The following is a 144,179-nucleotide window of genomic DNA, read 5'->3' as shown; positions in this document are numbered from 1 at the left end:
TCAGGAGACAGCCAGGCTGCCTATAGTCAAATCTGGATATGCCGTTGACCACAGCAAGTTACTTAACGTCCCTAGGCCTCAGGTTCCTCATCTGTAAAATGAGATTAAAAACAGGATCTACTTCATAGGGGAGCTGTGGAGACTGAAGGAGTTAGTATACGTAAAGCACGTAGGCCAGGGTAACAGGCACGTAATGGCAAGGATTACAATTTAATGGCTTGGGGCCATTGCTGTGCTTTGGCACTGTGCCACTCACTTTGTGTACAGTAAGCGAAGCCTGTAAGTTGAGTAGACTGAACGAGACACTTTTTATGAGCCTTTTGAGTTCCACCATTTCAATGATTCTAAGCAAACTAATTGAGGCCACAGGTGATGACAACTTGTGATTTTATTTTCATCTCTAGTTTGAAAATGAGAAAAATGGACACTCTGGGGAGTTGGATGACTTGTCCAAGGCTACGAGAGGGCCAAGTCCCAGACCCAGAGGTTCTGAATGCAAGACGGCTTTCTTAGTTCCAATTGCACTGCCTCTCTGCTATATCACCTAATAATTCTGCTCCCTCGTATCTGTACTGATTTTTTCTCAAGGCCCTTCCTGTGTATTATCTCATTTGATGCTCACAACTCTTTTAGAAGAAACCTAATGGGAAGGCCATGCAGTAAATTTCCAAGAGCTGGGCTGGCCCATAGGCTCTGTGTGATTTACTGAATGTTTGTTTGTTTGTTTGTTTTGTTTTGTTGTTGGGAAAGCCACTTAACTGCTCTGATCCTCAGTCTCCTCGATTGTAAAATAAAACAATTGGGCTAGACATTCCTTATTGTTTCTTCTGAAACATATATATATATATCTCAGTCCTCAACTACATATTATCACTTCCTTAAATCATCAGTTAAGGACCGAGCCCTTCAGAATATTGCTTCCCAGGCAATATCACCAACTACCTAGTTAAACAGAACAAGAATTGACCCACTCCTATATGGATCCGTTGTAAGGTGATTCCTTTGTTAACGATGTGGACTTCAAGTCCAAACCATTCCTATTCTTTGACTCTGTACAACTAATATCGAGGCCCACACATTGTATTTGTAAAGATCAGTGGCTGATGAGAACAGCAATCTGCTGCCACATTCTAAAAATAGCCCTTGGGGGCTTCCCTGGTGGCACAGTGTTTAAGAATCCAATGCAGGGGACACGGGTTCGAGCCCTGGTCCGGGAAGATCCCACATGCCACAGAGCGACTAAGCCCATGCGACACAACTACTGAGCCTGCGCTCTAGAGCCTGCGAGCCACAACTACTGAGGCCCGCAAGCCTAGAGGCCGTGCTCCACAAAAAGGGAGGTCACTGCAATGAGAAAGAAGCCCGTGCACTGCAACAAAGAGTAGCCCCCTCTTGACGCAACTAGAGAAAGCCCGCGTGCAGCAATGAAGACCCAACACAGCCAAAAATAAATAAGTAAATAAATTTATTTTAAAAATAAATTAAAAAATAAAATAAAAATAGCCCTTGGGAAAGAAAAAGCCTGCCCTGAAATTTTAAGATTTACCACAAGAGGGCAGGGCTGATTCAATCCTGGGCACCTCGTCTTTCTTTTTCTTTTCTTTTTCTCTCTTTTTTTTAAGGTGTTTAAAAGGGTACACAGATGCAGTGACGAAGATAGCATAAATTGGTAAAAAGTTTTTTTCAAAAATATCATGTTCCTTTTGCAAGAATCATGAAAATGTTCATATGCTTCAACCTGTAATTCATCTTATTGAAATGTTTCCATAAAGTCAGAGTCCTAAAGAAATAAAAAGCAATACACCAGAAAATGGTCTTTGTAACATTTCCTACACTATATTTTCAAAGTGGAAATAATCTAACTTTCTAACATTGTAGACTTAATTAATGAAATAAATGGTGTATCAAGCTAGTGGAATACACTGCAGCTCTTTTATGAATATTTAGAAGATTGGGTAGCAAGGTATTAACATACTTATGCTATATTAAGTGAAAAAGCAAAGAATATAAAATTTAATTTATTCTGTATTGAAGGTATGTAAAAATCATGATCGCATATTCAGTGGGACCAGAATGAGGCATAGAAAAATTAGAATCATACTTTTTTTAGGAAGGTAGAATTATAGGTAATTTCTTATTTGCAATGTTATCATTACAGTGTTATATATAGGATTTATTTTAATCCCTTTGTCTGTAACAGAGTCAGTGTTGAATGTTCCACATTTTTACGGTTTTCTTCAAGACCTTTTCAGCTGAATTGCCAAGTATGGCAGACACTGCTACTTTCTACTCAATCTCCATTCTTCCCTCCATCTTCATTAACCAAACCCACAGTCTGGTCACAAAGAACCCTGTTAAATATGCTCACCGTCCCCAGAATCTTTGCAACTAAGAACAACCATGTATCCCAGTTCTGGAAAATAAGATGTAAGCAGAGGTCACTGCTTACATTGAGTTGAGGCTTCTGGGACAAGTCTTTAAAAAGCAACAGCCTCTGCTGGAATCCATCTTTTGTCCTTGTCCTTTGTCCCTAGCTTCCCCCAGTTCCCCCAGTTCTAGTCTAGGAGGCAGATGCTATGGCAGTAGGCAGAGCAGCCATTTTGTAGCCATGAGGATGAAAGAGACATGAAAAGGATAATGAAGCAGGAAGACAGAGGGAGCCCAGGTCTCTAGTGGTGTCATGGAGCTGTCCTGCCTGTCCTGGACAATGGCCTCTGGACATGTTGTGCGAGCAAATTGAACACATTTGGGTAAGCCACTACAGTCAAGAGCACTACATGCGGCCAAGCAAAACCATAATGATATACCATGAAAGGAAACTACAGAAATATGAAGTTATCCCAGTAATGTGACGAATACCACGATCAGCTTAAAGGACAGCAATGCACATGAAAGAAGAGTTGGAAGGGTATTTCTGGGAGACACCCCTCAAGGACCCTCTTTATAAAGTACAGCTACCAGAAGACCTTTATTTCACATTATGAACTGAGGCTGCAGAGTTTAAAATTTTTAAGATCTCAGAGAAGCTTCCTCCTTTGATTCAAATCTGGCCTGGTGCCAATTTTTCCATTTTTGGTGTAGTAGAAAAAGTGTGCCCCTTTAAAAAATCCACTCCTAGATTTATAGTTGCACAAACACTCAAGCTACATTTAAAATAATGCTCCTTACAGTATTGTTATAATAACAAAAAAGCAACATTTAAATGTCCAATAAGGGAGTAAATAAATTATGGTATTATATACCCAAGCTTTGGGATAGTATACAACTTTTTGTAAGTTCTGACCTGTAGATACCTCTAAGGTTCATTGTTAACTTTAAAGAGCAAGCAGCCAAAATATGATCCCATTTATTGAAAATAAAAATAAATATATTAGGGCTTCCCTAGTGGTGCAGTGGTTGAGAGTCCGCCTGCCGATGCAGGGGACACGGGTTCGTGCCCCGGTCTGGGAAGATCCCACATGCCGCAGAGCGGCTGGGCCCGTGAGCCATGGCTGCTGAGCCTGCGCGTCTGGAGCCTGTGCTCCGCAACGGGAGAGGCCGCAACAGTGAGAGGCCCGCATAAGGCAAATAAATAAATAAATAAATAAATTAGATATATCTGTTAAAAAGCATAAAAAGAAGACTGAAATTATTCACCATCCACAGTGGTTACCTCTGAGCTCTGTTTGCATTTCTATAGTTTGACTATGTACAGTTGAGACTTGTGTGGTTCAAGTCTTTTTCCTAGATACCTTCTGCACTCCCCTCAAATGAGCCTGTTTTGATAGTGTTTTCACCCACTTTGTTAAATATAAACACATTGTATATATTTATATAAAACTTGGTTTTGAACATGATGTCTTTGAGAAACATTTTTGAAAAGGGGAAAGCGTGTTTGTATCTGAAAAGCAAGTAATCTAAAAAGTGGTGTGGATTTCAATAAAAAGCACTGGAGCAAATACTCTTTGCTGCTGTAGTCCTCATCCCCTAGTAGAAATTCTGGCATAGAAGCTGGGTTGCAACACCATCCCTGAGCCTGAGCAGTCACCTCCCTGCATCTCCAAAGGAAGACACTGGGTTAGGTTTTTTGCAGACTACCTCTTATGTAGAAGGGGAGGTTGCTAGCTGAGGTCCTTGACACACTAGCTGAGTCTGCAGCAGCCAAGGTAATGAGATGCTGATCCATCCCCCTGAGCAGTGTGTCTCCATCAGCCTTCCCTCCCCAGTGCCTCGCTGCCTGCTTCAACAATCAAGGAAATCAACGCAAGTGTTGCACTAACCTTGCGTGTTTTGCGTCATTAGTAATTTCTCTCGGTATTGTCTACCCTTTGAATCCCGAACCCAGGAGTTTTATAATTAATCTTGATTCAGAATAATACAGCAGTGCAAATGTCCTATGATATTACTGATTATTTAGGGATAAAGGGAGGGAAGAAGGGACAGACAGACTCCAGTATAATATAGATGCAGGTTCAAATCCAGACTCTGCTGCTTAATGCCTATGGTCATCAGGCAACTTAATCCCTTCATTTCCATATCTGTTAAGTGTGATACGGTGGGCTGAAAGGTGCTCCCCCCACAAAGAGATCCATCTCTTAATCCCTGGACTTAACGTTTGTTATTTATATGGCAAAATCTTTGCAGATATGATTAAGTTAAGGATTGTGAGATGGGCTCTAAATGCAATCACATATATCCTTATAAGAGGGAGGCCGAGGGAGATTTGACACAGAAGAGGAAAAGACATTGTGACCGCAAAGGCAGAGGTTGGATGACGTATCCACAAGTCAATGAATGCCAGCGACCACCAGAAGCTAGAAGAGGAAAGGCATGGATTCTCCCTCAGAGCCTCCTGAGGGAGTATTGCTAGTTCTACTGACACTGTGATTTTGGCTCAGTGAAACTGATTTCGGGCATCTGGCCTCTAGAACTTTGAGGGAATAGATTTCTGTTGTTTCAAGCCATCAAGTTTGTGGTAAGTTTTGATAGCAGCCATAGGAAACTGATACAGCCATAACAGCCATAGGAAACTGATACAGCAGGAAACTGATACATGACAGTTATCTTGTAGAGTGGCTATGAGCATTTGTGATTACGCAAAGTTTGCTGAACAGTGATGATCACATAGTAATCAATAAACTGTATTATTATTTTTTTAGTTTTTTTTTTGCGGTACGCGGCCCTCTCACCGTTGTGGCCTCTCCCGCTGCGGAGCACAGGCTCCGGACGTGCAGGCTCAGCGGCCATGGCTCACGGGCCCAGCCGATCCTCCCGGACCAGGGCACGAACCCGTGTCCCCTGCATTGGCAGGCGGACTCTCAACCACTGCGCCACCAGGGAAGCCCTATTTCAATACATTTTTAAACAAATAATTTCAATTGGGTAATCTGCCCACTCCCGGCCCAGCCCTACATATACTCAGACTGTGTCTGGAGAACTATAAACCGACTGTAGCAGAATCTGCGGAAGGAGGCCAGAACTGTAAGGAAGCACAGAACACTCGGCACTCAGCCATCTTCTTCAGTTCGAATACTTTGAGGTCTCATCAGTACTGGGAAGATGATTTTCGTTTGGGTTTGGTTTGGTTTTCTTATTTGTTTGCTTAGACGTCTTGAATTGTTTCTATCTTTTCATTTTCTGTCTTCCCTTTGACAGTTGTTATTCAGATGTTGGCTCTCCTGTATTAACTCTGTGTTTTTTCTTCAGTTTTTCTCTTAATTTTTCAGTGTCTTCGTATTTTTGTTCTACATCCTGGGAAGTTCCTTGACTGCTTATTCCAGTCCTTCAAGTATTATATTTTTACAAACTCTTTGTTCCCCACATTCTAGTTTTGTAGGTGTGATGTCTCTTCAAATCAAAATTACTTAAAATTTTCTCTCTTACTACGAATTTGTTTCCTTAGAAGCCAGTTTGTCTTTTTCTTTTTTCCTTCTTGATGTTTCTCTTCCATATTACTGGATCTCCTCAAAAGGCTGGCAAATTTTGGTTACCTGTTCATAGTTATGAGTGATTGCTAACTGTTGCAAGAACCTGGCTGTCCTGTGGGTAAAAGAGCATACGGATGTAAACGCTATGGAGAGGAGGTTAGGGTATGCAGGTAGGGAGCGGAAGGCAGGTCTCCCCAACCCTCCTACCCTCCAAATGCCAAGACAAAGAGGGTCCTCATCAGGAGTACCAATCCCCATCTGAGAGGCCTTATTCTTCCTAGGAATAGTACTCTGTTTCTTTGGAAAGTTCCTACCTGGTTTCAATCTGTGGGCAAATGCCAGCACTACACACGCAGTAGTGGAGGAAGAGGTGGGGGATAAACCAACAGGAGCTACTGATCACCAGTGCTTAGTAACCCAGGTCAGTCATATGATTTCTGCCCCTCCTCCCAGCACTCAGTCTGACAGGTTTATCATGAAAAAATAGATTCAGTTTCCAGTAATTCCATCCTACATACATTGAGCTGAGTTCTTCCACACCAGCCATGTGAGCCTCCCCATTTTTAGTCTCCCAGAGCTTGATTAAAATGCTTGATGTGCTGATATCCCTACTCCAGTTCTTTGTACTCCTGAGACTGTGTTACCCTTTATACTTTTCTACCATCATTTCAGTGGATTTTTGAGGAAAAGGAGAGGTAAAGCCATGTGTTCAAATGACCACCTCAGTCATAAGCCAAGGTAGGACTTATCCTATGGACAATTGGGTTTACTGAGGTAAATCAATAAGGGTAACTAAATACGTGTCTCTGGTTTAGTGTGGAGAAGAGAAAGTTCAGGGCATGAGGCCTGGGGAGACATACTTATTATTGTCAAAGGATTGACATACATTTGTTCATCAATTCAGAAAATATTAGTTGAGAACTCCTAAAGGCCAGTAAAGATGTTGAGTAGTTTTATACAGAAAATGAAAGACAATTCTTGTTCTCTGAGAACTGCAGCTTTGTTTCCACTGCAGCCAAGTAAGTTTACAGTGACATTATGGGAAGGTATCAAGGAAGGCTTCCAGAAGAAGTAACATTTGACTCTGGCCCATGAGGCATACACACTGTATGTTATCCTGCAAAAGAAGGGGAGGGGTTGTAAAATAGAATAGAGGATGTGTGAAACTTCAGATACTTTATTGTACCTGAGGACAAATAAATGGGAGGAGCCGGAGAAATGGCTAAAAGTTGTCAGAAGTCAAACCTCGCTGGAGTGCCACACTAAGGAGTATAAATAAAGTCCTGATGGTGATAAGATGATACCGACATAAGTCGGGAAATAATATGATCAAACTTCCATTTTAGAGTGATTACCACAATCATATTGGCGGGACTGACTTGAAGGTGGGAGAGGGGCGAGATTTGACGATGTTAAGAAACTCTTGAAGTAACCTGCCTGAATGATAACTCCAGGCACAGGTAATAGTCACCTGACACTTTTATGGTTCCAACTAGAGTAACATGTATGAAAAACACTCACTACTGTGTAGAGACAAAGCAGCCATTCAGTGATGACAGGAGTGCACAAACCTTCTATTTTGCTCTCATAACAATCACACAAGGTGTTATTTGAAATGTACTACAGATGAAGAAACTGAGGTTCAGGATGTTTAAGTGACTTATCTAAGGACTCACAGCTAATACGTGGCAGTCTGTAGCCAAATCCAAATTGGTCTGTCTCCCAAATTGGGCCCTCTGAACCACTGCCCTATACTGCTGTCTCTTGAAAATTCATTTGGGATCCAGACATCCACTTGGCAGAGTTGCAGATGTAATTCAAACGCATGAGTACAAACACCTTCCAAACCCTCAATTCTGTGATTCCATTGTTCTCCCAAATAAGGCAAAACTACAGAAGCAGAGCTAATCCAGAGCGTATCTGACAGCAGGGAGTGAAAGAGGTGATGTGGGCACCGCAGGTCCCTGAGATTACTTGACTTCCATTGCCATTAACAGGTAGCATCTACCCCATTATTTAGGATAATTAACTATGAGTCTCAAAGGACTATGTCCATTCCATCTCTCTTGCCTCCCTGATAGACATGAGGATGAGTTTAGGAGAAATTACAAAATATCTCTATGAAAATGAGCTCCTCAGGCTGAGCTCCCGCTATAAATCCACCTTTAATTTTTTTTTTCTCTCCCATCCTCCAACACCCTGATAATGTCATCATTTTAATAAGATTTCCGAGGATAAAGATCTCTGGAGGAACTTGTATTAAGCAATTACCCCAGGGACCAGCAAACACGAGCTCATGATATTTACTTAAAATTCTCAATTCTGTGGATATGTCAAGGTCTTTATAAACAGAACTGACTTTTTCAGGGTTGGTAAATTAGTGCTGTGTCCAGAATAATGATTTCCACAAGGGAAATGGTATGCTCTTATTTTCCATCCCTGTTCATTGGTGACAGGTGCCATTTCAAGTAATTTGCAAAATAAATTCTGAAAATTGTATGGAAATAATGTCTAGAATATCTTTTCCATGAAGTAAAAAATCCTCTGTGTCATGAATGTTGAAAAAAGAATAGGATCTATGGAATCTACGCTCAAGATGAAAAGAAACTATCTTCTTCTTTGATAGATTTTGTTTCCAAGTGTTTAACAAGGCAAGAACATGAGAGAAGTACTTGTAATTTGAAAGTGGGGTGATCACGGAGATACCCAGGTGGATTCATATCACTTATAACAAACTGATTAGGGAATAACAACTGACTTTGACTAATTCTGTGGCAAAAACTTTGCTTAATGGTGAAAAGAAGAAACTAATAATAAACTAATAATAAAAAAAAAGAGGTCTTACCCACAAATTCCATTCCTAGGTATAAATCCAAAATAATGAAAGCAGGAACTCAAACAGATAGCTGTACACCAAATGTTCATAACAACATTATTCACCACAGCCAAAAGGTGGAAGCAACCCAAATGTTCATCAACAGATGACTGGATTACAAAATGTGGTATATACATATACTAGAATATTATTCAGCCATAAAAAAGGAATACAATTTTGATATATGCTACAACATAGAGGGACCTTGAAAATATTATGCTTGGTGAAAATAAGCCAGACACAGAAGGATAACTATTATATGATTCCACTTACATGAGGTACCTAGAAGAGACAAATTCATAAAGACAGAAAATAGAATAGAGGTTAACAGGTGCTGAGGGAGGAGGGTGGGGGGAGTTTTTATTTAATGGGTACAGGGCAGTGATGATTGTTACATACTGTAGATGTATTTCGTGCTGCTGAATTATGCACTTACAAATGGTTAAAATGATAAATATTACGTTGTGTATATTTTACCATAATATATATTTTTTATTTTCTTTACATCTTTATTGGAGTATAATTGCTTTACAATGGTGTGTTAGTTTCTGCTTTATAACAAAGTGAATCAGTTATACATATACATATGTTCCCATATCTCTTCCCTCTTGCGTCTCCCTCCCTCCCACCCTCCCTATCCCACCCCTCTAGGCGGTCACAAAGCACCGAGCTGATCTCCCTGTGCTATGCGGCTGCTTCCCACTAGCTATCTACCTTACATTTGGTAGTGTATATATGTCCATGCCTCTCTCGCGCTTTGTCACAGCTTACCCTTCCCCCTCCCCATATCCTCAAGTCCATTCTCTAGTAGGTCTGTGTCTTTACTCCTGGCTTACCCCTAGGTTCTTCATGAAATTTTTTCCCTTAAATTCCATATATATGTGTTAGCATACGGTATTTGTCCTTCTTTTTCTGACTTACTTCACGCTGTATGACAGACTCTAGGTCCATCCACCTCATTACAAATAGTTCAATTTCGTTTCTTTTTATGGCTGAGTAATATTCCATTGTGTATATGTGCCACATCTTCTTTATCCATTCATTCGATGATGGACACTTAGGTTGTTTCCATCTCCGGGCTCATAATATTTTTTTAAAAAGAGATCTTACCTATCTCACCCTAAAAAGATTTAGAGCCTATATAATGTGGAGGCAGTTGCACCAGGACTGTAAATGACAACAAAGTGAGGCACTGAAGGAGTTTTCAACCTTTTTAAAATTAATGGACACTTGAAGAATCTTCTGGAAGTTATGGTACTCCTCCTGGGTGGGGGAAGGGGAAGCACCATTGTGTATAACTTGTGGGACAGGGATTGTGGTGCCCTGAAGTCTCCCCATTGGCCTCTGTGAGACAGCAGTCATGTGAGCCTCAGCAAAAGTCTCGAGCCAGCTGTTGAGTATGTCAGATGACTTTCACTAAAGGAAGGGGAAGATCACTGGCTCTCCAACTTCTCTAAGGGTCTAGAGAAACTCTGGAATCACAGATGGGACAACAGAACAAAAGAAGAGCCATTAACAGTCCAAAAGCTCATTGACTCATGAGTGCAATCTCAGCCTGTGTAAACTAAGTGCCTTTCTCGTAACTTAGGATCACAAATAGTGAGTGGTAATAAAATCAGCACGAAGGATAAAGAATTAAACAGTATGACTTCATCTCATTAAAGTATAGAATCATGTTAATAATCTATTGCATTCGTCTTTGGGTCATTTTTGAGACCTGTACACAGCTGCTTTTTTTTTTTAAGGAAAACTTAATAACATCCTTGCTGAATAAAGAGGTTTTCTTATCTGGTTGTAATTTGAAAAGGAACAACTAAAATTATACATTTGGAGTAATGTAGGAAATAAACACCCCTTCATTACTGGCCACAAAGTTCTATTTTTATACTACTAGTTAATGCTTACTCTTCTCTCTGGAATTTCTAGGATTGGCAGCACTTTTATGCATTTAGTAGAAATGGGTACTTTATAATCTTGGGATGAGAAGTGTAACCAATCTGAAAGTTTTAAATAAGAATTTTCTATGTGTCTGGCTCTCAACTTATTAAATGTTCAGCTTCTATGCTGACTCATTCTTAACCAATCAAATCATGAAATCATTTGAATGCAGACTATTTCTACTGCATTTCTTTTAAACATACAATCAGAGATGAAAAGAAAAAGAGAATAATAAAAAGTAAGGTGAACTGTATATTTAAACTTTTAAGATAAATAATGGACCCCTTTGAGATTTTTATGAATATAGGGTGCCACAAAGTCAAATGACACATGTAATGAAGTCTAGTCTAGCAACAGTCCTCAACCATTCCCAAATCTAAATATACTGCTGTGTTTTATTCTAAGTTCATATTCATCCTACCATATGAGTCTAACAAATGTAACAAATTCAGCCTGACAGACGATTTTTTGTAAAGACATCTGTTCCCTCAGGCACAACACCCCATTTTCATTGTCCTGCTGACCTCATTTTTTAAAAAATCTGTGTGTAGTATTTTCCCTCCTGAATTAAGACAAAGGCCATAGGAAAGATGGGCTAAGAAACATTTTGAAAGCTCTCCATCACACTCTGTTTAGACTTCAGTCAGTGTATAGTCAACCAAGGCTTGCTTCATTTGTACTAGGATAAGAGTAACACTTTTTACTGTGACAATAACTAGAAATGAATGTGATTGTTTAAAGTTTTGTTTAAACCCTTTGTGTCTCTTTTACAAGCTGTAATTGTAGTACGATCTGTAAATCTTCTTCAGAAAATCTCTCTCTGTAAAAGCCTATGGCTGGATAATTTGGTTAAGTGGTAGAATTGAGCAGTGCTTTCCAAAAGGTAGCATGTGTACCACTACTGATATGCAAGCTGATTTTACAGAAGCAGTTAGATTTTTGTAGTAGTTATGTTTTTATTTTCATGGTTTTCTCATATCTATTGCAAGTAACACTGAATCCATGAACACATATCCAAGTAACTCTGAATGACCAGAGAGACCAGCTGGAACAATGTTGTGGAGACATAAAGGAAAAGACATGGGTTCGAGCCCTGGTCCGGGAAGATCCCACATGCTGCGGAGCAACTAAGCCCATGTGTCACAACTACTGAGCCTGTGCTCTGGAGCCAGCGAGCCACAACTACTGGGCCCACGCGCTGCAAATGCTGAAGCCCACGCACCTAGAGGCCGTGCTCCATATGAAGAAAGCCACTGCAATGAGAAGCCCACGCACCACAACGAAGACCCAACACAGCCAAAAATTAATTAATTTTAAAAAAGCTATTAAAAGTGAGTGGCAGAGTAAAAGGAAAAATTTACCACACATGCACCACCTTCCCAGAAAGGGTTCATATCCTTAACACATAAAGAGCTCCTCAAACTCAACAGAAATATTATTTAAATTTTATTATACAATCATGAAAAATTCATGAGAACAGGTAATTCACACAATAAAAAACAGAAAGGAATAATAATATATGAAAATGCCAGAAGTTATTTATGATCATGAAAATATGACTTTAAGAAAATGAAGTACAGCTCTTTGCCCATCAGATAGTTAAAAAAACTGGTAATATTGAGAGTTGGCAAGTGTGTGCATAAAAGGACACTTTTACATAATGTTAGTGGAAGAATAAATTGATGCAAAGAACATACCCTCAGCAGGTAAATGGCTTGTCTTTAAACTTGAACTAATGTACAGTCTTTTAAAATTATATTCAGAAAAGCTATGTAAGAAGAAAGAAAATGGGATGTTATTAGGTTCAGTGTCTAACCCATCCTGCAAAGAGTGGGTACCACATCCATGAGAAATGCTCATCTCCCTCTGCACTCACCTCCCTCCTCCACAAAGCAATAACAAAATCCACTAACTGATCTAGTGTAGTGAAAGGGTCATGGAAAGCAGAGGAAGAATCTGAGATATACTGATACTTAAGGAGATAAAATTTATAGAATTTAGTGACCTGGAATGTGAGAGGTGACAAGAGAGAAGCATACATTATGACTCCAGTTATGGCAGTTGTGGGAGCGGTGTCACTCCCTCAAATCAGAAACACAAAGAATGTTCGAGAATAAAGATAATTAGTTCACCTTGCGACTTGACGGTTTGGGGGAACTAATGATACATTCAAATGAAAATACCCAATAGAGTCTGGATCTCTGGAGAAGGTCTGGGCTAGTGATATATTTTTTAGAGTCATCAGGACATGATGAAAATCATGGCTTTGGTGACATTACCAGGGAGTTTATGTCTCATGAAAAGAGAAGAACCAAAGAAGGAACTTGGGGAATATTAGGGAGTGAAGGGAGGGTAGAGGAAGGAAGCACACTGCTATGGTTTGAATGTTTTTGTCCCCCAAAATTCATATGTTGAAACCTAACTCCCAAAGGTATTAGGTGGTGGGGCCTTTGGGAAGCGATTAGGTCGTGAGAGGGAACGATTAGCCTCTTCTGCTATGGGAGGACAAACCAAGAACCTCCCTGCTATGAACGAGGATGAGGGCTCTCACCATGCTGACACCTTGATCTTGGACTTTCTAGCCTCCAGAACTATGAGAAATTTCTGTTGTTTATAAGCCACTTCGTCTGAGATATTTTGTTATAGCAGCCTATACGGACCAAAACACGCATCATGGAGGTGACCCAGGGCGGCCTCATGGACCCGCACGCAGGCTCATACTGAGGGTATGTCCTTCTCTCAGCCAACCGGCCTGGATATGCCCACACGTCGGTTCTGCCACCGTGGTGGCCAGGTGGGAGCCTGAGCTTTTGCCTATAAACCCCTCATCACTGCTAGAAAAATAAGTGTGAATGGAGGTGAGGCAACACATCATCTTCTTTGTCTGACTTGGAGAATGCATCCTCATTTCCAGAGGAAGAGCGAGCCCTGTTCCTAAGGCAAAGTCTTGGAGCCCAGCAGCCACATGTGTTTGGGTTTTGAGTCCACAGATACCTTCTCCCCCAGACCCAGATGCAAAGAAACTGCATAAGAATAGTCATCTCTCTTTTCTCATATATTATTGAGCAATCTTTGCCCTTTTGCATACACACACAAAAATAATCATATTAGTCCAATTGGATTAGTTCAATGCATATCATTTGTAAACCTCCTGGGAAAAGATGGGGAATACTTTCCTTTGTTTTCAGAAAATCTGATTGAAGCAGATCATACATATGTTTACAAAGGATAAAGAGCCAGATTAATTTAAATAGGTGAAGCTACAGGGAGCATTAGTCACAGACATCATTCATTAACAAAAGCCATCTGAAAAAATTTGAATAAAAAATCATCAATGGGTAGTTGAAATCCATTAAAATACACACACTAATCTACAGTTCTTACATAGTAAATCCCAAAGTAAACTTATTTATAAAATCAAATCCTATTGTACTATCCTTTTATACTAAATCCCAGGGTAAATTTAGTTATAAAAATCAAACTCTAGTGTGAGAAAAATTATTAAATATATTAAAAATTAAGTATAAACTTAGAAAATACAGAATGGCATGAGTAACAGAAATGAAATCAAATATTCTGACCATTCCTTTATCTATTTTCTGTTCTTGAAAATAAAAACCAAATTTTTATGAATCCCATGTTAAGTATTTGCTGTTAAATTAAGTAATACCTCAAAACAAAAATGTTAGTGTTAGAACCACTGGGTCTATATATAGTCTCCTTTAATGAATTCCAGCAAAATCATAACTATGGAATCTTGAATTTGCTGGGTCTTTGGATAGGACTCTGAAATCTTTTAGTACCAGGGATGTTTGTTGTAATGCTCTTAATTATAACTGTACTTAATGTGTTTCAATTCTTCCTGAAAATTAAGATTATTCTTTATTTAGGAACATACTGAAATTCCATGCTCAATTATACAGTTTTTTTTCTCAGAATACAGATATAGAATATCTTTAACCCTGTTAAACCAAGAAAATGCAATATTGCTAAATTTCAAGAAGGGAAGACAATGGATTTCCACCCATGATGGATGACATTTAAAATCTCTGTGTCCTTTCGGCCTTCCAAATACATGCAGCTCACAACATGAAAGAAAGGAATCAGGAAAGAAATAAAGACTAAGGGAAAGAATTGAGGCAGAATGACAGGCTCATTAAAATGTGCAGAAAGCATCTCAGACTCCCTCGAGAAAGCTGTTATCATGAAATAATCATGCTGACGAACATGGAAAGAGTGGACTCCGGCAGGAGCCTTCTGTTGCCCCCAAGAAGTTGGTGATTATATCCTGGAAATGTTGACCCCGGGAAAGCCTGGCTGCTTTGTTGCTTAATAGAGTTCACAGAAAATGCTTGTCTCCAAAATGAGATTTCTCCCGTATTCACTGTGCAGCCTGAGCGTCTTGACAGCATGAGCAGGGGGCCATTTCTCCTAATCAAGGGAGGGGTGGGAACCCCCTGGGGGAGGAAATTGTAAGCAATCAAGCTCAACTTTTGCAGGAAGAGCTCTTGCCTTCTGCTCAGTTGTCAAATGGTCATAAGAAGGGACAAGGGAAGCTACTAGAATTTGGTAGAAACAGGATAACAGGTCAGACCGACCCATTTTTCTTAGCAGTTATCCCATTTCTATCTCTGAGGCTATGAGAAATATTCCTTTGCTGCTTAAGCAGCCTATCTATGTAGGCAGTTTAGCTTTTTAAATTGAAATCTTTGTTAGTCTTTCCATTTTCTCACTCTGTTGGCTCAAATCTTAAGAATACTTTAATCTGAAAACACAAACAAGGCTTTCTGAGTTTTTGCACTGAATGAAATGTTTTTCCTCTTGATGCAGCTGGACTGAGAGACAATGGAAAGGACAATGTGTGTGTGGGGGGGGTGAAATGAAACAGTACAGTCCACGGGTGAGGGGGCCCTTTGGAAAACTCCAATTCTGAGATTGTAAACAGGGACAACGGTCCCGAATCCTAATGGATTCTGGTTAAACATAATTTAATTTATATTTTTAAATGAAAAAGCAAGTAGCAAAAAAAAAAGGCATACTCTATGATTCCTTTAATATTTGCCGAACTATGTATCTGTATGTGTTCATACATGTAAATGCATTTAAAAGATCATAAAATGCTACTCTGCTATTAATAGTGACTACTTTTAGGATGGGGTCAGCTGGAGTGGAATTAGAGGCAGTAGTGAAGACAGACTAACTCTTTAATCCTGATTATAGTTCTTCCTTGCTTGAAATATTCCCACAGTAGTGTATTCATGTATTACCTGTGAAAACTAATCAGTACTTTTTAAAAGATGGAAAAAATGTGGTTCATCCATGACAGAATCTGGGCATGGCTGTGATACAGAATATTCTCATAGACTTAAGGATTCCCCTATAACCAAGGGGATTTCTAAAATGAATATTCCCACCAGGGAGCTTCTGTCCCCAACCAAAGTTTCTCTGATGTTACGTCAAAGATCCCTACGTGCTTAAAGACCACAGGCCTTGGATATTTGTTTATCAAAATAATCACGTTTTCTCTGGAATCTCCCCCAAATGTTCCCAAGGCAATATTACAAGAGATCTTCAAATGGTTCCTAACTCTGTAAATAACATGCCAACCCCACCGAGATATGACAATTTAGGACCAGCCTTGACGAGCTGATTGAGTTACTAACAGACTTGGTGCGATTTCCCTGTTGTAGGTATACACCCTATGTATCAGAGACCCAAGAAAAGACTAACTTGAAGTGTCATGTTTCTTTATACCAAAACTTTTACAATCTTTGCTACAGGCCCAATATGTTGAACAGTTCAGGACACATCCTGGGAACTGAGACACAGCATGCTTCCTAACATAAGACTAAAAAGATGCCTAACGAATCTCATATAACACTTGGAAATGCGAGTTAAGAAGCCAACTGAAAATATTTGTGATTGTGGGTTTTCGGCCTGAGAATTAAGCTCCGGATTTTAATGCACCCTGGAGTCAGCAACGTCCCACCAATGTTTTTGCTTGTTACAGGCCTGTCTTACGCCAGCGTTGCAGTGTTGGGTAACAAGTGAGTCTGGAAAAGTTCATAAATAAAGCCAGGCATCCAGGGTTTTCACATTGTCCTCTCATCAAGGGGGAGGTTCATACCACGCTTCGTGCTGCTTCTAGAAAAGTGGGCCAAATTGGCCCAAATGTCTAAAACCCTTTTAGCTGAATCCATTACACTAATATCGGACAATTACAAACTAAGTCTTATTTAACGTGCTTGGGTGCTCTCACTTAAAGGCAATCATTACTGAAAAGAATGAGTTGTATAAACCTGTTTCCCAGCACGTTGGTTGACAAGACTCCCCACTGGCTATAATGCAACCATCAGGCAGAGCTTTTTATATTTAATGTTGAAAAATTATCCTTCATAAATGGCAGATTGAGGATTTTCACTGTCAATCTTGCTTTTCACTCAGCTGTATTTCCATTTCACAGAGCATCTTGGATCTAGCTGAGGGAGGTCCCTAAAAATACAGAGCAAGAATAAATCCAAAAGGAGGATGGAAGTCTGTTAAGACCCTGTCTGCTAGATCAATGACAGGAAAATCTTTTGGTGAAAACTTCAAAGGGTGACTTTCAAAACCCTAAGGTGAAGTATGCCCCTGCATCCAGGTCAAGAATGTCAAGAGCAACAGGGTTTGGGAGGATTTCACCTCCAGGGGAAGAACTGTGTTTGCATTATATCAGGGGTCACATTGCAAAAATATAGAGAGTTTAAAGCTGCAAGGTACCGTTATAGGTCATCTACTCTGACCCACTGTGGAAATTGCCATCCAAATGGAAATTCAAACTCCCTGTGATTACTCTTCATAATGGGTCATTCACAGCCTCCTGAGAGGTGTCTGCATTGTTGGGCAGCTGTCACCTCATATTCTTAATCATGAGCCACACAACCTGCAGCCCTTTCATTTCTACCCATTTTCCCCTCCAGACCCACAGAACCCAGCTGATTTTGAGCTATAAACCTCCTTGGCGAAAAATACAAAATCACATAATCCCCCTTAAAAACGTCTTAAATCATGGCATTGTTTTATGAGGAACAAGTTAAAAGTAATTTTAAATGACTCTTTCATTTTTATATGAGCTATTACTAAATATTCTATTAGAAAGTTTATTTTATTATCCTCATGAATACAGAGTAAACATGTAAAAATAAATTTTTATTTTTCCTTATTATCAAGTCCTATAAACTGTGTAATTTACTTTAATCATGTGAGAAAATGCATTCAGATTGTATTGTGTGTGTGTGTGTATATATATATATATATATATATATATATATATATATGGTTTGGTGAAACACTGAATCTTGAACTAAAGATTAAATGTTAAATATCTGTTTCAATATCTGGGGATACAGTGATGAACAAAGTGCAGGGCCAGTCCCCACCCCCAGGGATTCTGATTCATTTGTTCAGGAATAAGGCCCTAGAGCCGGTACCTCATAAAATCCACTCAGGGGATTCAACTGCACACCAGGCCGACACCACCAGTCACTGGTAATTGTGGGGAGGCTTCACACTGAATGGACTGCAGATTTAAATTATTCACACAGAAGATATTTGCAATACCTGTATCTTACAAGGAACCCATACCCAGAATATACAAAGAACACAGAAATTTTAAAGAGACAGACGTTAGAAAATGTGCAAAATCCTCCACAGGCACTTTGTAAAAGAATATCCAAACGTCCAATAAAAAGGGTCGCCACTTCATAAGTCATCATAGGAATGCAAATTAAAACACATTGTAATAACACTTCATACCCATCAGAATGGCTCAAATGAAGAAGCGAGGCCATGCCAAGTCCTGTTCTAGGATGAAGAGCAAATAGAACTTTCGTCTGCTGTTGATGGGAATGTAAGGAGGTGTACTTTCTTTGGAAGACTGTTCGGCAGCAGCGGATAAACCTGACTGTATCTATACCCCACAGCTATTCCTCTTCTATGAGTACATATCTTCGGCGTAAGACATATGGAAGAATATTATTTTATTATTCTTAATAGCCAAAAACTGGAAACAACTCAAAGTCCCTCAGCAGTAGAAAGGACAAATAAACTGAAATGTATTCATACATAGGGATACTATGTAGCACTGAGAATGAACAAACTATCACTACATCCAAAAACATGAGTGAATCTCACAAACTTAATGGTGAGCCGACGTAAGACACAAAAGGAGTATATTCTGTTATGATTCAATTTTATGAAATGCAGAAACAGGTAAAACACATCTATATGTCAGAAGTCAGAGAGTGGTTACCCCTGGGGGAGAGAGTGACTGGGAGGGGGCATAAGAGGGGCTTCTGCAATGTTGGGAATTTTTTTGGGGGGGTGCTGGTTACATGGGTTGGCTCACTTTTTGGAAATTCACACTTATGATCTTATATTTTTCTGCAGGTAGTCATACTTCAAAAACATTTTTTTAATTACTCCAAATAGTAAAAACAATAGTAATCCCTTATTATTAGACAGCATTTTATAATTTACAGGCTGTTTGCACACATGTTGTCTCATTCAATTCTCTCTTTAATTCATAGATTCACTCATTTTTTTCACCAAAACTTAGTAAAACTCCTATGTGTGAGGGACTGTGCTAGGTGATGCAGCAACACAAAGGTTACTAAGGCACGGTCAGTGGCCTCTAGGAGCTTACAGAACTGAAAATTTGAAGACGACTCTGTAGTGAAGCAGCACTAACTAGCAGCGATAATTGATGGGCTCCTACCTGCCAGGCACTGACCATTACCAGCTTCCTCTCACATTTAATACCTTCAGGAAAAGAAAGGTTCTCATATCACATTTATTTTCTTCCTTAAACATTTAGTATTATATGAAGGAAAATATAATGAAATTTTCTAGGGAAAAAAAAAAAAAGGAAATTTGCTTCCAGAGTTGGTGTCTAGAAGGGGGAATGTAAAGTTGTAAAGAACAAGCATGCAGATCCGCTATGGCCAGTGATTTCACCAACTAGGTCAGAGGACCAGAGGATGAATTAAATTCACTTACAGGCACAGGAATATAATATCACTACAAATTCCATTTCCATATTTGTTTGATTTGATTATTTCACACGGCAAGAACTAACAGGGCCTGTGTACTGGTTTAAATGTATCAACTGAAAAATCGATAGCTAGTGGGAAGCAGCTGCATAGCACAGGGAGATCAGCTCGGTGCTTTGTGATCACCTAGAGGGGTGGGATAGGGAGGGTGGGAGGGAGACGCAAGAGGGAGGGGATATGGGGACATATGTATATGTATGGCTGATTCACTTTGTTATACAGCAGAAGCTAACACACCACTGGAGAGCAATTATACTCCAATGAAGATGTTAAAAAATAAAATAAATAAATGTATCTACTGAAACCCAAGAATTTCAACTTTTTAAATAAAATATCAGTCTGAAACAAATATGAGGAAAGCTTTAAACCTTGACTGTGAGGATGATAAGATGGCATAAGTATTTCCAAGAAAAGTTTAATGCCTCCATTTAATAGAATGTGAGTTTTACAAAGAATCAATCTCCCATGAGTTAAGGTCCAAGAATATATGTGACCAGGCACATCAGTTATACAGCATAATAAATAGCATTTTCCAAAGCATATGAATGTGTTTTACAAGATTCATCCTGTATAACCCATGGAATTTTATAGATTCCTAATTCAGTAGCTTTAGCATAACACTAGAATGTTTCTATTTGTTCCATGGTAATATTTGACTGATTTTTAACCATGTTTAGTCTATTCTCAAAATATATATCTTTTACTGTTGGTTTAGTCCAACACCCTGAAACAGAATGGAAGCCAATAAATTTCACATGGAATTGTCTGCTGTAACTAAATCATTCACTCAACCTTTACAGTGTGATGGAGAAGAACAATAACTTACATTTGCAAAGCACTTTATTGATCTAAAGTATCTCCATGGATATTATCTCACTGAATCTCACAACTTCCTTTACTTTATAGATTTCAAAGTGGAGCTCAGCAGTGGTTCAACCATGGCCCATTTTGGCAGATATTAAATGCAGAGGGTTTGACTCCCAGTTTTGATACTTCCAAGGACAAAAGCAGCGTCCTAGGTTATTGGGGGTAGCCCACTGTTCTGAGGTTAAGAGTGATTATGTGTAACCACACATCATTTTACTCATTCATGTAATTAACATTCATCAAGTTCCAACTGTATGCAAGGCACCATCACAGAGATTATGAGAAGTCGTTTGAAAAGTTGTTACAAGATGTTTTGGAGAAACATGTTACATATACTTAATATACTTATATACTTATATAAGTATATATATATACTTATATATATACTTATATATATACACTTATATAAGTATATACTTATATACTTAAGGCAAGAGCTTATTACAAGTATTTTTTAAAATGGTCAATATAGTAAATATATAAATATCACCTCCTATGGGCCAGGCACTATGCTAGGTGTCAGAGATACATATAAGAAAAAAAGAAATCCCTAATGCTAAGGGAGCTCACAGGCATTTTTTTCTCAATTCCTTAAATTAATTCCCAATCAGTCTAATACTGATTTGATTTCCTGGGAAGTGTGTTAAACCTGAGAATTTGATTTATTTGGTTTAGAATGGGCTCCAGAAATCAAAATTTTTAAAGCCCCAAAATATCTCTGTTGCAGCCGGTACTGGTATATGAACTTCACTATGAAAAACGCATTATTAACCCTGTCAAAGAGCCACACTGGTTGTATAAAATGTAGGAACCTGGTTTACTGGTTCCCAGTCTGCTAGTCTCCAAAAAAGTGAATACCTAGGGTGTTCTTCCATCCAGGCCTCCCTGATCAGTGCCAGTTTGAAATAGTCTACAAACTGAAAACATTAATCCCATAAAGCTCAACAATTTGGTGATGATGGTCTATATCTAATTATATCTGTTCCTGTATCTATATCTACGTGTGTATGTGTATATAACCATACTGTGTAAAATACATGGATGCTTTAATATTGTTCAATACCTTTTGAATAATCTTTGTAACTATAACTGACCTACAATACAATGCCTTGGTCACACCCTTATGCTCACACATGCATAATCAATAATCTTGGGGGCTGCCCTAATCCTTTCATACCTATATCTTAGCAACTTGCTATTTTCCTACTTATATTCCCCTTAACAATGACCTTGGTAGCCTTATTTTCTTGATTTATTTTGCATAAAATTGTTAAAGACACTCATTTAATTTGATGTGAACCTCCCCCTTTGCATGAAAACATGGCACTGTACATGAGTATCTACATTTTAGCAGACAACTGCATAGTGCAGCCATATGATGTAATGTATGAAGTTCTGTGGAAAAATCAAGTTGTAAAGTTTTAACAAAAAATACATACATTATACATATGTATATGTATAATACATACATTCATTAAAAATGCAGGAAAATTTGGGACTTCCCTAGTGGAGCAGTGGTTAAGAACGCATTATTCCCTGCCAATGCGGGAACATGGGTTCGAGCCCTGGTCTGGGAAGATCCCACATGCCACAGAGCAGCTAAGCTTGTGTGCCACAACTACTGAGCCTGTGCTCTAGAGCCCACCAGCCACAACTACTGAGCCGGCGTGCCACAACTACTGAAGCCCATGTGCCTAGAGCCTGGGCTCAGCAACAAGAGAAGCCACCGCAATGAGAAGCCCGCGCACCGCAACGAAGAGTAGCCCCCGCTTGCTGCAACTAGAGAAAGCCTGTGCGCAGCAACGAAGACCCAACACAGCAAAAAAATAAATAAATTAATTTTTTTTAAAAAGAATAACTTTTAAAAAATGCAGGAAATTTTATAATAATGATTACCTCAGAGAATGGGATAGAAGTCATTTTATTTTTCTCGGTTTTTTTGCACTTACGTATTTTCTAAATTTTCTATAATGTATTTGTGATCAGTAAAAGGTATTATTTTAAAAGATAGTATATTCAGTATTTTTCATTTTATTTTAAAAGTTATATAAGAAGAATATACACATGAATGTTATTAGTATTTATCTTTGAGAGATTATGAATGATTTTTTTTTCTTCTTGGTGCTTTTCTATATTTTTAAATTTTCTATAATATGCTTGTGCATTTTTACTGTAAAAAATAAAACAGAACTACAAGGAAAATCCAATGTTGAACTAATAGAAATTATTCTGCAAAGGTAGAACAGTAAGTCATTGTGAAACCTGGGTATTTGGGGGCATTAGAGAGCCTTTTAGGTCACAGACTTCACTCTGAATACCTGAAGTCATTCAGGCCTAATCTCTGGCCTCATTATTTCTTCCTCTAAATTAAAAGAATTTTTATCTAAGAACAAATTCCTTTGGGCAAGATATAGCAACTGCTCCCAGAGTACTAAATAAAGATTATTGTGAAAACAGTGAAAAATAAATCTTTTAAAACACACAAAAATTAAAAGATACACAAAAATAGGCTCTCAAGATAATTCTGATAAGAAAATCTAAATTGAATGATGGCTTTACACAACTTTCTTAAATACAGAATTATGTCACCTAAGTTCAACTCAGAAGTTGGGGGTATAATGCATTAATGAAAACCCGTTTCTGCAGAGAGGTCAATAGTCCCTTCTCATCACAACAGTTATTGAATGGATTTGAGGTACACATTTGGGCCTTAATAAAAGGAATAACAGTGTGGTCATGAACACCTTCATTTTAAAATGGTGGACATGACTGAACCTCAAAATGAGAAAAGATTCCCCATCCGCTTTGAGAAGACAGTGTTGCTATGGTGATGGTCTGCTAGCCTATAGCTGAACATCTTCAGGTGGCTTTGGTTTGTGGGGACAAGTTAAGACATGTTAGAACTACCCCACTTACACAGCAACCTGACCAAAGAAAGCCCTTTACAGTTAAGAACAAATTACCCACTTTTTAAAAAACTCCGTGGCTTGGAAGCTGTCTATGTGATGAAAACTCTCAAATGTTTATCTCCAACCTTTGAGCTTCAGACTTCCATAGCTTCCATAGCTCCATTTGGATGCCTGATTATTATTTGACATTTCACATGACCAAAACAGAGCTAATCATTTCTCCCATTCTCATCCCAACCATCACAATCACATCTTGCCCCATCCAAGTAAATTGCACCCCCATTCACTCAGCTGACCAAAAACCTTGGCATCATAACCACATTGTCTATTTTAACTTCTCTAAAACACTTATCAATGCCTGAAACAATTTGTTTGTTCATATATTTTTTTCTGACTCCATTAGAATATCAGACTTTGCACAGCAGAAATGAAAACTGTTTTGTTCACCACTACGTTTCCAGCACCTAAAACAGTGCCTGATATATAGTAGGTACTCAAAAAATAGTTATTGACTAATTCTGGCTCGTCTAATGGTATCACTTTCTTATTTTAGAATTTTCAACAATATTCTTAAGAATGTGATGTGACTGTAGACTATTTATTTCCACTGAGCATTTGTTTCTCATTTATAAGATGGAAGATATTAAATAACCTACACATTTTCCATTTAGGCTAAAACTTCCTAACTGTGATCAAAGCTTACATGAATTATAAAATATTCCTTTTCCACTAAGCTCACTATGTGATTTCCATTTAGCTCCTTTCTTGTTGTCATATACAAGAATGCATATGTAGCCATAGTTCTCAAAGCATTTTTGTTTCCATTATTTCCTTTGGCACCTCAAACTCCTGAAGCATTATACTTACTACTTCCATTTAACAGATGAAGAACTATAGACACAGAGAGGGTATACAGTTTGTTCAAACTCACCATGCATCTCCTTTCACTAACACAATCTGTTATGAATAAAAGTTGTTGGTTTGGCTAATACTTTAAATATTTTATAGTCACAGTGTAGATATAGGAATTATAATACATAATTTTTCTTCCAAATATTTTAAATAAATATTCATCATCATATGTGTGGTTTAAGGGAGACTAACACAGTTTTCCAATCTTCCCAAGGATTTTTTTTTTTTTTTGGTACGCGAGCCTCTCACTGTTGTGGCCTCTCCCGTTACGGAGCACAGGCTCCGGAGTGCAGGCTCAGTGGCCATGGCTCACGGGCCCAGCCGCTCCGCGGCATGTGGGATCTTCCTGGACCAGGGCACGAACCCGCATCCCCTGCATCAGCAGGCGGACTCTCAACCACTGTGCCACCAGAGAAGCCCCTTCCCAAGGATTTTGATTAGATTTTCTACAAGAAAAGACAAAGCTACTTGTCTTTTGTTTGAGTTGAGTGACATAAGTTGACCAAATCCACTCCCTGTCCATCCTTCAGTAGCATCTAATATTTCTCCCATTTGACTATTCCTTTGAATAAAGGCATTGCCTCCAGAAAGCCCCAGCAGTGAACAGGAATACAGAATAGTCAGAAAGATTTGGGTTCACATCCTCACTCCAACATTTACTAGCTTTGTTATTGTAAGCAAGTCATTGACCTCCTTTTCTTCATCAGTAAAGTGTGACAACTTCTTAAGGAAAATGTAATAATTAAATTAGATGATATGAATTGGTGCCTGTTACATAGTACATACTCAGCAAACATGAGTTTTTCCCCACTCTGGTAACTTAGAGGAGTAACATATCAATCTAATAAAACTTAAATAAGCTTTATGGAAATGTAAAATGGATGAGGAAAAACAAAATAGGTCTGGAATACGGTACTAAGTAAATGTTGCTGAATGAATAAATAAATTATAGACAGGTACTAGCTCTATATATTTTGATAAAAGCTGTGAAGAACTAAACTTCAAATATTCTTAGCACAAGACAATTACAGTTTAGCCCCAGAAAAGAAAAGTTGGTATTTCTTTGCAATCACTTTAACTGAATGTGTTTTCCTTTAACTCTGGGTTTCTGAAAGGACCATGTGGCTTCTGTGCATCATTTGAACCTTCCCAACTTGTGAGCTGGTTATTTAACTTTATTCTCAAGTCTAGAGAAACCATACAAGAATTTTCTCTAGTCTAATTCAAATCTAGTATCTAGGAAGAAACAAGTAGATAAGAGAGAAAGACTTTTTTAACCCAAGAACTGAGGAAGCATGACTGACACAATACCTCAAAGGCTGGACTAGTTAATCTTTTAAAGTCCCTTCTATCGCCAAGATTCTATAAACCCCCTGGTTTAACCCTTTCTTTTAAAATGAGTTCTACAGCAGTTTCTATAATTACACTGTATTTTTGTAATATGCCCAGGTAAGTTTGAATTCAGTGGCTTGTGCTTTGATATTCATCTAGAGGTATTTATTGTAACCTTAATTGCAGAAGGTCACCTTACAGAAGATGCACTGTGGAGGATTTATATTGACCATGAGTAAGAAAGTAAGCTCGTGGGGACAACTCCCCCAACCCATTGTTCCACAGCAGTCAGCACTGCAGCCACTCTGATGAAAACCATTCCTATCAGGACTTTCCCCTCTCCTCTTCCCATCTTCTGGTCCACGTGACACTTCCCACTCAGAAAATCAACATCAGTGCCACACCACTCTTCCCTCTCCCCCACTTTACCACCCCATACCCAACTGATCCCACCCCACCTCGAATGCACACACACTCCCAGCGCTCTGAAGGCTTCAGAATAAAAATATGATGACATTTCCTTCCCAAAAAGGTGGGAATCCCTCCTTTAAAGGAAGCTGTAAACTTGCAAGGGCATGAGACGCGTTATCATTATCTTACATTTCCATGGCACTCTAATATTAACTTTCTTTTTTTAGCTTCACAATATTCTTCTAAGAAACTAGGAGGGATTCAAAGGAAATAACCCAGGAATATGTGATGCAGAAGGCCTGGAATCCTGGATTATGGAGAGAAGGAGGAGAGAAAACCAAATTCCCTGGACACAGTCCCAAGAGACCATGAGCTGGTGAAGAAAATGCTGATGCAGATAGCAGTTCTGACAAGGAGCCAAAGGGATGGATTGATCTCTGCTACAAAAAAGTCAAGGAAGGCTTCAACTCACTGGTGACCTTGAATGCAGGTGAAGAGAGAGGCGCAGCACAAGGTACATCCTAAGACCTAGTAGTGTCAAGCTTTGTCAAAAGAAGAATTTTTGTTGTGAGGGAGTTCCATTATGTTATGCATCTGCATTTTTCATGGAGGAAGGGGTTTCCAAGACTTAGAAAACACCAGAGAGAAGAAATCTTAGAGTCTAAGCCTTTACGATCAGAGAGCAGTAGAAGGGATCACCAGAGGAAAAGGAGCTGAAACGACAGACTACAATGCTTCATACCTTTAACATGTGCCAAATTAAGTAATGTGAGACTGATGGGTTTCAATTGTATAAACTCTGCACTGCCAAGTTCTCACACACAGAAATAGAAGTCTGTTGTAAGTTGACTGTGTGGGCTAAGCTCTCCTGAATATGGTGAGAAGGGGAGCCAGGGAAAGGGGTGGGGGTGGGGGTGGGAGTCAGGGTAAGGACGGGGATGCTATTTTCCAAAAGCAGTCTTCTGTACAGAAAGCTCCCCTTAGGGGTAAAAACGAAGATTAATCTAAGAGTAAACAACTTACATAACAAGAAACTTACCTGGAAGAGCCTTTAGCCTGAAGGTGGTGACTGCCCTTTGACCCTTAGTTATGGTTGGCCAGAAGGACGCAACCAGTTCCATCGTGAAGCTCTTTAGTAAAGCTGAATGTTCTTGATGGGGCGAACGGGGGCTCTTGGCAAGTCTGAGAGAAGAGAGTACCTTCCCGCCAATCTCTTCAAAAACCTACCTTCCCAGGAAAGCAGGCAGTGGGACTAGTTTTGCATTGCGACTCACAAATTCGAACCCTTTTCTTCCCAGTGCCGAGGTTCCCCTCAGCCTTGCCTAAAGTCGATGCAAATTATATCTATATTAAAGAAGTCTAGGGTATTTTACCTTGTTTTTTTAAGCGCAATTGCTATTTGTGTCCTGAGAGTTAGAAAGTGAATGGCCACGTTTATCCCCAGGACCAGGAAATTCGGACGGAGACACTTTGTTTAGACGAGGCGCCCAAGGTCACTGGAGAAGTCGGAAAGAGCTTGTGGCTAAGTCTTCACCCTGAGTTTTGGGCAGTGTTTCCTTCGCTGCCTCACACAGGCTGCGGTCGCCAGAGAAATTTTTCCGGGGAGAAAAGACACCTCAGGTCCACGCTGCGGTTTTCAGTGGTTTGCGCCTCCTGCGCGGGGACAGGGCATTGGTTAACTGGGGTGAGTGAGGACCGCGAGGCGCACTCCAGCCTCAGAGACCCGGCGGATCTGGGCGGGCATGAGAGGGAGGTCGTGCAACGCACACCTTCCCGCCCTTAGCCCGGGATCCCTCCGCTGGCTGGAGCCCGGAGCCTGTGTAGTGCGCCGCCCGCACCCCGTGTAGTGCGCCGCCCGCACCCCGAGAGGCTTCGGGAAACCGAGCCTGCAGCGCAGGCGGCTGGGGCCCTGGCGACTGGGACTGAGCCTGTGGGTCGGGAATCCCCCGGAGCAGGAGCGCGTCGCCGTGCCCCCATTACCGGCGCCGGCCCTTTGGTCCCCGCCCTTCTACCCGCTCGGTTCGCAGCCCCGGCCGCGGCCAGCGGCTGCAGAGGCCGAGGGGCCGCCACCCGGATCCCAGCGCTCGGGCGGCGAAGGCACCACGTGTCCGGCCCGGGCTGGCGCGGGCGGAGCGGGCCGTGCCCGGCTCCCCGAGCCCGAGCGCACACCCGCGGAGGCGCCGGGCCCCATCCACACCCAACGCCAGCCCAGCCGGGCCCCGGCCTCCCGGGCGCGCGTGGATGCCTCCTCCTGGACGGCGCGATGGGGCCCTTCTGGGAGAGCAAGGGTAAGAGCAGGCGTCTGTGCGGGCTCTGCGGACAGTGCCCACGGGCGCGGGAGGGCCACTGATCCTCTGTGGTCCAGTGAGGGCCGAGATGGATGCTCCGGACCCCGGGACCGCTCCTTCCGGTGGTGGCGGCGGGCCGGGGGCGTTATCCAGGGTGCTCGGGGACACACAGAAGAAGGTTGTGGGAAATGGGGACGCTCAGCAGAGGGACGCTGAGGGGACAGTGTTCCTGTCTGGTGACTGAGATTGTCAAGCTGGACTCCTCGTTGCTGCAGGCACGGTTGACCAGGCCGTCGGTTGGTAGGGGGATGTATCCCTTTAGTAATTGTCCTTGGGAGTGAGAGTGGGGCTTGGAAATGGTGCCTTTTGATAATGAAGGTTCAGTAAAGAATTGATGGTATCCAGAAAGAAAGCTTTGGTAGATCTCTCCCACGACGTGGATGGTCCAGAGTCCCCAGAGGACACTTTTCAAGTTTCTGCTTCCTTGGGAATTTTTCACCAGATTATTTGAGGTGAGGAGGGAGGACCCATTTTTCATCAATATGTTAGAAGGGCTCAGCTGATGAGCTCAGAACATCCTCATGCTGGGTGAATTTAAAATAGGAGTGAACTGTAGAGAGGAAGATATCTGTAAGGTTGAATTGGTGCGTGGGAAGAGATTCTTAAAGCTTTAAGTGGAAGGCGCCACTTGGAGTAAACGGCTTTCCTGTTGTTTTTCTCTTGTTATCCAGTGTTGAGTAAGTAGTGACATCAAGGAAAGCAGGAAACTCCACTGCTAGGTTCCTGGCAGGTCCTCTGGTCCTGACCCCTGACCCTGGGCAGCAGAAGCAAAGAGCAGCTTCAGCGTCTGAATCTCCCTTCTCAGAAAAGGGCCAAATTGGAATCCCACAGTTCAAAATCTTCAACTTAAAGTGTCTACTGCAGCACTGCCAGCTCAGACACTTGGCTGGGCACATATTAGAGATGTTTGCTTCTTCTTCCTCCAAAGGTGTTTTTGGGGCAAGGGAAGTCAGGTAATCACAGTGCCAAGTTTTCTCCACCTGTACATTTGGGAGAACAGCAGCACTTGTCCCCTTGAGAGATGGTTGAAATGATGTTTTTTACTTCAGATTTTAGAGCAGCAATATATTATCATAATGCAGCCCTTGGTTTCTTGAGTTATGTGACAATGACACTGTTTTAATGCAGAATACGTTTATAACACACTGCTCAATCCTGGTTGATCTCCACATATTTAAATCAAATTTTATTAACTTGGTTTGCATGCAGTAGTCTTCAAAGTGGTATCATAATTGAGACCAAATAATCATATGAGCTCTTAAATGCTGGTGCCCTAAAAAAAAAAGTGCAAGTCTTCATTTTTATAGATGAGCTACTGAGGCTGGCAGAGAGTAAGTAGCCCAAGAACATGAATTAGCCAGTGGCAAACTTAGAACCAGTCGTCTCCTAACACCCAGTCCTGTGGTTTTCTCACATTTTAGTAAAAGCGTGTAGCAGATAAGCATCAAAGAGTAATCTTACAATTGCCCTGATTGTCAGGGCTTAGAGATGGGGTTGAAAGGGTCTGTGACTATAAAAATGTAGCATGAGGGAGATCTTTGTCATGATGGAAAGGCTGTGTATCTTTTGTGTGTGTGTGTGGTATGCGGGCCTCTCACTGTTGTGGCCTCTCCCGTTGCGGAGCACAGGCTCCGGACGCGCAGGCTCAGCGGCCACGGCTCACGGGACCAGCCGCTCCGCGGCATGTGGGATCTTCCGGGTCCGGGGCACGAACCCATGTACCCTGCATCGGCAGGCGGACTCTCAACCACTGCGCCACCAGGGAAGCCCAGGCTGTGTATCTTGATTATGATGATGGTTTTATGAATCTACATATGGGGTAAAGTGTCATAGAGCTATACACACACATTGCACTAATGTCAGTCTCCTACTTTTGATATTATACTATAGCTATGTAAGATATAATCATTGGGGGGACGTCTCTGTACTCTCTTTACAACTTCCTGTGAATCTATCATTATTTCAAAATAAAAACTTTTTTCAAAAGTCATTTTGTAAGTACATCAAATTCCAAAGCATTTTTCTCCATGGGAGAAGACACTATTTCCAGAACTTCAGTTACTCTAGTATCCTTGTCAATGTTTATCATCTCTAAATACAAATTATAATACTCTTTACTTAATACTATCATTTAAATTGGCACACATTTTTTTTTACTTAGTCTTCATCTAAGGAATAATATCCATGAAATACCAGGTTTAGAGGTTAGTTACATCTCCAAATATGTAAAAATAAAGATGTAACTTTGAAAGAGACTTATTCACCTACAATGCAACACTGGGTGTGCTGTATAATGGCAAGGCTTTGGGAGGTGCTCCAGGAAGTGGTGAGGAAGGCAAGCCCAGCTCTGCAGAACAGCTTGTGACCAGTGGTACAACGAGAGAGAGAACTAGGTCACCGCACATCCCAGTTGCCATCTGAGAAATGACCTTCATTCCTTCTAGAAAAAGACAATTTTCATTAAGCTTTTTAAATTATAAAATATTCCTAAAATTACTTCAAGTCTTTATCAGAGTGGCACATCTCAGCAGTATATTTAGCTCTGTAGAAACTAGAAGCTATATTTGGCTTTTTATTCTATAATTTATGATGATGATTATTCAAGTTGTCTCCCAGGCTTAATCACCAAGTCATCCATATGTGGGCTTTTTCTGTCTCTCTTTTCAGAGCACATTAACTCATTTTGCTTAAACTCTATGGCCTTTGGTTTGCTGTAGAGATCCCTTTGGGGACAAAAAGGGATGAGAAAACCTTGGCATTCTCAAAGTGAATTTTTAAAAACTCTATGAAAAAAAGATAGGTAGAGAAGTATACCATACTATTAAAATAATATACCATATTATTTTAATAATACCATAACAACATTATTAAAATGCATTCCTAAAAACATGCTTTTAAGAAACTTTAACTCATTGTGCCTCTGCTAGTTCTAAAATGAACTTTGATGACCAACAAACTTCAGTGAGAATGTTCACTCATCAGAAAGGGGAAAAAAAAAAGAAAACATTTTCCTATAACAATATATGGCTTACAAAGGCATTCTTCAGGGCCATGAGTTTTTTTCTTTAAATAATCTATTTTCAAGCATAAAAATGGCCTATCGCCTTGTTTTTAACTTTGCTTCTCAAGAAACGTAGGCATGTCTCTTGGACAACTGAAAAATATCTTCCTAAACCTTCCAGCCAGCAAGATCCAGATTTGGGGGAAAAGAATATTGATTCTTTGACTGTGGCTGAATCAATACAAGGAGAAATAAACTCAGTCACAACCTAACTCCCCCAGTTGTTTCTGACCTTTTTTTTTTTAAAATTTAAATAAAAAATCAGATGGGATTATTTTGAATACATGGTAATTTTTTAAAATCATTTTCCTTATCCCTTCACCAATATGGATAGAAAAGCCCAAAATTATACTAAAATAGGTTCTTTCATGGGTCTGTACTGGACTTCAGCATGTTTGCCACCTCGTTTTGGAATTAGTTTGCCACAGCATGATGGGATTTAAAAACAAAGGCAAGGTATTTTCCCTTCTATACTGATGTTGGAACACCACTGCCGGTGTCAGATGATTTCATCCTCTTTTCTAATGTGTTTAGTTTGTGGAAAGCTGATCAAAGATAAGGTAGGGCATTTGGGCTGCTGAGTTACCAAAGTATTCAAAATGTTGGTGCCTGTGGAGTGTGACCACGTATCCCAGCCTATACTAGTTGACTCTATATCCCATCTAGTTTAGCATGTTGCCCTAGCAGAATGGCAGGTGCATAATAAACATTTTAGAAAGAAAATTTAAATGAATAAATAAAGGTACTAGCTAACAACACCCATTTATCACAGTATCATGTGCTTTTCACCGAGTAACTTCATATCTTATGCTTAATACAGAGCAAACCTCCAGAATGAAGTTAGCACACAAAAATACACATTTGTAAAGTGCTCATATAACTTAATGTCCAAACAGGGCAAACATAGTATGTAAACCCCATAAGAGCAAAGATTTTTGTTCCTGTGGCACTCTCAGCACCTAGAACAGTGCTTGGCAATAGTAGGTTTTTAATAAATGTTTCCAAATAAATGAGTGAATGAAAGAAGACATGTATATACACAATAGTGTATTCACATTTATGAGAAAATATTAACATTAATTTCAAAATTCAGTTCCAGGTTATTTTCCCATATGGTCTTTTGAATTGCCAAATGGTGGTTAAGGTGAGTACTTCTAGCGTTAAGGGCTGCCCATGCCATCACTGGGAAGATCCAGTTTTCCTTATATTGAGATTAAATTTGAACTCATCTAATTGTAATGTCTGTACTGCCCCCTAGGCAGAAATTCTCAGTAATGATATGTGAAACCTTGTCAGGTGCCTCACCAAGGTCCATATGCTTTGCCACGTGTCCCAAGCTGGCAGCCTATGGGCCAGGTTCATTCTACAGATGTATTTTGTTTTGTTTTAGAATCAGGAGCATATTCATTAATAAAAAGTTGCAGTTACATTTTTAAAACTCACAATGATTCACATAAAAATCCCAGATTTCTGGCTTCCCTGGGAAAATAACATCATTTAGGCCACTCGGCTCCTTTGTGTTAATTGTCTCGTCTAAGTAAACTTCTGCTTTTGTGACTTCTGTCCTGACCATTTCTCAGATTTACTAGTCTTTACCCTATCTGTAAAAAAAAAAAAAAAATGCTATGCTTGCTAAGTTATTCTTTGAAGACCAACCTGATTTCTGAATATCATTTTTTTCTTTTTCAAGTACTCAGAAGCCATCTTTTTATTAATTTGTTTCAGAATATTGCCTAATATTTTATGTTGGTTCACCAAACACTGTTTTAGAGACTCTTCCTTATAATTTGTGAAAATCGAAACTATATACTTCATTTCTAGATTTCTCTCTCCTTAGCATCTCTCCTTATCTCCAGGTTCTTCAACAACATTAACAATCTTATAATCCTATTTGCAAAGGGTGAGATTATAAAGCCCAGGACATAAATTGTCAAATGAACTAAATGCCTTAAGAGAAGCTAGTAGCATTAATTAGCCTGAGCTTTAGTATTCTCTACAAAGTTTTATTCTATGCTTTTTAGTTTGGAGATCATTTTACTTGATAGAGAAGCAAAAGAGTAGCTACAAACTTCTATCTTCTCTTAGCCATCCATCCATCAATATTAAATGAACTGCCATAAGTAGTGAGTGTGTACTTTTCTTTCACCTCTCCCTTCAAGCATAATTAAAGTGAATAGTTTTCTCATCCTTAATATTTTTGCAAGTCATAGTTCAAAACTGGATTCCAGTTTTCCTGACACTAAGAACCAAAGTTTTGCTGTATCAAGTGTTCTTGGGAGCAGAATGTTGGATTTTTCAATTTTTCACATAATAATAACAGTATGTATTATCATAATAGTTAGCTCAGATTCTAAATTGATTAAACACCATTATTTTGTCTGATACCTGCTGATGATGTGAGGGAGAGATTACAAAATAATATCCTGAGTGACCCTCTGAATTGAATCTGTAAGATGAATACAGGAAGGAAAGGAAGTGACAAGTTATCTAATTCTCTGAAACTGTGGAATAAAATATGAACTTACTCTCAGAAGTGCACATATTTTCTTATTCCCTGAAGGGAACTGCAAACCTTTAGTGACCCAACCACAGACAGTTACCTGAATTTAAAACCACAAAAATCAATTTAAGTTCAACTTACTAACATTGAGCATTTCCTTCCCAAGGGCAGAACTGACATCTTTTTGTAGGACAGATGAAGAATGGGGTGGAAGGTAATATTAACCTGTCCTCTCCTTTCCTCCTTGGTTTAACCTGTGCCCAGGGAGACTCAATTCATAATTTCATCAATTTCACACCATTAGTACGCATTAAATTAACTTTAAAAGGTACAGTATAATAGTCTGAATGAGTAGGAGCCATTAAACCTAATGACACTTAAATGCATTTATCACAGTGATGCATGTCTTTAAAAGGGCCATTATGTTTTTCCATAAGATAGAAGGGGTTTGAAACTGTAAACTTTATATTATCCAGCTGAACATTCTTTAGTATTTATTTTGCCCTTAAAACATATTAAAATGGAAGATGGTTACCATAAAGTTATTTCTTATATTTCAACCTAAGGGGAATGTTTCCTGTATCTTTCATAAGGCTGAGCACTCTCAATGCTTTGTCCATGGTTCTGAAACTGGCTCTACCTCAGTGACCCCACCACAGGAACAGACAGAAAGGAGAAAAAAAAAAGATTGATATTTCTTCCAGTTAACGACTTACAAGAATACAAATATTGACTTTAAAATGAATGCATTGTTCAACTTTATAATCAGCATAGCAAGAAAATTTGCACATATTATAAATTTGTGTATTTGAGTAGTGTGCAAAATGGAGGCTAAATTGGCAAATATTTGTTTTTAACCTATTTGAAGTACAGCTTGGGAATTTTTATCATTTATGCTCCTATACTTCTTTTATTCGTTAAAGTACACCAATAGCAATGATATTTAACTTTTGTCAATTTCTGTTTGTTTTTCAAAAACTTCATTTTGGATTTTCTTAAGCCCATAATAATGCTTTCTATCTGATTTTTATTAGAATAAACACTTTGGGCATTCTTCATACAATTTCAAACCACAGGAAAAAGCTGTATATCTTCAAATAATGGACCAATATTTGAATTACCTGTTATAAGTGTAAAGAACATTTATTATCAGTTACAATTTAAGTCAATGAATATTTAATACATATAGTTATAAGGATTACAGAGAATTTTGATATATGGCTCTTACCCCTGAAAAGCCTAAAACTGAATAATTATTACAGGTACATGTAAAATAACACAAGCAGTATATATCATTAAAATTTAAGCTAATTGAGGGACTGGATCTGCTTGGCATTTTCACTGCTCTGTCTCTAGTATGTAACACAGTTCCTAACACAGAGTTGGCACTCAATAAATATTTGTTAAATGAATTAGAATATGAATGAATAAGTGCAAAAAGAGCTAGAATTCGTGGCACCAATCAGATGTCACTGATTTACAGTTACTTTCTTTAGAGGAGGCACACATGCTCCAGTTATCAAGTTATAGAAACTGATATACATTCATCTATTTTTCTCAATGCATTAAATTACCAAGAGCAAAAATAATGGCTAACATCATTTTAGTATGCATTAAGTGTGAGGCATTTTTAAAGTGCTTATCTATGTCACTCCACTACAACTATTATAATTCCCTTTTTATAAATGAGGAGAGTTAAATGACTTTCTTAAGTAACCTAGTCAATATTAATGCAGAACCAAAACTCAGAACTAAGTCTGAACTCTTAGCCATTACTTTACCAAAATCCCAACCTATTTTTGAGCATTCAAGGGCCTTTGTAAATTCCATATCATCATATAAATTCTAGATCTTTGGAAATCTTTCTCTTGACCTGTTTATGAAAGGTTTCTTACCTTCACAACCTTCCTTTTCTAGCTTGTAGTGAAGAAGTCACTTTTCTCCCTCTTTATAGTGGCAAAAAGAAAGGGTATTCACAGGGTAAAGCACAAGAGCCAAGATGCAGAGGAATCCTTTGGGTTTATATGGAAGTAGAGAAAGAAATGATGCAGTTGAAAAAGAATAGTTAGGCCTCTCTACCCTCTGCTCCCAGTTGAGAATGCTTTTTTGGGGGGAGTGGGGGGCAACAGAACAGTGATAATTTTCTGGCTGTTGGTCTGTTCTCTTTTACTTCTTTTTGTAGTGAAGTAGCTGTGGCATGGGGTCCAGCCAAAGTCTTGAGGAAAAATGTTCCAGGGAAAGAGACTTATTTTTTTTTCCAGCAAGACCAATATCAAACAAATTGGGAGTGTAGACCAATTCTTTTTTATACAATTATATTAAACTTATTTACTGGTTTCATTAAGAAATCTATTAGGTCATTTTCTCACACTACTTCCTAATCTGATATTTCTTGTATTTATGTTGCATTTTTGAGATCAAAACTTTCAATCCAGCATTTATTATTTAGCTGTCACCACTTATCATCACTGAAGTTTGTCCAGAAAATTCATCAACCATCTTGAACTCAACTCAAAAGTCATAGTATTGATCACATGCCATAAAAGAGTACTAGAAAAATAGATATAGTAGAGTAGTTGTATTAAACACATACAATTCTTACCATTTATAAATTTGCATACTGATATACAGCTAAGAAACTTAAAAATGAAAAGTAAATGAAACCCAGTAGTGCTAAAAACATTCCATGTCCTGGCAATACCCAAACATTCATGTTCCTCCTTGGAAAAGGCAAAAACAATCTGATTTTCCTTGCTGAAGTAATGATAAAGTTATGCAATAGATGAAGTGACTGATATATTATTGATGTGCTCATCGGTAAATATCTACAGAGACTTGAAAATTAAATATATGATGGCTTGATCACTTGCTCTAAAGAGTTTGGCCCCAGTTATTGAACTATGTAATCTGTTATCTAATTTTCACATACAAAGGGAGGAAAACAAATGTCATCAACTGTGTAGACAGTTACGAGATAACACAAGACATTTTAAAATTATTTTTAAAAAATTAAGATTAAATAGTAATCATTTGCTTTATATTCCTCTTGTATAATGAAAAACAGCATTAAAAATGATTTGATATTAAACTTCTCCTATACTTCAAAACATATGTTAACACATGAATAAATTACACTGTTATTTTTTCTCTTCATGGCCTTAACTTTTTCATTGCAGTTTTCTTCCCATTATGCTATGCCTTGATCTAGATTTCACTGCCCTAAGGAATTTATTTTTCTTTTTACCTCCTGCTTTTATCTGCCAATGAAAATTTTGCACACTAGGGAGAAGAAAGAGGTGGGAAAAAAATTCAAAGACACATTCTTGACTTCCTTAATGGGTGTTCGCAAGAAGTGGAAAATTTCTTTTCTCAATGTCTCTAATATATCTTTCAAAGAAGATGAGATAGCATTAATGTGACCACGAATTTCCAACTGTTCAGATTGACACAGTCCTGTGTGCTTTGTTTTACTAGTACACAAGGGAGGTCCTATCTCTGGAACTTATTTTTTTCCCCATAAGGTATTTAAGCTGGAAGCTTTGTCAGACTGCATCCGTGTTTCCAGAGCTAGCAGGAATGCAAACTGTGCTTTTAGCATTAGCATTCTACTTAGAACAAAGGGAGGTGCCCAGAAGCACTATACACCAGTGCAGATTCCTCTGGTTTCCCCACAGAGGGTAGCCACAGCCATCTGACTCTTGAGTTCATTTAAACGTGTCTCCAAACCTTGGCTCAGATAGCTCTTTATATTTGCCTGAGCCAGTGCTTTTTGATTACTTCTCCTTCCCAATAGGTAAGTTTGCTTGTGGTGATGAGGGAGGAATATTTGTTTTGCTAGGGAGTTATATTTTGGGTCAAGGATTTGTCATAAAAATATTAAGGAAGGTGTGGTTAGCTAAACCACATTTTATAAAATGTTGCTTATTTTTCCAGAGAAGCCTAGTTGTTTTAGAGTTGTAAGAAATCTGTAGAAAATTTGTTTCCAAGTGAGAATTTAAACAGTGAAGAATTTACACTGCCTGATTAATGATTCTTGCAAAGAAATTAAAAATCATGTCTTATGAAAATTAACCCTTATTTGTCACTTTGGTAGAAGATAGCTTTCTTTTTATCAAGTCATATAAAATTACTTCCTGTGTTCTTCACCGTGAGTAACTCTGATCTGGTTGACAAGGAGAGAACTGCTAACTAGAGTGGCATATAGCCATTCCTACAATTGCCAACTAGATAGCAGTTGAGTGAGTGACTGAGTTTCAGTGAGTTTCTATCCAGAGTTTATTACAGACTTGATAATTTTATACTGCAGGCTTTGCTTTAGAATGTAACTGAGAAATAATGCTCTTGATCTAGAAGCTTTTTTTTTTTTTTTTTTTTTTTTTTTTTTGGCTGTGTTGGGTCTTTGTTGCCGTGTGCAGGCTTTCTAGTTGTGGTGAGCGGGGGCTACCCTTCAGTGCGATGCTCGGGCTTCTCATTGTGGTGGCTTCTCTCGTTGCAGAGCACAGGCTCTAGCACGTGGGCTTCAGTAGTTGTGGCGCGTGGGCTCAGTAGTTGTGGCTTGCAGGCTCTAGAGCGCAGCCTCAGTAGTTGTGGCGCACGGGCTTAGTTGCTCCACGGCATGTGGGATCTTCCCAGACCAGGGCTTGAACCCGTGTCCCCTGCATTGGCAGGCAGATTCTTAACCACTGCGCCACGAGGGCAGCCCTAGAAGCATTTTAATTAAGTTAATTTGAGTGTGATGTGTTAGTTGTTTTGAGATTGTACAAATGGAATGCTTCTGTAGCGTATGAGAGTTTATACATGCTGTTCTGGTTGGGAGCTGTCAGATATTAGGGTTAAAGTGTCTTTCTGCTGTTAAGTAGAAGTGCTGTATTGTTTGTTGCTAAACTATGTAGTATGCAGATTTTCAAAAATAACTACCATGAATTTAATAATCTGATTTACAAGTTGATGGAGACTCTTGCAAGTGAAACTGGATTTGAATATAGCTGTTTTCCTATAGGCTCCAATACCAGTTGACATTAAGTGGATGTCAACTGAGCTCCCACCTCAGCAAGGGGGGAAGGGTTATTTCCTGCTGTCCTAAGGCAGCTTTCTCTCCAATAAGGCTTATACTGTTTTGCAGAAGTTCAGAAATCTATCCCAAAGGGATGGTGATTATTGTTACTATTCGAGTTATCTCATTGCTTGTAACATAAAGAGCTGTCATACTTGTGCTGTCCCTAATTCTTCACACCCACTTGGTACCTCAAACCTCATCTTATTTGAAGTCACGTGGGTGCAATCGCAAAGCAACTGCAAAAAAATAGTGCTTGTGTTGTGGATGGAAACTAAGAGCCATGTTTTCCAACCTTAGCTGCATATTAGAATCACATGGTGGCCCCTGGGCATTAATTATTTTTAAGTTTCCCAGGTTATCCTAAGATTTAGTCAAGGTTGAGAACCACTGCTTTATTACCTGCATAATTTTTTAAAGTCCTTTGAAAATGGTCTCCCATCTACCCCAGACAGCAATATCGGATACTAAAGTGATTTATCTATTTTTGAGGGGTTGGGGAGGGGAGTTATCAAGTTTAACCCAACAATCTTCAGTTACAAGGCATGACAAATAAAATTCATAAGGCTGAAAATGTGTTTAGCTTTGAGAATGCAAAGTAAGATGTTTTATCTAAATGCTGGTGTTTTCAGAGTCAGATATGGAAAAGTAAAATAAAAAAGTGTTCAATTTTACTTTTCCATGTCTCATATCTATAACTAAATATACAAAGTAGTGTTTTGAGTTATTCAGCAATGCTTATCACACTTCTATCCCCGAGACCCATTTCAGTCTGTAGTTTGGGAAACACCCAAACCACTTTCCTCATGTAGAACTAGTACTTTACTTATAGGGCTACTGAGAGAATTAAAGAGGTAATGACTATTAAAATGTCTAGTATGGTGCCTGACACACAGCAGATGATTACTCTAAATTAGTTTTCCCCTTCTTTTTTTAGATTATTTATTTTAACATTAAAATATCCCAGATTAACCTTCAGGCAATAGGTATGGAAAAACTATTATGTCCCATATAGTATGTTAATTCCTCTTTTTTTTTTAAGTGGATTAATTCATAGCTTTGCCTGGAATATGGTGTATATTTCTTTTAATTCATTTCAGAACAATTAAAGGAATTCAGAGTAACTAAGAAATTATGCAGAAAATGCAAGGTTTATTAATTTGCCTAAATGTTATTAAAAGCAGGAAAAGGAAATGACTAAAATGCATCCTTCTTTTGGTAATAATGGCAAATATACTGCAGAAAGCATTTACAATTATGTGAGTGCTCTCATATTTTTTTTTATTGAAAAGTTTCCAGGGATTAATTTGTATATTTTGTTTTTAAAGTGCCTTCAGTTTTCTTAGTTTTGTGAACAACCCTTTTCATTTATTGAGACAAGTTCTTTAAAAGGCTTCCAACTCAAATCTTAACTCATAGGTACACCACTTGCCTCTGTCCAACCGAGTACATATTTCTAGCTCTGTTTTCCTTAATCTTCCTTAATAAAGAGGGGGAAAGAGAGAGAGGGAGAGAGAGAGAGAGAGAGAGAGAGGGATTTTTCTACAACGCATATTCTGAGATCTTGGCCAGTGTAAATGTTGGTAACAACTGGCTGCTGCCAAAGCAATCCACTAAATGCCAAACTGACACGCTCTTAATTATACAGAAAATCTCATTCCCTCTTGGGTACCATTACACAGCTCAATTTATTAAGAAAATATTTAAGTCATTTTTAATCATACAACTTCTGAACATCAAGCTATAAATCTTAATACAGAAATTACTTTACTTTTTCTATTTCAGTTGAATTCTCGAATCCATGTATCAAAAACCTGACTCTGTATTGTGAAATTGGAGTTAGACCACTGCTACTGATACTGAGACCCCAGAATCTAAGTTGCTCGACTACACTTTATTAAATGCACAGCAACCTTGAACTGACAGACATGCTCAACATCCTTTCTCATTATAATAACCAACTACACGAGAATTTAATTTATTATGTCAGTAATTGTTATCCTGAGATAACAACTAACTGAATCTATCTCAGATATAGACAGAAGTGGGTACGGAAAGAGGTTACTTCTAAAATTTAGTTTTGTTTCTTTGTTTTATTTTTAATATTTCACTCATGACTGATATTAAGTAGATGGTTCAGGGGAAAAATACAATCTGATATTAAGGAAAAACGTTTTTATTCCTGGGTTTCCCTGGTGGCGCAGTGGTTGGGAGTCCGCCTGCCGATGCAGGGGACGCGGGTTCGTGCCCCGGTCCGGGAGGATCCCACGTGCCACGGAGCGGCTGGGCCCGTGAGCCATGGCCGCTGAGCCTGCACGTCCGGAGCCTGTGCCATGCAACGGGAGAGGCCACAGCAGTGAGAGGCCCGCATACCGCAAAAAAAAAAAAAAAAAAGTTTTCATTACTATTCTTAAATTACATAGTACATTTTAGCACTCAATTTATAAGTTTATTTTGACTTCATCAATGAGTTTTTCAAAAAGGTTTACACTAATAGGGGAGGAACACACTATGCTCATTTTAAAAATTAAATATTAATAAAGTACCCACAGCATCTTCAGTGCATATTAACTCAGAAGCCTAAATCAGCTTCTTTATGCAAGAAACATAAATCCAGTTTATATAAGTAAATAAATAAGTGACATGAACCCTCCCTAAATTGAATTAGAGAAACTTTTATTTTCGTATTTCAGAAAATAATATTTCTGAAACACATAAACAAAACTAGTTTGAAACTTTTCAAATGCTCTAATTACTCTTCAGTTGTTTTAGGGTAAAGTGCTATTGGAATAGCGGTCAAGTAAACCACTTTTTACCAAGGTAAAGTGGAACTTGCTACCCTCTGGAGCATTACTATAAGAATATGTCTGAGGAAGGCCATCTGCCATCTTCACTGAGCTTCCCTCCAGCCCCCAGTGAAAGAGATTCTTTGAGGTTTAGGCTGAGTGTACTTCTCAGAGGACACATCTGAGAGAATGCTCTGTGTGTATATATTCCTTCTATCTCTAATGGTATGAATAATAAATAAGAAGCTTATGAAATATGCACTCCCATAGCTTTCCTCTCTTTTTAAGAAAACACTATGCCACACCCGTGATAAGAAGAAAACCTGGGAAATTTGAAATAAAATTTGTCTTGAACTTAATATGACTTTACCATAAAGAATGGTTTTCTGCATATAAATTTGAGTTCACTCTATCAAAAGGAATTATTATGAGGAGAAAAACCAGCATCATATTTGAAGTCAGGATTTTCATACTTAATTACTATGCTATAAATTGCAAAGAGCCAGCAGCATCATCTAGGAAATTTATAATTTGGGAGGTGTTATCTCAATCAGTTCTTTTAAAAGAACCTGTAGATTCTGTTATCCCTTACAGCACAAATAGGAGAAATTCTATATTAAGATTCCTTTTGAATCTTAAAGTAAAGAAATTCTCTTTCGCTCGCTCTCTCTTTTTAGAGAAAAACAGAAAATAATTGCTTTATACCCCAAATTATATTATATATGGAAGAAAAGGATGGAGGGAGGCAGAGGGAGAAAAAAAAGGAAGGAATCAGGGCTGTTTGCTATAAACTGATATCCTGGCAAAGATAAAGCAAATGTTCTTTAACTTAAAATTTTATTTAAAGATAGTCTATTTAAACACCGATGATAGAAGTGAACCACCATTTATATCTTCATTCAATAGTAGTCACAAAACCAAAACAATAATTATATAATAGGTTCATTAAAAATAGTATTATAGGAACTTCCCTGGCAGTCCAGTGGTTAAGACTCTGTGCTTCCACTGCAGGGGGCGTGGGTTCAATCCCTGGTCAGGGAACTAAGATCCCACAAGCCATATGCGGTGTGGCCAACAAATAAAAATAAATAAATAAATTAAATTAAATTTAAATTAAAATGTACACGTATAAAATTTTTAAAAAATAGTATTATAGGAAAAACGTTATAGTAAGTGTTGAGGCATTTAGAAATTAAATGAGCTAGTATACATGAAAATGATTTGTAAAACTAAAATATATAAGGTAATATTATTAAAGATGTATTTTTCTGGAATTTTCATTTTGTAAATATGAAAAGCCTGATTTTTAAAATTTCTCTAAAGTAGAATTTTACCTTTTTAATGTTCAGTTTTGATATTTTTATTGGTATATTGATGCATACATATAGATGTCGGTAATAGCCAATAACAGAAGTTAATTTCTACATCATGGAAATTTATGTATTTATTAGAGTTCTGTTCATAATTCTGTTACTATTACTAATTTTTCTTTCATTTGGCCTAAACTCACTAATCCCCTACATTTATACTGAAAATAAATGTACCTGTGATGAGCATTCATCAGCTATTAAATGATTAATTAAAGTGCTTTGACTGCATAAGCATGTATGGATTTCCCATGTTTTACATATGTAGCTAGGATCCAGGCTCAGTCAACAGAACGTACACAACGACAGTTGTAATCAAGGCATAAGCAACTTATTTAAGCTAACAAATAAATGTTCTTCATACAGAAACTGTAAGATCAACGGATGTGCTCTTCTCTCTTATCAGTAATAGCCTCTGGCTGCCTTGCATTTTCTTGGACAGGTTGGGGAAGAGAACTGGGAAAAGGAAAGAATCAACCCAAAGAAGCTTTTCATTGGTAGACTCTCTAACTTGCACTCCAGAAATTCAAATATATGGTGTTTGAATAAAACCTCAAATAGTATTAAATCAGAAATGACAATGTTTTCACTTAGAATTCAACACGTTGATGTTTTATATAATAATACTGCATAAACGTAATATACTCAATCAGATTTTATGCCAGGGCCAATAAATATCTTCAATCTCATAGATCAGTTGCTTCATAGAGTAATTAAATAAGTCAAGGAAATAAGTCCGCATTTCCACCCACTGACAAAAATTTTGCTCCTTTCATAGGCACTCAAATATTTGTCATGTGGATGAATTTCAGTCCATTTGTACCTAAAATCTAATCTAATTAAATTAAACACACATATTGACTATTTTTCACAAAATACACATAATAAAAATTAAGGGGAATTTCAAGTTATAAGTTACTGAGCTTGAGCTATCAGCACAGTCTTCTTCAGTGTGACTTTTTTGAAGGACTGTCCAATTTGAAAATAAAACATTTACCATTCAGTATTGCCCTGGCTCAGTCTGGGCTGGGCAATGAATTGCGTACATCTTGAGACTCTCTAAAATATATTCATTTTTGCCAGCAATGGTCCTAAAGAGCAGGATACACTTGCTATTTTAAATGATTCATGAAGTCTGTGTTTTTTGGTTTCATTTTTCTTGTTGGAAAATTGTGGAGTGACATCCCCCTCAAATCCATGCCTTCCCCCCATTCTCCTAGCACATATACACACGTACAAAGCTAGTAGAATCACACTATATGCTGGGTTGAGGTTTTGAAGAAAGCATGCAAAGTAAATAACAACAACAATAATAATAAAGTTCAAATTATCTTGGAAAATTCTATAAAATGGCCGTAAGTTCACCATTTAGCCAGTTTCCTTCTAACATCAGAACAGGACATTTTTGGTTAAATAACAGATGGACTTCTTGGTTTATAATTAGAACCATTGTATAAAAATATTTGTGTCTTTATATACTAGAAACACACATGATTCAGTGAGATGTGAGAACTAAAGAAATAGCAAATTCACATCTCCCATTTCGCTTTAACTCCCAGGCCTAAGCTGGAAAATGCCTACCCCATTAAAAATCTCTCTCTCTCTTTCTCTCTCTCTCTCTCTCTCAGATTGAATAGTTGACTTTGATTGATTTAAATGAGAATATGAAAAGACTTCGGAGTTTTGCCAAAAAGCCCATTAGCCTCCTTAAATAACAGGGCTCCTGGTGTCAGGCAAGCTCTCTTTTTTTTTTTAATTTTTTAATTTAATTTTATTTATTTTTTTGTACAGCAGGTCCTTATTAGTCATGAATTTTATACACATCAGTGTATACATGTCAATCCCAATCTCCCAATTCATCACACCACCATCCCTACCCCTCTGTGGTTTCCCCCCTTGGTATCCATACGTTTGTTCCCTACATCTGTGTCTCAATTTCTGCCCTGCAAACCGGTTCATCTGTACCATTTTTCTAGGTTCCACATGCATGCATTAATATACAATATTTGTTTTCCTCTTTCTGACTTACTTCACTCTGTATGATCCATCCACGTCTCAACAAATGGCCCAGTTTCATTCCATTTTATGGCTGAGTAATATTCCATTGTATATATGTACCACATCTTCTTTATCCATCCGTCTATCGATGGGCTTTTAGGTTGCTTCCATGACCTGGCTATTGTAAATAGTGCTGCAATGAACATTGGGGTGCATGTGTCTTTTTGAATTATGGTTTTCTCTGGGCATATGCCCAATAGTGAGATTGCTGGATCATATAGTAATTCTACTTTTAGTTTTTAAAGGAACCTCCATACTGTTCTCCATAGTGGCTGTATCAATTTGCATTCCCACCAACAGTGCAAAAGGGTTCCCTTTTCTCCACACCCTCTCCAGCATTTGTTGTTTGTAGATTTTCTGATGATGCCCATTCTAACTGGTGTGAGGTGATACCTCATTGTAGTTTTGATTTGCATTTCTCTAATAATTAGTGATGTTGAGCAGCTTTTCATGTGCCTCTTGGCCATCTGTATGTCTTCTTTGGAGAAATGTCTATTTAGGTCTTCTCCCCATTTTTGGATTGGGTTGTGTGTTTTTTTAATATTGAGCTGCATGAGCTGTTTATATATTTTGGAGATTGATCCTTTGGCCGTTGATTCGTTTGCAAATATTTTCTCCCATTCTGAGGGTTGTCTTTTCGTGTTGTTTATGGTTTCCTTTGCTATGCAAAAGCTTTGAAGTTTCATTAAGTCCCATTTGTTTATTTTTGTTTCTATTTCCATTACTGTAGGAGGTGTATCAAAAAAGATCTTGCTGTGATTTATGTCAACACTTTGAGCTTCAGTTTTCTTAATTTTCAGGTATGAGTTATAATACCCACCTCAAGCAACTGTTTAGGGTTAAATGAGAGAATTTTCATTAAGTGTACTATAGTGTTTACCAACAAATATTAGCTGTTGATATTACCAGTGATAAGAGCAATGGTTCTTTAAGGCTTTTTTTTTTAAACTGTTACTTTTTTTTTTAAACAAGCCACCAGAGGGTAGTAGAGAACAAATAGTTTGTATACATTGTTCCAGGTGCTGCCTCTGTGACATTACCATGTTCTTGTCCTCATAATACATCTGTCTACCTGTTCTGTCATTTCAGAATAAACGGATAAGCTTAAAAACATGGAATAAGCTTTCACTATTCTTAAATATACAGATTTTACATATGGCAGGGAATAGGCTCTACTAAGTATAAAATGCTTTATTACTGAACTGTCTTAAAGAAGAAAAAGAAATGTAAATCTTGCTTTGAAGCATTTTATTCATACACAGTGTTTTATGTGGTTGAAAATGTTTCAGGGTCTATTTAAAACATGAATTACTGCATCTTCTTTGTGGTACTACCAAAAGTTACCAAGTTGATGGTAGTGAAGTTTTAGTCACTTTCTTGTTTATTTAGGGAGTGCAGGTCATTACAAAAACAATTTCAATAAATACCCTGAAATATATCTAAGGGGTTTCAAGCTGCTACATCTTTTCACTCTCTATTGCATATAATGGTTGTGTATGAAAGTCTACATTATCATTATGGTATATCAGTTCCTGGTAAAAATGATGTGGGATATTTAACTTTAAATTAGAGAGCAAGCTAAAACAAGATCATTGAGATTGAAGAGGTGGGACACGAGAGATTATTATGTAAATCTAATCTATTTTCCAAAGGTTACATGCTCTTAGGAAAAGCAGATATAGATAATAATATTAATGGATTTGTACTCTGAAACTAGAGCTCACACTAATACTTGTAAATATATAATTTTCAGACTTTGAATAGAGTAGTAGTTCTCAATCAGGGAAAATTGTGTGCCCCAGGGGACATTTGGCAATGTCTGGAGACATTTTTGATTTGTCAAGACCTGTTTGAGGACAGACGGGGGTGGGTGGGTGATGCTACTGGAATCTAGTGAATAGAGGCTGGAGATGCTTCTCAACGTCACACAGTGAAAGAACATCCGTCCCCACCCCCCCACCCCCCCGCCCCGACAACAAAGAATTATCAGGCCAAGTATGTTAATAGCACTGCTGCTCAGAAACCCTGGAATAAAGCCGTGAACTTTCAAAGACTATGTTGTGTCCTTGGATATTTTCCTATTTCTATTCCTAGTCCACATTGGTGGTTTAGAGAAGAGCTCTCTACTAAGAAGCACAGCAGTTGCCTTGGCGTTCATCTTCCCTTTTTAAAACAGCAGATTTTCCAGGGCTTCCATTTAAAGAATGTGCCATATTCAGTCAGTTTCTGACGGGTATTAAATGTGCTTTGGAAACTTACAACCTCTCAGTAAAGACAATTTGTAGAAAACAAAAACAGGAGAGCAGGTGTCAAGCTTTTCCTCCCCCCCGCCCCAAATGGCTTTAGTGCAATCAAAAATGGGAAGTGTGAATAAAACTGCTTTGTGTTTTAAGTAGGAACATTTGGAAGTATTGGTATAATGCCTTCGGGACATGAAATCTTCAGTAACACGATCACTTATTTAGAAATGTGATGAAGTGTAAAGAAACTGCACCAGCAGGAGAAATCATTTAAAATTTTTAAAACTCTGAAAAATAGTTTCATAGAGCATGTATGTGGCTACAAATCAACTGGCATATGTAGCAGAGCCTTCGTGTTTAACTTTCACAAATCTACTGACTTCTCTTATTAGTAGCTGAAAGAGAGCCATAAGAGAGCTAGAAGGCACTTTATTTCCATTAATAAGCTGATTTGGAGGGAAAATGGAAATTTTCATTTTTAATCTATACTTACACCTAATTTGCCTATTTCAAATCCAGCCAAAAAATAGAACATAAATTTCAAAAACCGGTAAAGCAAATATGTCTTACCGATTTAATCTTCAAGAATTTAAAACTTTCAATCATAATTAAAGTTACTGAAAAGCTATCCGAATTGACTGCTTTATCCAGCTAATTTATGCTAGTGTATGGTAGAACTAGCCATGTGGTTATGATGGAGCCCTTGAAATGTCGCTAGGCTGAATTGAAATCAGTTATAATTGTAAAATACAAGCTGGGTTTTGAAGACTTGGCCAAAAGAGAAAAATTCCATTAACAATTTTTATATTGATGACATGTTTTTTGGGTTTTTTTGGCTGGGCCACATGGCTTGCTGGGTCGTGGTTCCCCCACCAGGTGTTGAACCCAGGCCCCCTCTGCAGTGAAAGCACAGAGTCTTAACCACTGGACTGCCAGGGAATTCCGACATGTTGATATGATAACGTTTTGGATATGGTGAGTTGAATAAAATATATTTTTAAATTAAGTTAATTTGTTTCTTTTTATTTTTTAAATGTTGCTGCTAGAAGGTTTAAAAGTACATTTGTAGCTGATTATTTTTATTGGACATGGTCTAGTGCTGGCCTAGACCATTCAAGTTTTAATTAAGTAATCACTTTCATGATCAAATGAGCATGTAAGAAATTAAGATAATATGAGGGGAAAATGCATAAGAATACATAGTTTGCTAACCATTCTACTATGTAGTATCATTTTCCTAGTGTTAGCGCCCATTTCTGCCCTATATGAACCTTCTGCTTCCCGCAGACAGGTTCTTCCAAACCTTCCTTCCTACGCCTTTCCTACAGGGCTCTTTCCTGTATATCTTTCTGCTCACAATGTTCTCTTTGTCTGAGATGCCTCCCCTGCCTCATCTTCACCACAGTCTTCAAGATCTAACTCAGAAACATTCCTTCTTGGGCTTCCCTGGTGGCACAGTGGTTGAGAGTACGCCTGCCGATGCAGGGGACACGGGTTCGTGCCCGGGTCCGGGAAGATCCCACATGCCACGGAGCGGCTGGGCCCGTGAGCCATGGCCGCTGAGCCTGCGAGTCCGGAGACTGTGCTCCTTCTTCATGGTGGTTTTCCCCAACTGCAAGTGGCCTCTTTCACTTCTGAACTCTTTAGCACTTAATCTGTACCGGCCTTTCTCGAAGTGTGCTTCTTCGACACTGGGACTGCCAGAGTTACGTTTTCTAAGAAAAAAAGTTCCATGGTTAAATGAATTAGGGAAATACTGACTTAAAGGAAGTCAAATTGGTCTGTTTATTGTAGGACTTCTCAGGGCCCTTAATAGCTTAATCTGTATTGGGAATTTTTAAAGAGCCACTTGGTATATAGCATTTCCCAGTCCTTTTTGACAATGGAGTATATATTTTTTTCACCAAGCATTTTACAGGACTGAGTTACTGAGTAACACACTTTGAAAAATAATGCATATAACACTAATCAGCACATATTCTATTGGGGCTTTTTTTCCCTCTTGATTCTAGCCATTATATAAATCATATGCCTTTACTTAAATTTTCAAAATTTAGTTGTTGTTTCCTAACATATACTGTATGTGATTCATCGAAGCCAGAAATAATCTTAGTTAGTGCTTTGTAAAATTACCTGTTGATTTAGTTTAATATATCAAGTGATCATACCTCATTTGTATTAATTAGTCCTGTTAATGCTAAGAGTGATACTAATTGGACATTCCAGTGCACTAAACCTTATAGTTCTTGGCACAATACTTGCACAATACTTCCAAACTTAAACTCTAATTAGTGGTAGAAGTGCAGGACATTCTAACCTGCTGAGTGTGGAAAAGTATGGGCAACACTAAACAAAGCCAATAAATACCTCTGGTATTTCTTTGAGGTCAAAAGGGGTAAAATCTCTGGAGAATATGAGCTGGGAGTCAAATCGAAGATTAGAAAATGAGAGTAAAAAAGAGAACTTTAAGTAAAAAATGAACTAGGGAGAAGGAAAGCCAAAGATGAATAATAAAGTACCACCAGAAACATTTTAATTGTGATGTAAAAAGCACCTCCATCAGACACCAGTTTGCCATGTGTTAATGACAACTCATTTTTTTTCAAAAATATGCACTCAGTGGCCAAATGCAAAACCCTAATTCATTCGTTACTATTATACACACATGCATTGACTAATCAAAATTAGAATATTTAAGCCAGTCATAAGGGTTAAACAGGATACCTAAGAAATGTCACGTTAGGTGTGATCCAGAGACTATTCTATCCCATTCTATCTTTTATTGTCCCTATCTCTGCCCTTTATGTCCTTGTTTTATTCATATATATTTATGAACTTGACCTTCCTGTCCCCAGATAGAATATGAATGAAGGAGACTGAGAAAAGACTCTGTTTTCTGCCTGTTTGTATTTCTAGTGCCTGGCATAATTCATTAATATTTGTGGACTCCCAGACAGTGGTGTTAAATATCATATTGAAGAAGAGAGTAGCTGTTTTCTTGATTTCCACCTAAAAAATCAAGAGTGTATCTCAGTATCCAAGTTTTCATTAATAACCCATGATAAATCTCATCCATGACTTTTCCATATTGCATATGTTGTTTTTGTAATTTACTTATTTATTTTTGGCTGCGTTGCTGCACATGGGCTTTCTTTATTTGCAGGGAGCGGGGGCTACTCTGTCGCAGTGCGCGGGCTTCTCATTGCGGTGGCTTCTCTTGTTGGAGCACGGGCTCTAGGCGCGCGGGCTTCAGTAGTTGTGGCTCGTGGGCTTAAGTTGCTCCGTGGCATGTGGGGTCTTCCCGGACCAGGGCTCAAACCCGTGTCCCCTGCATTGGCGGGCAGAATCTTAACCACTGCCGCCACCATGGAAGTCCCGATATTGCATATGTTTTAATCAACTGATCAATAAGTGTGTATTTACAACCTGTTTACTATGTTTGGGGCCAGGTACTTTGGGAGGGTAAAAAGAAAGTAAAATACATACTTCTTTTGCCTTCAGGATTGAGAAGGAAAGACAAACAGATAATTAGACAACAAATGGAGAATTGGTGCTAAATTCTGTGAAACACATACTTCAGAAAATGGGAAATGAAAGCAGACTGGGATACAAAGGAAGTTTGCAAAATAAAGCCAACTTTGAAGGCTATTAAAGTCAAGGACACAGTGGTTTACACAATGTCTGGTAGAGACCAGAGGGCCCTAGAAGATTTCTGAGGAGAGGATCTACAAGATGAATCCTATGCTAATGTGCTAATGAATCCTGTTCTAGAGTCGTATATAGATTAGATTCATATACAGATAGAGTTGGGAAGAGGCTGCCTAAGGAATACCACACCAGAGACTGTTGGCTTTAACCTAAATTGGAAGGATGAGTGTCTCTCTAGGGCAGTGGCCATGGGATTAGACCAGGAACAGCTTTTAAGAGGAGGACAGACAGGACTTGGTGACTGATGGGAAACAGGAGATTAAAAATGTGGGTGGGATGGTCCAAAATGACCCCAGGGTTTTGAGCACAGATTAAAAAATAATAATAGCTAATGTTTTTGAACATTTGCTGTGTGCCAGACAGTGCTTTGTGTGGATTTTCCAGAGTTTCATGATGTGGTTATTGATGTAAGTACTAATGCTTCTCCCATTTTATAAATGAGGAAACAAAAATTCATTGAAAGAATGTAATTTGTCGAAAGTCACAGCTGAGCAGAAATTTTAATCCAGGCAGCCTAGATCCAAATACCATGCTCTTAACTTCTATGCTTTTTTCTGTCTCACACCCTAAAGAAATGAGGGTGACAATGGTAAACTTGGGATGAGAAGCTAATTTGGGTTTGGCACAACAGTACTTCCAAGTAGACATCTCCAGGTGAGATTTGGAGATGAAAGACCTCAGCTTGGACAAACTGGAGATCTAAATTTTACAGTAAGGATTACAGTGAAATCAAAAGTTCTCAGGAGAAGAGCATACAGCCGAGGTACCAAAGATTGCAATTATTCCATAGGTATTACTTCTTGGAGATAATGACTTTTTAAGCAGGCATATTGGTATTTCATGTTATATGACCCTAGACCAGTGGTCTGTCACACACCTCTATTATAACAAAACTTCTGAGCATATACCCTTGGTATGTGTAACTTATTGTTTTCACTTAGTAAGGTAGCTGATGTAGAGTTCATACTGGAGGAAGAAGCAACTGTATGATTTTCTGGTTGCTTCTCCTTGAACTACCAGCATGAACTTCAGGCTGCAGTCCTTTGGCAGAGGACTTTTAAAAGCCATTTCTCCATTCTGTTGAGTTAAAACTATTCTATATTTCTTTATCGCTTTGTCACCAACATATATACACTACCAAAAGTAAGGTAGTTAGCTAGTGGGAAGCAGCCGCATAGCACAGGGAGATCAGCTCGGTGCTTTGTGACCGCCTGGAGGGGTGGGATAGGGAGGGTGGGAGGGAGGGAGACGCAAGAGGGAAGAGATATGGGAATATATGTATATATATAACTGATTCATTTTGTTGTGAAGCTGAAACTAACATACCATTGTAAAGCAATTATACTCCAATAAAGATGTTAAAAAAAAAACAAAAAAAACCTATTCTATATTATCCAGGCTCATGTAAAACGCACTCTGTTACAATGCACTGGGCATGAAAGAAGGGCACCACGGTCTAAACCCGCATTATGGCTCTCTCATTCTCACTGCATTTACATCGGTGGCACCAGACATCTGATTTAGGAGCTAAATTATGGCACTGGTTTCATTCCATATATTAAATATATTTTTATTTGCAAATAATAAATATTTGTAAATAATTTTTATTTACAACTAAATATTTGTAAATATTTTTTAATGTACAAATTGTCACTTAAGCATTTCCTTTCCACACTCAGTAGTTTAACTGTTCTCTACCCCAACCAGGGAACTTCTCTGCCCTTCAAAGACACCTGACTTTGTCTTGACTTTCTCAGGAGTCAGGAGGTGCTACCTCAATACTCATATTCTAGTATGTGCTGAGTGGACAAGTCTGAGATCACTGTGTCTGTACACTTGATGGTGTACACACTTCTGTCCAAAACCCACTCAGCTGTTCCCTTTCTGGATTTGAACCCTTGTAGATTTAGTTTCCTCATGCAATGTCCTCACCCCTGTTGTACCATTTTAGGTTTCCTTTTTTTTTTTTACTTTAGCTTCAACTTTCTCCTGTTTTTCTTATGGTTCTTGGGATGTGATATGGAGAATTTCATAGCATTTACAGAGTCAGCTACTTTCGATTTGTATGTGGACAGGTCTATGTTCTCTGTATGTTTCCAGAATTTCCTTTTGTATATTTCTTAACAAAGGAGTTCATATCTTTCCAACCTCCACCCACTATGGAATGAGGACCTCCCTTTTATATGTCAAAAGTAAAAGTAGTATCTGAGTCAGAATATATACCCAATAAACATTTGCTTAGTGAGAAATAATTTGGAGATTAGAGTCAAATGGTAATGTCAAAAATATTTATGAATCCTTGTCAAGTGAGTAGAGAATAGTGGTAATTAATGTGTCTTATTTATATTTATTTAGGTTATTAATTAATAACCTATATTCCTATATTTTCCTGTTATTAATTCCTATATTTTCATGTTAAATCACTTTATTGCTTTCTTTAACCTTGAATTAAAGGTTTTCTTCTGTTTGAACAGATAATACTCTTACAAACAAACAAACTGGCCACTCTAGACTTGGAAATATATTCTCATTTGAGCCATAGAAAATAAACCTTAATACTGAAAAATTGTGAGTGTGAATATTAAAATATCAGACAACAGCTGGGAACCCCAATTGGATTTTTTGAGAAAAGACACGATACTAACAGAGCCAAGTACACAGTCCAGAAAGTTGGTGCTACACTCTTCTTTCCAACAGATATAAATAATGAGGTAGCTGTTAAAATAACTTGTAACTTCTCACTATCATGCTGATGGAACCCGTTCATTATAACTGTGAATGGGGGAAAAATATGAAAGAATTTACAGATAACTGTGGAACAACTTCCTTCCTAGCCTAACAAGAAAAAGGGCTTTTACGTTTGGATCTGGAAACCAAAAATATGGTTCTGGTTTTATTTTAAATTTCAAATCAATGTGGAAAAATGTCTTTCTCTATATTTCTTATTAAATAAATGAAGCCAAATGGATACTGCCAGAAGACGGTTCAGAATTCGGTATATTTTAGAGTCATTTCATGAGAACTATTTGGCTAATTGACTAATTGGCTGCTTGATTCATAAACCTTCAGGCTGATATAGAAGCAGAACTATTTTTTTGTCCTTTTCCATGTAGCACTTATATTTTCACATGAAAAATGTACTTAGTTCTTATCAATATAATTTTTAAAAAACTGACTTTGAGAAACAGCTTTACTAAAACACCCACCTCTGTTTCTAAAGCGAATTAATAGTAAATATATATGTTCCCTTTCTCATGCACAGAAGATCTATAAGATTTAGAAGAGAGGATAATTACTAAGTGAAAAACAGGAGTAGAAGGGAAGAGCAGAATGGCTCTTCGTGTGGGGAGGTTGAGAAATGGCAGGCAGAGGTGAAGAGCTCTTATGCATCTGGCGATGGGGTCGTGGTTGGTAAAACTTACTGTTCTCTGTGTACAAAGGAACAAATTCAAAATGGGCCACTGTGAAACACAGTGCTGCCTTTGTTGACATCCTGGGCTCCTCACTGAAAAAGGACAATGTAAATAAACACATAGGCAGTGAAATGCATCAAAGAGCTATCAGTTTTTAAAGTCTCTACCCCGTTACACTGGAGAACCTCAAACTGGCAATCATGACTAGAAGTCGTATCGGTGTCGGGACAAACAAAAGGCAGCACATTGTCAAGTTGTTTGTTATTGCCTACACAACGGCCAAACTGGAAATTCCCTTGGCTGATTTCCTCTCATTGCCCAAATGGAAGTCCATCATGGAGTAGACTTGGGCAAGACTACTTTGCTGAAAGTACACATAAGGCTCATCCACATCATTGAGAAAGTTGTTAAGCATGATCTAATGTTCACTGTTCGGTAAACCCAGTACTTTTCCATCCTTATTAACAGGTCTGAAAACACAAGTGCTTGGTGACCATGAAATGATGTATACATTCTATGTGGGTAAGACTCCTTTGCCAAATGTTAAGTTATTGAGTTTAAAAGAGACCAAGCAGGTGAATACAAGGTTTGAAGAAAATATAATTTTTGACACAGTCTCAGAGCTTGGAGTGGAGATATAAATAACAAGCATAATGGTTTAATGGGTATTAACTCTACTCTCCAAATGGAGAAGTCCCTGACCTGCTGAAGCAGAAAATGGCCTTCTGAGTTTCAATACCTTCATCTTAGTCACCATTTAGAGAGCTAGGAGCTTCTAACGCCTGTAAAACACTGGCTTTGTTCCCCTTTTTGCCACACTTACCTCTCTCTTTTTTAAAAAAAATTTATTTGTTTATTTATTTTTGGCTGTGTTGGGTCTTCATTGCTGCATGCGGGCTTTCTCCAGTTGCTGTGAGCCAGGGCTACTCTTCGTGGTGGTGTGCGGGCTTCTCAATGCGGTGGCTTCTCTTGTTGCGGAGCACAGGTTCTAGGTGTGCAGGCTTCAGTAGTTGTGGTTCGTGGGCTCTAGAGTGCAGGCTCAGCAGTCGTGGTGCACGGGCTTAGTTGCTCCGTGGCATGTGGGATCTTCCCCAGACCGGGGCTCGAACTCGTGTCCCCTGCATTGGCAGGCGGATTCTTAACCACTGGGCCACCAGGGAAGTCCCGCTTACCTCTCTTTATAACATATCAAACAGCTCCCATTTGTCTTCGTGAGTTAAAAACTTTAGCAGAGTGCTCGCTTCGGCAGCACATATACTAAAATTGGAACGATACAGAGAAGATTAGCGTGGCCTGTGCGCAAGGATGACACGGAAATGCATGAAGCGTTCCATATTTTTGAGGCGGTATGGGGATATATGCATATGTATAGCTGACTCACTTTGTTATAAAGCAGAAACTAACACACCATTGTAAAGCAATTATACCCCCAATAAAGATGTTAAAAAAAAAAAAAAAACTTTAGCAGATTTTCTGAAAGACTGCTTAACATCACTGAAGAAAGCAGATGGAATGCACTGGTTAGAGCATAAAAACAGGGCAGACACAGCCCTCCTTCATAGATTCCCTGTGTGAGAGCCTCTGTTTAAAAGCATAGTCACTGAGAAAATCATAAGTTCAGGCCTACAAGTGAGAATCCAGTGCTACCTGAAGATGTTAACTAGCAAAACTTGTCCTACACCTCCACTCATCATTGAGATGTTAGACCCACTCTCCAAACGGCATTGTCTTCCACTCAGTGACTTACTGGTGAATGCAGAAAGAAACCCCAAGATGTATCCTTCAGTAGGATCAGACAAGATGGGGGATAGTGTTGTGATGAAAAATTTCAGGGAAAGAGTCCTCATTTATAACAATGTTATTTAAAACTGTGTGTGTCACATTTTGGGGATATTCATAAAGAAGGTGCATCCCAGTGTTTAAAATGATTGGATATAAGTCTAGGCCCAACCATGAGCATGCCTTAAAAGCATATGCAGTCAAAGAACTTGAAATGTTTATTAATCCTTTCGAAGGGCTGCTGCCATAAAATCATGTGGCCGCTTCCCAGTTGGCCAGAGAATGGGACTGCTCACAGGTTTCAGGTTGAAAAGCCTCCCACAGCTCCCTAGACAAGAAGTTTGGCAGCGGTGCTGAAAAACTACAAAGACATATTCCCCAATATTTATCATATGATTTGTATTCTGCAGTCATTTCCAGTTTCAGTGGCTACAGTGGAAAGGAACGGATGAAGTAAGGTTACAGGAATAGAATGCTTGAGACAGGGCTTGAGTATCTAATGCACATTTCTATGGAAGGCCCAATGCCAGGAGTATATAACTGCAGACGTGCTGTCAAACTTTTCTTATTAAAACTCACCAGAACAAACAAATTAGCCTTTGGCAAAAGACCATCAGAAAACCTCAGTTTTGAAGGAGAACCGTCTTCCTTCTGATAAAAAAGAAACAGCATTTTGTGCTCAGACCCCCTCTGCAAATCACCATTATCTCTGCCTATGTTTGTAAAGTATGGACAAGTGACTAGTCTGCAGTAAAGTGTAATAATAGAGCAAAATAAAATGAAGTGAGTACATTTCCTACCATTAAGCGTTGTTGTGTGTCCATTTAGTTTGTAATGTTTATAGAAATAGCAGCACTCTGTAGAAAAGGAATTCAAGGGATTCGACCAAGGGGGAAAAAAAGACTTGCTTGGTTTTCACTTGACCGTATTTCTTAATTATAAAGAAAAAAATACAGCATATGTCATATATTAATAAGTAGCATTCTTTTGTCATGGTTATTTTTCTGTATTTTCATTCTTGCTTTCTTAAAATATAGCTTAAAGATAGAAATTGAAGTATTAATATTAAACAGATCATGTCATTATCCTGTAAGTGTTAAAATGATCATATTTTATTTTGTTATTTAAAGGTTGCCCAAAAGGATGCAGCATGGCTTAAATATTTGGGTGGAGTTCTTCATTCTACCTTTATTCTCCATGGCCATATAACAGTCTGAACCCTACTTAGGACCCCGTGCAAGGGCACAAAATGAAATTAAACATCACACCTATTACTGCTACCAAGGCAAACTATTTAAATTTCTTAGTTGAGTTCTTGGTACATAGCCAAGAAAGGCTCAGTGAATATTTGTTGAATAAATAAAATCACTTATTTATAAAACGTGTGGAATTCACAGGATAGGATTTACAGTCATAAAAGTATAACTCTGTAAGGCAATTCTTAGGTGAAATTACAGAAACTGCCTAATTATTATTTGCTTTGGTTCCATTGTATCTAGTGATGAATAATTTTCTTATTTTAAAACAATATTTTTCAGATATCCATTATTGCATAATTAAAGGCCAAAAATGAAAGCTAGAAGGTTCTTAGGTCTATGTTTATTCTCCATTTGCAATATTTCAATATAGTCCTTTTCTATGGAAATACTTCTGAATTTAGAACTCTGTGGAGAGAAATACTGACATCAGCACAGGCAGGAAAAAAATAGTAATTTATATACAAAAAAAACCCCAGTTGTTTACCATGGGAGACGTAAGCACACTGGTCTTAACAAATTCACACTTCTATATTTAGTAACTGGAGCATTAGGAAATCGGCTGCTCTCAAGTGTATTTTAAAAGCTTTTGTAATGTGGAGTTTTCTAATATTCTCTTCCCAAGTAACAATTATATTAAAAATCTTGCCGAGTTTCAAAATAGATCTGCTAAAATCTTATATTTATTTGAAAAGGTTGCATTTTACTGAGTTTATTATAACAATAAAAATATAGCAATGCAACCATATGAATATTTAAAAATACAAACACCACTGTCTTTTTAAAAAAATAAATCCTAATCTAGAATTGTTTTCTGTTTTAATAATAAAAGTCAAATAAGTGGTAGGGGAAAACAAGAGGAAAAACTGTAAGAAAGAATCATGGGAGTACATTTGCAAAGAGAATTCTTTGAATTCTCACCTAAGAGAAGTGAGTTCATTAAAATAATGAAGCTAAGCCTAATATTTTATAATAAATAAGATGAAATGTATTTTCTATGGCAGAAGCTTTTCAGATTATACCAGTTTGGAACTCATTATTTCACTTGATCACTAAAAAATTCTTTTGAATTGCTCTTCAATTCATATAACAAACCCCAAAGGTAACACAGCTTCTACGTTTACCATATCTTTCATATGGCTTTATCTTGCCATAATACTATACACCCATATAGTTCCAGCAGAAAGCATTTCAAGACCAGAAATCATTCTCTTCTATTTCACACTCAAGGCTGGAGTAAATTGCATGCCTCTAACAAATCAGATTTTCCAGTGAATACATCTGGAGGGCAATAGGAACAGGATGGTGGTGGTGGTGGGAGGTAGAGGTTTGAGATTGGGAAGTGTTGTAAACAGAAGGAAAACCATTGGTGAAAGTCAAAGTTAGAATGCAACGATTAGATCATGCGAGATCTTGTAAGCCATAAGTTAGCGTATGAACTTTATCTTGAGGGCGATAGTGAGCATAGAAGGGTTTCAGCTGGGGCCAGGGTAGGGGATGATCAGATTTGCACTTTAAAGACATCATTCTGGCTATGGTTTAAAAATGTACCGAAGGGACAAGTCTGTGCACAGGGTTAGAAATCCAGGCAGCAAGAAATGGTAGAAAAATGAGCACATTTTAAAGATAATTAAGAGGTAGAACAGGTATGAGTTAGGTTCCATTTTGCTGTAAAGGTGACAGAGAGAGAAGAGTTGACAGTGTCACCCAGCTTCCTGAGTCCGCACGAGGATGGCATTTATTAACTTAAGGAACACAGGAAAAAAGATCAGCTTTTAGAGGAAGTATGATGAATTCAATTGGAATATGGTGAGTTTTGGACCCTGAGATATCCAGTTGGATTACGGGATAGTTATGGAACAAAGATTTATAGAATTTATGGAAGATCTGCATATAAACAGTAATTGAAACAATTGAAAAGAAAGATATTACCCAGGGAGGGAAGGTAGGATGAAAACATAAGAAGGTCAGGGCTAGGCTGAGGAACACCAACATTTAAGAAATGGCCTAAAAGGATACTGGGTCAGTGGGAAAACACAGGAGGGCTGTGTTACAGAAGGAAATTTGGTTTCAAAAATGTGGGAGTGTTTATCTATGCCAAAGACTGATGAGAGATCAAGGTTAAGATAAAAACTAGCCATTAGATTTAACCACATGGAAGTAATTTTTACTTTGGGCAAGAGCTGTTTGGTAGAATGGTGGGTACAGGTGCATGAGTGGAGTGGGTTGGGTGAAGGGGCAGGGGATGTGAGACCCAGGAATACAGACTCTTTTTTAGAAGTTCTATGAGGAATTGGGAGAAGCAACTGGGTGGTACTAGAAAGGTACAAGAGTTCAGAGAGTAACTTATTTCCTTGGGAAAGGTTTCAGCATGTTTAAATGCTGATGTGAAGTGTCTGATAGAAAAGTAGGTTAAAGTTATCCGAAAAAAGCATAATAGCTAATAATAACAGCTAACACTCACTGAATGCTCAGTATATACTAGGCACTCTTCCAAGTTCTTCATGCTTAGTAACTCCTTTGATGCTCACAGGTAGGTACTGTGATTATTCCATTTTTCAGATAAGGAAATAGAAACCTGGGGAGTTGGAAGGACTAACTGATGGGATAACTTTGCTTAAGAGGTGGAAAAGAGTGGGATCCAAAGCGCAGATAAAGGAACTACCCTTGTACAGAAGAGGGACAACTTCCATTCTACAGGACCGGACATGGAAAGGATGGGATGGAGGTAGGTGAATTTATAGGTTTGGAGGCAGGAGACTGAGAGAATTCTCTTAACAGCTTCTATTTTGTCAGTCAGTCAGGAGAGAAGGGCATCTGCACAGCCTGAGATGAGGTGGTAGGCTGGTAGGTTTGAAATATAAAGAAGGTGTCAAATAGACCCTATAAAGAATAGGAGAGAATTTATGTTAACTAGGGAGCATAAAATGATTGCAGGCAGCCCTGAGACCCCACTGCAGTTAGAAGGCCAGTGCTAGCCATGTCATTCATTTTCAGGGTTGTGTGGTTTCCCCATGCTCAGTTTCAGGCCAGAGGAGAGGTCGTGCTTTTAAGGCTATCCAAGAAGGATCCATAAGTCTTGGTGTTTAGTCAACCATGGAGATCTAGAAGACCTCGGAGGTAAACCAGATGAGATGGGCAGGGGAAGACTAAGGCGTATAGATCCGTTTTACTCGAACCTTCTTTAGAAGTAGAGTATAATCATATATAATCATAATTAATCAGGGAGACAGGGAATGGATGGTGCCCAAAGATAAAAAGTAAAAAAAAGTAGACCTTAGTGAAGGGGTATATGGGAACTCTGTACCTTCTGCTTAGTTTTTCTGTAAACCTAAAACTGCTCCAAATAATAATAATAATAAAGTCTATTAATTTCAAAAATACACCTTGGAATATATAAGGTAGGGACTATCTGAATATGACTTTACCATATGACTGCATATGACTTACCTTGCTTGTCTACAGTGGCTTGGCAGGTCAAAAGAAGAAAGGAGCTTTGGACTATTGTCTTTTCAGACCGCAAAGCACATGCGCATTATCCTCTACCCACTGAATATTGATGCTATTCATTGGTGTTCAGTTCTGTGTAACCTTAAACTATGAAAGTTTTCTGAAAGTGCTGAAAGTTTCAATAAAGGCACTACTAAGGTCTGTTCTGAAAACTTTGTTGCAAACCAAAGAAACTACCTGTCAGAAGAGAAATTTACTAATAAGCCAACAGGTGGCAGTATAACATGGTGTTCTTGAATTTTTTAATAATAGAGCTAATTAACAATTAGGGCAGCAGAAGTCTCTCAAAGTGGAAATAAGGTGGAGGGGGAAGGAGGACAAGGTGAGGGAGGGGAAGGGAGCGGAAAGAAGAAGAGAGGAGAGATCAAGAGAAAGGGATTCTGAAGGAGCCAAAATTATAATAGTATCTTTTCATCCCTCAAAATTTATCTCAAAACTCACCCCTGGAAATCTCAAACTCCAGTCTAATTCGGATGCTGGCAAGTCATGACGTTAACACAATGAATAGTGTAACAGCTGATGGCCATACCCATATCTCTATTAATTAGACTGTGAGATACTTGAGGACAGGAAACACTGTTCATCTTTGAAGGCTCTCGAACCAGTGTCTAAGCCAGTGTCTGACTCAGAATAGGAACAAAACAATATCGATGGATGAACGAATGTATGAATGAATGAATGATAGGTATCGGGCCATTTTTCATGCCATCTACTGTAACCTTTTCCATCTACCTTTGGGAAGAAAAGTTCTGTCAACTTCTTTTCTAATGAGAAATCATTTCTCACATTATATCATAAGTCATCTGGGGAAAATTTATTGTTTCCCTTTAATGACAGTTAAAATAAAAATCTTTAGGATGAGGAGAATGGAAAACAAGCAAGCAGGTAGCAACAGTAGTGCTTGGAATGGTTTGGTCCTGAGGGAGAGAGGATATCTGTTAAGTTCCAACCATGTGCCAGACATAAATGATAGACTTTGCATGTATTCTTGTCTGATCTTAACAACAGTAGTATGAACTGATTACTGTTATTAGGCCCATTTTATATGTGAGAAAATGAGGATCAGAGAAGTTAATTTGCCCAGAGACATTAACTGGTGAGACCTGACCTTTCTTCTTTCCTTCCCTCCTCCCTTCCTTCTTTTTTTAAACTAACATGTACTTATCACCTGCTGAGTCCTAGAGGGGCTAAACAACTTTTCTAAGGTCACGCAGTCAGAAAGAGGCAAAGGGGTCAAATCTGGGCCTTCAGGACTTGAGAATCCATGTCCTTTATTAAACTACATTTTTCCACCACAGATCTCTTGGCAAACTTTGGGAACTTCATCTCACTTTCCTGCTCTCCCTTGAATTAACATCACATTATGGCAAGCCAGATGCTGGGATTTTGAATAGAAAGGGACACAGTTGTTTTTGTACCAACTTCTGAATTGAGGTCATTTCTCCAGTCTGGAATTTGCTAATTCTCCCCCACCGGCAGCTCTTCCTGAAACTTTTGGCCAGTGCAGTTGACACCAGAGACCTGGGAAGCCATCCTTGTGCTCTGAGCCAGCAGCCCGAGCTGTTGGTCAACGAGCTGAGAGCCTCGTATCTCAGATTAGTGCGCAATCAGAAGACAAACAGAAGGTGACTTAACTTCATGGGAGAACAGTGGGTATGTGTGCTAGCCATCCAGAAACAGCCAGATGAGATGGCATCAAAGGCCTAAAATGCCATATGTTACTTCGAATCGTATTCTCATTTTAATAGTGCTATTTTGATGCACAGTAGATAAGCCTGAAAGTAAGTACACGAAAATGCTAACAGAAGGAATATGGATAATTGATGTGAGGGCAATGAGATGATGAGTAATATTTTTCTTTTAATTGCCAAAATTTTGACGATGTGTTTTTAGTACCTTTAAAAAGAAAATATTAAAGTTACCTTTTTTTAAAGCATTTTTTCTCTTTGATGAAACAGCATTCTAGAAATAACTAGAAGGGACACATGGGCAGATGAAACAACATAAGCCAGATTCCCAAATTCTGGATTTATCTTCCTACAGATTTTCCTGCTGTGAATTTGAGAGGAGCTACAACTACATAGCAAGGGCTGAGTTTAATCAGTAGGTCACAAGATTTCTGGTAATAAAGGAAAATGGTTAATAGGAATGGCCTAGGAGGTGTAAATAAAGCAGAAACAAGTCTCCTGAGCTCCACAACTGCAGAGGTAATACCTCCACCCGCCACCAGCAGTGCAGCTGCCTGGTGTTTCCAGGTTTCCCCTGGGCTTCTGTAGCTGCCATCATAGCAGTTGGCCCCTAGGGGCGCTCTGCCCCATTTTGCAATACTGCTCTTGTCCTTCCAGTAGACAATCTCAAAATCCTCCTTTCCACCCCAATCTTTTAGCAAAAATAAAGGCAGAATTATTGTTAAAAATTTGAAAACATTTTTACTAGAAAATTGAAGGGAAAAGAAGTGCAAATTCATGGAAATAAATCATATAATGGAGAACAGATTCTTTTATCCTTATGTAACTCAAATCTAGCCACAGATCTGCTTCCTGAGAACCCAGATTATAAATTTTTTTCTGAGCCTAGACTGTGGGATGCTGAATGAATCCCTCAGAGCCTCTAACCTGAGATACCTGTTCTACCCCTGCCAAGTCTGAGGAGAATCTCAGCCTTCACTCCTTATCCCTCTAGGAGGCTAGCTACCCCACTGGGCTCAGGTAGCTTTCAAAGGCCCTGTCCTTCTCATACCGTCTGGTCCCTTGGTCTCCTGGGAAAGGAAGGTGCTTTTCTCTCAGGTCCAGAATTCAGCCTCTGGATTTAGGCCTTCCTGTGTTGACCTTACAGATAACTAACTTCCTTTGCCTTTTCTGTAAGTCTGTAGATCCACACATCTCCCTGTCTTGTCCCATCATTTGAATCATCTCATTAGATAAATGTCAAGGCTTGGTTTCTCCCACCTGGATGGAACCCTTACACTCATACTTTCCAGAGCATCTTGATTTTAATCATTCCAATCTACTGTCCCAAGAAGTAAACACCGACTTGTCCATCCATGTTTCCCCAGTTTGCTCAATACAGTCACCATACCTGTGTCTTTGGCTGATCTCTTCCCCTGTTCTCACAAATGGACAAAAGGCCACAAACAGCAGACGGCTTTGGGGAGGATTACCTCGTGTCCGCTCCCCATTAGGCAAGCAGAAGACTATATCCTTACCATCCTTCAGAGACCCCAACCCCCAACCTCTACCTCCTCACCTGGACTCTCCCTTCATTCCTGTTCTTCGTCTGAGAGAGATCTCTGACTGAAAGCTCATTGGCAGAGCAGAGATAATTGACACACTCTGAACCCAACCAAGGTTTGAGCCAGCCTTGCCTCAGTTACCCACTCTCCTGTCTGCCTCAGGTACTCTCTGGACCCCCTTCTCAGGGAGTGATCCTGCAGAATTCTACCCATTACAGTTTTACAACATCAAAATCCCTTAACCATATAGTAACAACAACAACACATACAGTGAGAGGAGAGTGGATCTCACATGCTCTTACGGGAAAACGGGCAGCTCTCTCCCTGGTAAGAAAAATACGGGTCTCCACCCCACCACAAAAAAAATCCCAGGATGCCCCAGAATGCAGTTTGTTTTCTTCATGACGTGTTGTAAGGCACGTCAGCTGCTCCTCGTTGCCGTGAGGATAACCCACCATCGGGTTACTGAGACAGACGGTAGCACTGGCTCGCGCGGCTGATAGGATTAGGAGCCGGGGCTTTGTCAGCCCTGACTGAGTCTGCGAGAGACCCCAGCAGACGCAGGTGAGCTGAGAGGAGGCGTGGACACGGGAGACGGGGAGGTATCTTGGTTAAATGGTGCAGACCTTTTCTCTTTGGCAGTGCCTTTGTATTGTCTTTTCTGTGAAGTTTGCAGTCTGGGGGGTTCCTATCAAGAAAAACCTGTCCTTTATGACTTATCTGGTTTCAGGGATTGACAACATGTGCCTCACCAGATTTTTGTGAGGCTCAAGTAAGATTATACATGTGACAGGGCTCTGAAAATATAAAGTTGTGTGCAAACAAAAGGTATGAATCGCTTAATTACAAATTTCACATAGGCAAAGAATCAAATAATTTATCCCAAATTTGGGGCCATAATTACATAAATACATCCCTTTTCTCCCAGCCTACAATACCCTATCTCCCCTGTTCTTCCCAGGTCTGGGCAGGGATATTATTTATAATCTTGAAGGGTTCCAGCCTTCTGAATTATTTATTTTCTAAAAAAATCAGCATTACATTCATTTCTAGAGGAAAAACCACAAAATTACAAAACCGGAGAATATTTTAAAGCAGATAAAAGATGACTATAATATACTGTATTAGATTATATCTCTTTGATGGTATAATGCAAACGTTGTAAGACACTTAATGACGTAAGAAACACTTGAATGAAATTAAAGGCAAGATAGATATTAGCATTTGTAAAACTTGCCTTTTAGAACAGCATAAAAAACAGGCTTGGGTTCCAAAAGTACAGAGCTAAAAGGCGTTTGAACACTAAATCATCAGCCTTTCCCTCAGCAGGTTGCTATGGTGACAACGGGGCTACAGCATTGCCTCTTACTGCCTGCACTTCTGCAGTAAAGGCTTTCCCTTAACACATGTTGGATTTTTTTAAGGCACACACCCCATCATCAAATACAAAGAAATATTGGAGGCAGCTTTATCTGAGTCATTTTCTAAACAGAAGTTGTGTCTATGTTCTTTATCCTGTACTGATGGGCCCCATAGGGGGTTAGAAAATTCACTCATTCATGCATTCATTCATTTGACTGTTATATATTGAGTGTCTACTGTGTCAGGACCTGTACTAGGCACTGCCTACATCCCTGGTGAAGACAGACAAATAAGCAGGGGATTCTGATAGAAGATCGTAACAGCTCTCCTGGGGTGAATTAAATACAGGTGTCCTGGAAGTATGTAAGGACTGATCTTCTTGGGGGATCAGGGGACGTTTCCTGGAAGAAGCTGTTTCTAAAATGAAACTTAATGTATCTTTAGGAGTTGAGGGGGATGGGTGGGTGAGGTGCAAGAAACGCTCTAGACAAAGGGACCAGAGTGTGCCACCGTCTAGAGGAAAAAGAGAGGACGGTACCTCCTGAGAACTTCAATTGCTACAGTTCAAGGGGTATCCATTTGTATGTGGAGGGGGAGTGGCAGGGGCGATGGATTGGGGGTGGGTAGGGGTGGTGAGGGAGGGAGGATCCAGAGAAGAGCAGTGTCAAGAAATGAGATGGGAGAGATACACAAAGCCAGATCATGAAAGGCATTTGTGCCACGTTAAGGAGTTTGAATATTACTTGGAGGACAACTGAGAAATCATTAATGAGTTTTAATGAAGAAGCACGGCTCGATGTGGCCTTGTGGAAAAATAGCAAAACTGGCGAGACAGGAATAAGAGGCAAGATTGGAAGCAAGACAACCTTAGTTAGACCGCTCTTGCAATAATCCAGGATGTTTGCGGTTTAGGCTCTAAGTGAAGAAAATGCACTCAAACAGAGGCCAGAAGTAATCCGATTCAAGACACTATTTCTAGGGTAGGGTGGAGATCATTCACGCTTTCTGCTATGCGGGGCCACATGAGGGAGAAGAAGTCAAGAATGACTCTGAGGTTCTGACTTGGACACCTCCGTGGAGGGTGTTTTCTGCTGTTAGGCCCCCAGATTTAATTCTCAGGAGGGACCTCAGAAGTACCTTAACAGTTTGACGTTCACAGTTCGAGCCTATCTCACAGTATATGTCCTCAGGCTCATAATTTTGGAAATAATAGACTGTAGGAATCATCCTGGAACATCACTTTCCTGAAGTCCGTATCTGAGACAGCTGTAGGTATACAAGTATGAATTAATAAGCTCTTCCCACAAAATAAAGAATCGTAAGGTTATCAACTTCACTTAACAAATCTAAGTAGATTGAAAAGACATGAACATGTATGGAATAAAACTTCTTTATGGGTATAGAGGAGGCAAACTGCTTTCACTAATCCTCTGATTTCAGGCTCTCTCTAGACTCACACTGTACATTCCTAGATTTGAAAGTTGAGGACTCAGAAAAATGCTTTTCGGAGGGCAGACAAATGAGATGGTGGAGGTTCAGATACCCTTTTCAAGGATCACAGTCCTTCCGTGTAGAACACTGGGTGTAACGATCGGGCTGTTCCCCATCCACACTGCTACTTAGAATATTCTCCAATTCTGAAATAAAGGGCATCTAAATTATTATACATGTAGAGTTGCATCATCAGATGAAACTACAGTAATTGTAATAAATCAAGGCCCATGACCCAGATGAAGGATGATCCCTATTCCACGTCCTCAGCTGAACAGGTTTTTGAGCTATTTTGAACAAATCTGTCTGCCTCAAATGCTTTTTCTGTCTGTCACGTAAGAGGATTCAGCAAATATTGACCGGAAGAGCTGGACGTGATTTGACTGCCCTTTGGAAAGTTCTCTTGAATCAGCTGGGTATAGCTGTTTTTTTGTTTTCCTCATCTAATCCTCCTAGCCATCCTTGACGTAGGTATTATTATTATTATCCCTCATTTAACGAGGATAAACCTGAAGTTCAGAGAGGTCAAGAACTTTAGGCACATAGGCACTTCGCTAGAAGGTAGTGGAGTGCTGCCTTGAACTGGTTTTCTGAGTTAAGTGCGGTGTCCCCAAAGCAGCGTGCCTGGTACTCATTCCCGGGCGTCTGTGGGCCAGAGCTGGAGAAAAAGGCTTTCTCGCCCTGGGCAACCTGGCTTCCCAAGCCCGCGGGAACTGGCCTCTTCGTTCTGTCCCTGCGGTGCTGCGCTGCCATCGCCAGGCCCTTCGGATGCAAATCCCCCAAGGAAAATCGCAGCCTTTGAGATTCCGGCACCCAGATGCTATGTCAGTCGTGCAGCTTTCGCTTGGCTGGGGTCCGGGTGGAGGGGGACCGCCCCGTCTCTCTCCTGCGAGGTAATTGTGTGGGGAGCTGTAAGTTGACTTAAAACCGAGAGGGCAGGGAGCAGCCGCGAGGCAAAAACTTTCCCTTTCTACAGTTTGGCTCTCAGTGATGTCACAGCTTTTCTGGGTTCTTCTCTGCGACGTGCACCCCCTTCGAACCCGATACCAGGTGCCAAAAAGTGGGTGTTGGGCGTCACCCTGCTGGAGATGCTCCGAGCCTCCGCAAGCCCTCTCCGGGTCGGGCTCGGCAGACAAGGAGGGGCGCGCGGAATTGGTGGGCAGGGCCCGCGGCGAAGTCGGGCGGGCGGGGCGCGCCGAGGCGCCTCCCAAGGGGCAGGCAGGTGAGGGAGGTCGGGGGAGGGGAGCGGGAGCCGCGGTGGCACCACGTGTCCGTCCGGGGCGGGGCGGCCGGGCGTGCCCTCGGGGCCCTGCGCGAGCTGCCGCAGCGGTGGCGGCGCGTCGGCTCCGCAGCAGCCGGCGGCCGCAGAGCGCGCCGGCTCAGCACAGTCTCCTCGCCCCGGTGCCCGCAGGTGCCTCTTCCTGGACGGCGGCAGCGGCGGCGGGAGGAGCCGGCGGGCGGCAGCGCGATGGGACCCCTTCGGGAGACCAAGGTAAGGAGGGCACGTCTTGCGGGCGCGGATGGCAGTGTCCGCGAGCGCCGGGGGGAGAGGAGTGGTGTGCACTGCGGGGAAGGGAGTCAGGTGAGAGCTGGAGGGGTGACGTTTAGAGTTGTGGTAAACGGGGACAAGGAGGTGGTGGGCACGATGAGAAGGCAAGGGGACAGTTGCTCAGGTGATGAGACCTGGGAGATGGGCAGGTGATACTGGGTTTGGAGGGTTGGCCCGAGAATTAAAAAGACTGACTCTGAATGGTTAATCCCATCCCCTGAAATTGGAGATTTGGGATCTAGCTCTCAGTCGATGTCCTCTGTGTGTGATGTGGATAAAAAAGGATTTGATGTATTGGGGACTGAGAAATAAGGACTCCAGCATTGGTTCAGGGTCTGCCTTGTGCCGAGCGGAGTGGCTGACGGGTGATACCTGCTGGGTGACTGATGTGCAGAACAAACCCCGAGGCTGGGTGCGGCTTTCTCCCCTGGATAGGGTGGATGCCTGAGCGACCGCGGGACTTAACCCGCGGCTGGGGCTTTCCCTTCAATTCTGCACTGTGAGGGCCTCCCAGAGGTGTTTACTTTGGCAGCGACCCTTCCTGGTAAGCCGCGTGGAAATGAGCAGGAGGTCATATTTCCAAATAGTGTTTGTTACCTAATCCAAAGCCCTTTTTCAATTGCAGAGGTTGGAGTGGGCAGTGGGTTTTTTTGCGAAGAGCTCCTCCTAGGAGTCCATTTTAATATGGAAGGGTGGTGGTGACCCCGAAAAGCACTGGACAGACTGCAGGCCCGTTCTGCTTCTAGATGATGTGCAGCAGTTTGGCTAAGCATCTTTGCCTCTTTTAGCCTCAGTTTCCTCATCTGTAAATAGGGACACAAATCAGCGTCCTCCCTATGGCCTCGGTTGTAAAGATTAAACAAGATAATGGTTGGGAAAGCACTTTAAAAATTGAAAAATATCGCTAAAATGCTGCTTTTTAGGCATTTTTAAAGCCAAGGAAGGCACGGCCCTCTGCATTTAATTCTGTGTTTTGAAGGAGAGAGAGAGAAAAATCTCTTCCTATGGGTGACCTGTAAGGAAAACAAAAGCTAAACGTGATGTAAAAGGTGGAGCCATCTTACTGGGTATTGGATTTTTGTTTGCTTTTCTGTTGGCAACAAGCCTTGTGTACCAGGATATTAATGAATAATTAAAATCCTGGCCGGAAGAGAGGGGATTTGAAAGATCAGGCCGCATGATCTATCAGGAAAGACTTGTCTCAGGTATAGGGGTCTACTTTGTGAGGAGACAGGAAAACAGAAGTGAAAGTATCACAGCTAATTCAGGGAAAGCAAAATGGAAGTCTGGAGGAAATCAAGTAATAACCAGAGTGTGCTGTGAGTTATGAAGAGCCTTTGAGAGAGCGGAAAGCTTAAATGTGATAGGAAAAGCCAGAATGAAAAGGTGACTTAGGAGCTGCCTGAGAGAACGGAATAGCCTTTCTGCTAGCGGCTGGAAGTGTGCGTGTGTGCGTGTGTGCGTGTGTGTGTGTGTGTGTGTGTAAGTACATCCGTGCTGGAGTGTGTGCTCTTCAGTAAATTAGAAAGCTTAGCTGAGTAGAAGAGTTCTGGAGTTCATTTTAGCTACTGAAACAAGGACTACTCTGTGAAGATTCAATATTCAGAAATGTGGCTTCTTAGAAACTGAGCTCAGAAGCAGACTGGAGTTCAGAGGGGGCAACAAATGTTCTTTTGTTTTATTTTTGATGTCCAATTTGGAGAAGGAGCAGAGAGTGCAGCATCATGAGAAGGAGATTTCCCGGAGCCGGATTCCCCGTTTGATTCTTCGGCCCCATCTGCCTCGGCAACAGCACCAAGTGTCCCCAGCGTCTGAGTCTCCCTTCTCAGAGGAAGAGAGCAGAGAGTTCAACCCCAGCAGCTCTGGGCGCTCAGCAAGGACCATTAGCAACAGCTTCTGCTCAGGTACAGTACCCGCGGGAATGAAGGCAGGAAGTGTGTGCATTGCCTGGCATTTTAAATGCATCTGGAGAGAGGACCCCTTAGAGTCTAGGACTGGACGTTAGTTATTAGGATGAATGATACGAGCTTGCATCTTTTTGGCTGTTTTGACCTACGAACACAGCATTTTCAAATGGTTCAGCCTAATGAAATTTCATACCTGTTTTTGTATGTTATTCTAGTTGATAATTTACTATGTGAAATCTAACTCCTTGCTTCTACGACTGTTTGTAAAATGTATTCCTCCATTAAATCTGGAAAAAGTAGCTTACATTTTATACTAGCAATCTTTGTAAGCCTGTGTACTTCTGTTAATGGAATCCTCAAAGATAAAGCAACTCCTAATGAATGAGGTCAGGATCAAGGTGGTTTATTTCCCAGGACCAGCCTGACCTTGTATTTTAGAGGGAAAGAGCACAGGCTTTGTAACCTTACAGGCCTGGGCCGGAATCCCTGGCCTTTCTACCCCTTACAAGCTGTGTGACCCTGCGCAAGTCGCTTAATCTCCTTAAGCCTCAGTTGTTACATCCATAAAATGGGATGATAATACCTACCTTGTAGAGTAGCCGAGAGGTTGAGAGAGACCACGTACCTAAGTATATTCCTAGTGCAGGTCCTGGCCTGTAGATGTGCTTAATAAATGATGTTCCTTAATACAAAGAACATATGTCAGTTTCGATACATGTTTGAGGAGGTTTCCTTAGAGTTGTGAGTATATTTGGTAAAGGCATAAATCTCTTCCTGAAGGTGCCACCGTTACCTGTTGACAGAGCCTATTATACAAATTGAAGCACATGACTTAGAAGGGCTTGTATTCTTTGAAAAGTATTAGGAATTTGGGTAAAATTTAAAGGAGTGATTGTCTTATGATTCATGAAGAATGTTTCACAGAGGATAATTTTTAGAATTTATTTAGGAAAAATGTAATTTGAAGGTTAACACATGCATGAAAAGGGACATATGAATCAAGGTGCTATGATTAATTCCCTAATTTAGCAGGATACAATATTCCATTGTATTTAGTATTGGCGAGTACATTTTCAGGGATTTTAAAAGTGTAGCTTTAGATTTATTATATACTTTCACAAAATAATTCCACCCGATGCATAAGTTGTATATTAGAAATACTCTGCCGCTTATTTTTATATTTTTTTCTCTACAAGGCTTCAGATTCTCTACTTGGTTTTGAAAAAATTCTGTCGAAGTATTTTATTTTAAAACGTGTTGCTGAATCCAGTGTAAAATGGAAACCCACTGATGGTTTGCTTGACACTCTCCCAGGAAGAAAGAGAAAGGAAAACTGCTGGAGCAGTTAAGATTCCAAAAACCCAGAGTCGTATTTGCAGAATGTAATACTGTTTACTCTCACTCCATTTTGGAGTTCAGGAATCACTCTGGTTGAATGTGGATGAACCCAGGGGAATATCATTTCACACTGACACGGCTTTGTTTACATAACTCAATTCCACATTTATTCCTGAAATTCTCTCCACATAATCATTCTCTCTCTGACTGACTTCACGGTGAGCAGTGTTACCAGCAAAAAAGAAAAAGTTGGTCAAAACAAAAGAAAAATCCCCAAATAGATCTTAGAAAATATATTTGGCAAACAAATAAAATTGTTAATTTTGGCCACGAATCATTCTTTCCAAGACCCATTTCCTGGATCAACCCTCCTTCCCAGGAGACCTGTCTCCCACCAAGGCCATAATGCTGTACATGAAAATTGAAAGTAGATATTGATCCTTCTGCCATTAACTAGTTGAGAATTGAGTGGCAGAAGCACCTAATGATGGGTGTCTATAAACCTACCTTTCGATCTTGAGCCTTGAATCCTGCCTCCAGATAGGACTCCCTCTGTTCCTGGGTCTCATCTTCCTGCTTGGCTATTCCCCAAGGTTTGGGTTGATGCCTTGTCGTTCTTTGCTTTCCTTTCCTAAGAGCCCTGGTAAAGCCCCATGATGGCTTTTGAGTGCTGTGCTGACTAAAATTGACAGGAGCAAGGTCTTTGGGGGGCATGTTAATGATGCTTTAGGAGGTCAGTTGATGGATGGGAAATAAATGGGTTTAGTACTATGGGGAGTACTGAAGCTGCAGGCAATGAGGTAGAGACTGTAAGACACGTCCAACCAGCAGGGGGAAATAGCTGGTTTTAGTCCAGCCACTTCAACACTGAAGCTGCAATACATATCATGGCAGTTAGATCAGAGACCAAGGTACATGCAAATCTTAAAACTACCATCCTCTGCTAGAATGAAACTCAGATAATTTAGAGATGTCTGTTGCTGCTGTAACTTCATAACCTTACTGTGATTGTTGTGCATTAGTTTGTTTTCTTTATAAATCATCACATTGATTAATGTGAAAGAGGGCATGAAGAGTTAGAGGGGTTCTTACAATCTGATAGTGAAATTAGAGACGAAGATGTTACTCAAACCCAATGCAATTTAATTTGAAAATTACAGTTTTAAAACTGCAAACTGTAGTCTTTCCCTAAATCTGTATCAAAGGCTGTATTAATTGTGAAGAGCATCAAATGTCCTAAGATATTCAGTTTTTAAAAGAAGGATAATGCATTGAGTTTACATAAAGTTAACTTTACTTATTATAAAGGGCTATCCTTTATTTTGAGAGACTGGCTTTCCTATCGTTTGTATTATAACAAAAAAATCCAAACAGTGGTTGGAGTTGTACTTCAGCAAAATAAATGACAACTCTATGTTGAAATGTCCTCCACCCTCACCCTCATGCTTTTCCTTTAATTTTTACTGGTCTGTGAAATTAAAAGCCCGGGCGCTGTTTTCAGAGTGACCTGTCCGTTTTTACCGGCTTTTCCTCCCTCCCTCCACTGCCTTCTTCTCCCTTTCCTTCCCACGGGAGCCTTGAGAGGAACATTTAATGATTTGATATTCTATGTGCTAATTTGTATGTTGTCTCTATCTTATTTCAGAGGGAAGAAGCTGTATGTGACTTTTGCAATTCATTGAGGGCGTGTCCCCAGAGCTTTTCTTTTAATAGCTTCTTATTAGCAGAATTTCTCTGAAGAGATGCATATGTTTTGTGCATTTCATCAGCACGTGTCATTTTGCACTTGGACGTCATTCTCCTGTTAAAAGAGTCTATTCCTTACAACTTGTGCTGGGTCTTAGTCACTATGACCTCAGGTGGGCACAGCTAAGCTTATATTGTACTGGAGACCAGGCCCTATTTTGTGTGCATGGCAAGGAAAACATTGTACGTTCTTAATGCATGTTAACTAATGCTTTCTTAGAAAAAAAAAAGAATACATAAAGAAGTACAGTTACTAGTAAGTTAATAGGAAAAAAAACAACAACCCTGCTTTCATGTCCTCTCTTTTATTTTTAGTCAGTTTTTTTTTAATCAATATTTTGGCATCAAATCACCCTATCTTCCTTCCCTCTCACTCCCCCTCCCCATGTTTCCTGTTTTAACGTGCCCAGAGAAGTGACAAAACCCCTATTTGTGATTTGTGTTCTGTGTGTGGCCCATTGAATCTAGGCCTCTGTGCATTTTTCTCCCTGTTTTTTGTTGGTAGTGCATTGTTATGCATGTTTGTCGTTGTGCCACAACTCCAGCCTCTATTAGAAAAGCTAATGACCTGGGCAAGTCTGTCACATACAGCAGTCACCTGACGTGGTTAGCAGCATGACATACATTTCTCTTTGCTCAGATGAGGCAATAATTACCCCTTAGAACTAGGAGGCAGATGGATTGCTGGGTTTTAGGCTAGTTCTCCTTGGGGTGCCTTGTAAACATGGCAGGTGGGGGAAATGATGCATATAGTGCGCTGATGGTTTAATGGGAGACCAGTGATTTCCCTGAGTTATATCCATGTTTCTAATGTGCACGCACATACACAGTCAAGTTTATGACTTAACCCATTAAGAAACATGTACCGGGGCTTCCCTGGTGGTGCAGTGGTTGAGAGTCCGCCTGCTGATGCAGGGGACATGGGTTCGTGCCCCGGTCTGGGAAGATCCCACATGCCGCGGAGTGGCTGGGCCCGTGAGCCATGGCCGCTGAGCCTGCGCGTCCGGAGCCTGTGCTCTGCAGCGGGAGAGGCCACAGCAGTGAGAGGCCCGCGTACCACAAAAAAAAAAAAAAAAAAAAGAAACATGTACCAGATCAATCAACTGAAAGACAGAATCCAAGATTCTTCGCAGTCTAATCCTGAGTAGGGTGTTTGCAGAAAGTACTTTGGTGGTTACAGTGGCCGAAGAGGAATCCTTCTTTGAGTGCCAGTGACCTAGAGGTAATCATTGTTGCTGTTTGTGGGAAGAACAATTACGGCAAATTATAACCTGACTGGTGCCCTGCCGCGGCATGATAATGCCTCCAAAAAGTTGCCTGGCCTTGCCAAACAGAAATATTTCTGCTATGCTTTTGTCCAGTTGAGGAAACTTGGCATCTGGATAGAGTAAGCCTTTGAACATAATGATCAGGATTGAGATGAACTGATGGGAGTGAGCTGCAGTACTGAATTACACTATAAGTGAATGACTGCCAACATGCTGGAAAGAAAAAAAACAAAAACCCTAAGAATTTAGTATCATTTTAATGAGCGTGGGACCTAGGCACTGTTGCATAATATATATTTCAAGTGCTTAACTGCCTCAGTGTCAGAAATAAGTACCCAATGAAACAGGTTACAGATGAAGGGCACACAGACAATGTTTCTTTGAGGATGTGGTAACTGCAATCAGGGGGACAAGAGCAAAATTTTTGACATTTAATTAAAAAATTACTTAGCAATGGGAACAGTAAAAGATAATCATGTTGGAATTGGACCATGCCTGAGAGCAAATCATGGTACTTAACGTGAAAATCTTTTATGTTGTACAATACTCATGTTTATGACATTGTTTCGCAATTTACGAGAAATTTTGTTTGTCTGCTTTTGAATCCCCAGGAAAACTTGTTTAAAATGCAGATGACTAGGCACCACCCAAGCCTATTGTCTCAGGATGGGAGGGCCCAGGAATCCGTATCTTATAGGCTTTCTGGATGACTCTTATGCCTACTGAAGTCTGAGCCTCATGCTTTGTGTTCTGTATGTGTTTGGAGATTTTTGTGTGAGGGATGGGTGGGGTATGCCCCGGTGGCATCCCAAGATGAACAAGGATCAAAGATGGCAGAAGTGGTGGCCAGCCAAGCTGTTTAAACCCATAGCATGAGGCAAGGAAAATACTTCCACATTCCCTGGGAATTATAGCTTCTCACTCTATATTTACAATTCCTATGTCATTAGTCTTAGCAATAATATTATTTATGTCTACATAATGGGTTTAGCTTGTGTTCAAGTGGTAGAAAAGCAAAAGGGAGGAGAAAGCATTTCCTTCCTTTATTTTCCTATGAAATCCTCTCCCTGGATTTACTATCTCTAGCCATACTTTTTTTTTTTTTTTTTTGCGGTATGCAGGCCTCTTACTGTTGTGGCCCCTCCCGTTGCGGAGCACAGGCTCCGGACACACAGGCTCAGCGGCCATGGCTCACGGGCCCAGCCGCTCCGTGGCATGTGGGATCTTCCCGGACCGGGGCACGAACCCGTGTCCCCTGCATCGGCAGGCGGACTCTCAACCACTGCGCCACCAGGAAAGCCCTAGCCATACTTTTAATTCTTTTCATTTACTTACTTTGGTATTAGGATTATCTGGGGTACACTGAAAGCAGGTGTACTGGGTACAACATGAATGTACCCTGAACACCCAGTAGGTATACTGAGAGAGATGGAAAAAAGAGAAACTGAGGCCTGGGAGTAGCAGGACATTGAACTTCTTGCAAATGTCCACAAAAATGTATTACCCAGTTAAGCATCTATTCAGTGCCTGCTAAGGATCAGGCTAAGGCTACAAAGATGAATAAAACACAGGGACTGGAAAAATCAATTATTTTACTGCCTTAACCCTGACACCAAAATAAATGGGATGCCACATCTTTGGATGCGTTTCCCACACAACTGACTTTATCTCACTGATTTTGTGTCTGGTCCCTCTTACCCACACCCACTCCACACATACTCCTTCCTTGTCATTTGAGTTTGTTGCTCCATTTATTATCTGCGTTGGCCTCTCACATTTCATAAGCCCAAGGGTTCAAAGAAGTAGCATTCATTAGTGTGGTGTAGCAGATAAACATGAGCCTTGGCATCAACAGACCTGAGTTAAAAGCATGGAATGAGATTAGAAAGGTGGGCAGGGCCAGGTCAGGAACGGCTTTGTTTGCTGTGTGAAAAACGTGACCCCTGAGATCCAGGGTCTGTACAGGAGCTGGACCAGAAACGTAAAGAGTGAGGCCACCTGGATAGATGACAATAGAATTAGAGTCTAGAACTGGACAGTGTGTGCCCCTTCTAACAATATTCAGAATTCTTAAAATTCAGCTTTTTTTTTCTCTTACTATCTGGGCCAAATAGCACGCATAGGTAGTTGGATACGGCACACGGGCTGCCATTTCGCTATTGCTAAACATCTTTCAGAACCAGTGAAGGGTTTTCAGCAGGGAAGGGTCGTCTGGTTTATGACTAGATTTATAATTTAGAAAAGTCTTTCTAATCACATGTTGGAGAGTGGATAGGAGGAAACAGGGAATGACGGGGAGGAACCTGCCTGTTCTGAAGGCCATTGTGGTGACAGTCTAAGTGAAAAATGATAAAGTAATATGTGTGAGGGTTGGCCCCAGAACATATGTGTCTGAATCACCAATTACAAGTGGAATGGTGTCTACATTTCCACCGGACGAACCCAAATAGAGGAGCAGGACTGGGGAGAGGGATGAGTCTGGTGACGGAGTTCAGATTAGGCTTTGCTGCATTTGAGATAAAGGTCTGGAGCTGTGAAGAGAAGTCAGAGATGCTGGTAGCTGAAGTGAAGGGACTTGGTGATACAGGTTTCCCCACTATCTTAAAGTAGAACATCCTAGGAAACCTTTTGTAAGCAGAAATGGCATAGAGTGAAGAAGCAGTCATCTTAGGACACGTCTTGCTAACGGATGCCCAAAATAAGGTAAAGCACAGACGCAACAGGCACAGTTCAGAGCTCTGGCAGCGTGATGCTGAGATGCCGAGTGTAGTTCCTGGAGGACCAGCTCTGCAGCCACACTCACTGCTCGGGCTGCACGCTACCTCTACAACAGATCGATACAAAACAGATGCTGAATGCTATTTTCGATATTTGCGTTGTTTCATAAAAGCAAACGTTCTCTTCGGATTTCTTTTGGTTATCGAAAACAATGCAAACGTAGGTCTTTCCTGAAAGTGAAAAGCAAACTTTTTTTTGTAAAGCAAACTTTCTAAATATGGGGGATGGCTGTCATTACCAAAGCGGGGAACATGGAGGAAGAAGGTTAGAGGACCCTGGCTAGAACTCTGAGATAAAACGAGAGGACGCAGAAAAAGGACACCGAGGCATCTGAGAACAGGCAATAGAGGGGGAGGAGGTGAGCCAGGAGTGACCGTGTCTCCAATCCCAAAGGACGAGTGCGTTCCCAGAAGAAAGCAGCCAACAGGTTCAGATGTCGGTCGCAGCAAGAGTAAGTAAGGTGTGTTTGTAAAAGTGCTCAAGGATGAGACCACTAGGTTATCAGGGATCTTAGGTAGAAACAGTCCCAGAAAACTGTGGGGATGGACTCCAGATTGCACCAGGCTGAGATGTGAATGGGAGGTACAAAATAGGGTGTAGACAACTTTTTTTAAAAGCTTAACAGGGGGCTTCCCTGGTGGCGCAGTGGTTGGGAGTCCACCTGCCGATGCAGGGGACACGGGTTCGTGCCCCGGTCCGGGAGGATCCCACGTGCCACGGAGTGGCTGGGCCTGTGAGCCATGGCTGCTGAGCCTGCGTGTCCGGAGCCTGCTGAGCCTGCGTGTCCGGAGCGGGAGAGGCCACAAAAGTGAGAGGTCCGCGTACCACAAAAAAAAAAAGCTTAACAGGGATGGGAAAGAGAAAATAGAATAAAAACAGGGGTTGCATTTAAAGTAAAGATAGGGTGTTTATCAAATCAGAGACATTTTTTTTTTTTCAGAGACATTTTGATAAAGTTTTTAGGCTGAGGGAAAATAGACAAGAAAAGAGAGAGAGAGAGAGATTGAAAATAGTAGAGAAGTGATAACTTTGTAATAAGACCAAGGTAGACCAAGAAAGACACATATGGAAAGAAAAGAAAGGCCTGAGGTGAATATAGGTAAGTTTATTCATAGGTCAGGGTAGGTAGCTGAAGGATGCATTTCACAGTCTAGGTTAGGTGCTTCTTCTTTATCCTCCCTCTATCAGACTGCGTGACCTGGTTTGAAATTTTCATATTTAGTTACCTTACTCTCCAGTAGACTGTAAGCTCCATGAAGGCAAGAACACTATAGTTCCTTGCACTGTACCTGACACACAGCGGTTGCTTAAGGAGTATTTATTGGAATTTGGTAGAAGGTATAATTTGGAGAACAGGACAAGTGAAATATTTTCATTCATTTAATGCATTGAGAGCAGGATACTTAGTTGCTGGGGAAGTAAAACAACTAGAACGGTACCCAGTACTCAATGTAATAGGTTTATTCAGTGAAGGAAACATTCCTGTCCAGAGGAGTTCAGCGTCTCTAAATGTCAAAAAGAGTCATTTGCGTAACAGGACCATGCCTCCAGTGCTGTGGTAGCTAGAAGAGAGCTCTCTTGCTAAGAAAATCCCCCACTCAAGAGTTGGTACTCAGAAGCCAGGAGAAAAACAGCAGCCCGGTTTATTTTTTATTTGTTTAGTTTTTTGTGTGTATATATAAGTGTGAGATGTGTGTGTGAGGTGCATGCGTGTGTGTGATTGGGGGGTGTGTGTGTGTGTGTGTGGATATGTCATGAGTGATATACATGTGTATGAGTGTATATGAGTGTGTGAGGTGTGCACACGTTTTGTGTGCCTGGTGGTGGGAGAACTGGAAGGTTTGGGTATCAGCAAAGCTTTCTGGAGGAAGTGATGCCTGAGCTCTGTTTATTCCACTCTAATCAGGCTTTCCTCCTATTCCACTGAAGTGACACCTGCCAAGTTCTCAGTGCCCTCCACCAAATCTTACGGTGGCTTCTTTGTCTTCACCTCTTCATCCCCCCTGAATTCCCATCTCAGTAAATGGCACCCGCTTCATCTAGATAACAGCAGCCCAGTTTAGAGTCAAGAAGGAATTCGGCACAAAGCCACATACCCACGTTTCCCAGGACTCAACTTGACCCTGGCCACCACCCCGCCCCACCGCCCAGGTGGATTTTACTCTGAGAAACCCCAGGGGAGATGCATGCACTTGGGGTCCACGAGGCTGCTGGGCGTGCCTGTATTGTAAGGTGGCTTTGCTGGTGTCTGCTCACAGTAACCGCTCTAAACCTCCGCTGCTGTCGGGCTTGGACTGTGACATCTCCTGCTTTGGAGACCCAGTCCAGCCCCTCGTCTGCCAGAGCTGAGATCCTGCCCAGCTGCTCTGCGCATTGCTGGCTGTTCGTGGTGCCCGCCCTCCAGTCGCTGCCCGGGTTACACTGCTCTGGCTCCAGGAAGCCAGTCGTGTTAGGCTGACTGCTCCCACTTTTGAGGGAACCCAAACCAAACTTCCCAGTGCCCATGATGGGGGCTTGCCCAGCACTCACGCCCATCCCCTAGAAACCCATCCTTCAACTTTTCCCTGCTCCGTGTGCATTTTCACAGGCGCCACCTCTTTCCTGGCTGGCTCCCTCTTATTCTCTCCTCTTGAGTGTGGGAGTCCCTGAAGGTAGGATTCATCTTAGACGCTGACCCAATTCTCAGAATTCTCGAGACCCTGTGGACCTTAACCTGCCCTTCTATGTATTCTGAGGTGTTTGTGAGGATTATCTTTTCCTTAATGCTAATTATTATATGTTTTCAGCTCAAAACTAATAACCATGTGCAAACACATATGTCAGAGTGGACGTAATCACATTTATAGGGTTTATCTTGTTTTGCTTTTTGCCAAAGTGAGATCACGCTGTACTGACCTATGATCCTTTCTGTTTATTTAAGTAAATATTTACTGAACACCTGTTGTGGGCAAGGTGCTATCCTAGGAGCTGAACTAGAGGGATGAACAACCCTGACAGGACGCCTGACCTCCAGGAATGTGTATTCCAGGCAGTCCCTGTACCTGTCACTGCTTGTCAGTCCATAGAAGTGACCCCATTCGTTGTAATGACAGCTCGTATTCCACTGTTTGGAGGGCCTTCATTTATTCAGCCATTCTTCTGTGGATGGACGTTTCATCTCTGAGGCTAACTTTCAAAATTCGGAATTTCATTTTGTGAATGTCACTGGAACTAACTTGTTCCTGAGCGTATTTCTTTCTCTCTCTCTTTTCTTTCTTTGTACCTTTTCTTTAAAGTGAAGTAAATACCGTGCTTCACATATATTCCCTGAAACAATTCCTTTTTTTCCAAACAGAAAAAAATTGACATGTAGCAGTTACACAAACTGTATAATAAGCATTGTTTTTTCCTTAATGTTCTTTAACATTTCTCCATTTTTATGCCTTACTCCGTCTTGACAAGCACTATCTTCAAATTCTCAATGTGAGAAAAAATAGAAGGAAGGGGGAAAGGATTTACATTGCTGCAAAAGAGCTCACTGTAATTCAGGTGTCCTAAGAGTGGTTTGCAGTTTCCTTCTTACAAGGTTCTCAAGAGATCAAGAGATAGCTTCTTAGTGTCTGTCTCTGTGTCTCTATTCTTTCCTTCCTACCTTCCAGCTCGCCTCCCTCCCTCTCCCCTTCTCCCTCTCTGCTATCTTTTCCCAACAAGGAACCTTAAAAAAAACACAAATCTTTATAAAGGTATGGCTTAGAGACTGCAAATAAACTCATATTACTAAGAAGAGGGAAGATCAGAAGTATTAGTAACATCCCTGTTTTGGAAAGATCATAACCCTGTGAAAGAAAGAGCAAGAGAAATAAAAGCTTGCGAGACAGAAGAATTCCCCACCCCCCTGCTGGGGCTCACCTGTCTCCTGGCAGTGACTGAGCCACCCTGGTTCCCAATTTCAGCATCGGCTGCTCCCTCACCAAAACTCCTAGATAATCTGTCATTATACTACATTGACTATTTGAACCAAGATATTTTCCCCTGCAAATTCCTCCTGTGGTTGCTCGTACAAATCAGACAACTTGGCGCTTGGTAGAAAACCAAGTAGAGACCCTTGTTTGAGAGAAAGCACGAGTCCTGTGAAGAAATGGGCCTGCCTCACCTCACTTCACTTCACGTGCTCCTTTGCTGCCGAGTGCTGCACCAGAAGGACTTTTATGGGAGTACTCAAGGCTCCAAAATAGCTCAGAAATCCCGGGAATGTTTATATGGGAAATGATTATTTTGTCTCCAAGAAACCAGGGAAACGTTCATTAAATAATTTCTCAGTTCTCCACTTGGTTTTTATAGACGTGGGTTGCATGTCTTCGTGGAGGGGCTTCGTTCCAATTACTTTAACAAGCTCACCTCCATCGGCACACACGTACGCTCGCGTTTACACATCCTTCAGAGAAATTAAGTTCCCTTTGACCCCTCATCACCTTGCACCTGCCATCTTATTTCCCTGCTCCTCCTTCACAAGCAAAACTCCAAAATCCTATCTCCGTAATTCGCCCTCGTCAAGCACGTGAGTGACCACGTCGGCGAATCTGACGTTCTCTTGTCTGTCCTCATTTTCCTTGATTTCCCAGCAGTACTCAACACGGTTGAACAAGCATCTTTCTTAGGAAAGATTTTCCTCCTTGGCTCCTGAGGTCCCGCCCTCTGAGAGTCTTAGCTCCACCCCATCCCTTCCCCCCTCACAGTGTCAGGTGCCTCAGTCTTCAGCCCTCTTTTCCTGCCATCCCCAAGGGCTCAAACCTTTAACTTCCTCACTTGTAGGATGGTGATGCTCCGCTACGCGACCTCTCCTCTGAGCTTTAGGCTCACATATCCAACTGCCTACTTGATTTCTCCAGTGTCCTGGTGAATTTGTGTCTCCGATTGAACGTATCAAAACCAGAATTCTTAATTTCACCCCCCACAAACGCATAAACCCATTTTTCTCCAAACTCAGAAGTGACCACCATATTCTCCATTGCTTAAGCAAAGAACCTAGAAGGTATTCTTGACCCCTTCCTACTTTTCATTGTCATATCTTTTTTTTTTTTTTTTTTTTGCGGTACGCGGGCCTCTCACTGTTGTGGCCTCCTCTCCCGTTGCGGAGCACAGGCTCCGGACGCGCAGGCTCAGCGGCCATGGCTCACGGGCCCAGCCGCTCCGCGGCATGTGGGATCCTCCCGGACCGGGGCACGAACCCGTGTCCCCTGCATCGGCAGGCGGACTCTCAACCACGGCGCCACCAGGGAAGCCCTCATTGTCATATCTTAATGCTTCCAATTATGTTTCCAAAATGTATCCCAAATCCATCTCCTTTTCTCAATTTTTACTACTACCACCCCAAACCACTGTCATCTCTCATTTCTACTATGACAGTGGTCTTCACGTGGGTTTATTGCTTCTAAACCTTCATTCCTAAAGGGGCCACACAACATAGGGGCTAAGAAGGAGCCTCTGGAGTTATAGCCTCTTTGGACTCATATCCGCGGCTTACTGTGGCCTCAGGGAGGTGTCTTAAGCTCTAGTGCTGGTTTTGTATGCCTGTCTTATTAGTGTCTGTCTCAAAGAGATTAAGTTAACTAAATGTGTTAAGTAAGTGCTTAGTATTCTAAACATACCTGGTACTTAGTAGGCACTCAATAAATATTAGCAAGACATAACATCACTAATTCAGTCTGTTCTCCACAGACCAGTCATGGTCATCTGCTTAATGCACATGATGGCTTCCATTGCACTGGAGATTAATGTAGGTTTCCTGCCTATAATCCTCCACATGCCTTCAGCCTCATCAGCAATTCTTCTCTGCCCTCAGCTTTCCAGGCCTCTTCTCAGTTTCCTCAATGCACCAAACTCCTTGTTCCCTCTTCCTGGACTTTTCTCTTCCCTGCCTTTTTCAGGATTGGTTCCTTCTCATTTTTTTGGTCTCAATTCAAATTACCTCTTCAGGACCTTCCGTGACAACCTGTCTAATGAATACCTTCCGACCTCCCACCCAGCTAGTCTCTATAGTATCACCCAGTTTGTTTCATGAACAGTACATCACAATCAAAATTTCTTCTCTGTGTGTTTTGTTACTTCTTCATTAACTGTCTCCACCACTAGAATGTGAACTCCTTGAGGACGAGGATCTTGGAGTCTTGGTCATCATTACATTTCTAATATCTTGAAGACTGTCTGGCACACAATAGGAAATCAGTAATCATTTGTGGGAAGGATGGTTGGATGGATGGATGAATGAGATTCTTACACTTCAACATTGGCAGTTGTGTAGTGTCACATTGTATAATACTGAATCAAAATTAGTGTGGAGACTTGTAGACTTGTGAATTCTCACTCCGAAAAGATGCTAAAATTAAGTGAAGGAATAGAAGTTCAAATTTGGCTACTGAAAGCCTAGAATGCAAATTATCTGAACGACATGCATTAAATGGTTACTGTGTTGAAGCAAAAACTGGAAACAACTAGAGTTTCTTGTCTCAAATTTTGTGGTCTGTTTATGATGGGATGGCTTCTTTCTAACAGCTTCCTTTGTCTGTTTTTAATTTGAGCATTCCCAGAATTTCTGCTGTTTCCTCTTGGAACAAACATAGGTAGGAAAACTTAGAAAACAGTTAGCTTGTGGTGCTGAGAAAAACAAGGACTTTACAGTCAGACAAACCTGAGTATGAATCTTTGGGTCCATACCTTAGTAGCTGTGTGGCTGGATTTGTTAACCTCTCTGAGCCTCAGTTTTTCCACCTATAAAAATGAGATATTATTAAAATTATATGATAAAAATTAGTATCCTTGCCACATGATAGCTACTTAATAAACATTACTTTTCTTACCTACCTACATCCTTTCAGAGCATCCTTTCTTACCTACCTACATCCTTTCAGAGCATGGTTAGTAGTAAGAATTTCACAGGGTTCAGATTAACCATGAGTTTAAGCTATAGACATTTTATCTGTCTCCATTGGACTATCTTAAAAAATGTCAGTGTCTGGATCAGTAAGACTAGTAACACCTATAACAGTGTCTGGCACGTAGTAGATACTCAGTAAATATTTGTTGAATGGATGAATAAATAGGCTGTAAACACTTTTGTAATTCATGAGAATCAACTAGAGTTCTGTATAGTTTAAAGTAATGTTTCCTTAAAATAGAAATGATTCTTCCTCCACATTATGCAACTGAACATTGAACAGCATCAAACCATAACTGAATGTTTCAAGACATTATGGCACAAAACCGTGTTTTCTTCCACCTGATGTTATTTTTAAGTATGTCTTTTGGAATTGTTTAGTTCAGCATTTCGGAAAACAAATGAGCTTTGAGATCTAAATTCAGAAGTGAACCAGAAGTTCTAGAGATGTGTCTTGGACTTTGAAAAAATATTTTATATGTAATCTTTAGGTTACAAGGAAGTTGAAGTAGGAACTTGGTCATCCTAATTGCCACCAAATGTGTTGGGTGGCACTGGTTGTTAGACACTTTAGTTAAATATCAGGAAATTATATGACACACACACTTTGGGCAATCCTAATATTTTAAAATGTGGATTAAAAAATATATATATATACAGATGTATATATGTGTGTGTATATATATACTCACTTTGCAAAAGATATTCATTGCTTTCAAAATTTTATCAGAAAAGCATTTCAAAGTAATATGGAAAGGATAAATTTCCTAAAAATTAAGAAAATAATAGTACAGTTAACATCTAACCTTACACTGCATTTAAAAATGAATTCCAGATGGATTTGATATAATAAAAACTGAAATTATAAAAATCTAGAAGAAAGAGTAGGTAATAGTTAATTGATCTTGGAGTTAATAAGGACATTCTAAGCATTAAAGCATTGGAAGAAATCACAAAGGAAAATATGGAGAGATTTGACAACTAGAAATTAGAAAAGGTTGGTTGTCAAAAACATTATAAACTAAAAGCAAACAAACTTGGTGAAATGTGCCAAAGGGCTATGCCTTTCATGTATAAGGATTTCTTACAGATCAATAAGAATTCCTTAACACCTTAATAGAAAAGTTGTCAGAGGACATGAACAATACATAGGATAAGTGTAAAAATAAAAGGCCAGCAAACATATGAAGGACATTAAGCCTCACTGATAATTAAATACATGCAAGCTAAGACATCAGAAATACACTTTGCATCATTAACTTGGCAAAAATGCAAACAAACTAGTATTCATTATTGGCAGGAATTGAATAAGTGGGATACTCTCATACAATATAATAGGAATATAAATTGCCTCAAATTTCTCGGAAGTCTTAGTAATCCATTTTTAGAGATATGTTCTATGAGATAATAAAAATTTTGACAAGAGATTTATCTGTAAAATGTGGTGTTAAAGCAATTTCAAGGATAGTGAGAAAATTGGAAACATCCTAAAATACCCTACAAGAAGGAATTGATTTTTAGAAACACTGTGTTCCTATTTTAAATAGTTACTTATTTAAAATAATGTTTTTGCGAAATTAAATAAAACATTTTGACACTTTTAAAAACATACCCAAAGAAGAGATAATACCACAATGAACACCAATAAGCTGCTTGTGCACTTTATCCAGATTAATAGCAAGATGCTGTCATATTTGCGACATCTGTCCCTTTTTCTCTTCCCTCTTTTACTTTGCTGAAGCATTTTAAAGCATATATCCAGACATCATGTTATTTCATGTCTACCTACATACCTCAGCATGCTTTCTTAAAAAAAATGGACATTTTCTTACATAATCACAGTGCCATTTTCATTACTAACATGATTTAACAAGGAATTTAACATAATTCCTTGGTACGCTAGAGAACACTGAAACTACTAGCCCTAGTTGTCTCAAAAGTGCCCGTTTGCTTCCTCATGGTATCATTTAACCCAGAGGCCAGCAAACTTTTTCTGAAAAGGACCAGCTAGGAAATATTTTCAGCTTTGCTGGCCAGATGATCTCTGTTGTAATTATTCACCTTTGTGCTTGAAAGCCACAGTTGACACTATGTAAAGTATTGGGCTGTATTTCAATAACATTTGATTTACAAAAGCAGGCCGCTGACAGGATTTGGCCTGCAGGCTGCAGTTTGCCAACCCCTGATTTAACCCATTACTGTTCTCCATCTATTTTATAAGGTGGACATTAGTTTTAAAGCTTGATTAGATTCAGGGACAGTTTTTTTGTGGCGAGAATGTGGAGAATGCTGTGTGCTTCATCTCACATCCCATCAGAAGGTATATAATATCTGTTACCCCACTGTCAGCTATGCTAAGAATACTCAGTTGGTACAAATGGGTAAGGCTTGATCCCTCTACTGCAGACTCTCCACCAGCCTTTTGTCTGATGGTTTCATCCGTTACGTTTGTTGCCTAAATCAAGTATTTCATTATAAATAATTGCAAAATACAGTTGACCCTTGAACAACATGCGTTTGAAGTGTGTGGGCCCATTTATACTCAGATTTTTTAAAATGGAGATATACTACAGTCCTACATGATCGGCTGTTTGTTGAATCCTTGGGTATAGAACCACATATGTGGTGGGCCACTGCTAAGTTACACGTGGGTTTTCGACTGCATGGAGGTTAGCACCCTTAACCCGCATGTTGTTCAAGGGTCAACTGTAGTAATTTTCTGCTATTCCATCTACTTTCATTAACCAGAATGCTTCTGTAAGGGAGAACTTTCCAATACCAATGAGCGATTTAAGTTATCCTGAAATACAGTTTGTCCAGTAACATTTTCTACAATCAGGATATATATTAATTCTTTCTTTCCTTTTAATTGCCAAATTTCAATATAAAGAATTGGCCCCTGGTTCACTTCCAAAGATTTCCGGTGGGTTGGGATTTTGGGGGAGTTGAAAGGGCCTTTCTTTTTTTAGTTTTATTTTGTATTACTATGAACTCATAGACCTTTAAAGTATATCCAATGATTATCAGTCATTTGCATTTATTATTCTTTTTGATGCTCAAATTATTCCATCTTTGGCCAGTGGGGCCCCTTTGTGTTGGCTACTGTTAGTCTTAATAGCTTCTTTCTTTCTAGCCTGACAAATTCCAGGGAGAAATTTTCGATAACAGAGTGATGAAACTATAATGTATGTTGAAATTTTAACAAAACAAAGAGCAAGCAAGCAAGTAAATCCTATGTATAAAAATCAGTAAGAAGTACGCCAAATAGTTAAATATTTTTTCTGGGCAGTACAATTATAGGAAAATATTATCCCCCCCCCTTTTTTTTTTCACTTCTTTGTACTTTTCTGTACTCTACATCTTCTGCATTAAAGATTATTACTTTTATAATTTAAAAATCTGTTAAAATTTTAACAACCCAACAGATTTTCTTTAATTTAGCAAGTTTCTTTAGTCCATTTAGAATAAGATACAAATTATCTTAAAAGATACTTATACACACTTTTTTCAGAATTATAAGTAGAGTCATTTTACAATTATTAACTATATCCTGTATTCTCAAAAAGCTTTTAGTGTAAAGGGAGAGGAAAGTAGATTAAAAATCATTTTTTAACAACCTCCAGACTACAAAATTATATTAGATGTCTGCTTCTCTCATCTGTCTTTATAGACATTAAAATTTTTTTCCCTTAAAACCAATTTGGAAACTAGTCAGTATTATATTTCTTACAGCACTTGAGGTGGGCCACAACTTCTGGAGGTTCCTGGATCTGTAAATATTCTTCAGTTATCCTTAATCCTGTGGGTTGACATATTCAAAGCAAATAAACAAGAACAAATCAGCGGAAGAACTTATTCCTCAGTATAAATAAAACAGGGCATGTAAATTAGTCTCCTTCAGTGCAGATGGTGATCATTTAGACGTGGCCTTGACGTGGGTCACTTTTACCTGAGATCCACCAGGGGCCATCCCGGACCCAAGTAAATGGGATTTTAAATTGTTGATCCTGGAAGGAAATCATCTTGTATGGATCCATCCCAAATGGATCACACTGTGTAAAGCATGGAAAATGGTCCTATTGCGTGTATATTTATTGTAATGAAGTTATACTTAACCATGAATAGTGAGAAAGAAATGTAAAAACTCAACTATGTTAGAGCTGGTGTGGGTGCGTGTTTAAGTGTGTTTTAAAAGAAAAACCCATTTCTCTCCAGTAGAATTGAGAGTCTCCTACACTCTCTTCCTAAAGCCTTGGAGGAAAGCTTCCCTTATGCTAAAACCAGGCTGAAATGTTCTTACTTTTCTCCATTCTGGAAATCTGAAACAACCCACACTTTTCTGGGTAAATCATTCAGGATTTCTGCCGTTTCCTGCCCGGAAACAGTTTCTTCATGGTGTCATATTAGAAGTTTTTCTCATTGATAATTTCTTTATACTAACATAACTAATAAAAGCTATAATTCTATAAGACAAATTCAACAGTCAAGGTAGCAGCAAAGAACAGAGGGCACACACAAAGCACTTCACTGAAGCAGGTTTAATAAATAAATCTCTTTAATATGTGCTGGATCCACATGTAGTTTGGCAGATAGTAAGATTAGACATGAACAAGCAAAGAACATCCACTTGGTTCCCTATTCTTAGAATCTTGGAGTAAATGTGAACTAAGAATATCTTGCAGTGCATTTTGGAAAGGAATATTATCTTCATCTGGACTGGTGGTCTGCTTCCAGCTCTGATCATGAAGTTAAAAAGGAGGAAGAGGAGGGAAGGGGAAGGGGGAGGAGGGAAGGGGCCCTAAACAAGACTTGTTGAAAAAATAACCACTTCTTCAGTGCTGCACAGAGGAGAATACCTCGGGTGCCACAGGTGACCAGATGACTCTCTGGTACTGAAGCTCTGTCGCTTTTGCTAGGGGCTTACTTTGCATAACTTAAAGTGTGGTCTCTGTAGTAGGAAAATTAATGGCCCTGCCCTTTCCAAAACCAGATTCCTGTGTTAGTGTTGGTCCCATTACACAAAACAGGCACATGCCCCAAGCTTCTCTGATAACTCAGTTTTTCTTGGGTATGGATTTGCCTTAACAGACTTAGCAGCTTACAGGAAATATGTGCTGGAAGTGATATTTACCAACCCCTTTTACTTACTTATAAGCTCCATCAGTATGGGGGCTGGGTACAGTGCCTGTGGCTGGTTCAGTGCCAGGACTTGATACATATTTGTTTAATGAAAGACGATGTCTCAAATCCCTCTCGTTTTCCCCACAATGTGAAGTGCAGTACCAGACAGTTAAGAGGTGATAAATGAACACTTGTTTACTAGGTAATGATTCAAATTGCTGTACGAGGTACCTGAAGTTAAAGATTTATTTAGGTATTCACCTCCTCAGTCCTTGCCCCCAGAGTTATTGGCTGTAAATATTGATGACAGGTGAGGCATACATGCCAGGTGAAAAATTGCTACTGCGTTCCCTAAACTGCCACCATTCTGAATCACTTCAGTCCCCAATTTTTAATCAGACCCTAGTACTTAATCCTTGAAATGACTAGTACTGAAAACATGGCATATCCACATTCCTTCTTATTAACTCTGGCAAAATGATAGTAGAACCAAACAAAACACATTCATTTTCTGTTTACTTAAATTACAATTTCGACGATGTTTCTCAGTACTGGAAATTGTTTAATTTTGTCCCTTTGAGTCTGAGAGTTCTCAAGAAAAATTACCTTTTAGGGTAGAAAATCTGAAGCATGGATTTTTGTTAATTTGGGCCATCTCTCTTTTAAAAGAAGTAATTTATGGAACTGACTCATAGGGAAATACTTTTAAAGACAATAGGTAATTTTGGATGATTAGACCTCAATCATTTGAGCTTCTCTGCTTTGGGATAGGAATCAGGAACCAGGCAGGCTCTCCCAAGGCCGTGTGCAGACCTGTTGAACCTTGTAAAAGTGCTGGAATCTGTCTGAGTAATTAGCAACTTTGCACTCAGATTTCTTTGGATTGAAGCAATGGGACATGCAAATGTAGGAGAAAGCCAGGGACAATAGCGAAATAGCTGAGCAGTAGTGGCCAAGAGGAGTCTCATCACAGTGATTCAGGGACAAAGTCTCTTCAGTTCAGGAAGAACATAGCACATTTAAAAGAGCAACAAAGACAGAAGGTATGAACCGTGCACTAAAAACCATTTACTTCCAGAAACAGACCATTGAGGTCCTATATAGACTAATATGTCCAAAAGTCAAAAAAGATACAAGAGAAATACATCATTTTACTAGTGCCAAGTTCACTTTGTTCTAGGAACTTAGATATTTCATAATAAAAATTGAAATAGAGGCCAAAAGTGAAGCAAAGGCAATTACTTTTTAGATGGATTCTAGTCATCTTAATTCAGGCAACCAGTATATTTTATTCAGAACTACTTCTGTTTCTGTCTTCATTCAAGCTATGAAGTTTTAAGATAGCCTTTGATAGATGGCAAGTTATTTTAGTTCCTTTAATATTTATAAAAGTGTAAGAGTCCTAAAAGTTATTAGTACTAAATGTCCTTATTCATTTTTTGCCCACTTAGTTACTAAAATAACTCTGACATCAAAATATTTCCATGGAATAAAGAATTATTTAGCAGTGAAGATTTACCACTAATTGATTAGTTTGAGTAGACATACTGTTAAGTAATGTTGATTGGCTTTAAATTCCCATACAGTTCTCACCACAGTATAACTGAATTAACCAACCATTATAAATATTTAATAGATATGGAAAGCATTTATAGGAGTCAGCAATGCGACTTTCCTGTTTGCTTTATAAGCATCTACACAGGTCACTTCATATCATGCATATTAACTTATAGTAATGACCACGGTAGTAATATATAACTTGAAAGTTAAGGGAATATTTTTCATTTGAATATCATTTTTATTTTACCCATTTACCCCAAGCAGCAATATATCTAACTGATGTATTTTGGGTTGAGTGCGTTTTATAATAAAACAGGATCACTGCCTTCTGCTTTCTTTAACTCCTAAAGCCAGCTCTTGCCTCTATCAAACTCTGTTAACCACTTGATGGGCCCAGTAATCAAAAACTGGGTGTGGTCAGTAATATTCAAGTAACTTTTTCCTAACCCCAACGACCCCGAAGACTTCATATGAAAAATCCTGAACTGCTCTGGCAAACGTTTCATTTACCTACCCCATCAAAAATGTATGGACGATTATGACCCGAAAGTATACTACCTCAAGGGTCAAAACAAACTAATTTAGGTTTTGACGACAAGAATGTTACAGAAATATTTGTGATGCAAAATCTTGTACGGTTTTGCCTTAAAATATGTTTTATAATAGCTGATATTTCCTTTGTTAACACGATTGGCCAGAATATAGAAAATAAAAGGCAAGTCACCCACAGGAGTCAACCCGGGCCTCTTGAGCAGAGTACGTGTGTGAGCGCGTGTGGGCATGGCTCACTGCCTGCCCTCCCTTTGCCATCATTGATTTCCTCCCTCTTCATTAAACACTCATTGATTCTTGTCTTCCAGATGACACAGGCTGTCCTAGTAGTCAGTCAGTATCTCCCGTGAAAACGCCCTCGGATGCTGGCAGCAGCCCTGTTGGCTTTTGCCCTGGAAGTGATGAAGACTTTATCAGAAAGAAATGCACAGTTGGAATGGTTGGTGAGGGAAGCATCCAGTCAGCTCGACATAAGAAGGAACCAAAGTCAGGCCTTGTAAAGCCAGGTGAGTGTATGTAAACTCTTCATGTTCTTATTGGAGCAATATGACTAGAGGGATTTCAAATGAAATTTGAAATGAAACACCTGGATATCAAGGTAGGGAACACTAATGCTGTACCTAGCACCCAGAAACATCTTTTTTTTTTTTTTTTAAGTGAAGGAGGTAGAGCATAGAGTGGAATATTTTCTGTACTAGTTGTTAATAATTAAGAATGCATAGTGACATATGTTTCCGTTATAAAGACATGTAAAAAAGGGAGGAAATTTGAAGAAATGTTAACTGAATGGTCTAACAGACATTTAAACTATATAATTAAGTCTAGCATAAATTATACTAAGAAATTACTTGGTACCATTCAAAGTGTGCACAAATTGTGAAAAGAACAGGTTATCTTGATGCCCATCTGTAGGGCTGGGCATACTTGCTGACCTAGTTATTTTATTTGCTTTTAAAGATTTAAATATGAATATGATGCTATATATTCAATATATATATACATAGAATGTTCAATAATTACAAAATAGTAAAAGCTATGAGGTGAAATGGAGATTTTTATTACAGTGAATGAGATGCCATGAACATCAGAAAAGGTCAGTTCTCAGAATTTGCAATATATAAATAAATATTTTCCATCTCAGAAATATATACAGTATATGAACAAATATAGTTTTAGTGAAATTAAAGTTATAACTTGAAAATAAAAGGACCTGAGTATTGGCATTGAGAGACAACCCCTATATTGCATTATTTTCTTCAGTATCACCAGTTGTACTATACATATTAATGAGCCTGAAAAGACAGATTAATGGCTTGCATGAGCCCCATTCCTTACATTTGTCTTCTGATTTTTGTTTGGTGATATCATTGTGCAAGGAGCTATAGATGGCTTTATTTCAATGGAGCCAAAGGTTGGTCCTGTGTACGCTGCCATTGGAAGGTCCTGTGTCCTCTTCCATCTCTCTCTGCTTTTGTTCTTCCTGAATAATTGACATGCATAGCATATCTTAATGGATTATTCTTCGTCTTGCTTTTGGTCAACCAAAGAGAATGTTGTTTGGTCTGAGAGCAAAACTTAAACTGTATGAAGAAGAAATCCCCTGTTTCCTGATAGTTCCTGGTAAATGTTAGTCATGATGAATTTGTTAACAGTCCTTTGCTTCGGAAAAATATAAAAAAGAAAGAGAATGGTACACAATGGAGAAGACAGCATATAAAAGAGAAAGATGGACATTGTAAAAAAGGTGTTGGGTACCCCCAATATTTAAGACAGAGACAATGAATTGAAGAGTGTCCTGTAATTATAGCCAAGAAATAAACCATTACCTTGTGTACTCAAGAATCAGAACTGTCTTCCTCCCTCCCCCAGCTCAGTTCTCCTTTTTTTAAATTAAGAAATAATTGCTATACCATAAAATTCACCCTCTTAAAGTGTACATTTCAGTGGTATTTAGCATATTCAAAAGATCATACAGGGCTTCCCTGGTGGCGCAGTGGTTGAGAGTCCGCCTGCTGATGCAGGGGACACGGGTTCGTGCCCCAGTCCAGGAAGATCCCACATGCTGCGGAGCGGCTGGGCCTGTGGGCCATGGCCGCTGAGCCTGCACGTCCGGAGCCTGTGCTCCACAACGGGAGAGGCCACAACAGTGAGAGGCCCTCATACCGCAAAAAAAAAAAAAAGAAAAAAGATCATACAAACATCACTACTGTCCAATTTCAGGACAGTTTAATCTCCCCCAAAAGAAGCCTCATACCCATTAGCAGTCACTGTCTGCTTTTCCTTTCTTCCAGCCCTTGGCCACCACCAACCTACCCTCTGTCTGATTTGCCTGTTCTGGACATCTCATATAAAGGAGTCATACAATATATGGCCTTTTGTGTTCGGCTTCTTTCACTTAGCATAATGTTTTCAAGGTTCATGTATTAGTACTTCATTCTTTTTACGGCTCAATAATATTCTATTGTATGGATATACCACATTTTAAAATAGACTTTTTTTGAGCAATTTTGGGTTTACAGAAAAATTGAGCAGACAGTAACAGAGTTCTTATATCCCCCCTCACTACCACTACTTCCAGTTTCCCCTGTTATTAACATCTTGCCTTAGTGTGGTGACAGACCACATTTTGCTTATCCATTCACAGTTGATGGACATTTGGATTGTTTCCACTTTGGGGCTATCATGAATAATGGTGCCACGGACATCCATATACAGGTTTTTGTGATGCTTTCAGTTCTCTTGGGTATATACCTAGGAATGAAATTGCTGAATCATATGACAACTCTATGTTTAACCCTTTGAGGAATTGCCAAACTGTATTCCCAAATGTCTGCACCACTCTACAAACCACCAGCAATGTATAAGGGTTTCAGTTTCTCCACATCTTTATCAACAGTTGTTATTGTCTATCTTTTTGATTATACCCACTCTAGTGAGTGTGAAGTGGTATTTCATTGTGCTTTTGATTTACATTTCCCTGGTGGCTAAAGATGATGAGCATTTTTTTTTTTTTTTTTGCGGTACGCGGGCCTCTCACTGTTGTGGCCTCTCCCGTTGCGGAGCACAGGCTCTGGATGTGCAGGCTCAGCGGCCATGGCTCACGGGCCCAGCCGCTCCGCGGCATGTGGGATCTTCCCGGACCAGGGCACGAACCCGTGTCCCCTGCATCGGCAGGCGGACTCTCAACCACTGCGCCACCAGGGAAGCCCGATGATGAGCATCTTTTCATGTGCTTATTGGCTATTTGTATATCTTCCTTTGAGAAATGTTCTCAATTTTCTTTTAACCTGGGAGCAGTCACCAATGGAGTCTGCTTCTGTAGCATACAGGATGTGAGTTTAAGAGCAGAAGCCCTGTCATCCTCTTTTTGTATTCCTAGCACACAGGGGCCGGTGTGTATCGAGGGCACAATCAACATTGGTTGACCTCAACAGCAAAGGTAGGCTATGGGATTGAGAATATGAAATGCTGCAGGAAAGAATGTCCTCTTCATGGATTGTGAAGAAAAAGTAGATTTTTATTGTGAAGGTATTGTAGGACTTGAATGCAACCTGAAATTATTTCATTTTTGTTATTCACCACGCCTCCACCCCCTGGCCCCATTCCAAAAACATTTTATGGTGGTGACAATACAAAGAAACAGTGAAAAAAGAGACAAGTGTGGTGCAGCAAGAACAACCTAAATTTAAATGGCAGTGAAGATTATCCTTGCCCTTCCTTGTTTCAGTAATCATAATAAGAATAATCATATCTTAACGAAAGATTTAAAACCCTATGTGTATGTACAGAATCCACCCTCAGCAAGTCTGGTTCCTACAGAAGATACTTGCTAAAGATCAACTACTTGTCTTGCTGAGAATGTTTAAGCCTTATGCTTTCATGAAGAACATGCAGACAAAAAGAATAAAAAGGAGAGGGGGCGGGAGGGAAGAAGGGAGGAAAGAAAACAAGAGTTGTTCTTCATGCTGTTTTGATAATGGATCATTTGAGAATAGTGAAGGCCACAGACCCATACTCCAGAAAAACACACACAAAATATCACATACTATTTCTGAGGTTTCATGGGTCTCCTTTATTAGGATTTATGACTCCTAGTTTAATGACCCTTGCCCAGAGGCAGAGCCTGAAACAGGGCCTTTGTCAACTGCTTCTGATTTAATTGCTCAGAGGCAAACTTATCACCTAAGTAGTGCTGACCTCGTGATTTTTTTATTTATTTGCATTTTATCAAGGTCACAGGGGTCCCTAAAGGTTATTTCTTAGTTGCCTGAAATTCCTAATGTCATCACTAAAAACCATTGCTCGAGCTTTTGACTGGGCCCCAGTTCTGGACAGTAAGCTCTTTGTATTTAGAACAATCTGCACCGTGACCTATAGTTCTCTGAACTTTCAGCAGAATAAATCTGTCATTCTCATAAATAGGAAGAGAGGAAATCCTGGAACCGAGGCCCCTGGGTGACTCCAAAAATTATAAAATGCACAGACATAATCTGTTAAACCACCAGAAGATACTGCTCTCCGGTTAAAATGTTCCACCTCCTCTGTCCCCAGGTGACCATCTCCCCTCAGCCTAAACTCATCTTCCGCTCTTGATGTGCGCTCTACTTTTTTTAAATAAATCGACTCCTTAGGACCAATACGAGTTTATTAAAATAGCAAGCAATTAGTGTCTCTTATACAGATGCTCAAGGGCCCTTTAACATTAACCTGGGCTCGTTTTATTTTAGGTCCGTTGTTCTAGATTCTGGAAACTGCTGTTCATCTCAGAAGGGAGTTATAGAAATGCCCCTTTGGTCATTCAGATAAAGAGCTAATAATATTTACTGAGTATCTAATGCAGAAGGAGAAGAGAACTGTGTCACAGGATGCCAGGAAGGGCTCTGAAAGGTGAGCTGAGCACGCCAGCACCTCTCCAGCAGGGTACTGTGGCACGCGCCCAGCATGAAAGCCCTGCTTTCCGCCAAGCAGGACTCGTGTTGGAACTTCTTGGAGGCAGTGAGCCTTCTGTCATTTTGGCTTCTATCACTTAATGCCTATGCAGATTTAATTAAAAATTACCACCGAAGAGCGGAAGAAAACACCCCTGCAGTTCAGTTGAATAATGGCTTTGCCTTTTTCATGTCAACTCAGCACACATTTAAGACTGAATCTCCAGCGTGTAATACAATGTCTGTCGTCAGGTAGGTGTTCAGTAAATACTTCTCTGAGAATAGAGTGTACAAGGAATCATGTGTAGTGTGGGGGGAACATGGGAAAGGTAAGCAAAGATGACCTCAACATCATCCCTGCTCTTAGGGACCGTATCGTTTAAGGCAGAAAACTACAATAAATCTGGGCTGCAGTACAGATTAAAAGGAAGGGAATGAAGGCATTCTGATTGGGAACTTTTTTTTTTAATAATTAATTTTTATTGGAGTATAGTTGATTTACAATGTTGTGTTAGTTTCCGCTGTACAGCAAAGTGAATCAGTTATACATACACATATATGCACTCTTTTTTAGATTCTTTTCCCATATAGGTCATTACAGATTATTGAGTAGAGTTCCCTGTGTTATACAGTAGGTCCTTATTAGTTATCTATTTTATATATATAGTAGTGTGTATATAAAATCCCAATACTTTTTGAGGGATCTGCGGTGCTACCATTCCTTCTCCCAGGTGCTTTTCCTATATGTAGTTCACAGTCAGTTTTCCTGATGAGATTTTTCTCACCTAGAAAGGAAAGGCCTAATTGGATTTCTGTGCTAGGACATTAAATGACATTCCTGGGCCTCCTTTAATGCTTGATTTTCTACTTGGGGAGCATCTTGACCCAAAGGAGAAAAAGACCCAGTGTTATTGTTCTACAAATGCAAGTACTAAATCCTTCCTACACAAGGCTTGTGGGAGAGCTGGGGAAAGAATTACACAATTTAAACAAATATTTAGAAAATGTGAAAGGGAGAAAAAAACACCTCCCGGTTAAGGAGATAGGTCAGGAGCAAATGGTTAGGGTCACTATAATTGAAAAGAAACCCACATTTAGAAACTGAAATGTTGAAATCTGCATTTGAAAGATGTCACCTCTGCCATCAGCATTCAGACTAAGTTAGTATTCCCTTGTCATCAGACACCACCCAGGCTTTTGAAATCAGAGACCTGGCCAGATGAACTGTAATAACCTCACCACAACAACAGAGGATGGGTTACTTTAAGAAGACGCTTTCCCACATTCAGAGGCATTTGCTGGAAAACTCTGAAGGCACCAACTGGGTTAATGATTAATCAACACTGGTTCCCTTAGTAGATTGAGGCTCTTTCACACACAGCCGATAGCCTGCAGCTGTTCCCGTGCTTATCACAAGCGTTGTCCCTTTCACTTCAAAGTTAGTTCTGTGAAATAAAAGAGACAGTTTACAGGATGGGGTGCGGGTGGGACATACATTCTTATAATAATTTGAGCTACAAAGAGGAGACTTACAGCTTACAGTCGGGGGAGGGCAGGGCTGGGGGGACACCTTCTAACCACCAGACTCAGGAGCCCAGTATACTAGGTTCACAGTTCCATACCACCTCTTTATAACTGTGCACTCTTCAGCTACTTGTTATCTTCCGGAAACTTGGTATTCAGCATCTGTAAGATGGGTTATTGTGACAACTAAACAGATTAAAGAATGTAAAATGCCCAGCATTGGACCTAGCACAAAGTAACTCCTTAGTAAATGTTAAGAATGGTCATTTGTTGCTCTTAAAATAGATATCAGAAATTCCTTGCACTTTGTTTACAGGAAAACCCTTAAAACTGTCCACAGAACTTATATGTTTATTTAAAAAAAATTCTAGGAGGTCATGTCTCCCAATTCACATAACATGGGGGGGAGTGTTTGCTATAGGAGGGCACTGAAAAGAGCATTAATTGACAGCTGTTGGCTTGACAATGAAGAAAGAGATGGGAAAATATGAAAAAGCAGACAAAAGACCACTGAAAAGCGTAGTGGCCTTCTAAGTGTTTCAGGCTTTAAATGTTTTGTAGCACTTAATGCAATAATTAATGTTCCAGAAACAGACTGAGTCAGTGTGATGGTGGAGTTGGCAGAAAATAATGTGTATGAGGGCAGGAAAACGTCTTGAACATTTTAGAAATGTTTTCATAGAGTGGAAAAATTAAAATTTTAGTGCTAAAAGAGATTTTGGTTAAATGGAAACATGCTGCATTCTTTGGCAAGGGGCAGTACTTTTCTAATAGCTTACAGTTTCAATCAAAGTTCTTCCAGCAGCAAAGCCCAGCCTCAAATAAAGGCTTAAGTCTATTTCAGATACTGAAGATATCTGGAAGAATATATTAAATGTTGTGGGCTTGCATGACTCTGAAGTTCGATTAAAAATTGTTTTAGCTAATATTTATTGAGCCCTGACTGTCCCAGGCAAAATTCCAAGGACTTTACTCATTTAATCCCAATATCAGTGTGAGAAAGTGATATAATTCTCCCGTATTTTACAGATGGAGAAACTGTGGCATAGAGAGGTTAATTCATGCAAGGTCACACAGTTTGTAAATGGATTTTAAACAGGGTAGTCTTGCTTCTAACTCTTAACTACTGCACTGCGTCTAAGGTCTGACTTCAAAGGAATAATTTTAATTATTCCTAATTAATAGGAGATTGTGACAATTGAGAAAGATGTATTGATATAAGACAGGGATTTTAAAAAAATATCTGCAGAGCCCTATAGATTAGCTGATACAGTCCATATACAGGTCATGCTGGCTGTTGCTGGTAACAGAATCAGTGAACCTCAGTGTAACTTCAATGAAATACAGAAAGTTAAACACAGGAGGCTGTTTGGATGCAGGTCAGTAAAATAAACCCTGAGGATGTCAACATCAAAGAAATGTTAAGGTCTTCAGGATTTTGTACTTAATCATGAACTAGTCCTTTCTGTACTTGTCACAATGTTTTATGTGCTGCCCTGCATGTCATTAATACTTTTCGCAAAAAAAAAAAATACTTTCGTAAACAAAGATCATTAGGCTTTGTCAACTTAAACAAGAGCTTTTGCACTGATACCGAAATCGATCTCTGAAACTTTCTTTCACTCTGAGAGAAACAACGTTCCCCCAGGATACAGCAGAGAATGTTTTATGGTGAACTATTTTATAGTCTATCCCCTCCCCCCAGCAGAGACCAGACCAGTGAAAAAAAGCTTAAATATGATGAGGAGACCTGAGTATTTATCTTTATGGCAGGATTACTTACATATTTACTCTCATGCCTCTCTCCCATCTGTGCTTTTGATGATGCACCCAATCAATGTAACGGTGCCAAATGGTCTGCTAATGGTTTTTCCCTAAGAATTAGTGAATTATAATCTTCTTCTTCCCAGAGGCCCTGCCATCCAGATCCCAGGTCTACGAGGATTTATTGCATGTACAGTGTTCTAGCTACCGGTGTGAGAGCCTGCCAGATGCTAAGTGCTCTAATGTGTTAAGAACGAAGCATTATGGGTTTCTCATACGTAGCAGACACTCCAGCAGACCACACACCCACCATTAAAGATATTTATCAACTACGAGCATAAGAGAAATAAACCTGGAAACTTCTTTTACACACAAACCTATAAACTAAGAGTTATAAATCATGCAGATACATTCTTTAGGTTGGGCTTTTTTTTTTTTTTTTTTTGTCCTAATTGAGAAGAGTTTATTGAAGAGACTGCATACACAGGAATGGGCCTGATTAAGGAAATCCAACAAGTACGGCGATGGTAATGGCTTGGAGCCCTTCCCCCATCCTGAAGAGGCCAGAGGCCAGAGGAAGGTCGAGATACCCAGGACCCAGAGGGAGAGAATTCCCAGGCTACATGTGAGGGAACCGTGTACTTTGGTAGAGGAACAAAGCACCTGACAAGAAAGGAGGCAGAGGGATAAGTACTCTGACCTCTTTTTCTTCCTTGCCAGTATAATCTGTTGTGTGGCATTTGGGTGGACTGTAGGGTTATTGACAAAAGTTACGTGTTGAGCAAAAGTCATGTAAGTTCATTTGGGTAATTCAATGAATTAAGGTCTACTACCACCTGAAGCTGTATCTGAGAGCAGCCAAGGGACAGCAGCAAGCTATGTGACTGCAGCCCATGGTTAAGTGAGGTAAGCTTCAGGAAGCTGGCTGCAATGGGCTTACATTCCAAGATGCATGGATTAGAGTGTGGCATTACAGGAAGGTGATCACTGTGTAGGAGTCTGAAGGACGGCAACCCTCACTTCACCACGTGTAAGGTTTCTGCTAAACCTCAGTTTGAATCCTGGCTATACATTGACTGACCAGCTTTCATTCATTCACTCAACAAGTGTTTATTAACCATTTACGCTGTGCTGACACCACTGTTGCAGGCATTCGGGATAGAGGAGTGGAAAAAAGGGAAAAGATGCCTATTCTTTTGGAGCCTGCCTTTAACATGGGGAGATGGCTGATACACACACAAGCAGACAAACAAGATAAGTTCAGATAGTGACAAGGAAAACAAGGTAATGCTACAGACAGTCATGGGCATGGGGCAGGGAGTGTCTGGGGAGATGACAGTTGAGCTGAGAACTTAGTCATATTCCTTCACATTTGGGGAGGGTTTGGGGGGCAGTGGGCAGAGCAGTGACCTAGGAAGGGAGAAGAGTTGTCGCAGGTGAGGTTTGTGTCTTTAAAGCAATGGGAACCTCTGGCCGGTTTTAAGAGAGACGATTTAATGTATATGTTCAAGATCCTTTTGGCTGCTCTGTGGAACTCGGATTATCAAGAGATGAAACTGGAAGCAGGTACATTAATGAGAAGGCAGTGAAAATAGCGAAGTGTAGGGAAACAGTTATATGACAGAATATAAGGCCCTGCATTTTCCTAATGAGATTAAAAATGTTTTATTTTATTTGCTAACTGGAGTAAACCTTTAGAGATGGATGAAACAGTCAATATCCGATAGGTTCTTTAACTTTATTTTTTTAGTTAAACATACCAATTTATACTCTTATTAATTTAGTAACATTGATCTTGTTATTCATAGTTAATATAAAAAATTTATTGTCTTGCTTATCGTTCGAGCTACCTTTCAACTCAGCCGTCTTTTCCAGAGCAAATTATCTTCACTGCTGCCCAATTTGTTTAATATAAAGCAGTTTTGAAGTCATGTCTGGTGCTTTTATTGGGTATTGTTTTCAAGCCTACAAGTACTGTGAGGGTATGAGTTAAGTTAATGTAAAAAGACGCCCCCAAATCCAGAGGTTAAAATTAGACAGGAGTTGATCTGTCTCATAAAACAGTACATAAGTGTTTGGTTGACCGAGGCTGGTAGGCAGCTGTGTCAGGTCAGCTGTCCTATACCAGGCAGAAGGAAGGGGGAGAGGGAACGGGGGATACTCACCCAGTCATTTTAAGGTCAGAGCACAGAAGTGACACGTGTCGTTTCCAATTATATCCCAGGACATCTTAGTCACCTGGGCACCTATTATTATGGAAGAAGGGGAGAATGAGGTGGACATTGGAGGGCAAAGAGCAGGCTGTCACAACATCCATGGATAGCACGGGACAGCTGGTTTTTCTGTTTTCCTGTAGATGCAATGTAAGTATCCGTCACTACCCAAAGCTATTCAGTTACTGAGTTTAGTTAGCAAAGAATATGTTTTTCAGTCTCTACAACTTAACCATTGACTATTGCTATTTAAATTGATCTTTAAAAGGTTGGAGGAGTCATATGACAGGAATAATTACAAAATCTGGTTTTGAATTTCTTGGCCTTCTTCATTTTAAACAATCCCATCAGTTGATCTCTGAAGGCGGCCCAAACTAGCACCGACTGAGGTCAATTCAGACGGATGTATCTTTTTCAGATGACACTTTTTGTTCAAAGAAGGTAATTATAAGAGAGAGCTCTATAATAAGAGGCTTTGGAACAACTTTAAGATAAGGAGGAAGGTACCTCACCTTGTATTTAGACATTGAATAGGGTGGACCAGGTCACCTGCCCAGCAGTGAGGGGAGGGGGAGTCAGTGGGCAGGAGAGTTTCTTTTGTAAACATACGGAAATGTTTTCTCTTTTTTTTTATAATATGGAGGAACAATTAATGCTTATCCTTCTCAGGTTGCTGTGAGAATCGTAAAATATGTTAAGTATATAACAGAGTACAGGCCTACCTTAGAGATACTGTGGGTTGGTTCCAGACCACTGCAGTAAGGTGAATACTGTGATAAAGTGAGTCACATGAATTTTTTGGTTTCCCGGAGTATATAAAAGTTATATTTACACTGTACTGTAGTCTAGTAAATGTGCAATAGCATTATGTCTAAAAAATATACATATCTTAATTTAAAAATACTTTATGCTATCAAATGCAAATCATCATCTGACAACTCAGGGTTCCCATATGCCTTCAGTTTGTAAAAAAAACACAATGTCTGTAAAGTGCAATAAAGCAAAGCGCGATAAAATGAGATAGGCCTGTATATGCGTGGAGTAAATACTGCACAGCACTAAGAAGTAAACATGCACATCCTGTATCTTTGCAAAGATCAGAGTCTGCATCTGGTAAGAAGTTGTGTTTCTAGTTACAGTATTTGCCTGGTCTACAGTATGTGCTCAATAAATGATCGTTACCATGATTAAATGAGAAATGAAGAGAGTTTACAAATAGCACAGCTTTAAGGCATTTGAATGTTCAGTCACTCACCATCTTGTCTGCATTGGCCCTATTTTATCATGGATGCCTTCTTAGTTAGAATTATTCTGATACAATGGAGGGCTTTGCTGGAAGCTTGATAAACGTGCTTATTACTCTAAGCAAACTCCTGTTTGGAAGCGCTATGCCAACAGTTGTCCTAGGGAGCGCTCGACTCCATTCTCCCCCATCAGAACAATGGATGTCTCCTGTTCCTGTCTCCTGGGAAGCACTGTGAAGTGCGTTGCATATTTAAATAGCTGGAATTCACGAAGTACACCAAGTATTTTCCTCAAAGCATCACATGCTTGCCATTAAATGTAGGACTGTGTGGGGTTTGGATGTAATTTCTTCCTTGATCTTTGGGATTTAATCATTGTAGAAAGACTCACAGTGTTGCTCCATAATTGTCAAAGGATTAGCCTTGACTGTTGTGTACGCATTTACTTCTGTTTGACAATTTGATGTTTCCTTAAATGCTTTGTGTTCATTCATGAGGGCGATGGTTTCATTTGAAATGCTGCAGTCACCAGGGAGAAGCTCCTGTGCTCTTCCCTGATTGGCCAACCTCCCCTCTGCCTCCTGTTGCTATGGTGCCCAGCGGAGTAACTTCCTTGCCCTGCACAAGTAGGAGGCTCGGTCTCCATGGATACCCCACTCTGAGACTGTACTCCACGGAGAGATGAGCTGAGCTGCACACACTGTATTTCTGCACAAGACATAGCCCAGCCTGTGGTGGGAGGCTGTTTGCAGAGGCAGTGTTTGCCATGAAAGTCTACGGAGCTTACCTTCTAAGTAAGTCATATTAGTCACAGTAAGTAAATAATTATATTGGATCCCAGAGCATATGCTCTTTGTGTATATGTGTGTGTCAAGTTAGTTGTGGTAGGCTAAAAGTGTAGTCTAAAAACAAATTTTCCACTCGCCTTCCAGATATTCTGAATGCAGAATCTGGATCTAAACTTAAAACTACACACATATATTGTTTTAAATACCCCTTGTCATTTGTGAGTCTGCCATTCGAAGCCAAAGGGAAAAAGATTGACCATGGACGATTACATTTTAGAATGCTCTTCTAACTCTGAGCATTGCTTGCTGCATTTGTAAATGCAGAGCCTGGCCTTACCCAGCAACGTGCTATGGGAATAGATGAGCACAGCCACAGTTAATGCTAATTGGCACTGCACAGAGTTTGCAGTGGGCCTCTGTGTAGACTGAAACTCGATGTGCTTATTTTCAAGAGAGATCTCGCTCATGTGCTCATATCTGCCAGTTCACCATGGAAATTATTCGGAGACCATCTCTCTAACCAGTTTTAATTTACTTTTCTCATGTAGCATCCAGTAGAAATTCTAAAACTCTTCATGACTGTGGAATTGGGATGTGGAAGAATTTTCTTTTTATTAACTGATTTGCTCTAATACTTCCTCTTTACTGTACATTCCAAGAGCATAAGGGTTGGGTTTGCAATGTTGTAAAACACATGAGTCATCTTAAAGCAATTTTCATTTGCTGGGCAAATGATTAATGCCTGTGGTGTTAAAATTAATTAGTGGAAACAAAAGACTGTGTGTATGGTAACACCAAGTCTAGTTCAATAACTTTAAAATTGTGTAAAATTAGATTTTCAGGCTGTCCACTGAAGGTAGCTGGCATCTAGCAGCTCTAAACAAAAAGCAGAACATGTACTGTATTGGTATAAAGAGAGATTCATTTTCAATCGTATCAAAGAGGGAGCACAGAGTATTACACTAGACTGTAAATGTCTCTTCTTTTCTGTACTCATGACTGACCATTCATGCAAAGGACAACCAGTGTGATGTCATCTCTTCTAACTGTTAGTCATGGCTCAATTTTAATTGCCCCAAATGGTGAAAAGGTACCACCCTTTGAGGATGTGAACCTACTGGTGGCTCCTCTGGCTCTGACTTTGTCACTGAGGTCGAGCTTTAGGTCATTGCCTTCATATTTTATAAATATAATTTCTACCCATCAAAGGGGCAGCAGACAAATAAAGGTGCATGATGAACTCTGTAGTGATCATGGTTTTGGAGACCTGGAAACAATGTCGATGACACTTTCTCCAAAGTTTTTCACCTCATGAGTATTATAAGGCTCCATTTCCCTTTTTCAACGTGTCTGTGATCAATTCTCCTGCCCATCTCTGAAAACCAGCATTGTATGGGATTTTTTTCAACCTTAAAATATCGGAATTTCCTCTCTGTTTCCTAATCTGTATAATGGAATAATAATAGTACCTATGACACAAGGCTGCTTTGAAAATTCAATGACATCATCAGTGGCACATGACGTACACTAAACAGTCACTGCTGTTGTATTATGATTACTGTAAGCAGCATCATCATCGTTTTCACAATGCCTTGTAGTTAAGGGAGGCTGTAGCGAATAACTTGAACAATTCTTTGGTTTGATGCCATTCAGCCTATCAAATTTCCTAGCAAATACTTACTAAGAACCTAACTGTGTGCTTGGTTTTCCGATGGGAATTATGACATTCAGTGTACTTGAAAATGTAGACAACAGAACAAAACGTGAAATATGCAGTAGGTTTCTCTTTTCAAATGTGTGGCTTTCTGTTTTCGTTAAATGGCTATATCTATATCTACATAATAAAATGTTTGCCAATTTGTTTTGCTGCCACTGATGGATATGTAGGATTCCACAATGGCTATAAGCTAAAAGGGGCTGGGCCATAGCATAAGTCTAGTTAATATTTATAACTTGAATTAAAAATGTGACATTTAAAAACCTAGGTTCAAATTCTAAGCCCACTTCCTTTCCTGAAAGGATTTCCGTTCAGAGTGCAGTAAATGACATATTTTGAATGAGAGCAGTTTCATTAAGTTGAAAGTTTGGGGAATGATGGGAAAGGAAGAGATGCGAAATGATTGATTAATCTGTATAAAAATAGGTTCCACGCTGGGATTTTTCCTTTTGCACTAATCCTGTGTGACATCTGAACCAAAAAAATATAAAACCAATGCCATATGTGCAGAGCCTGCTGGTGCTGATTTTAAAACGTATGAAGAGTTGACCCAGATAATATTTTGCAGCTTTATTTTCATTGTAATGTCATTTTCAGTTTCCATTTCTTCTTTCTGGCATGTTCTCTTCCTTCCATCTGTTTGCCCTGGAAAGAATGTGGCAAGTAGAACAAGGGCTATACCAATTTGCTTGAATGGAAAAAAAAGGGAGGACATTTGTAGGATGCAATTTAAAATGAGGTCTCTAGAGGTTGGGAACTTGGGACTCACTGTATGTCCAAACATACAGCTAAATATATTCTGCTAAACACGATTTCTGTTGCAATATCACTCAGATAATCAAGCTAGAATAAGCCGTCTCTTGCCATGTTTCAAGGCAAAAATTAAATCCATAGCAATATCCCCACTGGCACGGTGACCTTTTATCTGTATGATACTGGTCCGTGACCAAAATAATGACCCACTTCCTTTTCCATTGTTACTAATCAGACAGGCACATGCTCTGACAGTGCACAATTTGTCAAGTGTTTGTTAGGTGCTTGGTGCTGCTGTCATGAGCTGGGGATCACATCCTTTTATTGACATCTGAGGAGCATTCTGAGGTCTCAGTTGACAGTTCTATTTGCCTAGTCCTTTTGCATCTGAGGGAGTTTGTGGCAGTTTCAGAGGGAAGGATGTCCTCTTGTCTTGTGTGGCAGCACACATTATTCAGAGAAACTGGATCTTCCCGCATCTTTGGCCTCTTGTGCTCACCCCTGTGGCTGAGATATGCAGGCTCTGCAAGCCTCTGCCAGGAAGATCTCATTTCTGCCCAGGCGACTGGCAGGCCTGACTGTTCTTGAGAGATGGAGGCTATGCCTGAACCTGATACTGGGTTACTGCCTGACATCCAATGTTTTTCCCCTTAGCGTTTGTGGAAGAAGCGAAGGATCCAAGCTGAGAAACAGTAGTGCATAGAGAGCAGTGGTTCAGGATCTGCGGGCGGTGCTGTGGTCTTCTACACTGCTGAGCCCAGCTTATCAGGGACAATGAAGGGGTTTTGTCTGTGCAAAGCTGGGGCATTCTTGAGTCTTGGATAGGATTCTCCAGCTTAGCGTTTCCACCCTTCCTTTTCTCTTCAGTCTCAGCCACCACTTAACAGACCTGAACCCAGTAATGCTACTCATTTGTTTTGTTTTTTAACATCTTTATTGGAGTGTAATTGCTTTACATTGTTGTGTTAGTTGCTGCAGTATAACAAAGTGAATCAGCTGTACGCATACATATGTCCCAATTATCTCCTCCCTCTTACCTCTCCCTCCCACTCTCCCTATCCCACCCCTCTAGGTGGTCACAAAGCACCGAGCTGATCTCCCTGTGCTATGCAGCTGCTTCCCACTAGCTAGCTGTTTTACATTTGGTAGTGTATATATGTCTGTGCCACTCTCTCACTTCGTCCCAGCTTACCCTTCCCCCTCCCCGTGTGCTCAAGTCCATTCTCTACGTCTGCGTCTTTACTCCTGTCCTGCCCCTAGGTTCTTCAGAACCTTTTTTTTTTCTTTTAGATTCCATATATATGTGTTAGCATACGGTATTTGCTTTTCTCTTTCTGACTTACTTCACTCTGTATGACAGACTCTAGGTCCATCCACCTCACTACAAATAACTCAATTTCATTTCTTTTTATGGCTGAGTAATATTCCATTGTGTATATGTGCCACATCTTCTTTATCCATTCATCTGTCGGTGGACACTTAGGTTGCTTCCCTGTCCTGGCTATTGTAAATAGAGCTGCAATGAACATTGTGGTACATGATTCTTTTTGAATTATGGTTTCCTCAGGGTATATGCCCAGTAGTGGGATTGCTGGGTCATATGTTATTTCTATTTTTAGATTTTTAAGGAACCTCCATACTGTTCTCCACAGTGGCTGTATCAATTTACATCCCCACCAACAGTGCAAGAGGGTTCCCTTTTCTCCACACCCTCTCCAGCATTTATTGTTTGTAGATTTTTTGATGATGGCCATTCTGACTGGTGTGAGATGGTACCTCATTGTAGTTTTGATTTGCATTTCTCTAATGATTAATGATGTTGAGCATCCTTTCATGTGTTTGTTGGCAATCTGTGTATCTTCTTTGGAGAATTGTCTGTTTAGGTCTTCTGCCCATTTTTGGATTGGGTTGTTTGTTTTTTTGATATTGAGCTGCATGAGCTGCTTGTATATTTTGGAGATTAATCCTTTGTCAGTTGCTTCAACTCATTTGTTTTTTCAGCAACTATTGATGTGCCAGCCAGTGAGCCAGGCACCGAAATACAACAGTAAACCAAGGGCTCCCTGTACATGTGTGACGTGATATGTTTCTGGGGGAAGTACCAGGTCCCATGAGTACACAGAGGAGGGCCGTGGAACCCAGACTTTGGGGTTCTGAAAAGAGTCCCAGGGGAAGTCATGCTATATTGACACTTATAAAAGGTAAGACTCGGTTTTAAGTGCAAAGACACTTGGGGATCTGAAATTTACATGCCATTGCTGTTAACTTTAGTACTGTGTACTTCCTTAGAGTTTTAAAAAAATTCTATTGTCATGGTTACCATGTTGTATTTAATATTTAGTTTTTAGATGGCTCTTCCCTCTACTGGGATGTGAGCCTCTTTAGGACATGCACCATGCTTTTTTCCGTCCTTCCTTCCCTTCCTTCCTTCCTCCCTTCTTCCTTCCTTTCTTCCTTCTTCCACACCCCCATTTTATATTTTATTTAAAATTTATTTATGCTGCATTATTTCTTTTAAAATATTATGTATATAATATGACACAGATAAAGAACAGATATAACATACACGTAAGCTATGCGGTATAACAATAAAGCAAACACTGTGACCCACCTTTCACTTCAAGAATTACCACCACCGAAGCTGCCTGTGTGCTCTCCCAGATCCCATTCTCTGCCTTTCCCCAGAGGTACTACTGTCTTCAAATGTGTGTTTTATCAATTCCTTGCATTTAAAAAATAATTTTTACCACCTTAGGTATGTGTCCCTAAAAATATGTTGGCGCACAGGGGTAAACTTTGAACATGGGGCCATTTGCCTTTGTGCCCTCCATAATTAGCACAGTGCCTAAAACTTAGTAGGTCCTTACTAGATATTTGTGAACAGATAGATATGCCCTGCTAGAGCCTGGAAGCTATTTTTGTGATGCTCTACACCAAGGAGATATTGGAATTCAGTTTTAGTGGGTTTGTTCCTTTTGAGCCTTGTTGGTTTTGTCTCTTTGGGGTGCTTACAGAAGCAGGCCACAGGAATTAGTTACATACTGTTGAATTGTTTGGGGATACTTCGAGACTACCATTTCCTACTTACCCTCCTCATTTTATCACCATGCGAACACTCTCCAGTGGTCCTAAAGAGAGTGGCCTTAATAGTTTTGTAATAATCAGCTTTGCTTTTCATTCCATTTTGGCTCTTCTTAGAACATTGTGGGGTGGGGAGGAGAGAGGTGGAGAGACTAGAGAACACCGAGTACACTTGAATTAAAAGTTGACTTGTGGGCTTCCCTGGTGGCACAGTGGTTGAGAGTCCGCTTGCCGATGCAGGGGACGTGGGTTCGTGCCCCGGTCCGGGAAGATCCCAGAGGCCCGCATACCGCGGGGAAAAAAAAAAAAAGTTGACTTGTGTTGGGGGTGGGGCAGAGGACCTGGGCCAGCCAAGTGTTGGCCGGGGAACGTGTGCTCCGTGCCAGACGTCATTTTGAGTTGAGATCCTAGGGAAGGTTCCATTAAACAAATCCATGGCAATGCAGAGCATAATTTGTGTGCAGGGTACAATCTGATCACGAGAGAGCTTCGTTCTTTTTAAACGCTATGCAGCACACAAAAATCAGCAGAGAATGTTTTCAGAGGGACATTCAGAAACATTTCGTTCAGAAGCTGGAGAGTTTAAATAGTCTTCATTGGGTTAAACAGTGGGGTGAGGTGACCCTGGGAGGTTGCTGCTGGCAGCTCAGCTGGTTTGCAGAATGCCTTGCCTCTCTGCCCAGCGAGCACCCAGCTCTGAAGGCACAGTGGGAGCTTGGCGTCTGGGTGAAGTCCCCTCCCTGGGAGGTGCCAGGCTTCGCTGGCCTTGCTTGTCCCAGGGCAAGAGTGCGGGAGCTGGTCCACCTGCCTCGCATCTGCTTTCTTCCAAGCCCGTCCCTCCCCTCATCCAGAAATCCTCTCTGTTGTGTCGCCAGGCCTTCTTCTGGAAACATTTCCAGGTGACTTCATTTTTCCCTGCCTCCCCAGTTCTCACTTTAGTTCCTTGAACACATGTCTGAATTAAAACAAACCCCATGAGGCCTTCCATTGCTCCATTCGCTTTTGTTCTAACACTCTGTACAGATGCCAGAAATGGCCAGAATTTACCCAGCTTGTTTATTTTTATTTTATTGACATTTGTGCTTGCAAATAAAAAATATTTGCGTTAAACATGGATTACACAGTGGTAAATGTAGCATTGATCTTGGAGCAGCTCAATCCATTCTGATTAGATTATCCTGTTTTTCACATAGTCCTCAGGCCATACAAGAGACATTTTTTCCTTGCATTTGACTGAGATAATTCCTGTTTTGCTTTTTGGCTCTTTGGTTGTACAGAAAATATACATATCGCCATTCAGTTGTTCTTTTATGTGGGTAGAACTGCAGTCAAGAGTGTAACATAAGAAGAGGTGTCTCTGAATGTTTAACTTGCTTTATGCTTTTCCCGTTTTAAATCCTTTAGTTCACCTGGGGTTTTAAATGATTTTGAACCTATGTGGTTAAGTTTGTAAACCTAAGAGCTATGTGGAGAGGGACTCTGTAGTCAGGACTCTTTCCCCCTTCCCTTACGGCCCAGTTTCTAACTGTAATAGTCACCTGCCTTGCCTTCCAGCCTGCAGTCGCTCCTCCAGATATTACTGCTGCAAGATCTCCATAAAGCACCACTCTGTTCACGTGAACACCCTGTTCAAAACTCGCCATGGCTCCCTCTTGCCTTCAGAGTAGAGGCCCTTAGCATAGCTTTACATTCTTCAGCTCTCTACAACTCACCCTTTTGGCTGCCTTTTCTCATCTGATCACTGTACTCCAGCCAAAGAAGGGGTTCAGTATATTCTAAATATGCCCTGTGTTTTCCTTCCTCTGGGTTTCAGTTCATGCCACCCCCGTTCACTAAAGATCTGCTTCCTTCTGCACCCCCAGCAGTTGGTCGTGTTCCCCCTGCTGCTCAAGGCCCATCTCAAGTGGTATCTCTTCCCTGACCTAGTCCCTGCCCTCTTCCACTCACCCTGTCTGAGAGTATTTCTTCCTCCTTTGTGGTACCTTAGTGCCCTCTCTCTGTATTGCACTCAGCATGTCCTCTCGTATCCTAGTTGCTTGTCTCTATAGCTTGTCTCCTCCTGAAAGGAGCCTTGAGCACTGGGATTGTACTTCTCCATGTTTTCCCCCCTTCCAGTGCCTTAGCCTGTGCACAGCTCAATACGTATTTGAAATGGACTGAATTGAATGCTATCATCTTGGTTTCCAGTTCTTAGATCTTTGTGAATTCTGATGACGAGGTCCCATGAAGAGTGGTCAAAGAAGAAAGCCAACTCTGGAGTCAGAAGGGCTAGCTCTGCTGTTACTAGCTTTGTGACTTGGGCAAGGCTCATCACCACTCAGAACCTCAGTTTCCTCTTCTACACCCTGTACGTCTTTAGAACATACGTCTTTAGATTCAAGAAAATAGCAGAGATAGAGTTCTTGATGAAGTAGGCTTTTAGTACACAACGGCTAGTAATGTTACTGTCTGACTCTGTCATCTGTTGTTTTAGTTTTCCCTTCAAGGTTTGTGTAATCTCTAGTCTGCCATCAGCACCAGGCCGTCCATGTTTTCATTCGTGTCATTAATAAAGCATGTTAAAATAGGATAAGGGCAAGGACGGAGCCAGGTGACACGTTACTAGAGATTTCCCTTGAGGTTGGCAGACAGTCCATTAGTCAACATCCTCTGGGTCCTGAACTGTGCCGTCCTCCAGGGCATACGTCACCCTTGTTCATAAGACTTTCCTAAGTGTTGTGACTAAATGCCTACTGAATTCCAGGTAGCTGATTATGTGGCAGCCCCAAAGCGTAACTCTTGTCAAGAAAGGAAGTGAGAATTGTTTTTTTCTATCTATAGGTTCTTAGTGAACTTTTGCTGGCTTCTACTTGCCTTATTAAGGGATGGACCTTTTCTACAATTTTACTGGAGATAAACACCAAACTAAGCAGTTTATGATTTCCAGAATTTGTTTTTTCCTCTGCTTTGATAATCTGTGTACCTTTTGTCCATCTCCAACTGGCTATCTCTCTTGCTTTGTGATTTCTCAAAAACTGGTAGTATTTCCACAACTATTTCTGTAAGTTCTTTTACTACCTTTCTTCCTTCATTCAATAAATATTCTTCTGAGTCTGTTCTATACCAGGCACTGTGCTTGGTGTGGGCGATACAGTGATGAACAAGACAGAGGTCTTCCCAGACTGCATGGTTTTTGCATGCTAAATTTTGGGCTGAAAACTTGAATTTTAAGGGATCTGGGCATATAGGATGTAGGTAGAATTGGAGGGGATATTTATCCTAACTGTAAATAACACCAGGCTGTCAACCCAACCTAAAAGGAGAGAAAGAGGAAGGTAACTCAGTAGTGAGCCTTTCCAGGAGCCATTGCTAAATACTGAGTGTGGAGGAACTTTTGATGTTGTGAAATCTTTCAAGGCCACAGCAGCTACTGTGTGTTTAATGCTGCATTAGACACTGGGATATGCAATAATGGCCGAGTCCTCAAGGAGCTGACAGTGTGCTGGGAAATTGCAGACCGTTGCAGTACAATGAGATAAATGCTCGTTAAAACTCTGGGTGGGGTGAGAGCATAAAGGAAGGGCTTCTAATCTCTTTCCCGAAGGAGTAAAAGATCAAGGCTAACCTGAGACCTGAAGAACAGGTAGTAGTTAGCCAGTCCCAGAGGGACAGGACAATAATCCAGGTATGGGGGACTTGTACGGACACTCCATGCTATGGAGTTTGGACTTTATCTTAAAGGACACGGGCACCATTAAAGGGTTTCAACAGGGGAATCACCTGGTCAGATTTACGCTCTGGAGCAGCGTGAGAGATGGAATGCTTGGAGCCACACAGAGCAGCTGGGACACAGTGTGTGACTGTGTCATAGTTCCAGCAAGAAATGATCATGGCCTGGGGTGGAGCGTTCAGGATGCGAAGAAGCAGACGGATCACGGGGTTACTACAGACCAATTTGAGTAGGTGGCTGCAATCTATAATTAAATATTGAAAACCAGGGCCATTTATTGTAGTAGTTCTCAAACTTTAGTGTCGTAAAAGATCACCTGGGCATTTGTAAAAATGTCTATTACAGGAATGACTTGAGGAAATGTCAGTGGGCAGATCTGGGATATGAGTCAAGAATCTATTTTCAGCAAGTATCCAGGTGACACTGATGCAGATGGGCCTCAGATCACACCATCAAAAACCCCTATCTATTCGATGTTTTAAAATGGCAATCTTTTAAGTGTATTCACAATATATTAACTTCTCATTTCAGAATGAAGACTCAATCCTATTATTTTTGTTGAAAATAGGTGGATGGCTCAGCCCCATGGGTTCATGTGCTAAAAAAAAATAGAGAGCTGTCTCCTGGCTAGTGTGACCTGTGTTCGCTAATTGTTTGCTCTCTGGTAAGGGATGCAGAGCAGAGGGTGATAATCTTATTAAGACCCCTGCTGCAGATGGTTTGTAAATGAATTTTCAAAGGTTTCAGCAAGCCCTTTACAAGAGCAGGCAAACAAGCACTTACAGGGAAGGTAAAATTTCCCCAACTCTTGAAGTTTTGTGCAGGTGTGCATTCTTAGTGTTCAGGGCGTATTTTGATGCATCTCCTATTGTGGTATTTCTCAAGCCTAAATGCCCACCTTCAAATCCCAGCTTCACTATATACAAGCTGTTTAACCTTGAGCAAATCACCTGTTCTCTCCTTCTGTCATCTGTAAAATGGGAATAAAACTGTACCTGTTTCATAGGCTTGATGTGAGGATTAAATGAGAATACACGTAAAGCACATTGAATAGTATGCGAACGTAATAAGCCATTTCTGACCATTACTGAGAGAAGCCAGGTGACCTGTAATAAACTCATCACTTATATTAAGAGTTTAGTCATGCAATAAAGTCTTCCCCTTCTTATTTAAGTCATGGTACAGCGAGTCCTCTACATACGAACCTTCAAGTTGTGAACTTTGAAAGATGCGAACGTGCGTTCCATCAACGTCAGGCATGAGTGAAGTTGCAGCTTTCCCTCCGTCTCCTATTGCTGAGGATGCTTCAGCTCTACCATCTCCCACCTCCTCTCCCTCCTCCAGTCAGTAACTCTTCTTGCCTGTTCACTCGATGCCAGCCCCTGTAGGCCAGCTGTTGTACTGTACTACTATACTTTTCAAGGTACCGTACTGTTAGATTAAAAATGTTTTCTTTATTTTTTGTTTCTTTGTTTTTTATGTATTATTTGTGTGAAAAGTATTATAAACCTGTTACAGTACAGTACTATATAGACAATTGTGTTAGTTGGGTACCTAGGCTAACTTTGTTGGACTTACGAACAAATTGGACTTATGAACTCACTCTTGGAGTGGAAATTGTTCGTATGTAGAGGACTTACTGTACTAAAAAAAAAAAAAAAATGTATGATGCCCATATGCAGGAATGCTTAGAGAAACTTAGTGTTTAGCAACACATACCAAACATAGGGGTAAGTAGGCCAATGATAATAATGAGGAATGTTAATGCACACTTACGGCGGTCCCCATTATGTCACTGAATCCTAACAGTGGTCCCATGCGATAGGCATGGAATCCCTCTTTAGAGTGAGTAAACTGAGGGGTAGAGAGGTTAATCGATTGCCAAGGCCACACTATCACTAACTGAAAGATCAGATATTTTCTCTTGGAACCCATCAATGCTAGAATCTGCTTGTAACCACAGCTGTTAAATATGTATTGTCAGTTTCAGGAAGCATGGCTAGTAACACTCGGTATTGTGCCAAGCAAAGTAAGAAACTGACACATTTTGAATGTGAAATATGTAAAAATGATTCCCAAAATGTATGCTGTGATGCACAGCCATATTTTATTTTATTTATTTATTTTTACTATTCTTTTTTTAAATATATTTATTTATTTAATTTTTGGCTGTGTTGGGTCTTTGCTGCTGCATGCGGGTTTTCTCTAGTTGCAGCGAGCGGGGGCTACTCTTCATTGCAGTGTGTGGGCTTCTCATTGCAGTGGCTTCTCTTGTTACGGAGCATGGGCTCTAGGCACGTGAGCGTCAGTAGTTGTGGCTCGCGGGCTCTAGAGCGCAGGCTCACTAGCTGTGGTGCACAGGCTTAGTTGCTCCACAGCATGTGGGATCTTCCCGGACCAGGGCTCGAACCCGTGTCCCCTGCATTGGCAGGCGGATTCTTAACCAGTGCACCCCCAGGGAAGTCCCCGCAGCTATATTTTAAATCACAGTCAAGCCAGCTGCTCTATTTCTCAGAGGCAGCCATTCAGGAAGCCGATATATGAGTGATCTCAGTCAGAGGGTGCGTTAGAATAGGGGTTCTTGTCAAACTTTAGTGTTGAGTTGCTGACTCTGTAGGTCTGGGGTGGTATCTGAGAATCTGCATTTCTGATAAGTTCCCAGGTGATGCTGATGCTGTTTGGGACCACACTTTGAGAACCACTGTCTTAGAGGAATAGGAGGATGATTGGTGACTCTAGGGCAGAGGATGGTTTAAAATCTACCCTATAATTAGCAGACCTGCTCCACAGACCTAGTTATTTAAATTCACAAAGATGATTTGAAGCGACCAAACATCAGCTCTACCATGTAGAGGCTTAGATGCGAAAGAAGATGGACATCTTTGCTTTGCCTTTAACATTTCTAAACCAAGCCAGTTGCTTTCTAACATAGAGACGTTTATACAGTAGCTCCCCCTTCTCTAAACAGTGGGGCCTGCTTTAAGACTCAGAAACGTCCCTCACCTGTGACTCAAACCCAGCATTTGGTCTTAGAACTAGGTACTTAACTACCTTCTGGGCTGCGTTAAGCCGCCACCTGTCCCCCTTCCTCTACCCTGTGAGGGACAAGGGTTTTCTCCCTCAGTGAGGTTATATGCGTGGTCCAGCAACTCTGGGTCAGCTTCTCATGTCCATGGGCTGGTCTCATTGCCAAAGCTAAGGGGCTAGGTCATGGAGTGACCTAAGCCAAATCCAATAGGACATCAGGTAATTCTTGAAATTATAGGCTTTCCAGGTCAGAAAGACACTAGGACAAAGGGTCACCTTGGGCATGTTGGGTCCTAAAATTGGATTAGGGTAATGCAGAGTCTAGTTTTACATTTAACTCTTGATTCTCCATAACAATGAGAGGGAAAGGGATATAAAGACAAATGTGTATAAACAAATGATTCACAGAGCATTGCTTTTTGTCCATGGAATATATTACATAAAAGTGGATTTACTCTTTTGATTTTTTTTCTTTGGAAGACTTGAGCCTCTGGAAATGCAAGTAGATGTTTATTCAGAATGGAAAACCTAGCTAGATGAGTAGCTGGAATTAACCCAACTCATCTTCTCGTCATCAGAAGAATTAAGACGTAAATTACGGTGTAGGTCATAGAGTGGACTATTATATAGCAGTCAAATGAATGTACTACAGCTATATGGAGAATTTTAGCAACATAATTTTGAGTGAAAATCATCCCCAATATTATTCATATCATGATAACCTGTTTATTAAAAAGTAAAAAATAGACAAAACAAGAAAAAAATCTGCCTTGTAGGAATACAAATAGATGTGATTGTTCTTTGTAAAAATGAAAGCAGGAAGTGGTGAACAGGCAGTAGGATGAGGAAGTAGATGTAAGTTGGTGTCGACGTTCAAGTTTTTATGATGGGGCTGGTTTCTTCATTTATTATAATATTAGGTGTGAAGAAATAAACAAAAACAAAAATAGATAAACCAGTCAGTAAGTAAAAATATAGTCTCACATGAGCTAATGATGAGTGTGTGTCAAGAGCCAAGGAATTTGGTTAATCCAGTTCTGAAACTAATATTTAAAAATGGGGGGGCAAGTGGGAAAATAGCTCTCTGGGTTGCAGAGAAAATAATGCAATGCTGCTCCCTAGGTCCATGGTTGGGCTCCACACAGCACTATGTGACCTGATGTCTTGGCCACTTCCTCCACTGTCTTGTCTCAGTTGGTACAGCTTACAAATGGAAGTCACTAAGGAGGGGGGTGGGTGTCAGTAGATCATCAAAGATTGTCAGTAGAGTGACTTCAGACAAAACTAAGGTTTTAGTATCCCTGGAGTAGGAAAAACATGTATGCTTCCTTTTCTTTTATATTCACCTGAGAAAGGTCACATGTTTACATGTTTTCTCAGAGAAGCAAAGGTAGGAATTTTAGAAATTAAAAAGATCTATGTGTCCAATAAAACTTTGGGGCCTGTGTCTTAGAAGGATTTTAAACCAGCCTGCTTCTAAATTGAATTTATCACTTCATTTCGCCATTGCTTCTCCCTCCAGTGCTGTCTCCACGTGCTGTTGCTTTCACCCCGGACGCCCATCTCTATGACTCCTCCTGCTATAGTCTTGGATTGTCGTGAATAGTTTCAAAGGCTAGCTAGTTCACTGGGCATCTCCATGGAATCTTAATCCTTACAATAGGGAATAGTATTTTCCTTTGTTGGCCGCTTTTAGCATCTAATTTATATTCCTCCTAAGACGTTTGCCTCTTTCTGAAGACAGGGTCAGCCTCTCAACTTGACATTTGCTAGGTGTGCAAAGAGCTGTGGGATGTACAGATATGAACTGATGAAATCTTGCCCTTGTGGAGATGTTGTCTCCTGAGTGCGTTATTTGTGACCCCCCAGACCCTACGAGAAGGTTCGATGGTTAGCTCTCTATTGTTTAGTGTGCTTGAGGCTCTGCTGTGAAATTGGAGAGTTTAGTCAATACAGCCCGAGTCTGAGGATTTACTCGTTGATTTACAGTCTAAAGGGATGAGGAAGAATCTTTACCACACTCCTGTCAGAATCTTTTTCTGTTTGTTTATTTTCTTGCTTGTTTTGAATCCTTGCTCACCACTCACACCCCACACCAGCCTCACCTCACTCCTGGCCTCTGCTCCAAGCCCTTCCCGATTTTGGCCTTTCATGTGTTGGGACCCAGATGTGATTCAGAGAGGGAGATCGTGAGAAGAAAAATAAAAAGAATAGCAATATTTTAAAATGCTTACCGAGTGCTAGGCCCTACTTTTTACATGCTTTTACATATATTAGTTTACATAATCCTTACAACAACTCTGTCAGAAGGATACTGTTATCATTCTCCTTCCATAGAAGAAGGTGAGGCACAGAGAGGCTAAGTGCCTTTCCCAAGGTCACACAGCTAGTAACGGAGGCTACTAAACTATATTACCTCATAAAAAGTGAAGAGAAACAACTTCATGGGGATTGAAAATGTGAGAGAGGAAAAAAAAGGACAGATTATTTAGGAACCAAGCTGAAAGGATGTCAAGATATTAGAAGTGGAGCACGGCCAAGTGCTGACAAGGTCCAGTGATGTAACTCCACTGGTGGACTGTTTAAATGGAGCAAAGGGCAAGGTCAGTGATGCTGCGAAAGTCAAGGGAGTGAGGCCTTGTGAGTTGCGGCTTCAGTGTGGGAGGTGGGTGGTGGCCCCCCAGGAGCCTGTGAGCGGAGAGCAGACCTTGAATGGTGTGCCCTGCAGGCCATCACATAGCCGTGACGGTGACAAGGAATAGGGGAGGCCATCAAGGCTGTTAGGTCTTGGAGTCAATTTTAAAAACTGTGCTTAAGGACAGAGTGAGGTTTTAAAAAAAAAAAAAAAGAAAGAAATGCTGTTTTAGAACCCTCTTGCATGTCTCTGCAGCAAATTATAAATTATGTCATCTTCTTCCTAGCAAGTGGGTGATTCTGTTCCATTCATGGTCTCAAACTGCTTTCAGATAGCACTGGCTCAGCCTTACTAAGGGTGGAAAATGAGGAGACTTGGAAAAAGATCCATCCTTAACCTTCTCCCTTATACTCTGGACTTAGAGTCCCAGACACAATTCCCAGCCCTGCTCTGACTTTGTAGTGCTGGTGGCATGTCAGTCCCCAGTTCTCTCTCCCACCCCTTCACGGTCTCCATCCTCCCCTGTCAACTGTCCCCATGGTGACACCCCTGCTCCAAACCCACCACTGCCACCTTGAGTGCTACTTTTCCCAGACGCGGAGGGCAGGCGCCTCACTTTGATAAACACTGGATAAACACTTCTCCTTAAATAGAAGAAGCAGGCTCACCAGCTGGCTTTTTTTTAAGTGGGAGAAATTCAGTTGAGTAAATTCGACAAATCAGAGATGAGGAAAATGTAAGAGTGAAAACTTCTTCAAGGAGGATTTGCTCTTGCTATTACCAGGCTCCCAAGATAATCAATATAGATGAAGTTCATGGCCATTGTGGATGCAACCCTTCCCAGACCCATTTAGTGGGAGAGAGGGTTGCCCCTCAAGCCCACCTTCTAAAGGGCCTGTGCCCAATGCTTGTTCAGTGTGGGAGGCTCCGCATGCCTGTGTGGCTCCTTTGGTGCCACTCAGCCTGTCGGCCAGGGACACCTTGACCACACCAGAGGCAGCAGGTTAGGGCTGATGGGATACCCCAGAGGACAGCTGGCTGGATTGTGCGGTGTTTCTGCTGAATGATGTTGGACACCCCCAAGTCCAAACTGTTCGGTCCTTCCTCTTTAAAACAGGACTATGAGGACTTCAAACCATGGACCAACTGCTAAGTATCCTACTAGCTTTACAAATGAACATGTGTGCACTTGAGTTTGGCTGGAACTGGTACCTTCTGTATGTCCCCCCTTCCCTTCCAATCCTCTGAAAATGCCTTTAGCCCAGGAAGGTGCTTCTGGGCTTCTGGGCTTCTGGGTGAGGGAACAGATCACTCTGTAAGTTAAACTCTTCTCTCCTGTGTACCTTGCCCTTGAACGAATGAACTCGTGTTGGCAGCCTGGCCACCTTAACTTCTGCTCACTCACCTTCCACTTCCCATCGAAGAAAGCTCTTGCAGTTGGCTGGACTGGAGAGAGATTCCCTGTGCTCTTTATTTTTGGAGCGCCCCTCCTCACAGTGTGTCCATGACCATCTGCTGCAAAATCATATATCGTAATTATGTAAAATGCAGATTCCTGGGTTCCCCCGACCTTCTGAAGTGGAATTTCTGTGAGTGTTGCCCAGAAATATGCACTATTATTCAACTTCCCAGGTGACCCTTATGCATAGTAAGGTTTAGAAATCATTGCATTATTAATAATAATTATAAGATTAATATTTATGAGCATGTCAAACACTTTCCATGCATTTCACTTCCCATTCATTTCAACTTCACAACAAATCAACAAGGTAGGAATCACCCACCTAGAGCAAGGCCTGACTCATGGCACATGGCAGATGCTCAATAAATTTTTGTTAAACAATAAATTACCCTTAATATATATATATATATATATATATATATACGTATATATACATATATACGTATATACATAAATAAGGAAACTAAGGGTTAGAGAGGTTAAAAACACTTGGCCAAGAACACATGGCTAGTGAGGGGTGTAGCCAGGCTTTGTAGAGCCTTCTCTGGGTAGAGCTTGTTGGTGTGTGAACTTGCAGGCTGGCGCCCCCTTCTGGTGATGCTGGGTTGTGCCTGGTAGCGGTGCTGGAGCATCCGATGGGCCTTGGGTTGAATTGATTGATCTCTTCTCTAACGTTCCCCTCTTGGCCATCTCTGGTGAATTGACACGGTCGCTTATTTATTTATTACTAATGACAAGAGGAGGCCCAGGGAAGCTGGGCGGTCATTCATGAAGCCAAACAGCACCCATTCTCCCTTCCTGTACTCTGCTGAGGTTGGCCAGTGCAGCCTTAATTTTCCTGGGGAGTGAGGCAGAAGACTAGTTAGATCCTGAGTCCCTGAGGGAGATTAATAGGCTTTTCGCCTTGCTCTGAAACATTCACTTCCTCCTTCCCTCTTGAAGTTTCTTTACACCCTCTTTGCTTATCAATTCTTTCATCTACTTTTCTTGGTCGGCAGGTAGACTGTCTGTGTTTCTGCCAAGGACAGGTGGCTGAGCCGGGCCGAGACAAAGGAGTGACCATGATGGAGCTGTCTTTGACCTTACGGCCCTCTTGTGCCTCCTCTTCCGTGCTCCCTTCCTCCCTTCCTCCGGGGACTGGCCTTGTTGAGACTTGAGCAGCAAACCTGTGCGCATTAACCCAGGGGAAACTCTAGAGATATTTGGAGGCGTCCATGGGGAGTTTGTTTTAGAACCATGGATCTTTATACATACTCTATTATGTACACACACACACACACACACACACACACACACACACACACACACACACGGTTAAAAATAGAAACATGCTCTCCACTGAGGGAAGACCACTTTTTGTAAAGAGTGACTATAAAACTGCCTGACTTGAGAGAGATAAGGCATTTCCTATTGTGGGACTTTTTAAGGGAAAGGTCTTCTGGACCTCAAGCCACTGTACCAGTAATTCTAGTTAGAAATAATAAAAGCTAACGTATATTGAGTGCTTGCTATGCGCCAGACACTGTTCTAATTTCTTTGTATGTTTCGCCTAATCCCCACAATCCCTTAGCAATACCCGCTATTAATATCTTCATCCCTATTTTACAGATGAAGAAACTGAGGCAGGGAGAGGGTAAACAACTTGCTCAAAGCTCCAGAGAGTTAGTAGAAGAGCCATGATTCAAACCCAAGTGGCTTCACTCCAAAGCCCTCTTAATACTGCACTATGTGATGTGATTACTTTTTATTTTTTTAATTTATTTATTTTTGGCTGTGTTGGGTCTTTGTTGCTGCACATGGGCTTTCTCTAGTTGTGGCGAGCAGGGGCTACTCTTCGTTGTGTCACACAGGCTTCTCACTGCGATGGCTTCTTTTATTGCGGAGCATGGACTCTAGGCGCACAGGCTTCAGTAGTTGTGGCGCACAGGCTTCAGTAGTTGTGGCGCACAGGCTTCAGTAGTTGTGGCGCACAGGCTTAGTTGCTCCACGGCAAGTGGGATCTTCCCAGACCAGGGATCAAACCCGTGTCCCCTGCATTGGCAGGTGGATTCTTAACCACTGCACCACCAGGGAAGTCCATGATTACTTTTATTATATAATGATTTTCCTTTAAAAATTTTAGAATTTTTTAAGGAAAAAAGAAAAAAAATCAATTGTCCATAATTGCACTGTACCCCTATTTATAATTTTTATAACAAGTGTAATATAAGTACATGGTTAGAAAAGCCAAATGGCTCAGGAAGTTATAAAATGAAGAGTCTCTTTATATCTTCACTGTCCTATTTTCAAGGGAAACCATTATTAACAAATCTCTATTTTGTTCCTCAAGAAAAATGTTCTATGCATGTAGCAAGTTATTTATTATTTAAAGAATTGTTTACACAGAAGCAAGCATGCCACACCCACCCTTATGCATCTTGTTTTTCTTGTCTAATAACAAACAGGTCTTCCGGATCTTTTCACTTCAGCACACACAGGTTCACGTCACCCCTTTTCATGATTGCAGAGTATCCTCTTAGGTTGCTGTACCACCTGACTTAACCAGTCAGTATTGAAGGACAATTTACTTGTCTTTTTGAACGCTTATGTGCAGGATAAGTTCCTAGCAGTATAGTTTTCTTTTTTATGTACATTGCACCAATTCACACTCTCGCTAAATCTTATCAGTGTTTTGCCCCAAACCCTTAACAGACCAGTGTTATCAAACTTTGATTTTCTTCTTTTGCCAATCTGATGAAAAAAATCTTTTTTTCATTTACATTTTTAATTTTATAAGTGAGATTGTATGGCTTTTCAGGTATATTGGTTGTTTATTTTTCTTTCTTTGCCATCTGACTGTTCATGTCCTTTGCCCAGTTTTCTGTGGGTTTTTTTTTTTTTTTTTTTTTGCTGATTTAATATGATTTTGGGTGGCCTGGGCCTGCAGCAGCTTGAGGCAGGGTTTCAGTTCCCAGCCAGTGATTGAGGTCGGGTCACAATGGTGAGAGCACCAAATCCTAGCCACTAGACCAGAGGTCGGTGACAAGGCCCTGGCCCTACGGCTTTGCAGAAAAAGAATTCCCACAAAGAAAGTAGTGAAACAAGTAAAGTATTTATTAGGAGAAAAAAGAAGTGCAGTATGTGTGGATAGACACACAGGCGGGCTCAGAGAGAGAGTCATGCCCTCATGGCAGTTTGAATCACTTTTTTTTTTTTTTTTTTGCAGTACGCGGGCCTCTCACTGTTGTGGCCTCTCGCGTTGCGGAGCACAGGCTCCGGACGCACAGGCTCAGCAGCCATGGCTCACGGGCCCAGCCGCTCCGCGGCATGTGGGATCTTCCCGGACCGGGGCACAAACCCTGTCCACCTGCATCAGCAGGCGGACTCTTAACCACTGCGCCACCAGGGAAGCCCTACATATATGCTTTTAACTGGATGGCAGCTCCATACGGACATCAATCAGAATGAAGATAAATCTTTTCTGAAATTATGATAAAATGGAAATGGTATTTACAATTTTTCAGAAAGACATGTTCTGATATGCAAGAAAACATATATATATATATATATATATATTTTTTTTTTTTTTTTCCTGAGATAAACACCTAGGAGGTTCTGGGAATAGTTTGCAAAAGCTAAAACAAAAATCCTCTTTAGGCTGTGAAGCATTTTTTTTTTTATATATATAACATTTCCTTTTACTTTTTTTTTGTTTTTTTTTGCTGTGTTGGGTCTCCGTTTCTGTGAGAGGGCTTTCTCCAGTTGTGGCAAGCAGGGGCCACTCTTCATCGCGGTGCGCGGGCCTCCCACTATTGCAGCCTCTCTTGTTGCGGAGCACAAGCTCCAGACGCGCAGGCTCAGTAGTTGTGGCGCACGGGCTCATTCGCTCCGCGGCATGTGGGATCCTCCCGGACCAGGACTCGAACCCGTGTCCCCTGCATCGGCAGGCAGACCCTCAACCACTGCGTCACCAGGGAAGCCCCTGTGAAGCATTTTTTGGATTCCTTGGCTGGGCCCGCAAAGCTCTGCAGCTAAGAGTCACTGCTACTGAACATACTTGGAGTAGCTCCTTCTGTAATTACATGTGTCCACTGCTGCAGCTGCTCCTTCATAGTGCTGCTTGCTTGCAGTGAAAATGGCTTCTCTCTCCTCCCTAGAGACCTTTAAATAAAAGATCTGTGTAGCTGTGGCGGGGGGGGGATGGGGGATAGGAGGATGAGTTGATGGGGGACTGTTTTGTTTTGTTTTTGTTTTAATTTGCTGCTTCTATTTGAGTTGGGGATATAGGTGGCCAACCTGAATTAATTTGATAGCTTTGTGGTGACAAAGGATAAAGGAAGGTTTGGGGCTGCTTAAAGCAGTGGTTTAGGCTGGCTTAATACAGCTTCGTAGACGTCAGGATGGCTCTGTTCTGAGAGGCCTGTGATGTTCTGATGTATGAGGAATTCACAATCTCCTGAAAGGAGGCAAAAATAATAACGTCCTAAGAGACTGAATCACAGGCAGTGTTTTTAAAAACTACATCTAGTTATCAGTCTTTGCCCATATTCTTTTTGTGTCCATTTACCCTTCCTTCTCTAATTCCCGGCCTTACCATCACATGCACAGAATGCTTATTACCCTAAGGTTATGAATAAAAGTAAAGCCTCTCGAGAGGATCCAGCAGTACCACTGAACAAAAAACGTAGCTCCCTGATGGTTGGAAAGCCCGCTGCAGGGTGTGTAATCACCAGGACATCAGCATCGCAACTCTCTTAAAGGTCATCAAGTGCATCCTCCCTGCTTAGTCCTGGAACCCTGCTCCGCCAACCCCAGCAGCTGGTTGGAGACAGTGTTGATGAGGATGACTTGGATATGCATATTTTTAAATTCCCTTCAGCTTTTCAAGCACAGCTCTTCAATGGCCAAATGCTGTTTCCTGTGCTTTGTCGAAGTATTCCCTGTGGCATCAGAGATTTACCAATCAGGTGTCTACACACGGGCAGATGGGGGCAAACACTTCCTTGTCCACCAAAACTGCTTTCGGCTGATGCCATCCAAAAAATCCCTATGGAATATACACTAAAAGTCTTAAAATGAGTATATACTATGGCTTAAATATTCTACTTTTAGGAATTTATTCTAAGGAAATAAACAAGGATGTAAATTTGTATGCCCAAGGATAGCCATTAAGCCCTTGTTTAAGAGCATGGACCCTGGGCTTCCCTGATGGTGCAGTGGTTAAGAATCCACCTGCCAATGCAGGGGACACGGGTTCAAGCCCTGGTCTGGGAAGATCCCACATGCCGAAGAGCAACTAAGCCTGTGAGCTACAACTACTGAGCCTGCGCTCTAGAGCCTGGGAGCCACAACTACTGAAGCCCGTGCACCTAGAGCCTGTGCTCCACAACAAGAGAAGCCACTGCAATGAGAAACCCGTGCACCGCAACGAAGAGTAGTCCCCGCTCGCCACAACTAGAGAAAGCCCACGCGCAGCAACGAAGACCCAATGCAGCCAAAAATAATTAATTAACTTAAAAAAAAGATATAATTTAAAAAAAAAAAAAGCATGGACCCTGGGGTCAGACGGCCTGGTTTCCCTCTTGGCTCTACTTCTTATAGTTGTGACACCTGGTGAGCATCACTCAACTTCTCTGCCTTAGCTGTCCCTACCTCATAGGGTCTGTCCTGTCATGAGAAATAAATGAATTAATATGTAAAAGATGCTCAGGATGGTTTCTGGCACATAGTTTTTGCTTCTAATGATAGAAAAATTGGACATAGCCTACATATTCATTGATTTAGTAAAACAAAATGTGCCATGTTTTAAAGATATTCACATATTAAAAGAAAAACAATTAGGTTACATAATAATGTATTAAGTATGAATGCTGAATAGTTACATGCCAAAAGGTTATTTTTTGGTGATGGAATTATAGACTATATTTTTCCCTCTGCATCGTTGCTATTTTCTAAATTTTCCACAAAGGAGATGCATAGTATAATAAAAGTTGTCTTTTTAACCCCTGCAGAATAATAATAACAGCTAACATTTATTGAGAGCTTACAACAGATCAGGTGTTTTTCTAAGATGGCAGATAGATAGTCATTGCTTACAATAACCCTACGAGGCAGGTGCTATGATCATCAATGTCCATTTCACAGATTAAGAAATTGAGGCAGAGAGAGGTGAAGTAATGTGCCTACGTCTTCCATCTAGCAAGCAGTAGAGGTGGGATTTGAACCTGGGCTGTCTGACTCAGGGCCTATGTTTTTAGGTTAGGAACTCTCTTTGTATGATTCTAGTAACCCAAAAGAGCACTGAACTACATACAGCACCCATGGCAATCACCTAGTTGCATACACTGTTTAAAGGAAATGCATTAAGGAGTGCCTCTCACTCCCAGTGTCTTTGTTGCCAGATAATAGATAAATAAGAGGTTTTCAGGCCTCCAGCCTTATTCTGAGTTTTCTTAGTAAATGGGGAGAATATATTCAGATCACACAGTAAAATTGCCTTTTCTGTGTATCCCTTAAAAAGAGTGCATTGACTTTACATGGCAATAAGCAAACTGGAAATAGTTTATATTTTTAAAAATCATAAACAGAAATAGTTAAGTAGCATATACATTTTTCACTATCATAGCACTCAAACAGTAAAGAGTCAATATATTGAGTGCCAGGAGCAATAAAGTTTAGAACAAAGTTGTCCCTTCAGTTCAGGGTACATAATTACTTCAGGTCAGAGGCATCGTGAGGTAACAATGGATTTTCAGCAATTGTCTGTTTCTGTTCTAGAATTTCCGTTTTTACGCAGGCAGTTAAATTGTAATTGATGGATTTCTGCATACCTTTTAAAGAGTGAAAATTGGGTGTTTCGGAGTAATAATTTTACATTAGAAAATAATATCTTACACCTGGTGGCTGCAACCATAGGCTCTATTTTTGAAAACTGTCCACCTCTATCATTTAATAACCAGCCTGGTAATGTACTAGCAGACAAGGCTGGTTGAATTAGGCTGTCAGGACTAGTGTGTTCCTGGATAGCACTACCAATCATGAGTCCTCGAGACTGTTAAATACTACAGGTTAGCCAACACATTACTCAGAGGCAACTAATTAGGTTCAGGGAGCTTCTGGGAGTTCATTACATCATTAGACAAAAGTCTCTGAAATCCAGAAGGAATAGCCAGTCCCAGTTCTGATAAATTGCTACCTTAATCCTCCCAGAATTCTGCGGGAGTTGGGATTCACTGCTGTCATCTGCACTAAGGGGTCCTTCTCGATCTATTTCCCAGAAGAGGCTGACCTTCCTGAGAGGTCCTAGAAACCAGGGAAGGGATTTTTCTCTCTCTTTGCCTTGCTGTCATTGACGTTCCCCTCCAGCAACACTAAAACACCCCATTAGTGAGAGCACCGGTCCACCAGTGGGCTGGTCTGGCTGCATCTTGTCCCTATGGCTCATCTTGACTGTGGGGGAGATGGCAGTGTATAGAGGAACCTCTCCTGCCCCTGCTTCTAACCACTGCCTTCCTGAGGACATGTTATCACAGGGGTATTATGGGATTTGGTCCTGGACAGGATTCATCACCCACAAGTCTTGGACAAGTAAATCAGCTTTGGTTTCCTCAATAGTAGAAGAGTGAGATTAATATCTGCCTTACAAAGCTGTCAAGATTAACAGATACAAAGTATAGAGAGAATTTTGAACAGGGCCTGGAACCTAGTGTGCTCTCAATAAAGACTTGCGATCATCAATAAATGATGATTACTGATCACTGCTTGTTAGAAATGCAAGGGATTTAGATTATTCATATTTTCCTCAACTCAGAAATGTGATCTGGCTCTGGGTTTTAGACCAGAAGAGTCATAAATTGTGGCATAGGAGTTGAGAAACAAGGTCAAATAAAATTGTGTACTTATCAGATTGATTTTTCCAAAAACATCTGGAATTTCTTCTTTAAAAAAAAAATCCTGGTTCTCTTCTTCCTGTTGTTCTGTTACCTCTTCCATGGCCCCTGCACTTCCCCAGGCAATCCATGGAATGTTTTCATTATTACTATTTCAGAACTATTTATTTTTTTTTGTTAAAAGTGAATTTATATTAGTTATTCTACCACGCAGCATGTTTCCAATTACACACTGAACTCTAGTCTGTGCTCAAATGTAACGTGATATTTGTAAACTAATAGACCCCTCCACTCACCCCCAAAACTATTCGAATTTCAATTTCATTCACAGCTTCTGTCACTGTCACTGTGAACTTTTTTCACTCTCTTTGGAAATGTTCAGTTCCTGCTATTTGTTAAGGTTCTGTTCTTCATAGAAAAACTGCAGCTGCAGCCAGAGAAGGTGGATAATCAGATAGTGCCGGTTGGAGCAGTTATCTGCAGCCCAGACTTTCCCCATGACAGCTTCTAGACGGTTGCTTATCTCCAGACCCTAACGTGCCAAACTCAAGTACGGCTAGACGACTACAAAGCCTAAAGATAAACTCTCTGGGAAAAACTTCTTTGGGGGTGACGAGCAGGCTTTTCATTCTGCTGAACGTTGGGGCCGGCACGTTGATGTTCCCGGGAGTGCTGGCGCACAGGGAGAGGCGGGCACGGGGGCCGGACCCGGGTCACCGCTGCTCCTCTGCAGGAAGCCGGCATCTATGAAACCTGCCTCACTGTGCTCCCAAGCTGTGCTTATGAAACGACGCCCTCATGCCTGCGCCTTCTTTCGTCTGCTTTGCGGAAAACGCTGGGAGCCTGGGAGCGCTGGAACCCGGCCACTTGCCGAGTCCGTGTGCAAACGCGGGGAGCCAGGGACGTCGGAGGGCAGGGAACTGGCCAGCGTGTGCTCGGGTTTCATTTCCTTCATGCTTCTCTCCCCCTTTGTTTTTCAGGTAGCGAAGCCGATTTTAGCTCCTCGAGCAGCACGGGCAGCATCTCGGCGCCTGAGGTCCACATGTCTGCTGCGGGAAGCAAGCGGTCCTCTTTCTCACGCAAGTAGGCCCGCCTCCTGCCCCCTGCTCTGTAATTGTTAAGACGCGTTACGCGGGCGACTGACCTGTACTTTGTTTCTCTAGAACCACCTGGATTACTGTGCGTTCCGATTTTATGCTTATTCAGTGAGTGCTTTTTGCTTGGCTGGTTTTTACAGTGATTCACAGTTGGTACTTTTCCCAGCCTCACCTACCTTGGTCACGACGTGGTTGCCCTGTGTTCCTCCGCCCGCGACGCCCTCTCGTGCAGCCCTGGCGCCTTCCCTCCCATCTCTCTCCTTCCCTCACCCACCTGTGTGCTCACCTGAGGATCAGGCTAGTCGGCTCCCACTTCCCACCTTGCCGCCCCTTCATGAATCTGTCCTCTTAGCTGCAAAGCCTCTCACTTCACCCTTTCTTTCCTCTAGCTGAGCTTCCTTTTTCGTCTTTGTGAAAGAAGCATAGTGACCCTCTGGCCACCTCCAACGTTCACGTGGGGAAGGGGTGAAGAAAGTTTGGAGTTCATAGGCCTGGGTGCCCCCTACCCACCGAAAGAGGCAGTAGAACAGAACAGCTAAGTGTGAGGGCTCTGGAGCCAGGCTACCTTGGTTTGAATGCCAGCTCCACCGTCTACAGGCTGTGTGGCCCCGAGCAAGTTGCTCAACTTCTCTACGCCTCAGTTTTCTCACCTGGAAAATAGGGCTACAGTCATACCCACCTGGTAGGGTTTATTTTTAGGGTTAAATTAGTTAATTCAGGTAAAGTGTGAGGTCATTGCTCGAAACATCAGCAGGTGTTCGCCATTGGTGCTGTTTGGACTGGGGGAGAGAAGGTCTGTGAGGGAAATGGGAGCCACTGTTCACGTTTGGCAGGACAGCTAGTCAGCCCCAGGATTCTCTGCTGCCGTCAGTGGCTTCATTTATTCATTCAATACGTATTTATTGAGCATCTACTGTGAGGCAGTTTCTAGAGATATGGCAGTAAACAAAACTTATGAAAAACTATTTTCATTCTAGTAGAGAAAGAAGGATAATAAATGCATATAAATAATATATATATTTTTTTAATACAGGGAAAGGATATGGAGGGTAATAGGATGTTTGGTATATTCTAGATAGGCTGGTTCCTGGAGACCCTGTGATGAGGTGAGCTCTGGGCAGGGACCTGAACAAAGCGATGGAGTGAGCCACACAACACAGGGGTGACTGTCACTTGACTGTCCTGGGCCGCAGTGTCCAAATGTGTAAAAAGGAGATTGGGCCACATGATTTTTAAGGTTCCTTGCTGAAGAAAAGCTGTTTAGTTTCTGAAAGCTTGCATTTCCAGGACTGAGCAAGCAAGTGTTTCCCACTTCTCCTAGGTGAGCAGAAGATATGGCTGATACTTGTAAAGGGACCTGAGATCCCCAGTGCAGAGTTTTATCGTTAAAGCTGAAGCCAAACAAACTTGTAACTAAAGAGTGAAGTCCACAGTGAAGAAGCACAGTTGTTCTTCAAAGTCGATAAATACCATTTATTTTGGAAATAAAGTGCCTCTGGGATCACAGGATGTAACTATAAACATTCTCTGTACAAGTCAGACGTGGCTTGCTCTGAGAATAAGCCATTTATCTCACCCATTCAAGAAATTAGCACATACCCATTGGTACAAGGCATCAAAGAACAGAGAGGCAAAAGAAAAAAGAAACGGCCTGAAGAGCAAGCCAATTTTGTTAAGCATTTCAAAGGAATTTGTGCTTGTGGTTAAATTCCAAGGTAATGTCAGTTATACTGAGTGACTTAGAGAAAATATTCTAGTCTGGAATCCATGAATTCTCTCAGTGATGAAAAATTGATGTGTTAAACATAAAGTTGTTAAATATAGTTATGTGCAAATCAGATATATGCTTAATAGACTAATATATGCATAATAGATATATGCTCAATAGGAAATTGAAATAGGCAAATGTTCTGTCCGTTATGTTCACTTTTTTTATCTGACCCAGGCACAGAGCACCATCAGTAGATATCTGGTTTGGAGCATCTCAGGTGTTTCACGTAATCTGTGTGTTCTACAGGACCATGCATTGAGGATAGCTCCTCTAGATGGGCCGGGTACCATGCAAAACTTTAAAGTAACTTATGATCCTTTTAATTGGCTGGTTCCTCCTGTAGTAGATGAATTTTCTTTGTGGAGAATTAGATCCTGGGAGGAAGGCTAGCAGGAACATGTGGTGAAGGGGTGGGGGAAATGAAGGACAGAGGTAGTTGGAAGGAATGTTTTTGACAGGCAATTTTAAAAACAAAACTTAAAAGATTTACAAACCATCTCTTCTTAGAGAAGGCCAACTCTGCTGATATTTCTGAGGAGTTCTCTTTCTTAAACTAGAACCCTAGGGCTTCCCTGGTGGCTCAGTGGTTAAAATCCGCCTGCCAATGCAGGGGACGCAGGTTCGAGCCCTGGTCCAGGAAGATCCCACTTGCCGCGGAGCAACTAAGCCCGTGCGCCACAACTACTGAGCCTGCGCTCTAGAGTCCGCGTGCCACAACTACTGAAACCTGCACACCTAGAGACCGTGCTCTGCAACAAGAGAAGCCACCGCAATGAGAGACCTGCGCACTACGAAGAGTAGCCCCCCGCTCGCCGCAACTAGAGAAAGCCCGTGCACAGCAACGAAGACCCAATGCAGCCAAAAACAAATTAATTTAAAAACAACAACAACAAAGCTAAAACTCTAATCTTAATCAGAGGCAGAGAGAAGTAAGAAGAAGAAAAAGAAAAAGCTCGGGATTTGGAGTCAGATGGACCTGGGCTTGATTTCAGCATCCATTGCTTATTGGGTGCAAGACCCAGGGCCCCCGAGCCTCAGTTTCCTGTTCTGGAAAGTGGGGTAATAATGGCACCTACCTCACTGATTTAAATGAACTGATAGATATGAATGCTTAACACGGTGCCCAGAACTCAGGAAAAGAGCCATTACATGCTTGTTTTAGTCAATAGTGATAAAAATAATACTAATGGGCAAGATGCTGCCGCTGTTGCCGCTGATGGTGGTGAATATGATCGTATTAGTTTGCTCAGGCTGTTATAACAAAATACCATAGACTGGGGGGGGTTAAACAACAGAAATATACTTTCTCACAATTCTGGAAGCTAGAGGTCCAAGATCAAGGTGTCAGCAGGACTGGCTTCTGTGGAGGCCTTGCTCCTTGGCTTGTAGATGGCTGTGTTGTCCCTGTTTCCTCACCTAGTCTTTTCTCTGTGCCTGTCTGTGTCCACATTTCCTCTTCATATAAGGGCACTAGTCAAATTGGGATTAGGGCCGATCCTAAGGGCCTCATTTTAGCACAAATACCTTTTTTAAAGCCCTGTTTCCAAATACAGTCACATTCTTAGGTACTGGGGGTAAGGGCTTCCACCTGCGAATTTGGGGAGGACACCATTCAGCCCATAGTAGTGCTGGTGAGCATGGTGATGGTGATGGTGGTGGTGATGGTGACGGTGAGGGTGAGGATGTTACCTGAAGGAAAGGGCAATGCCTGGAGAATAGAGAGTCACCTGGGAGCCTTCTGAGGATCCCTTCTTCACTTCTCCCTTTCTCTCACTTTCCAGTTTTGCAGGAAGATTTGCAGGAAGGGGGCGGGGTACCAGAATTCTATCTCCTCTCTGTGGGCTGCATTCTTTTTGTCCATCAGACCAAGGGATTTGGAGAGAGCTAGGAAGGTAGCGTCAGATTTGCCTGTGCACGGCCTTGAGAAACATGGAATCCTGTCTTCTCCATTGCAAATGTTTTTTATTATCATCCACAATGAGTTTGTACCCACTTATGTTAGCATTTGAACTAAACTAAATGTAAGGAACAGAACTGATAATTTAAAGCATGTAGTTTCTTTTTTTAAAGTTAGCTATTACAAACAGCCTAATAACTCATTTCCTGAAATATATTTCAAGACTCAATTATACCTTAGTAATGTTTGATAGTTTGAAGAGTTTTTGCTCTTTTCTGTATAGCAGATGAGTTCTTACAAAATCCTCATCTCATTTAATTTGTATGTCACTAATCGTGCATCTTAGTGCATGCATCAAACTAAAGAAGTCAGTGGTAAATTCTTCAGGTAATAACCACATACCTAGCCAGTACCTAATATACCTGTTTACAAGACCCAAACAATATATTCCACTTGTATAAAGCTGGAGACATTTCTGTAGAGTTGAGACCTAGATTTAAATCCCAGTTGAGCTGTGAGTTCTTGAACCAGTTTTTTTTTTCCCCTGAGCGTCAGTTATTTCACATAACTGAGTACTGCCTGTACTTCACATAATATAAAAGGGAAATGATCATTGTACCAGTCTTACTGCCATAAGCCTTATTGCCATGATGGTCAAAATTAAGTGAAACAATGTTCATAGAGCACCTGCAACAAGGCTTGGGTCACAGAAGGTTCTCAGCAAAGGTTAACTCAGAATAGAACTCCCCAGGTCCACATGAGGGATAGCTCCTTACTCTTTCTCCTAACTTGTAATGGTTGACCCTCCATCTTTCTCATAGCCACATTAAGAAATGGTCAGGCCAACAGAAGTGAAGCATAGAGAGGCACATCCAAGCCAGAGTACATATTCTCTTCGGCCCCACACCCACCAAAGAACTGCTGAAGTTGGTTTGTCACAAAGCCACCAGCCCATCTGTTCCATATAAAATGTCCTCTTCTCACAAAAAAGGAGGCAGAGTCCATGTGGATGATTTCAAAAGGAAAGAACTTTTTAAGTTTAGAATTTGGTGATGTTTCATTTATATGTGATTTACTGGGTTGACTGCTAGTTCAAACTGTATTCGATTTTAAGTAATTGTGATTTTGGAGCCAAGTAGACCCACACACACACTCATACTCACATTCACTCATATTTCTCAGTGAGATGTGTCCGTTGGATACAGTTGTAATCAAAATTGCAAAGAGGGATTGACAAAAATAAGTCCTGCTATACGAAAAGTATCTTGTTCCCTTTGGTTTCCTTGTAATGTCAGCAAGATATATTCCTGACATAGACGTGCTACCCTATTTAAAGTAATTTCAACATTCTCTAGATGCTTCCTTACACTCCGGGGTATCAAATTTAATGGAACTAGATTAACAGGGAGGTTCAAACGGTTTATCCAGAAACAGTACCCTGCAGTTGAATTGCCCTTAACAGCTTGTCCAATGTACTCAACATCCATTCTTTGATTTATTTGCACATCAACTTTGTGAAAGTTATCATATATCCCCAATATTAAGTGGCTTACTTGCCTAAGTTCCTAGTGAGTGGCAGTGCCAGGACTTCAACCCAGTTTATTCCCTTAGCAGTCATTTAGGAAGAACCCAGCATGTGCCAGGAGGTAGTGGGGACGTAAAAGCACAGGCTGTGCTTCTGCCCTCAGGATGCCCTAGTCTAGTGGAAAGACAGACAGACGTGCTGTGGTGAGGCACTGTGATAATTTCCACGGTGAAGCCTGCACAGGGTGTTGGAAAGCACCGGTGAACAGTACCTACACTGGCCGAGGGAGTGAGGGGTCCAGAGAAGGCTGCTTGGAGTAGGTTCCCATCAGTCTTGAAGTAGGAGGTACCCAGAGGCTCAGGGTAGGAGCAGAAGAACAATTCTAGGTAGAGAGAATAATAAAAAGATGATGGAGAGCGTGGACCATCAGGAAACTGTACATCGTCTGGAATGCAGGGGGAGGAACAGCAGAGGATGCGTTGGATGGGGTGGTGGGGTCAGACCTTGTGAGCTGTATTAAGGGGTCTGGCCTTTATTCTGGAGGCTGCGGGGAATCACTGAATGGCTTTGAGGAGGCCAGCGATACTCAAATTCCATATTGGAAAAGCCACTCTCACCACAGGGATGGCCTCCTTGCTGGAGGGGCAAGACAAGAGGCAGGGAAAAAAAGGGGGCTAACATTTTAAGCAGTTAAATGATAAAGGTTGTGCTATGTCATTGGGGATGGAAAAAAAAGAAGAAAATAGGTGGTTAAAATTATAGACGATACATTTATGTGGGTTATATTTATCCTGTTTTTTCCTTCTTCTTTATGGGCAAACCCCTTCTCCCCCATCCTCCAAATGAAACGCCCTAATTTTCTTACCCAACGTGAGCCAAACCTGAATATTTTTACACAGAAACAGGTATACTGGAACAAAAGCCACATCTTCAAAATGGCCTCTGGAACGAAACGAAACCAAATCAATATTTTACATGGTTTGTGTTCTTAGCAGGCAGCTGGGTTTAATCTATGGTCAGAAACTATTTGAAAGAATAGAAGAGGGAGAGGTTGCCTGTGCTGGTGACACAGGAGAGAAAATATCGGGCAGGTGGGAAGAAGGCGACTCATAAAGCCAAATTGCTCTAATAATTATGTTGCCCTTTTCAACCCTATAGATTGGATTTCCTCAGTGGTGACTAGCTTTTAAGAAGGAACAAAGCGTTCGCATTTGGGTATCTACAGCCCCAAGGGTTCTAACATTCTTCATGCTTCTCTCCCAGTCGAGGTCCCCACGGGCGGAGCAATGGAGCTTCATCGTACAAGACTGGCAACAGCCCACCCTCCCCACGGGAGAAGGACCTTCTGTCCATGCTGTGCAGGAATCAGCTGAGTCCCGTTAACATCCATCCCAGTTATGCGCCTTCTTCCCCCAGTAGCAGCAACTCCGGCTCCTACAAGGGAAGTGACTGCAGCCCCGTCATGAGGTGAGTGCCGTCTATCTCCCAATTCATGACTCTTAGTTTGTCCTACTTGGTAAGCTTCTCTTTAAAAAAAAATTTTTTTTTAAATGATACAACTCTTGATCCCCTGCCTTATTCTGTCATACAACTAATCAGCTAATCCTTCAAGGGCTGCTGCAGAAAGGACACGAGCCACAGTTTCATTTCTAATAAGGTTCCGCAGTCCCAGGAGTTCCTGGCTAGGCAGTAAAAATGGCAGAGCGGCAGTAGGAGGGTCCTATGCATGTCCCTCCGAACAGAGAAGAGCCATTCGTGTGTTTGCTCATTCATTCAAACGTCAGATGTTTATTGAGCACCACGTTGTGCCCAGTACTGTGTCAAGCACTGGGAATAGAGCAGGAGCTCTTGGCCAGGCCTAAGAGGGGCCAAGATTCCAGCAAGGGAAGTTTTGTAGAGCACTGGGCGCCTCTCTTACAAAACCTATCTGGTGAGACTGGACTAGCCTTTTTCCCTGCAGAAGAACGAGGTTTCCACCAAGTCAGCACACTCACACCAGGGACTGATGTCAGAACAATCTGAATTCAACTAACAACAATCGGGACCTTTAGGCAAGTGGCACGTTGTGTGGAAGCGAGGTCACCTCGCTCCCTCCTGCCCTCCCACCTGCCCCTACTCACTGTCCTTTAACATAATAGCCTGTTACTCTGAACTGCCAGGCAGGCTGGTGGACAATTGTGCATTGTTTTATATGAGATCATCCCTAGGCCACAGAAAATCTCCCTCTCCCCTGTCCCCGCCCCCTCCACAAACACCCCGCCCCCAATCTTCCCAGTTTGAACAGTCCTAAGATTGGCAGGTGGATTATTGTCCCCCTTCTGAAGTGAGGTCACACGCTGCTGGGGTTTAAGGTCCCAGCAAACGGCTGCCATTTCTTCTCAACCTGTTAGCTGTGCCTTAACTTTTCTTTTTATAGAAAAGGTAACATGTCGCTACTTCGATTGTTTCAGACGATCTGGAAGGTACATGTCCTGTGGTGAAAATCATGGTGTCAAACCCCCAAATCCAGAGCAGTACTTGACTCCTCTGCAGCAGAAAGAGGTTACAGTGAGACACCTGAAGACCAGGCTCAAGGAGTCTGAGCGCCGACTGCATGAGAGGTGAATCCACGTTCCTTGCACGCTGTGGTTTAGGACATTTTCTTTTTCCATAAAATGAAATATGAACCGACATAAGAAAAGAAGACAAATGACTTCATTTAATTTTTGTCACATTTCTTAAATCAGTCTCTCAAAAGAGCTATTTTATAATCCTGCTGTTTCAGGGGTCCAGGGAACCCTCCTGCGTTGGAAGGGATCCTCTGCTTTTTCTGGGTGTGTCCAGCTTTTTTTTTTTTTTTTTTTTTTTTGCGGTACGCGGGCCTCTCACTGTTGTGGCCTCTTCCGTTGTGGAGCACAGGCTCCGGACGCGAAGGCTCAGCGGCCATGGCTCACGGGCCCAGCCGCTCCGCGGCATGTGGGATCTTCCTGGACCGGGGCACGAACCCGTGTCCCCTGCATCGGCAGGCGGACTCTCAACCACTGCGCCACCAGGGAAGCCCTGGAAGTCTTTGGTTTATGATTTGAGGAATCTATGGGAGGGTTTGAATAATCACGGGAGGGAGGTATGGGAAGGCAGTGAAACTGGAGAAGAGTCAAGCCTAAACTTAAAGAAGCAGTACTTACAGCATCTCTTCAAATATGTCAGGATCCTGACTACCTGGTCTTCATAAACACTGAGAATATGAGGACATATATTTACACGGACTATGAAGAAATTATATGTAAGGAAGAATTTTTTGACAAATATCTGGAAATTGGGTCCTGTGAAGGATCTAAAAACAAAATAGATTCCCTTCAGTGTAGGATGGATCCAGTGTCATCTTGCCTGAGAGGAGACAGAATGATCAACATTTCACAAAGTCCTTGCAACATGTAGCTTTTTACGATTTAAATACATTTTTAAGAAATTATCATTGGTATATGATCAGAACTGTTTTGCACTGCTAAAGCTTATCAGTCTGCCTTCTGCCTTTGATAGGTAATTAAAAGTGATACGGACTTTCCTTCCACAAGTTGTTTTGTGGACATAGGAAAGAGTAGACTATGGAGATAAAAGCAAGCTAAGAGACACTAATGTGTTCCAATAAAACAATTTCCAATATTAAATACAGGACTACCTCAGAGATGTTGCAGGTTCTGTTCCAGACCACTGCAATAAAGCAAATATTGCAATAAAGTGAGTCATATGAATTTTTTCACTTCTCATCACATATAAAAGTTATTTCACTACACTAGAGTCTACTAAGGGTGCAGTAGCATTATATCTAAAAACAGTGCACAAACCTTAATTTTAAAATACCTTAATTGCTAAAAAATGCTAACCAGTGTCTGACAAAGCAGGGTTGCCACAAACCTTCAATTTGTAAAAAAAAAAAAAAAAGACACTATCTGCAAAGCACGATAAAGCAAAGTGCAGTGAAACGAGGTCTGTCTGTATCGAATAGAGGATAATGCCTGAAAAGTACTTAGTGAAATAGCAGACATATGGTGGGCACTCAAAAAGAAAAAAAAAAAAACAATAATAGCATTTTTTATTCTGATTCTAGTTACTGTTATTATTTTAGCTGTTTTACAGTTAAGGGGGCAGTTCAGGGCTAATAAAATTTCAAAACTGATTTAACCTGTATGTTTCCAGTGGGAGAGCATGGGCTGGGCTGGGCGCCAGAATTGCTTGCTGCCTGCTTCACAGTTGGCCTTTTTCTGAGCAGGGCTTGTCTCCTCTGGCTCTAGGGAGAGTGAGATCGTGGAGCTGAAGTCCCAGCTGGCCCGAATGCGGGAGGACTGGATTGAGGAAGAGTGCCACCGGGTGGAGGCCCAGCTGGCCCTCAAGGAAGCCAGGAAGGAGATCCAACAGCTCAAACAGGTCATCGAAACAATGAGGAGCAGCTTGGCCGATAAGGACAAAGGCATTCAGAAATATTTTGTGGACATAAACATTCAAAACAAGAAGCTGGAGTCTCTACTTCAGAGCATGGAGATGGCGCACAGTGGCTCTCTGAGGGACGAGCTGTGTCTCGACTTTCCGTGTGATTCCCCGGAGAAGGGCTTAGCCCTCAGCACGGCTTCTGGCCCGACGGCCGAGGCGCTGACCCCGGAGGAGCCGGGGGCCAACAGCGAGCTGCTGGGGGAACACAGCGCAGGCCACGGCACAGATGTGTTCGATGAGCTGGTGACAGCCACCACCGTGGAGGCCGGCGACCTGGAGCTGCTTCATGCCAGCCCTGGGGCAAAGGTCCTCGAGTTGGAGGGTCAGGAAGAGGGCAGCACGGTGGCAGAGCAGGCCGTGCAGACCGACGTGGTGCCCTACAGCCCTGCCGTCTCTGAGCTCATCCGGCATGTGCTCAAGCTCCAGGACCCCTGTCCCTCCAGCTCCACGTCCCCTGAGGATGAGTCCAGGGCCGACTCGATGGAAAGCTTCCTGGAGTCCATCTCTGCCATCGTGGTCGATTTAACTCCAAGAAATCCAAACTCCGCCATCCTTTTGTCTCCCGTGGAGACCCCGACCGCCGAGGTGGGTCCGGAGGCACGTGGGAACCGCCTCATGAGAGAGCTGGATTTTGCAGGCTCCGCGGAGGAAAGGCTGAACAGCCTGGTCCCGCTGTGCGGCGGGGGCGTCGTGGGGCGGTACTGGAGCAGCAGTTTCCTGGTGGATCTCCTGGCCGTGGCGGCCCCCGTGGTCCCCACCGTGCTGTGGGCGTTCAGTACTCAGAGGGGGGGAACGGATCCCATCTACAACATCGGGGCGTTGCTGCGGGGCTGCTGCATGGTGGCCCTGCACTCGCTCCGCCGCACCACCTGTCATATCAAACCCTAGACAGAAGATGTCACTTCCGTGTGCCAGTCTGTCCCGTGTGGCCTGATGCTAGGTGGAGAAGCAGCGGGTCGACCTGTGGCGGTCTCTGATCTGTCGTTTTTGCTCCTCGGTATTTGATTTGCACTATATTTAGTTGAAGCCTGTTCACTGTTTAAAACGGGAGGTATCTTCGAAGGCATGGAGACCTGGTTCCAGTACATGTCCCACCAGTGTGATATAGAAAGCATGCTCACGATCTTGCCGTGTCGTCTGAGGTACCCGTACTTATCCTAGTGGTGCAGGTAGAGAAAATGCAAAGTTTGCACTTTCAAGACAGCTTCTATAAGGCTGGCATGTTATCTCCTTGCTTTGCTTTTTGCCGTTTTAAAATGTGTAATTGTTACAGCATTCCAGTGGTCTTGTGCATAGCAGGGGATTGTAACCAAAAAGAAAAATGTATTTGTGTAATTGGTTTGAAGAAGTCTTGATAGCTCTTTAGTGTCTTACTTGGGGTTGATAAGGTTTGAGTGTTTGCAGTTTTCTACTAGACGTAGCTCCAAAGTCTTAAATGGCTTGTCTGTTCTTAAACCTGTCAATTGATGAAACTATATGTAAGGTTTACATTGTATTAACTTATTTTTTGCTTATTATATATAGTGTTTTATTGAAAATCGTTTGTAACCACACACTTCAGCATGATGAAAATAAAGATTAGTGTTTCCATTTAAATAAATGTTCTATCCTCCTATAAAATAATTATCTGTGATTTTACTTTTACATATGGTAAGAAAGACTAAATGGATAGCAGATCCTTCCATCTTTAACAGTAGGGATCTGTAAAAATGGAATTAAATGATAAAGAGGGAAAATAATTATTAAAGAAAGGTGAGGACTTCCTACTCTGTCTTTTAAAAAGCATTGTTTCTGAAGACAAGTAGCTTTGATTGTTTGTTTGCTCTGAAATTATCCATACACTTGTTAGTCCACATATTTATTCAGTAAGGATATACTGGGTATTTTCAGGAAAGTTGGGCTGATTCTGTTTTAAAGCATGCTGGGGGTTCAGAGAGGGAGAAAATGCTGCACCGTATGTGTCCTCCCCTTGGAATAATAGGGTGAGAGTGGGTGGCTGGGAAGGGATGAGACAGTATTAAATCTGTATTACTTTATTCCTCACACCGATCTTGTGATATGGGTATTACTCTACTTTACAGATAAGGGAGCTGAGCCTTAAAGAGGTAGATTGCTCAGGATCTCATCTTTCATCTCTAGAAGCCAAGATTTCAAGGGTCTGCAAAGCAAATGACTTTTCCACTTTACGCACAAATGGAAGAGACTGTGGAATATCCTAAGTTTTCACCCAGAAACTCTTCTTCCACAGCACTTATCACCTTTAAACGTACTGTATTGTCACTTACTATGTCTTGCTTATTGCCCTTCTCCCCCACTAAAATACTAGGTCTCTGAGGGCAGAGATCTGTGTTCTGTTTCGTTCACAGAAAAATGTCAAGCACTTAGAACAGTAGGTGGCATATTGTAGGGGTTCTAAAAATAGCTGTTGAATGAATTCATCCAACAAATACTTACTGGGTGCTCACACGTTAGGCACTTCGCTAGGCCTGTCGTCAATAGCGAAGGAGACAGACAAGGCTTCTGCCTTCAGGGAACTCACATTCTGTCTGTGAAAGACACAGAACATGCCAACAAATGAACAAATTAATTCTGGATAGTGTAAGTGCTTCCAAGGGAATGAGATGCTTTGACCAAGACTGATGGGGACAAAGGCCAGGAACACCTGTCCGAAGAAATACCATTAGTGCTAATGGATGATAAAGAGCCAGCTGTGGGAAGATATGGGGGGTAAAATTTTGCAAAAAGAACAGAGGCAAAGGCCCTGAGGCAGAAAAGGGCTTGACATGTTAGAGGGGCATCAAGGAGACCAGCGTAGCTAGAGCAGAGTGAGGGGCACGGGGGTGGTTGGAGAAGTGGAAGAGAAGCTAGTTCATATGGGGCCATGTAAACCATGGTAGGGTTGGTTTGAATTTATTCCCACTGCAATGAGAAATATTAACAGACTTTATACAGGACAATGATACAATCTGGATTTTTTCCTTTCTTTTTTTTTTCTTTTTTTGACTCTGTGGCTGCTACGGGCAGGATGTATTGTACGGAGGCAGGAGTGGCAGCAGGAAGACCACTGTAATAGTCCAGATGAGTGACGACAATTTGGAGGTAGAAGTGGATATAGAGATTAAGTTGAATAATTAAAGACAGATCTTGAAAATAGTACTGATGCAATTTGCTGATAGATGGGATGTGGGGAGGAGATGAGGTAGGGTTTAAGGAAGAGAAATTTAGGATCACTCAGGTTTTTGACTTGAGCATCTGGGTCAATAGTGGTGTCATTTACTGAGAATGGAAAAGTTCAACAGAAGCTAGTTTGGGACAATAAATTTGAGAAGTCTGTTAAATATGTGGAAATGTCAAGTGAGTAATTGCATGTATGAATGTGAAAATCACAGGAGTCATCAGGGCTAGGGTTATAAAACAGGGGTTCTTCTGCATTTACATACTGTTTAAAACCATGGGATGGATGAAATCATCCAGGGAGAGTGTAAAGAGGAAAAGAAGGCCAGGGACTGAGTCCAAGGGCACTTCTACATCTAGATAGAGGTGGAGGATGTAGAACCAACAAAACAGCCTGAGAGAGGCAGCCCAAAGGCAGGAGGAAAACTAGATAACTGCAATATTCTGAAAACCAAGAGCGGAGAATGGTCAACTGTGCTGAAATCCTATTAGGAAGTTGAGTAACATGAGAACAGATAGATGTCCACTGGCTTTGACAACAAAGTCTTAGTGACTGTCAAGATCATTTTCTTTGCAAAAATGGGGATGGAAGCCAGACTGGAGTGGGTTGGAGAGTGAATGGAAGAGAGAAAGCGGAAATCAATGTGTGCAGCTAATTTTTTTGAAGTTTTACCGTGAATGGGGAGTAGGGCAGTGGGTAGCAGTTACAAGGGGATATGCGTTGCAAGGATCTGTTTTATTTTTCAATATTGAGAGGAGATAATGTTTGTAGGTTTTTGTGATTGAGCCAATGAAGAGAAAGAAACTGATGATCTAGGAGAGAAAGAATTAATTGAAGGAGGGAAGTCCTTGAGAAGACACAAAGGGACAGGATGGAGTTGTGGAGCGAGGTGGGCTGTCTCAGATAGGCTGTGTCTTCCGTGGGATACACACGTGCCTCAGGCACACATATGGGCTCTTACACAGCACATGCTCAGCAGCAGAGGGACTTGGCTGAAATGGAAGGGAAGCTGTTTCTGGAAGTGAATAATCGGAAGCTTCCCAAACTAATGAGCCATGCTGACATAGGTTCCTTCCTGTAGTCTAGCCCAGACCAACACCTAGATACTGCTATCTTCCTTACACTCCCTCCTCGTGTTTATTTTTCATCATTGCTAAATTAAGCATTTTTAAGAAAAATTACAAGCGTGTTTTTGGTATCCGTTTGTTGCTATAGAAACAAATAGAACCACATAAACTCAGAACTGTTTCATCAGTTCAAGATGGATGGCAAGATGGGCGCTGGTGAAGAAGAATTCTCTGTGAGCTGCAAATGATTATGTTGATTACCACACTGGAGGCAGCTGATCCCAAACAGCAACTTGCTTTGTTGTCTTAATGACCTGTATCTTTTCTTTTAC

The 144,179-nt window shown here is 40.8% G+C and overlaps 1 protein-coding gene across 4 annotated transcripts; it reads left to right on the top strand.

Moving 5' to 3' along the window:
* The first annotated feature begins 68,721 nt into the window (after positions 1 to 68,721).
* On the top strand, positions 68,722 to 141,164 carry SYBU (syntabulin). Of its 4 annotated transcripts, none has more exons than XM_082858890.1 (8): positions 68,722 to 68,895; positions 70,655 to 70,856; positions 92,444 to 92,641; positions 95,515 to 95,574; positions 129,829 to 129,931; positions 136,402 to 136,605; positions 137,589 to 137,738; positions 139,410 to 141,164. In XM_082858890.1, the coding sequence occupies exons 1-8, from the start codon at positions 68,872 to 68,874 to the stop codon at positions 140,491 to 140,493; spliced, it is 2,025 nt and encodes a 674-aa protein (XP_082715016.1). In that variant the 5' UTR covers positions 68,722 to 68,871; the 3' UTR covers positions 140,494 to 141,164. The 4 variants fall into 4 exon arrangements, with proteins under 4 accessions (XP_082715016.1, XP_082715017.1, XP_082715019.1 ...); XM_082858893.1 differs by having other exon boundaries at positions 68,744 to 68,895; positions 70,658 to 70,856; XM_082858891.1 differs by lacking the exon at positions 95,515 to 95,574.
* Positions 141,165 to 144,179: the final 3,015 nt, after the last annotated feature.

The sequence above is a fragment of the Leucopleurus acutus genome (assembly GCF_964270905.1).
Source record: "Leucopleurus acutus genome assembly, chromosome: 17".
Taxonomy (NCBI): Eukaryota; Metazoa; Chordata; class Mammalia; order Artiodactyla; family Delphinidae; genus Leucopleurus; species Leucopleurus acutus.
Note: the sequence above shows the minus strand (reverse complement) of the source record. Positions and strands in the feature narration are given on the sequence as shown.

Coding starts and splice junctions, on each gene's coding strand:
- SYBU (XM_082858890.1), top strand. CDS start 68,872: ATGGGACCCCTTCGGGAGACCAAG. Junction 92,642..95,514: donor GTCAGGCCTTGTAAAGCCAG/GTGAGTGTATGT, acceptor TTGTATTCCTAG/CACACAGGGGCCGGTGTGTA. Junction 136,606..137,588: donor GACTGCAGCCCCGTCATGAG/GTGAGTGCCGTC, acceptor CGATTGTTTCAG/ACGATCTGGAAGGTACATGT.